Here is a 126,144-nt window from a genome sequence, read left to right as displayed (position 1 = left end):
GTTCTCCTTCACGTCCGACGTCTTCTTTTTCCAGTCGTGGCATTCCTCACCCAGCGGCATCTTCTGTCTGCGGCGGCGGTCTGGAACAATACTGTGAGAGGAGAGAAGAGAGGAGAGGAGAGGAGAGGAGAGGCAGGTCATTAGCACCGCCACGTTAAAAGGATCCCACTTGACAACCCTTTGGCAGAAGAAGAGGTGAGACGATGACGACGATAAGATCTCTTTACAGTCTAGGAACGTTAACACGTTCCCCGCCGGCATTACTTCATTAACCCCGATTAAGACCTGAGACCAGATTCTACGAAATAATGTCTCCTAAAATCCTAAACTAGTGACATCATCGATGGGGAATCCAAGCTAACAGAAACCGCAACTGTACCATTGTGGTACTGCAGCTAAAACTACTTCAAAGTCCAGATAGAAATGACAAGGCCTGGTTATATCAGAGTGGTGATTGAGGCTCAAACCATTAAGGACTGGTTATATCAGAGTGGTGATTGAGGCTCAAACCATTATAAATAACTTTGAGGGACGATACACCATATGATTATTAAATATTAAAAGCAGTTTTAAAATGCATGTTATTTGCGCTTTAAGCCAGAAGTGTAACGGTAATGAAAACTAACTTTGTTGTTCACTGTTTGTTCTGTGTGTCATTGAACTTACCTGTACCACAACTTAGCCTGTAGTGTACACTGTGGTACAATAGGCAGATTAGAGGCACGCGACAACCTTTCATTGTAATAGATATACAGGTAGGTAACAGGTTCTCAGGTGACGAATGAATGCAGACATACCTGCTCTCGTATTTAATCGCACGCACGCGCACACGCACACGCACACACGCACACGCACACACACACACACACACACACACACACACACACACACACACACACACACACACACACACACACACACACACACACACACACACACACACACACACACACTTCACCTCTTCTCTTTGTCCCTTAACACATTCCCTCCCGTTACACTAAGCCAAAAATCGTGAGGCCAAAAATAATACCAAAGAAGAAGGAGAAGAAGAGATGCTTAAGTGTTTTAAAGGCATTACTCCTCAGCGCAATTAAAAGTCCATCATTCATAAAACCTGAAAAGCATTAATGTCACTTTAAAGTAATTACTCCTCAGCACACAAAAACCTGAAAAGCATTATTGGCTTAATGTCACTTAAACATCCAGGCGACGCTAATTAGTCCCACAGACTTATATGGATTGCGGAAACCAGTCGTGCCGCCCCAACTCGTATGAGACTATAGCTATAAGACGGTATTACGACGCTGATGCTCTAGTAGTTAATGTTGTAAACTCTGGATTAGACGGCCATTCAACCACTTCAACCACCTTCACCATTCACTACCACTTCAACCGGATTGTCACACATGACACCACCCAGCCGGCACACACTACCTGTACCGGTCTGTCAAACCAGACAGTATACCTTGGTACAGTTAGTAGATGATAGATCTACAGTACCTCGTATGAGACTCTACAACGCTGATGCTCTAGTTAGTAGTTAGTAGATGATAGATCTAAAGGCCAGACACCGACATATGTCAACTCGGCAGCTGTTTCCACGTGGTGTCACTCGTGTCTGTCAACCGTTCACATTCCTTGACGCGAGTCAACATGTTGGTGTCGTCTCCTCAGGGGACACAACCTGTCCTCCTGTCCTCAGGGGACACAACCTGTCCTCCTGTCCTCAGGGGACACAACCTGTCCTCCTGTCCTCAGGGGACACAACCTGTCCTCCTGTCCTCAGGGGACACAACCTGTCCTCCTGTCCTCAGGGGACACAACCTGTCCTCCTGTCCTCAGGGGACACAACCACACACGCTTGTGTAACACGGTTAATGGTGCTTCCACTTGCCCAGGCATTATATTGTATTGTGATCCAGTGTTCTGTGACTTTAACCCATTCTGACCGGGCACCCATTTTGGTGTTGGCATCATGTTATGCTTTAGCTATTGAAAAATAGCAGATCTACAAGCTCATATCGCGCCACCGAGTGGCGCGATACGAGCTTGTAGGTCTGCTATTTTTGAAAAATAAGAAGAACGACTGACATTTTTAGAATCTGATCTCAGGTCAGAATGGGTTAATCAAACCAGTGTGTGTCCAGTGGAAACCTCGTATGAATCTGATCTCAGGTCAGAATGGGTTAAGAGTTCAGGCGGTTGCCTTTACGGAAACGACGTAACCTACCGCACTTCCTATTTCATACCGGCTTTGAAAGCGTAAAATGATGTTGTGTAAAACGTATATCCAAGTCAGAGCAGAGCAGTGATTGCCTCGTTGTCTTTTGTACAGAATAGATCTACTCACTGCTGAGATCCTGGTCTATGGTGCTTCATAACACAAGTTAACGCAAGATCACGTCTGCTACACTCGCTCTGGGAGGAAGTATACGGCGTGGACAGGCAGGCAGGCAGAGAGCGCGTATATATCATCGTTACGTAAAACTCGCGAAGCCCCAAAGTACAACAACACATCGTCGTCATATACGAAGGTGTCGCGCAAACGGATATTGTCGCAGGTCTGCAGCGCGCTGTATACGTGAGCTTCTTGTAGACCAGCTATTTTTGACGCGGCACGACGAACCAAAAGTCGTGAGGATTAAAAATACCCCCTTATATTATATCAGCTCCCTCCATTCCTTCCTCCTCCTCCTCTGACGTCCCTGGCTCTACTTCACACAGTCTGTCTGTGTCACAGCGGTGCCCAAGAGGTAGATCATGATCTACCAGTAGATCACAAAGGGCTGTGCAGGTATAGAGTCTATAGACCACATGACATGGCCCTAAAAAAGTATTTTAAAAAATATATTTTTGGCATCTGCCACTTGAATTAAGGTGACTTGATTAATTGATTGACATCAAAAAGGGCCTGGGTTTGCCGTGCACAAACAACGTCAGTAGCATTACAGATAAAATACAAAAAACTATACCTACCCGTATACCTATTCCGTTTCTCCATTCCAAGTGCATTTGTCTTATATGCAACGCCAGCGCCACTATTCCATATTTAAACTATTTCCAGCAATGGTATATATATTTCGGTGGGTAGATCTTGTTTAAGCCAGTCACTTTGAAAGTAGCTCTCAAGTCAAAAAAGTGTTTGCACCCCTAGGTCTATGATGATGACGATGATGGGTCTCACGAGGGTCTCACGAGGGCTGCCGTTGATCAGCGCCAAAACCAAAACACGACTCACGCGAGTTAATTGACTGTAGAACAGGGAAAAAGGGCCTTTATTGACAGTCTGCTTTTGATGCCGAGGACCTACTGTGTAGGTGACACTATGCATCAAAAGTGATTATTGATTAAGCGATAATCAATGGACAATATATGTCGTATCCTTCTAATAAAAAGTGGAATCAAAAGGGGAGGAGTCATATAGTAGCAGAGTTGTCCGGGCATCTTTATCTTGAATATATAAATGTATTATTAATGAATATTCATGTCAATGTCTCTCTCTCTTCTAATGATGATCAGTGACTTGACTTCAGTCGTACAATCGGGCCAATGTGCACAACATGCACAAGCTCCCTTTCTCACGCACGCACACGTGCAGTAAGTGGCGTAGCGCTCTCTATACGGAGGCCTGTACGTTGTCTTCATGAGTGTCGCCATAGAAACCCACCCGCTATGGAGCTGCTGTGGCATACCGTATGAGACAGAGGCAGGATTGCACCCAGTGTGTCTAGCCCAAGGGAGCCCAAAAGGTAGATGGAGATCTACCAGTAGTTCACAAAGGCTGTGCAGGTATAGATCACATGACATGCTCCTAAAAATATATCATTTAAATATAAAATCTGCCACTTGAATTAAGGTGTCTTGATTGATTTATTGACATCCAAAAGGGCCCGACAAACCCTACCAATTCCATTCCCCCCCCCTCTATTTTCCAATTCCAAGTGCGTTTGTCTCATACAGTATGTAACGCCAGCGCTGCTGTTCTAAAGCGCCCTCAGTTAAAAAAAATTAACTGTTTTAACTGTTAAGTTTAAAGTGTTTCTTAAGTCAGAAAAGTGTGGGCACCCCTGGTCTAGCCCATTTGGGACGGGAAAGCGTCTGACTGTGTCGCTTTAGCATTAAACCCATTTCGACCTGAAAGTCCCTATGTTTCTATGTCAGTCGCTCTCAAACATTTTCATGTCAAGGACCCCCAAAAGTATATGTAATTGGCCCACCGACCCCCCCCCCCCCCCCCATCTGAAAACATTTACATAATATAATGTTTGGGGTCCTTGACATGAAATAGTTTGAGAACCACTGGAAATAACAGCAATTACAGAAACTGTTTTAATATTGTACAGTGACAACTACAGTCTGTAATGTTTATGTTGTGTACTATTACTAAAAAAAACAATCTAAAATAAAGGGATTTAAGATCAGAAGAACACGCATTTATTATTATGCAAATTAACCGTAAAGCTGATAAGCATACTCGGATATATGTGCTGCACAATGCGACGCTACTAAATAAGCGGTTCACTTGTGCTATAGGGGGTAGTTTGGAAGACATTTAGTAGAATCTGGTCTGGTGTCTAAATGCGCTAGTGGCAGGTGGCAGCTTTATAGGTGGGAGTAGTGACTTCAGTCACTTTGATAGCTGCAGGCTGCAGCCAGCCAGCCAGCCAGCCTCAGCAGAACAGTATATAACGTAGGAGTAATTATGTTTTCCCCTGCACTGAAACACACCAGTACAGTGGACTGGAGGCGTATATATATATATATATAGCGAGGCTGGGAGCAGCTAAAGATTGTACAGTACATGAAGTGATATCAGGATCTAATGAGGAGAACATATATCGCTGCTGCTGTCAGGCAGAAACTTTGAACAGAACGTCCATCTCCTGGCTTCTAAATCCTGACAGTTTTCTGAAATACCTCATGTTTCTGTATCAGCTGGTGCTCAATATTTCATGTCAAGGACCGCCCAAACATTATAGGCGATGTATTTGGCCACCGACCCCCATCTGAAAATATCTAGTTCCAGGGACCCCCCCCCCCCCCCCAGAAGCAAAGATTTGAGTTTGCTCTGGAAGAATATATATTCAAAAATTTGCGCCAAATTTTCACAATTTTTCAAAAATAGCAGATCTACAAGCTCGTAGTGCGACATTCGGTGCCGCGACTACGAGCTTGTAGATCTGCAATTTTTCAACAGCTAAAGCATAACATAAATAATGCTTAAAACCTAGATTTATTTTTTTAATAATAATTATTAAATTGATTACCGTAGTTTGAATAACTCCCCTATAGAACAAACACAATGATGTGCATGTGGTTACTGATGAAATGGTTTGATGCTGCATTCATTATATTGTTCCACACACTGTGTGGTGCCCTTCATTTGCCTGATGGATCTCATGCAAACATCGCACTGTACAGTACACTAAGTACAGTGTGTCTATATGGAAAGCAGTGTTGTTTTTGGCAGCAAATTTAGATTTTAGTTTTAGTCATGCATTTAGTCTTTTGAATAGTTTTCATTTAGTTTTTTAAGTCACATTTTAGTACCTGGAATGTTTTACTGTTATAGTCTAGTTTTAGTCGACTAAATCTATGGTTGATTTAGTCGACTAAAATGTTATTTGATGCCGTCATAATGACAGATTTTATACACTTGCTGAAAATAGCCGATCTACAAGCTCACAATGCGTTGCATTTTCAGCATGCAACCAACTGTAAAATGACTCATGCTGGATCTCTTGTCCACTATAGTCCCTGTCTAACATTTTCATCTATAGGTTTTATTTGCTGACGAAATTGTCCATATATAGTCATAGTTTTGGTCATCATAGCTTAGTTTTTATTTAGTTTCCATTTAGTTTTTGTCAGTTGAAAAAAAGGTAGTCGAACATTTTTCGTCATAGTTTGTTCAAAACTAAGCACAGCTCAAGACCCACTTCTACAACATTGCTTTTAATTGATCTTTTATTTTTTTGTTATTCATGTCCTCACTGTATTGCATTACTTCTTGTTTTTTAATGTCGTTGCCTTGCTATTCTTTTTTTTTCTCCATTGTTCTGTAAAGCACTTTTAGCTGCATTTCATGTCATGAAAGGTGCTATACAAATTAAGTTTTATTATTATTATTACAGTATTAGTCGACGGAATCAACACTGATGTAAAGACAATGGCTTCACTGAGCGAATCCTCTGTTATATTTTGGGCTTGTAGGTCTGCTATTTTTGAAAGATCGAAGAACGACTGACATAGAAACATAGCTTTTTCAGAAAACTGTCAGGATGTCAGGAAGACATTTTTAGCATCTGATCTCAGGTCAAAATGGGTTATAACTTAAGGTTGGATCCTGTTATGACAATAAAGTTGGGCTTAATGCCCTATTGAGGCAACAGTTTTATGAACAACAACGGACTGGATCTTCCAGTTTGCTTGTTGTCAAACGACTACATTTCTGAGGCATTTTGCAAGCATTTACTTCCCCCTGGCCTGCATTGTGAAGGCTTTAGTTTATTTAAATACAGACGAACGGCCATCTAAAGTGGCTAAACTGGCATGCAAAGCAGTCTGTCTGCTTTAGGGGGAAGTGGTGAGAGAGGAAGTCACATTATTGTGCAAGCGTCCATCAGTTACAGTTACTAAAAGGAAATCATCAATATTTGCATCTTTTGGCCTCACATTTCATGTGAAATGTGACACATTTTCGTATTCCTTTTTATATATATATCACTTTTTTATTGTGTTTGTGACCTTTAAAGGTTCAAAATGTCACGTAAATTGCACGCCGTGTTCATGATTTGAGGCATTTTGTTCAAAACGAAGCCAAAGTTAGCCAATTAGGATGTAATATGAAATATTGGGGACGGATCTGTCTTGATCACATGACTATAGAGAGATACTGATTTGCGGGATTCCTGGACAGAATCTGAAGGAGTAATATGAATTTTACTGTCGGCATCCTGGTAGCGCTAAATATAAAAGGCAGATGTGAAACATGCAGATCAAAGGTTATTTTATTCCTTGGGCCCTCGGGAGTGTGCATGCAAAGTTTCACGTGGATCGGTGCAGTCATTGTGAAGGTGTGGGTGTGTGCGTGCGTGCATGTGTGCTTGCACGTACACCTGTAAAACTGTGATGTGACAAATACTACTTCTCTGATTGCCTCATATCTTATAGAATATACAGTAATGTCTTAAAGTTGAAGGTGGTGTTTTTTGTGATATTGTGTATTGTAAAGATTATATTTTAAATAAATTAATGCAAATGATTATGTCATTAACATTTATTACTAATAGTATAAACATGATACATTTTAAATATATTTTTTGATAATAGTAACCATTGCTATTTGTTAATTTAGACATTTAGAATCCATTTCTTCTATAGGCATCATTTGTTTTTAGACAATTATCCACAAAATATTACATATACACAGATCTGAAAGAAGAAGATACAAAAAAATTAATATATATATAAACAGAGCATCGTTGATGTTTTTATATATTCTTGCTTCTATACCGTCGCCTTCAGTGCAGTGAACGCACCGAGACAACATTACTCATGTGAAAACACATCTGGTGGTAAATACAAAGCATTCTGGTCAATGTGGATGCTTCTTATATAGAGACTATACTAGACCTACTTTTGAAAATGTTGTGTGACTGTTTGGGGCAAATTGCTGAAAATCGTTCCAACTTGAACGAGTCCTGGAATAGCAGGTTTACAAAGTCCTTTCTTAACCCATTCTGGGCGGGAACGCCTTTCGGTGTTTTAAACATTACGTTCTAATTTAGCTATTGAAAAATAGCAGATCTACAAGCTCGTAGCGCGCCACCGAGTGGCGCGCTACGAGCTTGTAGGTCTGCTATTTTCGAAAAATCGTGGAAAATGTGCGTCAAATCTTTGAATATATATTGTTACGGAGTGAACATTTTAACTTAACTTAAGCTTCTGGGGAGGTCCCTGGAACAACATATTTACAGATGGGGGGGCGGAGGCATAATTAAATATAATATTTGGGGTCCTTGAGCACCACTGATACAGAAACATAAGGTTTTCCAGAAAACTGTCATGATTTAGAAGACTTTTTTTTTTAAATTTCGACGTCAGGCCAAAATGGGTTATTGCTAGAACCTTGCAAGGAGCTTGAAAAGGAAAAAGGGCTTTGACCCAGATGGAGCCCATATGCCTTTTACAGTAATAGATGGTTTGGAATTGGACGGGACACAAGTGGACCGTAGCCTGCCCTATAATATGCAGCTGCTGTAACCTTAGACAGGTCAGCGCGACAAGACCAGCAACAGTTTCATAATAATAATAATAATATCTCAAATTTGTATAGCGCTTTTCTGAGTACCCATAACGACGCTTTACAATGGGAGAAGTCAAGACACCATTTAACCCATTTTGGGGCGGAAACCCCTTTTTGGTGTTTATAGCATTACGTTATACTTTAGCTATTGAAAAATAGCAGATCTACAAGCTCATAGCGCGGCACTCGAGCTTGTAGGTCTGCTATTTTTGAAAGAAAATCGCGAAAATGTGGCGCAAACCTTTGAATATAATTGGATTTTCAGAGGGGGGTCGGCGGCCAATTTCATATATTTTTTGGGGGTCCTTGACATGAAAATGTTTGAGAACGACTGACATAGAAACATGAGGTTTTTCAATTTAGAAGACATTTGAAGAATCGTTCTCAGGTCTAAATAGGTTAAACTACTGTAACACACCTGTGACACATATATCTGTTTGGGACATCTCACCTTATCCGCTCTAACTCAGCATGAAACTATATAAATCCATCAACACCTGGTGACAGCTAATAAGCTCAGAGCGGCATTGATTTAACTGGCTATATATATTAAAATACCTCATTTTTACACAAATCGTATGAACATGCACAATTCAAAGGCTTTCGATACGTTTCTCCTTCAGTTCAAATCGTCAGTCATTTGGATAAATGTCCGCTCTGATGTCACACATGTTCAACAACAACTCTGACTACTGACCAAGAGTTGTGCTAAGGACGTGTATAACTTTATACATGTCTTTTCTAATCAAACCGCAACGTGTATATTTGTCTTTAGGTCCTTTTTTAACCCATTTAGGCCTGACGTCGGAAAAAAAATCATCATCTCTGACGTAACCTAGCATCTCGTTTGGAAAATAAACGCTTCTAGAGAGACTTTAGATGTGACAGCGCAAGGTAGTAACAACGAAAGATTATGCCTCCCAGTTTTTTTGAAGTAAAATCGGCCTCATCTGCTTGGCACTATAGCCAAGCAGATGAGCAGACTATTTGAAAGATTCCGGCGGATTCAAGGTGTTAAGAAAGAAACGGATCAATTGAGAACAAAGTAAAGACTTACAGTATACAGGAGCACATACACACATACAGTAGTGATGCAGTATAAGGAGACAGCTAGGAGAGAGATTCATGCAGGTATAGTACAACTGTACAACAAACGTTTACAAGACCAACAGAAGCCTCCGTTCGTTTGATGAAAATATAACTTGTGTCTAAAAATGGTACAAGTTAAGCCTGATGTATTTCTGTCGCGCGACAAAAAAAATAACATTTGCATCTGAAAATGCGTTATTTTTGTCCCAAATAAAAGAGAGAGAAAATAAACTATGAAGAAGAATAAGGCATATACTGTATATACAGTATACATCAGGCTTGATTATGTCCACTCAAAGAACCTGGAGGCCAAGATGAGGGGTTGAGTTCTTCAGGGATGGGATCATAGGAACAAGAACTAACCAACAGAATCCCATTCCCTAGACGGTACGTTTCTACTAAGGCTGGGCAATCAATCGAACATTTTCCAAACCGATATTTTAGAAACCCAATAATCAAATTGATCTTCAGGAATTGAATTGTTTTTACGAGTCGACACGAAACAAGTCGAATAGATTTATTTTTATAATAATAATAATGTGATTAACCCTGTGTTATACTTCGTTGTACAATGGCGGTGTACACAAAGAAATAGTGATAATAGCCGAGTGCGTATATATATAGATAGATGTGCTATTTTCACTTTCTATAACGTGATTTCGATTTGAAGTCATATTATCGCCCAGCCCTACTACGTTCTACTACTAAAACATGCAGGTCGGTTTAATAAAATAAAAAGGGTTATTATTCATGTAGATGAATTGCTGTGTACTCACTGGTTTCCCATTCCTGTGAAGAGCGGTGGATAGAAGAGAATGCACATACATACACACACACACACACACAATACACACAGACACTGTAAGGCATGACGTACAGTAAAGATGAAAAGACTCTGATAAATGATATGTCAGCGTGACTGTGTGCATGCAGTGTGTTGAGGCATTTCCCCAAACTCAAGGTACCAAAAGTTAACTCTGAAGTTGGTATAGATCTGCTTTAGGCTTCTGTGGCCCTAATAATACATGGAACGACCTGCAAACGACATTATAATGGACCACATTGGTACCCTTGAGTCGTTTAACCCATTCTGACCTGAGATCAGATTCATACGAGGTTTCCACTGGACACACACTGGTCTGATTAACCCATTCTGACCAGAGATCAGATTCTAAAAATGTCAAGTCGTTCTTCGATTCTTCAAAAAATAGCAGACCTACAAGCTCGTAGCGCGCCACTCGGTGGCGCGCTATGAGCTTGTAGATCTGCTATTTTTCAATAGCTAAAGCATAACATGATGCTAACACCACAATGGGTTCCCGTTCAGAATGGGTTAAAAAACCTTGGTGAGCATTACAGACCCCCACAATATACAATATACAAGATTGTGTCGAGTAAAAACTGTAATACCTTTTTTTCACAGACAAAACCTAAATTAAAACTAAGCTACGATGACTAAAACTATGACTACATGTTCTGACATTATACATCACTACAAATGAAAAAGTAGACTAAAATGTCAGGCAGCGACTACTAGGGAAGAAGAGATCCAGTATAGAACTAAAAAGTCAAGTCATGGTTGCACTCTGAAAATGGCCAGTCTACATGAACATGCTCACAACAAGTTGCAGCGCGGCACGTTGTAAACTTGTAGATCTGCTATTTTCAGAGTGCAACCAACCACGTGTAAATTCAGGCTTTACGAGCCATCAAGGCCCCTCAAAACACAAAACCAACTGTTATAGATTTGGTCGACTAAAATCTTACGATCTTTAGTGAGAAACACTATACAATATTTCAGATGACTATAATGTGACCAAAACTATAAATTACATTTTACTCAAAATACTATGACTAAAAACAACTCATTTTGCCGTCAAAAAATCATCAACACTGGTTTGGGGGGATTCTGCTGCGAGTGGTTTCAGTTGCAACTTTGTTGCATTGCGTATCATTGGTGTGGACTGGGGCACACGCACACGCACACGCACGCACACGCACACGCACACACACACACACACACACACACACACACACACACACACACACACACACACACACACACACACACACACACACACACACACACACACACACACACACTTCCTGTGTGGTAGGGCTGGCGGTTTGTCGTGTATCACAATGGGTCATTGTCAGTGAACACACTGCTGCCCCCGCAGAGCCCTGGAACATGAATTCCTCATTTTCAGGCAGAGATGAGCCGATTTCCTGCTTGTATAATCTATATGTATCAATTAGTAAATGACATAATAATATGAATCATATATGAATTATTATTGATTGACTATAACTAAAAACTAAAAAACACTTCACAAACAAGAAATGCATTATAAAAATCCACTAACTAACGGGGGTTATCTCCTGTTCTGTCAGTGGTCAAAAAAGGCTCATTCATTTATAGAGGAGCCACACAGTGGAATGGACTGGAATCCAGTGTTAAACTGACCTCCAATCTGAGGACATTTTAAACAGAAGACTAAACTATGGCTACTGGAAAAGGTTCCCCCATAAAAGGGTCATCTTAGAGGGATGGATAGGGACGTATACCTGTTGTGTTGTGTATGTAATGTATATGTATTTGTGATGTATTTTAAAGTATTGTTCCGTTCAGTGTGAGAGGACCCCAGTGGAAATAAGTCTTTGGACTAATATTCACACATTAGAAGGACAATATCAGAACCATAAGGCTGTGTGTTTTTTCAATGAGTCTAACATGGTTCAAATGGAGTTTGAAGTTACAAGGCAGGGTGGCGTGTGGCATGTGTGATGTGATATGATGCATGATATCATGTGTGATGTGATATGATGCATGGTATCAAATATCTAAATATTTAATCAAGCACACCCGTGTGAAGTGAGTTATCGTCATACATCATCTCATTCTGGCCAATCACAATTTGCGTCCTCACTTTTCTGCCCTCACATTTAGCTTCGATATGTTATTATCAGCCAATCAAATCATCTCTATATGGGGTGATCAGCCACAAAAATGTGGAACGCCCTACCAACAGTCATTAAGACATGTGAATCCCTTGACTCCTTCAAAACCGCTCTCAAAGGGCACCTACAGATGGCTGCAATTCAAAACTGGCCCTGTAAAATCTGAATCCCCCAAATCTTTGAATCAACAAATCTTTGAATATTATATATTCTTTCAGAAGACCTTTTATTTTATTTTGACGTCAGGCCTAAATGGGTTAGAAATGTAGCACCTGGAGCAATAACTACTGTGGCTTTAATCAGAAAACAAGAAGTGCTTGACTTAAACCTCTCTTAAAGTCTCTCTCTTGTAGCAAAAATCACACCCATGTTAATAGAGGGGTGATCTTACATCCTCTTGCGTCATCATGATGTGAAATAGACACTATGCTATTTGCTCAGACACTATATGACGTAAAATCCTCCATTCATTGTCAATGGAAATGTAATGTTTGTGTAGGACAAAAATAGACACTATTCCATATTTGCTCAGACACTACTATGACGTAAAATCCTCCATTCATTGTCAATGGAAATGTAATGTTTGTGTAGGACAAAAATAGACACTATTCCATATTTGCTCAGACACTACTATGACCTAAAATCCTCCATTCATTGTCAATGGAAATGCAATGTTTGTGTATAGGACCAAGTTTGTGAACACACACTAAAATCTAAAACATTAAGAGAAAACTTAAACTAGAGAGCTGCATGCACGATTCTGCACGAGTCTTCACAAAAACGAGATTGCATTGCAGGTGTCTGACCTTTAGTTTTTTCCAATGCATTGTGCAGCACTGACCCCTGACCCCCAGAAGTATTCAGTGTTACATTTTTACAACACCGTGAGAGGAACCTCACACAATAGGAAGCAGAATAAGCGTGGCGTTGGGGGGGGGGGGGTGGAGGGGGGGGGGGGGGGGGGGGGTGGAGGCATTGCTACATTAGGTTCTCCATTTTGCCAACGCCGTTGTTACAGACAGTCTATCTCTGACGACCATCAGCCAAAACAAACACTACCATCAGAGGTGCCAGTCAACAGACACTTGGTTGCATGCTGAAAATAGCTGATCTACAAGCTCACAACGCGTCGCTGTGAGCTTGTAGATCGGCTATTTTCAGCAAGTGTAAAAACACTCATTACGACGGCATCAAGGCACCGCCAAAATACATTTTAGTCGACTAAATCAACTGTAGATTTAGTCGACTAAAGTCTTATGACATTTTAATCGACATTCCAGGTGACTAAAACTAAATGAAGTTTCAAGTCCAAAGACTATGACTAAAACTAAAATAGAAATGTGCTGCCAAAAACAACACTGCACCGGGTCAGTTCTGCCCGTCTGGAATATCCCTGACCCGTCACTATCAGATTCTATACAGGCTATATGGCTGCCGTGTGCAGGTGGCATGACTGGCAGTGGTGTCAGTGACTCCCTTCAAAATGAGCTTATTAATTGATAAACTTGGTACACAGTAGTACAGTTAGCTGTGTGTGTGTGTGTGTGTGTGTGTGTGTGTGTGTGTGTGTGTGTGTGTGTGTGTGTGTGTGTGTGTGTGTGTGTGTGTGAACATGGAGAGAGTGATGAAGGAGGGAGAGCTGGTGATAGAGAGAGGGAGAGAAAAGAGAGAGGGGGAGAGAGCGGTTGGGAGGGACGGTGAGAAGAAAGGAATTAAGGGGGAGGTGGAGAGAGATAGAAAATGACAGGGAGAGAGAGAGAGAGAGAGAGAGAGGAGTGAAAAGTGAAAGCAGGGAAAGTAAAATGAAACCCCAAACACTCAGAGCTTATGCAATATGAAACTATATTATACAAGTTACGACATCAAACAATGTCCACATGCCAGCAGCCCTCAGTCTCCCTGCAGTGACAGCCTTATAAAAGACACGGGTCTTTCCCGTGAAGATTGATTGGACTATAATAATCACCGTTTCTATATTTCGGTCAGACAGTCTCATTTGTAGGTTGTCTACTTTTAAAGGTGTATTAAACGCAACCACGTACATTGCATCGGCAGCGAAAAGGGTCAACGACTAGTCATCATTTTTAATTCTAAATGAGCCCAATAATAAGTTTATGTCCCCATTGCATGGACGCCGGACTGCATTGTTTACATATAGTAGTAGTTCGTAGCTGATAGAGAAATAAACTCGAACCCCTGCCCTGCACACAGCTGATCGGGATCCCATAATAGCGACGCGATTATAAAGCTAGATAAGACACAAGCCTGTATATGACAGACAGATGTTGGGGGGTCAGCTGTCAGAAGGCAGCAGATCATGCATGGAGGAGTCAGTGCATGGAGGAGGAGGAAGAGGAGCGCTCCTTCCTTCCACACGAACATTCACCATCACAGTATACAGTCAGAGAAAGAGAACAATAATTGAAAATTCCATAATATGACAATAATAATAACAGCCGGCATTTACCTGCAACGTGACGGGTTTCAAAGGTCGAAGCAGAAGCAGGAGCGTCTCTCTCTCTCTCTCTCTCTCTGTGTGCGGTTCTCCGTCCAACTCCGTTCAGACAGAAAACAGAAAGCACAGGAGCACCGGCACGCCCCCTGATGACGCCACTGCACAGGCAGGGGTGTGTGTGTGTGTGTGTGTGTGTGTGTGTGTGTGTGTGTGTGTGTGTGTGTGTGTGTGTGTGTGTGTGTGTGTGTGTGTGTGTGTGTGCGCGCGCGCGCGCGCGCGCGTGTGTGTGTGTGTGTGGGCGGCACCAGGGGCTGATTGAAGGATGCAGCAGCCAATCAGAGGGCGTACTGTAGTCTGTGTGGCACAGGTGGTAATAATAATTATCGTTCACTTTCAGGTTAACTGTATATACGGAACAGGTGCGTCTAAACCTCTTCCATTATATGTGCTGTTTGTTCAGTAAATAACAGCCTAAAAGGGGTTTTCCCCAGCTCTGTATAAACGATACTGTACCAAAGTAACTAAAATAGGCTATGCAAAAGGGTAAAATATAATTTAGATAGTAGCGTGTTATGTAAAGAGACAGGTGCCAGGTTCATTTGTTGATCTTGGCATCCTACCTATATAGTCATGTGTACACTTTTTCCCTCCGAGGTGGTGGAAAGCCTGGTGGGCGAGGTAGGTTATGTGTACACAGATTTATTTCTATGCGTTTGATGAAGCCTACCTCGTATTATTTTACATTGCTCACTGTAAATCGCTCTGAATTAAGAAGAGTGTTTTATGTTGTGATCAATAAGAGTCTTTGGTTTCTTGTACGTGTTTATTAACACTGTCTGAAGTCAGGGTTCATGCCTACATTGTAATTGAAATGAGTGCATACATGTACTTACTAGTTCAAACTATTTGTCACTTTGTCAGTATTTTTTTATCGTCAAACTCTATGAGCAGAAATAGGCCCATGCTCCATGGTGTGTTTATTGATTGATTTCTTGATTGATTGATTGAAATATGTATTAACAGTTTGCAGAATGACAGTACATTTCAAGCACAAACTCAATACAAAGACTGTTAACTGTGAGTGGACGACCCAATAAAGCATTACACTTGTTTACAAGAGGGTCCACCTTAATTGTTCAATTCATCATACATTCAGATAATATATGCAGTAACTTTTAGGTCTACTTCAGTGGTTTTCAACCAGTGGTCCGGGGACCCCCATGGTCCTGATCGAGGGGGTCCCAGGTGGTCCCCAGCTAAATTGAGAGTTGGTAACCAAATGGACCCTTATATATATCTCCATTTTAATCTCTCAAGAGTTACATTATTGTTAAACATCGGCATTACTTAATAATTGACAAGAAGTCTACTCTACACAATTCAATTAGAGAATGTAGAGGAATTGTTATCGTTTGAAAGAAAATATTCTTTAGTTTTGGGTCTGAGAGGGTTTTGGGTCTGTGGCTCAAATGCTGAATAAATAATGTGCCTCGAGGATCGATTATCCTCGATATGAAAAGCGTTGAAAGCCACTTTAATACTTGAAGGGTTGTATATGTAATGTGTTGTCTCTAATGCGTTTGTGGTCTAATGCACCCTCTAGTGGAAGGAGGCGGTATATGCATCTTAATCAGTTAAGATTGAACAGTTTGCATTTCAAGCACAAACTCAATACAAAGACTGTTAACTGTGAGTGGACGACCGAATTAAGCATTACACTTGTTTACAAGAGGGTCCACCTTGTTCAATCCATCAAAACATTTAGAGACGTAGGCTACAAATTTAATAGACACTTCTATAGTAAAAGAACAGAGCAGGAATTCATCATAAAGGAGGTAAAAAGGGAAAAGAAACATATAGGCCTACAGTGATCGTAATCATAAACACGAATTGAACAAACTTAACACCAGGAGCCAATGTGTGTTGCATTTCATTTCAAACAGTTTGTGTTCGCCGTCCCGCTGGAGATAGCCATCCATTTAACGACCACCAACTGTGATTTTTTGATGAATTGAACAACTGGTGGACCCTCTTGTAAACAAGTGTAATGCTCAATCGGGTCGTCCGCTCACAGTTAACAGTCTTTGTATTGAGTTGTGCTTGAAGTGTACTGTAATTCTGCAAACTGTTGTGTTGATAAGTATTTAAATCAATCAATCAAAAACCAACGTGTTCAGAAATATCAGAGTTTACCTGTCTGTGTGTCTGTTTTCTGTTGCGCCTTGCTCGATCCATTGCTCTGTGGTCGACATGGTTCCCCTCCGGTCTAGACCTAGCAGTAGCAGGTCAACACAGAGCAGCAGATTTCACATCATGCTACACTGAGGACATCCGACATACGGTCGTGACTCGTGAAACAGGCAGAACAAAAAGGGGTAAAAGGTTTTTTTCCTTGCTGCCACTGTGCAAATGCAAAGAGCAATGAATGAGCATGACTTCACTTGCAAAGTACTAGAATGTAGTTTGTCCTTGTAGTCTGTAGTGCGGCGCTGAGGTGCTATACGTGCTAAGCTAACATATAGTTAGACTAGCCCAAATTTTTTGATTCTCGTAGAGGTTTTTTTCGATTCTCGTCAGAATCGGAAAAAAAACCTCTACGAGAATCTAAAAATTTGGGCTATAGTTAGACCATTGTAAACATCCGAATTCTCTCCCCACGTTAGCCCCCTTGCTATTATGAATACGTGTGTGTGTGTGTGTGTGTGTGTGTGTGTGTGTGTGTGTGAGAGAGAGAGAAAGTTGGACAAACGATTCATCTCATTAGTTGTCTTTAGTAAGGCATTCAGAGTTCAGACCTCGACATCAAATGGTTGGTTGCGTCATGGGAATTATCCCTCCTGACTCCACTAGAGTGTGCTTTTTGTGCAGGTCCAGTATTATGTGTACCAAAGATCCTCAGAACTTAACTTAACTTTCCCAGCCAATCATGTATAACATTACAAAACAACCCACTCTGCTCTCTTAACCTTTTTGTTTTTATTATCTACCTCTTTTCCTCAGATGGTCTGAGGTTAGGTTTAGGAATAGTTCTACATTTAGATACATCAACGACCATGCAGTGTTGACTTTCACCCTATGCTTTCACCTCCAATAGCATTCTTCTTATATGTAAATGAAGTGTCTTAATCCTGTGTGTGTGTGTGTGTGTGTGTGTGTGTGTGTGTGTGTGTGTGTGTGTGTGTGTGTGTGTGTATATTTTGCAACAGGTCTGTTGTGGTGGCGTGTCAAAGCTCCTCCCCCGGCCAGACTCATCTGAGACGATAAGATTTGACCAAAGACAAAGATTGATCAAACTACACAACTTCAGGAAACATTCTAATCTAGAGGAAGAAGTATTACCGTCCAGCACTGACATTGTAGTTTCACTCAAGAGACAAAAATGGCTTCCGCGTCGTCTCTTCCAGAAAATGACTTTTCCTGTCCTGTGTGTCATGACATCTTTAAAGATCCCGTGATACTGTCCTGTAGCCACAGCTTCTGTACAGCTTGTTTGCAGCAATGGTGGAGAGCGAAGCGCATAAAGGAATGTCCAGTTTGTAAGGACATACATTTGGCGGAACATCTACCCCGTAACCTGGCTCTGAAGAACCTGTGTGAGGCCTTCGTACAGGAGAGACATCATCAGAGAGCTTCAAAAAAACGACCGAGATCTTCGTCGCCGGGGTCCGAGGATCTCTGCGGTCTGCACGCCGAGAGACTCAAGCTGTTCTGTCTGGGGTGTCGACAGCCGGTGTGTCTCGTGTGTCTGCATTCAGAGAAACACGCCAAGCACAAATTCAAACCTGTCGACGAAGCCGCTCTGGATCACAAGGAGGACGTCCGGAGATCACTGAAGCCTTTAGTGGAGAAACTGGAGGTCTTTAGTGAAGTAAAAAGGAAAAGTAAACTAACAGCAGCACACGTTGAGCGCCAGGCCTGGCGCACAGAGACGCACATTAAGAAAGGGTTCAAGAAGCTTCATCGGTTTCTAGATAATGAAGAGGAGGCCAGGATCACTGAACTGAGGGAGGAAGAGCAGCAGAAGATTCAGGTGATTAAGGAGAAGATTGAGGGTCTGAACAGAGACATGAGAGGCCTTTCAAGCAACATCAGATCCATAGAGGAGGAGCTCAGAGCCGAACCCGTCTCGTTCCTGCAAAACTACAAGACCACGATGGAAAGAGTCCTGCGGTTCACACAGCAGCAGGACCCACAGCCGGCGGTGGTCTCCGGACCGCTGATAGACGTGGCCAAACACCTGGGCAACCTGGCCTTCAGAGCCTGGTACAAGATGAAGGACATCGTCTCCTACTTTCCTGTCATTCTGGACCCCAACACGGCCTATCCAGGATACGCCCTGTCTGGAGATCTGTGCACCCCCGCATACATCCTTAGACCAGAGGCCCTAGACCATCTGGGCTCTGAGCTTCCCGACAACATGGAGAGGTTCGACCATCAGCCCATCATCCTGGGTTCCGAGGGCTTTGACTCTGGCACTCACAGCTGGGACGTGGACGTTGTGGACCGCACGGACTGGGAAGTGGGTCTGTTAGCCGAGTCCTACCAGAGGAAGGGAGACCGAAAGGGTAATCATTGGAGAATAAGGCTAGAGGACGGGATCTACACGGCCCAGTACGTAGTACCAGGGTCACTCACCGGCATACAGGTCCTCCCATTGGAGACGGAACCTCAGAGGATCAGAGTCCAGCTGGACTGTGATGGAGGAACGCTGTCCTTCTCCGACCCCGATGCTGCCGACACACACATACACACCTTCACGCACACCTTCACAGAGACACTGTTTCCGTACATTTTGGATATCGGTGATCGTAGTGACACTGTGAGGATATTACCGGGTAAGATTAGTGTAACTGTGGAACAATGCCGTTAGACCGTACTGTCTCCATTGCTTTAAGACATTCAGGGTCATTATTTTGTCTCGTATGTTTGAGAGTCATTATTGTGTTTTCAAAATGAATATCAAGAATTGTATAAGCAGATTTTCTTTTTTTTTGTAATTCACATTTATATACATGTACATGTTGTGACAAATAAAATGCAGGATACTTTGCAGAGAACTTTTAACTCAAAGTCCACAAGGGCATAATTGTCTATTGCAAAAATGCATGGAAAAAGCAATGCCCCAGACGTGGGAACAAAATAGATTTTCCAGGACCTTTTGTTTTTTTGGTTCCCCAGTCCAGATGGCCTACAGTTACACCCACAGCACATTGTGACATTGACAGCAATGCTGACTTATTCTCACTGGCTTGTTTATTCTGTGAATTTAGTTAATCAGTCAGTCTGTTATCTCGTTGGTGAGCAGGATTTGTAAGTTCAATATGAATTTGACCACATAGAGTTCAGTGAGTCAAATCATAATAAAAGACAAATACCAACAAAAGACACTTCAACGTTTTCTCATTTTGTAATTTACTGTCCAGGTGTGTGTGTGTGTGTGTGTGTGTGTGTGTGTGTGTGTGTGAAGGGGCCCCCACTCTATCCATTATATAATGTTGGCTATTAAATTGACCCGAGATCAGATTCTAAAAATGTCTTCTACATCCTGATAGTTTTCTGAAAAAGCTATGTTTCTATGTCAGTGGTTCTTTGATTTTTCAAAAATAGCAGACCTACAAGCTCGCACGCTATGACCTTGTAGATCTGCTATTTTTCAATAGCTAGTAAGCATAACATAATGCTAACACCAAAAGGGGTTCCCGCCCTATTAGCAGATACAAGCTGCTGTTTTTGAAAAGATTTGAAAAAACATATTGAAAATGTTTGGAACATTTTCAATCGGTTTGAATTTGGTTTCACATCAATCTACTCTTCTGGGGGTCCCTGCCAAAATAGTTCCAGACGGCCATTTTTGGGGTCCTTGACATGACAATGTTTAATAACTACTGAATTAACTTATTATTTGGCTATGTTTTGACCCTCGCATCATTCAAACATTCAACAAATTAAAACGGGCTCTAACATGGAATAGTAGTCTACTCTACATCCTCTGTACTGTATGCATCCACTCCAGTGGTGAAAGTACAATTTACAATTTACAATTTAGGCATTTAGCAGACGCTCTTAATCCAGAGCGACTTACATTAAGCAAGAACAAAAGCATGGGAATACATCACATAAAAACATTTATCATGAAACATGCGTAAGCTAAGAAAGTAACAGTGGAATATCTATATAATGAAACTTATACGTATAAACTATACATATATACTACTATGCTATACATATGTACTATATGGCGTGCTATGACTATATAGTAACAAAGTAAATGCACTCAAGTACTCTATACTTAAGTCTAATTTCGAGGTATTTCTACTTTCCAATTTTCAGTACTTTTAATTCTACTGCACTACATCTCAGAGGAAAAGTATTGTAGGCTACTTTTACTTATTTGAAAACGTTAGTTAGCCTACACAAGTTACTTTGTAGATTTTGATTATTATTACAAAACGTTATACTTATTTATTGAACCAGTGGTTCTCAAAGTGGCGTCTGGGGACCCCTAGGGGTCCTTTAGAGAGTTCCAGGGGGTCCCCAGTTAAATTAATGATAATTAGGAACCAAATGGACCCTTTTATAGGTCTATGTACGCTCTCAGAGTTAAATTAACTTAGATTTTTACAATAGATAGGTCCCAGAGATAGAAATGCCATTATATATGTATTATATATGGGAGACCGTAGCTATAGCTAATTCAGGTCAAACCTGGGGTCCTTGAAATGAAACTGGTTGTTGCATTTGTTTTCTAATAGGGGGTCCGCAAGCTAATGACTGTCAATGTTGGGGTCCTTGATATGAAAACGTCTGAGAACCATGCAGTGCGCCACCACTGCATTCAACCACTAGATGGGGCTCTACCGTTAAAAAGGCATTTTATTTGGGGTTTAGTAGTAGCCCCTCTCTCTCGTTGGCGGTTGCTTAGTGACGGAAAGCTGTGTGTGTAGCAGCTACTGATATGATTTCCTGTGTTTTGAAAGTCGTCTTGTCTTGTTGGCACTTTGCTAAAAGAAGAGATTTACAAACAGGCAGTCAAGATTCAGATTGACAAGTTCAACCTTGCATCTGCAAGATGAGAATAGATCATTGCTATCGTTTGTAATAAACGTAGCTTTTCTACTTAATTGGATTTATGAAGAGGGTTTTTTTTGTTGCGATGAGTGATGAATAATTACAGTTTCATCCGAGTGGTTGGAAAGGGGAGCTACGGTGAAGTGAACCTGGTGAAACACAAGACTGACCGAAAACAGGTAAACGTTTATCTGATGACGGAGAAAACAATCTGTTAAAAATAGACCTATATATACATGCAATTATTCTATAATATGGTTACTTTAGTAACCCGTTAACGTTGAGCTAAATCAGCTAAGCTAACTTCTTGTTGTGACAATAAATCTTAAACGACTACTGTATAATGGGCAGTACGACGGTGTCGCGTGGCAGAAAATAACTGGTTAGCTTTTTTACTGTACGTTTCTATAGAATAGATCATCCTTTTTACTGTACGTTTCTATAGAATACATCATCCTTTTTGACCAACGGACTTCACAGTAAATAAACAACAGGAATTTGTGTATTTTGTGTGTATTACGCTGTTAGGACATGATAGTGAAATGACAAAGAAATTATGATAATACTCAAATAATAATAATAATAATACTAATTCTATAAAATGATGCTTATTGGGAATTGAGCATAAACAAAACAATGTCTATCAGTCCATGATTTCACATCTTAAAGGACAACTTTAGTTTTTTTCAACCAAGGTTCATGTTTTAGGTTGTTATTAGAGAAAGTAAAAGATGCTTTCTTTTGTTTTTGGGATTTTTGCAGTTTTTGACAGGGGGGCGGGGGCATTCGAGCATGGGGCTAAATAGGTATTTTTTTACAAAATATTATGGCGATTTATTTATTATTTATTATTTTATTATATTTACTATAGTCCTAATAAACCCCAAGAAATTACATCTGGCCACAAAAGATCACAGGATCTATTGAATGTGACAAACTGACATATTGAGCCTATACACACAGTATAAGCCTTCCCCCAGTAGGCTACCTTCACAATCAGTAGATCCTGTGATCTTCTGTAGCCAGATGTAATTTCCTGGGGTTTATTAGGACTATAGTAAATAATAAAAAAAACTAATCACCATCAAATTTGGTAAAAAAAAATACACATTTAGCTCCATGCTCAAATGCCCTCGCCCCCCTGTCAAAAAGAGCTAAAATCCCTAAAACGACAGAAAGCAGCAAATGAAAAATCTCCTCCTCCTCCAGTATGTGGTCAAGAAGCTGAACCTGTCTGTTTCCTCCTCCAGTATGTGGTCAAGAAGCTGAACCTGACCACGTCCAGCAAGCGGGAGCGGCGTGCGGCCGAGCAAGAGGCCCAGCTGCTGTCCCAGCTGCGACATCCCAACATCGTCAACTACAAGGAGTCCTGGGAGGGGGACGACTGCCAGCTGTACATCGTCATGGGCTTCTGCGAGGGCGGCGACCTGTACCACCGGCTGAAGACGCAGAAGGGAGAGCTGCTGCCCGAGAGGCAGGTGGTGGAGTGGTTCGTGCAGATAGCCATGGCACTGCAGGTATGTTGTTGTTGTTGGCATTAGATAACACTATGGATGGATGGACCCAGTGGCGGCGCCTGGGTGTAAAAAAAAGTGGGAGAGAGGGGACAATATTCTAGATGGAGAGTTGAGACTAGAGACAACGACAATTCATCCATCCATCCATCTTCAACCGCTTATCCGTAGTCGGGTCGCAGGGGGCAACAGCTCCACCAGAGTGCTCCAGACTTCCCTCTCCAGAGCAACATTAGTGACTTCCTCCTTGGGGGGGATCCCGAGACGTTCCAAGGCCAGTGAGTTGATGTATTTCCTCCAACGGTCTCCTCCCAGTGGGACGTGATCCTTGGTCTGCCCCGGGGTCTCCTCCCAGTGGGACGTGGTCCTTGGTCTGCCCCGGGGGTCTCCTCCCAGTGGGACGTGATCCTTGGTCTGCCCCGGGGTCTCCTCCCAGTGGGACGTGGTCCTTGGTCTGCCCCGGGGTCTCCTCCCAGTGGGACGTGGTCCGTGGTCTGCCCAGGCGGGGGTCTCCTCCCAGTGGGACGTGGTCCTTGGTCTGCCACGGGGGTCTCCTCCCAGTGGTCCTTGGTCTGCCCCGGGGTCTCCTCCCAGTGGGACGTGATCCTTGGTCTGCCCCGGGGTCTCCTCCCAGTGGGACGTGATCCTTGGTCTGCCCCGGGGTCTCCTCCCAGTGGGACGTGCGTCGAGGACCTCCCTAGGGAGACGCCGAGAGGCATCCTAACCAGATGCCCGAACCACCTAAACTGGCTCTGTCCGTCCATCCGTCCGTCGGTCTCTTTTGAATACTGATTGAGTGTGTGTGTGACTGTGTGTGTGTGTGTGTGTGTGTGTGTGTGTGTGTGTGTGTGTGTGTGTGTGTGTGTGTGTGTGTGTGTGTGTGTGTGTGTGTGTGTGTGTGTGTGTGTGTGTGTGTGTGTGTGTAATTCAACACTATACATATATATATAGTATCTGCACGAGAAGCACATCCTTCACCGGGACCTGAAGACGCAGAACATCTTCCTGACGAAGACCAACATCATCAAGGTGGGCGACCTGGGCATCGCCCGCGTCCTGGAGAACCAGAACGACATGGCCAGCACGCTGATCGGAACGCCGTACTACATGAGCCCCGAGCTGTTCTCCAACCGGCCCTACAACCACAAGGTAACACTCTGCTACATGACACACTCTACTGCATAACACACTACTACATGAGCCCCGAGCTGTTCTCCAACAGGCCCTACAACCACAAGGTAACAGTCGTTATCACACGGCTCGGTTGAACGCTTGATTTTGATTGGTCAATCGCCAAACATGACAACCCTGTACCCAACATGACAGCCCTGTACCCAACATGACAGCCCTGTACCCAACATGACAGCCCTGTACCCAACATGACAGCCCTGTACCCAACATGACAGCTCCTCCTCCTCCTTACTGTGTTTCAGTCAGATGTGTGGGCGTTGGGGTGTTGCGTGTACGAGATGTCCACACTGAAGCACGCCTTCAACGCCAAGGACATGAACTCCCTGGTGTATCGCATCGTCGAGGGGAAGGTACGTACGTTACATAATACACAAACAGGAGATTCCTGTCTTGAGTGTGACGTGATTATTAGTGAGGACCTATTATATGAAGATAGGTTGAAAAGTGGTGAAGTGGTCCTTTAAAACACTTTTAGTGCCGGAAGTGCTTCAAAATAGGAGCTCTGGGGTGCCGGAGTTGTCTGAGCGCTTTGACTCTGAAAGCCACAAACCGGAAACAATTTCCTAAAAAAGTTGACTTCACAAAGTTGACCTCACATTGCGATCATTTTAATTTATACGATATATGATCCAAAAAACGTTCATATTTTGCGGGAGAGAGACGGATGAGGAGCAGAAATGAAGCGCCAGCATATCGATCCGTTCATCACCACGGAGAGCGCCCTGGATCAGGAGATACGAGTCATTCTTTCTGCCGCGCTAACATGTGAGTCAACGGCAAGCTAATAATTGCCTAGAGCGTTAGCATACGGCAAGCGAAAGGACGAACGGACAAAAAAATAATAGGAAAAATTCTGAATATTCTCGCCCCGTATCATTGAGGGTGCGCTAGGACGTCCACCGACGTCCAAGGCACCTCTCGGTTCGAATCCTTAAGACGGCCTGAGGCGTCGTATGTAAAAAATGTGTTAACATTTGTTGCCCCTTTTGCACTTTTTGTTCCCCACCCAGCTGCCCCAGATGCCCAGTAAGTACGACCCCCAGCTGGGGGAGCTGATCAGAGGCATGCTGTGCAAGAGGCCCGAGGACAGGCCCGACGTGAAGCTGATCCTGAGACAGCCGTACATCAAGCGTCAGATCGCCATGTTCCTGGAGGCCACCAAAGAGTAGGCACCGCCCCCCCTCGCTCATAGCGGGACCCTCCTATACGTTTAGAGATGGACCCTCCTATACGTTTAGAGATGGACCCTCCTATAGGTTTAGAGATGGACCCTCCTATAGGTTTAGAGATGGACCCTCCTATACGTTTAGAGATGGACCCTCCTCTACGTTTAGAGATGGACCCTCCTAAACGTTTAGAGATGGACCCTCCTATACGTTTAGAGATGGACCCTCCTCTACGTTTAGAGATGGACCCTCCTAAACGTTTAGAGATGACCCTCCTATAGGTTTAGAGATGGACCCTCCTCTACGTTTAGAGATGGACCCTCCTAAACGTTTAGAGATGGACCCTCCTAAACGTTTAGAGATGGACCCTCCTATACGTTTAGAGATGGACCCTCCTAAACGTTTAGAGATGGACCCTCCTAAACGTTTAGAGATGGACCCTCCTATAGGTTTAGAGATGGACCCCCCTATACGTTTAGAGATGGACCCTCCTAAACGTTTAGAGATGGACCCTCCTAAACGTTTAGAGATGGACCCTCCTATACGTTTAGAGATGGACCCTCCTAAACGTTTAGAGATGGACCCTCCTAAACGTTTAGAGATGGACCCTCCTATACGTTTAGAGATGGACCCTCCTATAGGTTTAGAGATGGACCCTCCTATAGGTTTAGAGATGGACCCCCCTATACGTTTAGAGATGGACCCTCCTATAGGTTTAGAGATGGACCCTCCTATACGTTTAGAGATGGACCCTCCTATAGGTTTAGAGATGGACCCTCCTATACGTTTAGAGATGGACCCTCCTCTACGTTTAGAGATGGACCCTCCTATACGTTTAGAGATGGACCCTCCTCTACGTTTAGAGATGGACCCTCCTATAGGTTTAGAGATGGACCCTCCTATAGGTTTAGAGATGGACCCTCCTATAGGTTTAGAGATGGACCCTCCTATACGTTTAGAGATGGACCCTCCTATAGGTTTAGAGATGGACCCCCCTATACGTTTAGAGATGGACCCTCCTATAGGTTTAGAGATGGACCCTCCTATAGGTTTAGAGATGGACCCTCCTATACGTTTAGAGATGGACCCTCCTATAGGTTTAGAGATGGACCCTCCTATAGGTTTAGAGATGGACCCTCCTATAGGTTTAGAGATGGACCCTCCTATACGTTTAGAGATGGACCCTCCTATACGTTTAGAGATGGACCCTCCTATACGTTTAGAGATGAGATGGACCCTCCTATACGTTTAGAGATGGACCCTCCTATACGTTTAGAGATGGACCCTCCTATAGGTTTAGAGATGGACCCTCCTATACGTTTAGAGATGGACCCTCCTATACGTTTAGAGATGGACCCTCCTATAGGTTTAGAGATGGACCCTCCTATACGTTTAGAGATGAGATGGACCCTCCTATAGGTTTAGAGATGGACCCTCCTCTACGTTTAGAGATGGACCCTCCTATACGTTTAGAGATGGACCCTCCTCTACGTTTAGAGATGGACCCTCCTATACGTTTAGAGATGAGATGGACCCTCCTATACGTTTAGAGATGGACCCTCCTCTACGTTTAGAGATGGACCCTCCTAAACGTTTAGAGATGGACCCTCCTATAGGTTTAGAGATGGACCCTCCTATAGGTTTAGAGATGGACCCTCCTATACGTTTAGAGATGAGATGGACCCTCCTATACGTTTAGAGATGGACCCTCCTATACGTTTAGAGATGAGATGGACCCTCCTATACGTTTAGAGATGGACCCTCCTATACGTTTAGAGATGGACCCTCCTAAACGTTTAGAGATGGACCCTCCTATACGTTTAGAGATGGACCCTCCTATAGGTTTAGAGATGGACCCTCCTATACGTTTAGAGATGAGATGGACCCTCCTATACGTTTAGAGATGGACCCTCCTCTACGTTTAGAGATGGACCCTCCTATACGTTTAGAGATGAGATGGACCCTCCTATACGTTTAGAGATGGACCCTCCTATAGGTTTAGAGATGGACCCTCCTAAACGTTTAGAGATGGACCCTCCTATAGGTTTAGAGATGGACCCTCCTCTACGTTTAGAGATGGACCCTCCTATACGTTTAGAGATGAACCCTCCTATACGTTTAGAGATGGACCCTCCTATAGGTTTAGAGATGGACCCTCCTAAACGTTTAGAGATGGACCCTCCTATAGGTTTAGAGATGGACCCTCCTATAGGTTTAGAGATGGACCCTCCTATACGTTTAGAGATGAGATGGACCCTCCTATACGTTTAGAGATGGACCCTCCTCTACGTTTAGAGATGGACCCTCCTATACGTTTAGAGATGTCAGCATTGCAAATTGAAGTTGACGATGAATTGCCACGCAAATAATTGCCATTAACGATTTAAAATCCATTTAGGTCTGACGTCGAAATTTAAAAAGTTGTCTTCTACATCCTGACAGTTTTCTGAATCGTGTTTATGTATCGGTGGTGGAGATGGATAGAGGGGAGTTGCACCACTCGGTTCACACGGGTGTGATTGTTTTGCTTCTCGCCGCCCCTGCAGGAAAACCGCCAAGTCGAGGAAGAAAGCGGCGCCCGGCGGCGACAACATGGCCGCCGACAGCGCTGCGGTTTGGGCAGCGTCAAAAAGAGTATACTATTTATTTATTCATTTAATACTTCATTAACAGGCTTTGGGCCAATAAGCCTCTATAGTGCCTAGGCTTGTTTCCATTGTATAATATCGGAATCGGTCAGTTTTTTTTCTCCCTTTGACCTTCAGAAGGAGCAGAGGTCAGAGCAGAGGTCACAACAGAGTAAAGTGGAGAACGGCGTCCCGAAGCCTCGCCCAGCCCACACGCCTCCGCCCAAATCACCTCCGCCGCCCGATGACGACGTTTCCCTGGCGACGATAAGCAACGTCGACATCGCTATGGAGACGACGCGGGATCACGACGAGGACCGGGAGGAGAGACGGGTTCAGCGCCGGCCGCGGTCGGCCGGGTCCAAACCGCCAGCCGACGCCGACAACAACAACGAACCCGCGACTCCCCGGGCCGGGGGAGGGGGGGCCGGCGCCTCGAGGAACCGGAAGGCGAGGGAGGAGAAACCGCGGGATCCCCCTTCGCCCCCTCCTCCTCCTCCTCCTGCTGCTTCCCCCTCACGGCGGCACCACCGTGCGAAGCCACCCTCGGGTGTCGAGGGCCGCGCAGGCGAGGAGAGGAGACCCCCTCCCCCCGACGGCGGGTCGCGGTACGTTCGCTCGCAGGCCGCTGCAGCGCCGAAGCCCGCAGCCTCCTCTGCGGTGGAGGAGACGCGGCGGGACGCAGATCACGATAAGGATCACGATACGGAGGACACCTTGGAGTCACTGAAGGGGGCTGCGGAGGCGGAGCGTCCGGCTGCCATTCCTCCTCCCGGGGGGTCCGACTACTCGCCGCCGCGGTCCGACCACGAACACAGCAGCGCGGAAGACGACGGCGGCGTCAGGGAGGAGGAGGAGGGGGGGAACTCGGACGCTATAAATAACGACACCGTGATTCTCCTCAAGGGGGCGCCGCCTCTGTGCCATGCGTCGGATTTACACGTAAGCGCTCTCTACACAGGTGTAGCCTTGGGGCGTTTGTGACAACCAATTTTAACCCATTTTGACCTGAGCTATGTTTCTATGTCAGTCGTTCTTCGCTTTTCTAAAATAGCAAGTGGCACGCTATGAGCTAAATCGCAACGCTTTGTGATGTTCAGCAAATCTGCTATATTTGCCCTATTTTGAAAACCACTACGATAGCAGTAGCCTAGTGTTGACTAATGAGCAATGATCCGATTCCTTTTCCAGGTTTCATTAGGAAAGTGGTCTTCTATTTGTCATAATCATAGATTCATAAATACTCATATAAGGTCTTTTCTTTGCAGGAGAGCCTAGAATCCACAGAAAGACTATTGGAGCCCTTTGACCCCAACGCAGCGCTGGTGAGAAATTTAATCCGGCTTCCGTTCTCCGTTTCCATGATGCTGGGCATTGCTGAATAATAACATAATATTATAATAAAAATATGAAGTCCTTTATTTTGTTTATGTACTGTATTATTTGACTGTAACTTAGTGCACTCTGGCTACATTTATGTCTACAGTATAACCTGTCAACAGTGCAGAGGGCCAAACAAATATATTAGTACCTAAATCTTTATCTCCTTTAGTTCTGGCTCTTTATTCCCGCTACTTTTTTTATTCTTTATTATTAATTTGTATCATTGTTCTTTATATCCCGGCTGTATCTCTTTTCTGTGTATGATCTGTATTTCATAGTTTCTGTAATAATGCCATGACAAGTTGACAACTCAATCCCCCCCATGGTAACCATGGTAACTTGTGTGTTTTCCGTTAGGACTCTTTCCAGGAGGAATGTCATCAACATGTGACCAGACCATGTGACCCGTCTGGTCCATACCTGTCGTTAGAACCTTCCATGTCCCAGCACACCAGACCCAATCAGGACACGGGACCGACCCATGGGGTCCAACACAAGTACAAGGTACACAACGTTCCAAACGTTATGAATCAACTAACGTGGTGAATGTTTTCATCGTATTTTGTAACCGCTCATATCCAGCAGAATAACAAACGCTTCAACTGATATCTCTAGGTTATTTATTTCCCCAAGACAACGTGAAAAACTGCAACACAAAACATAACAATATTCTTTTTAAACACAATTAAACATGAAATATGAATGTCCTTGTTGTCAGTCGATCATGATGTCCTTATAAAGTGTCCATGAATCAAGAAATGTCCGTAATATATAAACAAACACAATGAGATGTACACAAACAATTAACGATCGACAGAATCACTGTTTACAGACAAAGAAAACAACAACATGTAACATACCGTGTGCGCCTTCTGCAGATTATTTTAGGAGAGCTACGTTATCTTCTCTTATATTCTTTATTTAAGGACACTCTTTTTAGACGTGGGAAGAGCTCCTTGCACCACTGAAACTCAGCTTGTTGTGACTGAGTTCAGCTCACACAGGTGCAATGAATGCTGCCTCACTCTAATCACAGGGCTCTGCTCCTGCATGCCCTTCTAGGTCATAATGAACAGCAATAAAGGACCAGGCACCACACACACACACACACACACACACACACAGCATACAAATACAATATGTACCCAAATAAACTTACATACAATGTTCACATATTATACATTTTCAGAAAGGTAAGCAATAAAATAAAATATTACAAAATAATACCCAATGCAGGGACAGCTACATATTTTGTTATTGTCTCCAGTCTAAGGTGAGCGTTCCTAGACCTCTGCCTCCCGCTCCTGCCGACGTCGTTGCCATGGAGATGAAGATGAAGAGGAGCGCGGAGAGGAAGAAGATGACTGTAGAGACGACGACATCGTCCTCCTCCTCCTCCTCGCTTTGTTCTTCCAACGACAGACTTTTACCACTGCCACAGGTTAGTTAAAAGGTGCCACAGGTTAGTTAAAAGGTGCCACAGGTTAGTTAAAAGGTGCCACAGGTTAGTTAAAAGGTGCCACAGGTTAGTTAAAAGGTGCCACAGGTTAGTTAAAAGGTGCCACAGGTTAGTTAAAAGGTGCCACAGGTTAGTTAAAAGGTGCCACAGGTTAGTTAAAAGGTGCCACAGGTTAGTTTTAAAAGGTGCTACAGGTTAGTTAAAAGGTGCCACAGGTTAGTTAAAAGGTGCCACAGGTTAGTTAAAAGGTGCCACAGGTTAGTTAAATAAAACCCGCTGTGGTGGACAGCGTTTTTTTAAACCCTTTCTTTTTATGGAATAAAAGGATTTTCTACTTGAACTGAACAGTTACCTTGGTCCTTCTTTAAGTTCACCACCTTCATTTATTTTTTGACTGTGATTTTTACAAAGTAATTGAACTTTAAACTTTGTCCTGAAATTAAAAAACCCTCTCCAAAACGGTATACAGTTTTCTACAGTTCTGTTTGCTCAATTGGGTCCTTGACTCCTTACTTATGATGAATTCCTGTTCTGTTCTTTAACTATATAGAAGTGTCTATTTGTTTGTCTCTAAATGTTTTGATGAATTGAACATGGTGGACCCTCTTGTAAACAAGTGTAATGCTGAGTCGTCCACTCACAATTAACAGTCTCTGTATTGAGTTTGTGCATGAAATGTACTGTAATTCTGCAAACTGTTAATAAATATTTAAATCAATCAATCAATCAATACTTCCAGCATCGTCCACTCAGTGCCAGAGAGAGGAGACGACTGAGACAGTCCCAAGACACTAACGTCGTCACCCAGACAGGTAAATCACTGAGACAGTCCCAAGACACTAACGTCGTCACCCAGACAGGTAAATCACTGAGACAGTCCCAAGACACTAACGTCGTCACCCAGACAGGTAAATCACTGAGACAGTCCCCAAGACACTAACGTCGTCACCCAGACAGGTAAATCACTGAGACAGTCCCCAAGACACTAACGTCGTCACCCAGACAGGTAAATCACTCTGTTTTTGTTAGTATTAAGAAAAGGTGATCAAGCAAACACATTTCCTGTTTCCTTAATTATGCTTTCTGAAGTGTCTCTGCTCCCAGTCCCCGGCCACAACGACCTTGTCTGCTCACCGTAGCTCTGTTTATTTGTTTATTTGGATCCCCATTAGCTACTACCTTAGTAGCAGCTACTCTTCCTGTGCTCTTCCACAGCTGACACCGCCGTAAGGAGGGCGTCGTATGACGTCACTTCCTCCGCGGCAGAGAACCACAACACACCAGTTGTCCGTTCTGTGTCTGACTCCATCAGTGAGATCAACAATAAGGTAGAGTTCAATGCAATGCAACAACAACCACTACTAGTAGTACTGATATTAGTAGTAGTAGTACTAGTACATACTTAGTAAGTTACTACTCCTATGTCTTAAGCCCTAACCACACCAAAGGGTCACCATGTAACTCCTTGGGTCAGTTAACGCTCATACCGTCTCGACCCCTTTGGTGTGGTCAGGGCTATAAGAAGAAGTAGAATTATAATGCTAAAGGCCCAGGGATAGGATTTTATTGTCCTTTTGTCTTAGTTTAGTTTGGGAGGTCAAGGCCTTCGTCTGCTTTGTATCTTTTAATTAAGTATTTCCTTTCCCAGCAGGACAGGCTGCAGCGGCGACCGTCAGACGAGGACTACTGCAGCTCCTCCACCAGTTCTACAGAGCGCTCAGAGGGAGACCAGAGGGAAGGGTGAGTTCTACAGAGAGGTCAGAGGGAGACCAGAGGGAAGGGTGAGTTCTACAGAGAGGTCAGAGGTTAGGGTGAGTTCCACAGAGCGCTCAGAGGGAGACCAGAGGGAAGGGTGAGAGAGCATCGCAGGGAAGGTTTCCAATACAGCAAACCACTTTGTCGAAAATACAAGCTCATACAATGAGCCTGTATGACCTGCAGCTCAGTGGCCTGAGACTGGGAGGTCGGGGTTCGATCCCCGGCCGGGTCATACCAAAGACTCTGGGAAATGGGACGTAGTGCCTCCCTGCTTGACACTCAGCATCAAGGGTTGGATTGGGGGTATAAGTCCCTGTGACATACTAGTGTCATGTCCAGGGGGTGTACTTGTACATCAAGCTGCCTCACGCTACAGAAACAGGAGTTCTGTACAATGTTCCCCTCAGAATAGGGATGCCAGGATTCAGGTGGTTAATGTAAAAAATTGTAAAGAAAATTCCTATCACTCAAATAATAATAATAATATCTCAAACTTATATAGCGCTTTTCTGAGTACCCAAAGACGCTTTACATGGGGGGGCTTTACAGAGGTAACAACAAATTAAAAACAACTTTAATAGAAAAAGGAAAAATAACACTAAAAGCTAAAAAACATTAAAAGACAGTGAAAAGGGTTAGCTAGGGAAGGCAATTTTGAAGAGGTGGGTCTTGAGGGTGGATTTGAAGGTTTGAAGGGTGGGGGCATCTCTGAGTGCCTTAGGGAGGGCATTCCACAGGGTTGGGGCAGCAAAGGCGAAAGCTCTGTCCCCCCACGTACAGCGTTTGGTTTTGGGGACGTCGAGGAGGTTTGCATCACCAGACCTGAGGGAGCGAGAGGGGGCATGGCAAAGACTTGGTGCCGCCCCCCGGACCCCCTGTTGAAGACCCTATATATTTTTGAGTGGTGCAACCACTCCTACAACCAGCAATGTCCATGTACCTGTTTGTGTACGTGTGTACGTCAATGAGCACGAGTATGTTACTTATTTATACCAGTAGGGGGCGCCAGAAACAGAGAGAGGGGTAGTGCTGTGTCTCTAATGAGAGAGAGAGGGGGGGGGGGGGGGGGGGGGGGGCGGGGAATTGCACCACTCAGTTCACACGTGTGTGTGATGTTTTTATAGTACACTTATCCAGTCTAATAACATGATCTGGATATAATATTGATATTTGATACTAGGGATGTCCCGATTTCCAATCCAACGCGATCTATTTCCAACGCATGCTGTTTGTGGGTGGTCCAACAGGAAGAGTGAATGCAACGACATGCAGGACCTGGTCCAGATGATGACCCAGACGCTGCGCCTGGAGGGCAGGGAGGGCGGGGGCGAGCCGGACGGAGGACTCAACTCCAGCGCGTTGCCCGAGTTTAAGATCAACAGGAAGTACAGGGACACCCTGGTGCTCCATGGGAAGGATCGGGAGGACCAGGACCTTCCACTGAGCCAATTACCACTGAGTGAGATTCAAGCACACACACACACACAAGAGCGTGCGCACACACACACACACGCACCCCACTAATAACAAAAGAATGACTTGCTACTTAATAACTTCCATATCAAACACCAATCAACAATCAATCATCTAGATCAGTGGTTTTCAACGTTTTTCATATCAAGGGAAGGCCTATAGATATAGAGCACCGAAGTCTGACGTCACTTTCAGTAGAGGGCGCCAGTCCAGTACACAGGTTCATGTCTTTTTTTAGTTAGTATTATAATCCCCATAGGGGTATTTTTAGATCGCTTCATATAAAGAACTGTGTTTGAAAAATAAACCGATCACCTCGGCCTTTCTGTCAGGAGGAGTGGCTGTGTGTCGTTAATGATGTCCATTAATATTTGATACAGCCAGTTTCTGGAGAAAAATGGAATTAATAATTGGCTGCAAAAGCCTTGAAACTACATATGAAGGCAATGTCGCTGCTAATGTACGTCACGCCCAGCCGTCAACACATTGCGTTCCTGAGATTCCTCGCTGACGTAAGCTCAGCTAGTGGTGACTCGACTCGTACTAACCACGAAACATTAAATATCAATAAAATAAAAATAAACGTAATTAATTAACATTCAGTTTATGTTGTGCGACGGGGCAGATGCAGCCACCCCGCCTACCCGGAAATGTAGTCTCTGGGTTGTTTGACTCGTTTCTAACGCTTATTTTGTTACTCTTTGGGTATATTTGTACATTTCCACCTTCAGTCGATGCTTCATATTATCCATATGAGTGAAAAGGCCGGGATGACGGGGTGCGCACGCTTTTCCGACACACCGAAGATCTGAAGCGGGGGGACATGCGATGCGATGCGAAAAAGCGATGGTCCGACATGCGCTGCTCCCGTGCTTGCGGTTAGGGTTAGGTTAGGTTTGAGGTTTCGGATCAATAGTATGTCGGAACTAAAGCCTGCACCCGGGATGATCGGTTTATTTTTCAAACGCAGTTCTTATATGAAAAGATCTAAAATCCCCCTATGGCAATTTCAATGCAAATAAAAAGGTTACAACACTTTTTTTTTTTTTTTTCTGTTTGCTCCAAAATATTGTGTTGTCACAACTCGAGTTGGCTTTGTCCTGCGGCGTAACCGTCTTTAAATAAATACCTTTTGAAATGTCTTATGGGAAGAATCATTTCCTGGGCCTGGCGTCATCATGAAAGGGGGCGGGACTGCGACGCTCTATTGTGGAGGGGACATTCTGGCTGCAGCCACAAGGTCTACACATAAAAGAATAAAATAATCATAACAAGCGTTCTGCTTCTCGTTCAAATTAAGGTTCCACCTCTGGGCCAGCCAAGATCCGCCGGGCCATCGAGCACCTGAGGACGGACGTGGTGAAGGGTCTGGGGGTCAAACTTCTGGACAAAGTCCTGGACATCATGGAGACCGAGGACGACGATGACCGACTGCAGGTATGACATCACACTGACTGCTGGACATTCTTCACAGCAGCATTTAACCCATTTTGACCTGGGCACGATTCAAAAATTGTCTTCTACATCCTGACAGTTTTCTGGGGAAAAAAAAGGTCTATAGCAGACCTACAAGCTCGTGGCGCGCTATGAGCTTGTAGATCTTGAAAATGTGCCGCAAACCTTTTGGATATATATTCTTTCAGAGCGAACATTTTTAACTCAAATCTTTGCTTCTGGAAGGTCCCTGTAACAACATATTTTCAGATGGGGGTCGGCGACCAATTACATATATATATATTTGGGGGTCCTTGACATGAAAATGTTTGAGAACGACTGACATAGAAATTAGAAACATGAGGTTTTTCAGAAAACTGTCAGAAGACATTTGTAGAATCGTCCTCGGGTCTACTAGAAGCTCTCACACAACATAAGGACAATGTTTAGGGCTTGAAAATGTGAACTTTGCCTGCAACAAACAAACACATTTGTGAAATTGTTTATATGATGAAAACCAGAGATAAGATTCATATTTAACTCGGTTGGCTAAAATCAAATGTCATTTGTTTTTTCAAAACATTGCAGCTGTGCCTTCGAGACCAGATGGGAGAGGAGAAGTATCAAGCCTTTGCTGTGATGGTGAGACAGTTGAAGTTCTTTGAGGACGTTTCCTTCAAAGGTTAGGACGTTTCCTTCAAAGGTTAGGACGACCGACGTTCACGACATGCCCAAGCATTAGCTGACTCTGTATAGGCAATAGTAATCTCGTCTGTAGACGGGTTTTTTTGGTACCTCACTTTCCAGGACATAACAGAAAATGGTGCAACTTGAAGGCTACCTATGCAACCGTTGTGGGTCATAGACTACTTATAATTCCACCTACCGTGATAAGAGTACTTCTGTTAAAATGGTTTCTTTATAATGAAAACGAGGCATTCACAAGATAATTGTATCCATGCTGTATATCTTTAGAAACCCACATTTCATTTGTGCAGCCTTTTGTATGTTGTTATTATACAAAATGTAGATGTACTGTAGATATTATAATTACAATCTTTCTAATAAACATTTTTAAAAAGACGTTTTTCTTTTCTGCTCTGTTTCATAACAGTATTGGTCTCACTCACTGGCAAGAATAGTCTTAACCCATTTTGGTGTTTTAAGCCCAACACACACCGTCTGTGAACGCCGCACGTCAAAACAGCCGCCTCCGTTATTTTCAATGAACCTATCCCACACCGGCGGCGTCCGACGCGCGTTCACGCCTCGCGCTCCGATACGCCACCGTTCTATTTTACAGGCGTTGCCGCGTCGCACCCGGTGTGTGTTGAGCTTTATGCTTTGGATGTTGAAAAATTGCAGATCTACAAGCTTGTAGGTCTGCTATTTTAGAATAATTGTGAAAATGTAGTGCAAATCTTTGCTTCTGGGGAGGTCTCTGGAAAAACATATTTTCAGATGATGGGCGGAGGCATATTACATATCATTTTTGTGGTCCTTGACATGAAATATTGAGCACCACTGATACAGATTTTCAGAAAACTGTCAGGATTATTTTATTTTTTTTAGATTTCGACGTCAGGCCTGAAGCCCCATTTATACGTGTCCTATGCTGGAAAATAGCCGATCTGCGAGCTCACAGCGTGCCTCATTTGAGATGCGCTGTGAGCTTGTAGATCTGTTATTTTCGGCATACCGTACACCTCCGTCATATGGTAAAGTATTAAATGGGGCTTAAACTTTATAGCGAGAATACCCTGAAAATTCACACCCACATCTTTTACTTTGCAGCAAATAAAAAAAGGTCTACCGGTACTCTGAAAATAAATGCTACGACTACAAATCATTCACAACACTGGATGTTTATTGATAGCATAGCATGTATAATGTACGATGGACTGGCAGACACTAACAAAACTATATTTTCAAATGCTGTATATTTAATTTTTTTAGACAAAAAGCGATATACGTCGCTTCCATTGTAAAAAAGAAAAAACTAAACAAAAGCAGCTGTACTGTCTGCCTGGGGCAGCAGCAGCAGGCAGACAGTCTGCCTGGGGCGGCAGACAGACAGTCTGCCTGGGGCAGAGCAGACGACTGTCTGCCTGGGGCAGCAGACAGTACCGTCTGCCTGGGGCAGCAGACAGTACCGTCTGCCTGGGGCAGCAGACAGTACCGTCTGCCTGGGGCAGCAGACTGTCTGTTCTTGTCGGTGAGTTTTACTTGTGCTTCTTCTTCTTGAGGCTTTCCTGAGGTTTCTGGCTCACTTCCCCGCCGGTCTCTGGTAGCGTCGGCTGCCAGGGGAGAGGGTTGGTTCTGTACATGGACCACGGGGGCAGCGTCAACTACAGAGAAACACAATGAGAGGAGAGGGTTGGTTCTGATTGGGTTGGTTCTGTACATGGACCACGGGGGCAGCGTCAACTACAGAGAAACACAATGAGAGGAGAGGGTTGGTTCTGATTGGGTTGGTTCTGTACATGGACCACGGGGGCAGCGTCAACTACAGAAACACAATGAGAGGAGAGGGTTGGTTCTGTACATGGACCATGGGGGCAGCGTCAACTACAGAAACACACAATGATGAACGACGAAAATGAACAATGAAAGATGATGCATGCTACTGCCTACTTCTGCCAGTAGGGCGCTCTGTTGAACCATGTCTAGGGATGTTGCAAACGTAGGCAGCGGTGGCCGAACGGTTTGCGGAGCGGTCTTGATATCGGAAGGTCGCTAGTTCGTATCCCCGGACCGGCACGTTAAAATGACCACCGCTGAAGTGCCCTTAATGGACAAGGCATTGAACCCCTACCATGAAATGTTCTATGAGCAGAGCCTGGCTGTAAACAAGTTCTTGAGCTTAGTGCAGTTACCTTGGGTAAACATAGTACCTTACTCATTGTGCTTTGACAGAGGGGATTTATATCAATTATCATTATTATTATTTTAGTGTAATAAGTAACAGCCTTGAGATGGTGATCCGTCTCCCTCTTATCTCAAGTCATTATTTTCCTTCTGGACAAAATGTCAGTCTTAAAATTATGACATACTTCTAGTATAGCTTTACATAAAATAAAATCTATGAATGTTTTATTGGCATAACTCCTTTAAAGCATAGAATGTAGCTTAGGCTGCTTTACAGTAATACATTAGTTAGAACAATATAAATGAACACATACATAGTATACAAATACAATAACTAAGGTTTGTGTCATTTTATGCCAGGGGTTTAGATTTAATATGCACCAATATTCGGCCGCAGAAAATGTTCAGCAGAACATGTCTAAAAATGCAGTTTCGGCCCGAATAGGCAGAAAATATATCACAGAATAGTGTATGCAATTAAATGCATTCAAAAGAGCTGAATAAATGTTTTATGGACCCATAATAGTGATTATTATTTAAGTTAAATTTCACCATAATAATGTCTTTTGCCATAAATCAGGTAGCTTTAAGGGCGGCCATGACAGCAATGGTAAGGAAAAATAGATATATAATATTAATCATATTCGGTTTCGGCCAATAATTTCCCTTTCGGTGCATCCCTATTATATAAAGATATTAACCCCTTTTGGTGTTTTAAGCGTTACGTTATACTTCAGCTATTTTTGAAAACGTGGTGCAAATCTTTGAATATATATTTCAGAGCGAACATTGTTAAATAAAATATTTGCTTCTGGGGGGGGTCCCTGGAACTACATATTCTGAGATGGGGGGTCCGTGGCCCAATAGAGATAATCCTGGGGGTCCTTGACATGAAAAAGGTTGAGCACAACTGACATAGAAACATGGGTTTTTCAGAAGGATTTAGAAGCCTTTTTTTAATCAGTTAAAAATGGGTTAAATACAGTGAATGCTCAAAGTACTACGTCTGTAGCTGAGGAGGTGCCATCGTGGTGTGTGGTTGGAGGGCACAATGTCAAGCACTTTGGCCAAAAGGTGCTAAATAAATGCACAATGTCAAGCACTTTGGCCAAAAGGTGCTAAATAAATGCACAATGTCAAGCACTTTGGCCAAAAGGTGCTAAATAAATGCACAATGTCAAGCACTTTGGCCAAAAGGTGCTAAATAAATGCACAGTGAATGGACCATTTATTCATGCGCTGAATCATTCATCGCCTCTGAATTCCCACGCAGCGTTGGAGACTACCGACTAGAGTAGTATAATGTTATAATGTATAATTTCTGTCGGGCAGAAACCCATTATCTCCAATATTCTAACCTTAAATTAAATTGATGCATTTATATAGTGCCTTTATCCAAGGCGCTTTACATAGATTACAGTACATTACATTCACCCATTCACACACACACACACACACACACACACACACACACACACACACACACACAAGGAAAGGCAGCAACCTGCACATCGGGAGCAATTAGGGGTTCTATGTTTCTTTTCCCTTTTTACCTCCTTTATGATGAATTCCTGTTCCGTTCTTTGACTATATAGAAGTGTCTATTTGTACGTTGTCTCTAAATGTTTTCATGAATTGAACATGGTGGACCCCTCTTGTAAACAAGTGTAATGCTTAATTGGGTCGTCCACTCACAGTTAACAGTCTTTGTATTGAGTTTGTGCTTGAAATGTACTGTAATTCTGCAAACTCATAAATATTTCAATCAATCAATCGTCTTGCTCATGGACACTTCGACACCAACTCTACGGGAGCCCACAGGGTTCGAAAACGGGGGAACCTTTTGCGCTGGTTCCCATCCGTTCCCACTCTACCCCTGAACCACTGCCGCCCCACTATTAAATCTGCACTAGTGGGTACTACCAGCATATAAAGAAATGAGAACAAAATGGAAAACTCACCACACAGGACACGGCGAAGCCTCCCAAAACGATATAAACCGTCCACCCAAACTGTTCAATGGCGAAGCCATAGAGGAATCCGACCACCTGGAAGACAATGTTGAGCTTTCAGAATACAGTATTATGATGTATTTTAAAAGGAAATGTTGTCTTTTTGTCGTGTAATTAATTACCGCTGAGAAGAGTATAATCCCCTGGAAGATCTGCTCAGCAAGCTTCTGACCTTTATAATCCTGTTACGACAGAGACAAACCATCAATGAATAAAACATACAAGGTAAATACAAAGTACATGCTTAACACATTCTGACCTGAGATCAGATTCATACGAGGTTTCCACTGGACACACACTGGTCTGATTAACCCATTCTGACCTGAGATCAGATTCATACGAGGTTTCCACTGGACACACACTGGTCTGATTAACCCATTCTGACCTGAGATCAGATTCATACGAGGTTTCCACTGGACACACACTGGTCTGATTAACCCATTCTGACCTGAGATCAGATTCATACGAGGTTTCCACTGGACACACACTGGTCTGATTAACCCATTCTGACCTGAGATCAGATTCATACGAGGTTTCCACTGGACACACACTGGTCTGATTAACCCATTCTGACCTGAGATCAGATTCTAAAAATGTCAGTCGTTCCTCGATTTTTCAAAAATAGCAGACCTACAAGCTCGTAGCGCGCCACTCGGTGGCCACTAATAGAGCGCTCCTTGTAGCGCGCCACTAGGTGGCGCGCTATGAGCTTGTAGATCTGCTATTTTTAAATAGCTAAAGCATGACATAATGCTAACACCAAAATGAGGTTCCTGCCCAGAATGAGTTAAATTCACCCTTTGTCAATTTCCACCCATGTGGTTTTTGCCCCTCTTCTTCGCACCCATTGGTTGCCGTTTCACGGTTGGACAAAAATCCTCCCTCTCTCCATCCACTACCATTGAAATAAGGTGTTTTTCAGTTGTGTCGTATTGATATTCTGTATGTTAAAGGACCACTTCACCACTTTTCAACCTGTCTTCATATAACAGGTCCTCACTAATAATCATGATAAAATGGCACGATTTCTTTCTACTCAGTCTGTGTCTCATAGGAGGGCTGTGGGCAGTTTAGAATGTGTCTTCCAGTGACATCATGATTAGGCAGATTATTTTTTAAACAAGATTCTTTTACAAAAATGTTATAGATTTTCATTATCGTGAGAACGATGGCTTCCATTTTCGCATTGCAACTTCTCAGGACTAGAAAGCCTGCAGTTTTTATTAGCTTGTATTCCCCATTGATGATGACGGTTTCTGAACTGCCCACAGCCCTCCTATGAGACACAGACCGAGTAGAAAAAAAATGGCGCCATATTTTCATGATTATTAGTGAGGACCTGCTATATGAAGATAGGTTGAAAAGTGGTGAAGTGGTCCTTTAAGTTATTATTTTAAGCTTGGTGTCAGTAAAAAACTAGGAACATCACAGGTACGTGCAGCATGGAGACTGGCACTGCAGGGCATATCATGTTTGTTTCTGTTTCTCCAAAAATGATGTTTTAGCAAATTCAACATAAACGAGGCAGAACCAGGGCGGAACAAGGCAGAAAGAGCCTGCTGGTTGGTCAATGAGGCTCCAATCAGATGCCTGACAAAATGGTGAATTGTGCATTTTCTTGGTGCATTGAGTGATGTTTGGGCTGTGGCTGTGCCCAAGGACACTTGGCACCATTGGGTGTACTTACTGTACATAGTCTACATATGTAACAGAGTTTAGTGGGTTCCACTTGCTCCATCAATAATGACATTTCTTATTGGTTAGTGGGCGGCACCCATTGAATAACACGGGTGTCCACGTTTAGAGTGGCGTCAGTCTAACATGAGACATGCCCATGGTAAGATGTGTTCCTCAGTCTAACATGAGACATGCCCATGGTAAGATGTGTTCCTCAGTCTAACATGAGACATGCCCATGGTAAGATGTGTTCCTCAGCACACTATATTTTCAACAAGAGTCTGTATGTTTACTGTGGATACTGTGATGAATATTAGTTGTCCTAAACATGCTAAATGTACCAACATGAAGTGGCGATGTTTTGTACATTTGTACATTATTTTGACATACTAAACTGTAAACTCGTTATAAAAACATGCTCTTGGTCACACAGTTAATTCTATTGAGGATGAGGATTGGGTGTGTTACACAGACAGAAACTGACCAGATACGTCTGTGTATTTACCAGGTACATTCTTGTGTTGTTATTTCTTTGAAATCTGTATTGTATGTTTATTGATGGGGTCAGTCTAACGTGAGACATGCCCATGACGTGTTGAGGATTGGGTATGTTACACAGACAGAAACTGACCAGATACGTCTGTGTATTTACCAGGTACATTCTTGTGTTGTTATCTCTTTGAAATCTGCATTGTATGTTTATTGATGGGGCCAGTCTAACATGAGACATGCCCATGACGTGTTGAGGATTGGGTATGTTACACAGACAGAAACTGACCAGATACGTCTGTGTATTTACCAGATTAAACAACAAAGAGAGAAGTCGTCCGGAACTTCATTATTCCACAACACAACGCAGAATAGATCACACGTTAACATACACATAAGATTATTCCAATTATTCCATTTGCACATACATATCATGAGTCATGACCTCAATGGAAATTGCGTTTATCCTTTTGAAAATGGTGTGACAATGTATGCATGTATTTATACATATTTGCATTAAAGAGGTGACACTAGTGTTCTCAACATGAAGCGGCCTCCACTGAAGGAATGCCCTGGGCTGACAGTTCCCCAGAAAAATGATTTAGTGAATGAACAAAAATATCAGAGTTTCAGTGACATCTGTTGAAACTTCTGTTGACATGAAACAGAAGTTATTCTGGATCAAATGACAGACCCGTACTGGAGCAAATAATGCATAACAATACAAATGTTCATATGCGTGTGTATATATGTATATACATATATACACATACATATGTAGACAAACGTATGTAGGTATGTGTGCCTCTTTAAAGTGTAATGTCACTTATTTTGCTTTCACACTGGAAAAGAAATGATGAACTGAGAGCAAATTAATATGTCTTATAAAAGACATATGTCTTTTAGACATATGTCTTATGAATATGTCTTTTAGACATATGTCTTATGAATATGTCTTATAAAATGAAACAAATTGCCTGTAAATGAGCTTATAAAACAAGTTTAAAAAAAACAACAATATACAAATGTTCTTAGATTGGGGTTTCAACTTCCAGGGACTAATGAAAATCACACTGTCTGGAATCCATCAATGAAACATGTTGGAATGGAAATCACTGGTTTGAGTCAAGCAGTCAAGCAAGCAGATGGCAGATGTAAAGTGGGCATTTCGGGACGCAAACGCACTGCATTTGTAATGGCATATAGTTATCTAGGGATTGCAAATGTTATTTCATCACAAATAAACCACAATTGTGCTGTCTAAACAACATTTTTGTGGTATGGAAAGACTAAACTAAACAGTGATGTGGCTTTCATAGCAGCCTAGCTGCTACATGAGCAGGAATACATCTACAAATGTGCAACAGCAGGAAACAACGTTATAGAATCATAAAGTCTGCATATATGTAACAATAATATGGCATGAATGCAAGTCTTACCATGTGCGTTGGGATTGAATTAAATATCGACAACATCTTTGTAACTGTCCGACAAATATTATCAATCCAACAAAAAAAAGATGGATTTATTGTTGAAACGTATGCAACACTTCCGGGTTCCTAAAAGCTACGTAGAGCTTTTAGAGAAGGACCCCATAGGTTGTTGGTGAGCGTCATTACTGCGCCGCAGGCCGGCGGGGTGCTGCGGCGCAAAATAAAATCTACACACGTATTACATTGTATTACAATGCCTTACAGTTAGTGGAGGGGGAGAACTTGAAGAAACATGGTATTTTACGAAAGGCGAACGCAGAAGATAAATAAAATAAATGCATTTGTTATTATATTTAAAAAAAAATGAAACAAAACGTAATTATATATTTTTAAACCAATAATAAATTAATTAAATTATTTTACAAAAAATTATATTATATATATACATACATATATTATATATACACATAAAACCATAAAGAAAATAGCCGATCTACAAGCTCACGGGGCGTCGCGTCCCTTCTGCTTGTAGATCGGCTTATTTTGGACGCGCGAGCGACCACGACAAAATAAACGTATTTCTAATCAGGCAGATCGGCGGTTGCCTAACCGACAACAACACAGGCAGCGTATATAAAAACTTGTTGGTGTTGAGTTGGCACTTTGGCTTTAAAACCTGCTCCAGGGCATTGTCTGTTTAAACAGGAGCTTCTTGACATTACTGACACGTCCTGTCTGTGAAACTTAAATTAACCCACACTTTCAGTTATATGTAATATTATATTATTAGGTCGAGCTGGTTTTGCAGACGTTTATTTCGTGTAGAAAAGAAAATAGAATAGATAAGGCAGTGTGGTGTGGCTGTGGTGTGTGTGTGTGTGTGTGTGTGTAGCGGTTTCCATTCAACACGCAAACAGAAATTAACCTGCGTCTGTTTTGTATTGTGGTTCTTCAACAACATACCGGTAGTTGTACTGTACTGTACAGAACCTATGAGGACATTATTATTATCATCACCAGCATCATGACACTGAGGAGAGGTGAGTTGGTTTTGAGATGATTGATTGAAGTATTTAACAGTTTGCAGAATTACAGTACATTTCAAGTACAACTCAATACAAAAACTGTTAACTGTGAGTGGACGACACCTTAAAGCATTACACTTAATTGTTTACAACAGGGCCCACCATTTTCATCCAAAGAAGATGAGAAACGTGATTGATTGAATGAAGTATTTATTGACAACCATAAAGCATTACACTTCTTTACAAGAGGGTCCACCTTTTTCAATTCATCAGAACATTTCATTAGAGGCGTACAAAATAAATACAGTATAGGCCTACACACAACATACACACGCTGTTTGTGAAATGTCAATCATTGTCAGTCTATTATTATTATTGTAAATATATACACGCCAGCAAATTATAAGGCAAAATAAGATAATTAATCTATCTGTATATTTGTATCCTATTGTCTATCGTCAGTGGTTCTCAAACATTTTTGTGACAAGGACTCCCAGTCAGAGACTCCAGAAGAGAAGATTTGTTTGTTATATATATAATAAATAAAATAATCACACCTGTGTGAAATGAGGGGCGCTCTTATCATCAGTACATCATCATATATATACACATTGCTTTCTAGAACGTCTAGGACTTTGCCTAGCTCTGGACCTCTGGTCCATAATATGCTTCTACGATTCTGCCCTGCATTTCGTAGAAGCAGACCAGAGCTAGGACTTTGCCATGTGTTAAACATGCATTTAACCCATTCTGACCGGGCACCCATTTTGGTGTTGGCATCATGTTATGCTTTAGCTATTGAAAAATAGCAGATCTACAAGCTCATATCGCGCCACCGAGTGGCGCGATACGAGCTTGTAGGTCTGCTATTTTTGAAAAATCGAAGAACGACTGACATTTTTTTAGAATCTGATCTCAGGTCAGAATGGGTTCATCAGACCAGTGTGTGTCCAGTGGAAACCTCGTATGAATCTGATCTCAGGTCAGAATGGGTTAAAGCAGCTAGTTAACGTGTCTGCCATCATCATCTCTTTCAGTGAATGTGGTGATTCTTGCACTACTGGCTGTGGCGTTCCTGATAGTAGTTCAACGAAATCTCCTGAATCTCAACGACTTCCTGGGGAGCCGAAAGAATGCAGGTAGGAGATATATTTTGTCACACACAAAAAGTAACAGTTTGGACATAATGCTGCTTCCACCCAACAACAACAATATGTTAAACAATACGTTTTTAATATGTCTGAAAGCTCTGTATACAGGAAAAGACACTGTCACCTGATTTCACTCACGGCCGAAATGTGGTGCATTTGCCTAGAATCAGTAGAATGTCTGTGTTTTAATATAATGAACACTGTTGGACAGCTAAAGGCCGTGTGCAGACAGCAGACTCCTTTTCCCGTATGCAAACCTTTTGTCCAGCACCAGCGAGCGAACTGGACGTGCAAACCACCTGGTTTTTAAAACCGAAAGCTGTTCTGCATCGTGGAAATATGAATATCTTTGTGATTGTCGTTCGTCATCTCTCTCAACCAGACGCGGTGCCAGGAATGGTTCTTCCCTTCGAGTCGGAGCTCTCCCCGAACCTCCGGACACCGTCTGAGGAAGAGGAGGAGGACGACGAGGAGAGGACGGGAGGAGAGGAGATCCCCGTGGTCCTCACCGCTGCCGAGGAGAGGCTAGGCGCCGTCGTGGCCGCCATCAACAGCATCTACCGCAACAGCAAAGCCAGCGTGGTCTTCAACATCGTGACCATGAATGACACGGTGGCCCATCTGAAGTAAGTCCATGCACTGTTGTGATGTCTCCACCAGGCCGAAGGCATGGGGAGAGGTCTCCACCAGGCCGAAGGCATGGTGGAGAGAGTATGGTTAGTTGTTGGTTAGTAATGCAACATGTGAGCTTATGAATGAGCTATTTTAGCCATTTTCTGAAATGCATTTTAGTGGTCAAAAAAAAAAGAAAACCAATGTAATTTATTGCAATGGTTGCCCGTTTAATTCCAGTGAAGTTTTTTTTTGCGTACATAGTGGGGGTGGGTACGGGGTGTGGGTATGGGGGGGGCCCCCCCCGAGTCCAAACCAATCCACACCCACAGGGTTCATAAAACTCCTTCTGCCGTCAGACTGGTTGGTGGTGTCGGTCACATCAGACTGGTTGGTGGTGTTGGTCACATTTTCTGAAATGCATTTTAGTGGTCAAAAAAAAAAGAAAACCAATGTAATTTATTGCAATGGTTGCCCGTTTTATTCCAGTGAAGTTGTACTTTTGCTATCCATACGGGAGGTGGGTATGGGTGGGAGCTCGGGTCTAATCCAAGACGCAGGGTTCATCATCCTTCTGCCGTCAGACAGAAGGATGGTGTCGGTCACATCAGACTGGTTGGTGGTGTTGGTCACATCAGACTGGTTGGTGGTGTTGGTCACATCAGACTGGTTGGTGGTGTCGGTCACATCAGACTGGTTGGTGGTGTTGGTCACATCAGACTGGTTGGTGGTGTTGGTCACATCAGACTGGTTGGTGGTGTTGGTCACATCAGACTGGTTGGTGGTGTCGGTCACATCAGACTGGTTGGTGGTGTTGGTCACATCAGACTGGTTGGTGGTGTTGGTCACATCAGACTGGTTGGTGGTGTCGGTCACATCAGACTGGTTGGTGGTGTTGGTCACATCAGACTGGTTGGTGGTGTTGGTCACATCAGACTGGTTGGTGGTGTCGGTCACATCAGACTGGTTGGTGGTGTCGGTCACATCAGACTGGTTGGTGGCGTCGGTCACATCAGACTGGTTGGTGGTGTTGGTCACATCAGACTGGTTGGTGGTGTTGGTCACATCAGACTGGTTGGTGGTGTTGGTCACATCAGACTGGTTGGTGGTGTTGGTCACATCAGACTGGTTGGTGGTGTTGGTCATGGGGTTCTCCAAGGGGTCGTCGGGTGGACCCCTGCTGGGTGTGACGAGGGGGAAACAGCATCCTGTAGACGGGTTGGCACAAGACATGGTGAGTTCTAATACAGCCGTGACTTGAAGCGATCATTTCTTCACAGGGGAATATTATAGCCTCGTTACGTTAGAGCCAGTGTTGATTTGATGTCGACTTAAAACGAAAAATGTTCGTCGACTACCTTTTTCCACCGACGAAAACTAAATGGAAACTATAAATTAAAACTAAGCCATGATGACTAAAACTATGACCAAATATATACTGATAATTTCGCCAACAAATGAAAACTACCCTAAAATGTTAGGAAGGGACTAGTGGACAAGAGATCCAGTACAAGTCATTTTACACTTGGTTGCATGCTGGAAATAAGTTTTCTTTTCAGAAAACTGTCAGGATTTAGAAGACATTAGAATTGTTCCCAGGTCTAAATGTGTTAATGCACATTGGAAACAAAAAAAGCTTTTACCTTGAACGAACCAATGAAGCACCAGCGGCACCAGAACAATATTGCAAAACATGGTCATTAAATGTCTCTCTACAATCATGAGGAAGAGAAGTCAGTGGCTGTCCTGCTGCCCTCAGCAGAGGTTTGAAGGCTTGCTGCTGGTCCCACAGCTGCTCATCATCAGCCCTAATGAGTGGAAGAGTTGCTCACCTGTCTGTCATCATGTCTGTCATCATGTCTGTCTGTCATCATGGGGCAACAGAGGTTACGAGGTAGAGTGGCGTTCGATCCCGGGCTCCCCCAGAGTTGAGCGTTATTCATAGTCTGGTCAGTGAGCTGTTCTTTAGGGACAATGTGTCAGTTAGTTCCATGTACGTCAGTGAGCTGTTCTTTAGGGACAATGTGTCAGTTATTTCCTCTTCTCCTTTTCTTTTTCTCTTTTCACAGGTCGTGGCTGAGTAAGAGCACGCTGAACAACGTCAAACACAAGATTATCGTCTTCGAGCCTCAAGTCCTCGACGGGAAGATCAGCAAAGAGAGCCTGGAGACGGTGAAACCGGTCAGACAAGTATTTATGTTGTTCTGGTGGTGCTTGTTCTTCGATTTTTCAAAAATAGCAGACCTACAAGCTCGTAGCGCGCCACTCGGTGGCGCGCTATGAGCTTGTAGATCTGCTATTTTTCAATAGCTAAAGCATAACATAGTGCTAACACCACGTTTTTGCCAGCACATTTTGATTTTAGTTTTAGTCATATAGTTCTCTTGAATAGTTTTCATTTAGTTTTGGTCACATTTTTATTTTAGTCACCTGGAATGTCTTGGTGTTGTCTAGTTTTGGTCGACTAAATATCATAAGATTTTAGTCGACTAAATCTACAGTTGATTTAGTCGACTAAAAATGTATTTTGGTTGGGCCTTGATGTCGTCATAATGACTGATTTTACACTTGCTGAAAATAGACAGATCTACAAGCTTGTAGATCTGTTATTTTCAGCATGCAACCAAGTGTAAAATGACTTGCGTATACTGGATCTCTTGTCCACTAGTCCCTTCCTGACATTTTTGTCTCAGTTTATATTTATTGACGAAATTGTCAGTATATGTAGTCTTAGTTTTAGTCATCATAGCTTAGTCTTTATTTAGCTACCATTTATTTTTCGTCAGTGAAAAAAGTTAGTCGACGAACATTTTTCGTCTTAGTTTTAGTCGACGAAAACACCACTGGTCAGTGGTCACCACCACTATATATATATATATAAATACTGTTTACTCACTGCTGGATCTTACCTTACAGTCTATGGATCTTACCTTACAGTCTATGGATCTTACCTTACAGTCTATGGATCTTACGCAGAGCGTTTTGTTTCTCTAATGCTTTTTGCTTTTTTTTCCAGTTGACGTTTGCCAGGTTCTATTTGCCCGTGTACGCACCCAACGCCGAGAAGGCCATCTATCTGGATGATGATGTCATTGTACAAGGTAGGGTCATTTCCTAGATTAACACTATGGCGGAAAATGTTCGTCGACTACCTTTCATTCACTGACGAAGAGTCAAATATCTTAAATCTAAATAAGAACTGAGCTATGATGACTAAAGACTAAAATATAATTTGACCATTTCGTCAACAAATGAAAACTAAACTAAGATGTTTAGGGAAGGATTGTGTGGAGAAGGAGAGATCCAGTAGAACTAAAAGATAAAGTCATTTTTTAGGTTTGAGTTGCTCTCGGGATTTGCCCTCTCAAAATAGCAGATCTACAACCTGTACGTACCTGTACTGTTGCGCGTTGTGAGCTGGTAGATCGGCTATTTTCAGCATGCAACCGTGGGTAAGATCAGCCATTACGTCTAAATCAAGGCCTGCCAAAGAATTATTCAATCAAAAGACTGAAAATGTCAAAATGAACAAAAATACTAGTACGTGTAAAGACACAGCATGGTGTGTTTTTCCCCCTCAGGAGACATCCAGGAGCTCTATGGAACCGTGTTGAAACCAGGACATGCCGCTGCCTTCTCAGACGACTGTGACTCGGCGTCGGCTAAGGGCATCATCAGAGGAGCTGGGAACCAGGTACACAGAACAGAACACATGAACCCATTCTGACCTGAGATCAGATTCTACAAATTAATGTCTTCTAATCTAAATCCTGACAGTTTTCTGAAAAACCTCATGTTTCTATGTCAGTCGTTCTCAAACATTTTCATGTCAAGGACCCCCAAAAATATATGAAATTGGCTGCCGACCCCCATCTGAAAATTCTAAACGTTCGCTCTGAAGGAATATATATTCAATGGTTTGCGCCACATTTTCGCGATTTTTCAAAAATAGCTATTATGTATTTGGCCATGGCACCCCACCTGAAAAAGATAGCCTGTTAAAACATTCCAAATTAAAATGTTGTCAAGCAAGGGGAAGGGGTTTACCAGGCTAACTGACCTCCCAGACGAAATACTTTCAAGATATTAAAAAACAAACAAAAATAAAAACGTTTAAAGCTGGTGAGCTTGTATAACGGCTATTAAAAAAAAAAAATGGATAAAGCGTGACTGAGGAGCCCCTAAATAGTCAACAGAAAAATATAACAATACAATGATATAAATATGGCAGAAGTTGTGAATAAGGGTAAGACAAGCCTTATCCTTGAGGCGCCCGCTGGCCTAGTGGTCCAGGCGAATGCCTCTTGACCGACAGCGTGTTCGAGTCCCGTTCAGGACGACCATTCCATGTCTCTCCCCTTCTCTCTGTCTCCCTCTTTCCTGTCTGTCTTCACTGTAACTATCAATAAAGGCACAAAACAAAAGCCAAAAACAAATCATAAAAATAAAATAAGACTTACCGGTATCCTCAGTAATCTTCAACGAAGACCTCTGTGAGAAAGGGAGGGGGGGGGGGGCTATCACAAATGACTGAATGGAGGACATTTTGGTTCCATGTCCAGAACAACTACCTGGGCTTCCTGGACTTCAAGAAGGACTCCATAAAGAAGCTGACGATGAGAGCCAACACCTGCTCCTTCAACCCGGGCGTCATCGTGGCCAACCTGACGGAGTGGCGGAACCAGAACATCACGGCCCAGCTGGAGCACTGGATGGAGCTCAATGTCAAGTACGATAGATACATATACGGCCAGTCTGTGTGGTGCCGCCACGCTATGAGCTTGTAGATCTTCTATTTTTCAACAGCTGAAGTTTAAAATAATGGTTAAATAAGTGGTTAAAAGCTATAAGGTCCTGATTGGGTTTTTAATCCAGGGAGGATCTGTACAGCAAGACTCTGGCCGACAGCGTCACGGCTCCTCCCATGATGATCGTCTTCTACAAGCATCACTCCTCCATCGACCCCATGTGGCACGTCAGACACCTCGGTACGTATCACTCCCTCTATCGACACCTCGGTACGTATGACTCCCTCCATATCGACCCCATGTCAGACACCTCGTTACGTATCACTCCCTCCATATCGACCCCATGTCAGACACCTCGTTACGTATCACTCCCTCCATATCGACCCCATGTGGCACGTCAGACACCTCGGTACGTATCACTCCCTCCATATCGACCCCCATGTGGCACGTCAGACACCTCGGTACGTATCACTCCCTCCATATCGACCCCATGTGGCATGTCAGGCACCTCGGTACGTATCACTCCCTCCATATCGACCCCATGTGGCATGTCAGGCACCTCGGTACGTATCACTCCCTCCATATCGACCCCATGTGGCATGTCAGACACCTCGGTACGTATCACTCCCTCCATATCGACCCCATGTGGCATGTCAGACACCTCGGTACGTATCACTCCCTCCATATCGACCCCATGTGGCATGTCAGACACCTCGGTACGTATTGGCTGGTTTTCTGAAAAACCTATGTTTATTGCACTCTGTGCTAAAGTATAACATTAAGCTTAAAGCACCAAAAGAGGTTCCCTCCCAAAATGGGTTAACGGTATTATGAGAGCCTCCGTCTCTCGAGGTATTGATCCCGTGGTTGGACCTGGCTGACGCGCTGCTGTTAGACTTGTACTGTTCGCTGTGTGTCGGCGCTCCAATGATAAACACAGGCAGCTCTTCGTGCTTTTAAAGATGTATTGCTTGCTTCACCTGTTCACCATAGTCACTACAGCATCTGCGTTTTCATAAAACAACCCGTAATTACTAGAGACAGATAAATAAACATTTCAGACAAACAAACATTTCGCTCCAACAGTGTTTGAACAACAGTGACATATACCTGCGGTCAAAAACCATAATTGCTCTTCCGTCAATCCTCCTTACAGATGCCAGTGAACCTGACGCTTATAAGGATAACAGCGCCACCCCATGGTCACAAATAATTCACTTGATAATTGTACTCATTTGGCCCTTACAGGTATCATGGAATGGAATGTATGCACGAAACAATGCAGTGAGAGCTAAAAAAAACCCTTCATGGAGATTGTTATAAAATGACAGGCAAATCCTTGTCTTTTTTTGTTTTTGTTTGTTTGTCTTTAAAGGCACAACAGGGGCAGGAAAACGCTACTCCCCACAGTTCGTCAGAGCAGCCAAACTCCTCCACTGGAACGGACATTACAAGCCCTGGAGCGGGGCGGCCTCCTTCTCCGAGGTCTGGGACAAGTGGTACGTCCAGGACCCCACAGGGAGGTTTAGCCCCGTGAGGAAGCCGCACCCTGCAGAGAAATGAAACGAGAAAGACCTGAGATCAGATTCTAAAAAAACGTCTTCTACACCCTGACAGTTTTCTATTCTGGCCTGAGATCAGATTCTAAAAACGTTTTCTGAAAAAGCTATGTTTTCTATGTCAGTCGTTCTTCGATTTTTCAAAAAATAGCAGACCTACAAGCTCGTAGCGCGCCACTCGGTGGCGCGCTACGAGCTTGTAGATCTGCCATTTTTCAATAGCTAAAGCATAACGTAATTGCTTAACACCAAAAGGGGTTCCCGCCCCAAAATGGGTTATACGAACAGGGCAAAAACCAGCTAAGAGACTCCGGTCATGATTCACGGTGCAGGACCTCTTCGCCTTTCGACTTCTCAGGGATTAAAGTGTGATGATGGGAGAAACCATTCCACACGCCCAGCCCTGTATTTGTGTCCTTTACTACCATGTTGAAGTCATATTTGTAGACGACACCACATGTCCTTTCACATCCCAGTGCATTTTATTTACCTTTTTGTGTTGTTTATAAATTTCAGCCCACCTTTGGTACAGTAGGCTTTTAAAGGAGAATTCCATGATAGAAGGCTTTCTTACCTTTTTATTTGTAGTCGTTACGTCCCCCCACCAAAGAGGTCCAGGTGTTATTTTGTGCAAAAGCGCATTATTGGCTATTTCCCCTACCATAAGCCCTCAATGAATTGAATGGAGCTATGGGGTGTTGTGCTAATTCGCTTATGTCCATCGCTCAAATCTTTTTTTTTTTAATATATGCTCTCTTCATAATGTAAATAGTATCCCGAGCGACACACTTTACTACTTATGATGGAAATAAGAGAATTGGCACAAAAACCCAACCCCCATTGAGGGCTTATATTAGGGGAAATAGCCAATAATGCACTTTTGCACAAAACAACACCTGGACCTCTTTGGTGGGGACGTAACGACTACAAATAAAAGGTAAGAAAGCCTTCTAGTATGGAATTCTCCTTTAAGATTCCGGTGGTCAGGGCTTCTTCATTTCTATTTCAAAGCATACTGTATACAGCTGTAGTCTACTGACTGTACAATATGTACAGTATGCTGCAGGAGATGTATGTATTTAATATTGTATGGCCCTGAACCCAATGACCAGACCAACATTTTACAGATGTATATAATATTGTATGGCCCTGAAGTTTGAACCCAACGACCAGATCGACCCAACATGTTACAGTTGCATTTTTCTTCTTACAGATTTTTTATATTTAAATATAATTTTAAGCCGTTACATTTTCTTTTTGTTGATATCGTCGCTGTTCTTTTGCAGGAATTGTTAAACATTTTTAAGTTTACAGTTCAACTCATAGTAATTTGCTTGTATAAATTGTCAGAATGTGGCTCACAGCATGAACTGGTATGGTTGTTTTATACGTTGTGAACTAGTAGATCGCTATTTTTGTACAACGAAGTATAAATGGGGAGTTTATATGACTAACCGTTTAGTAGCAGGTGAAGTTGCAGACTGGTTTGAGTGGTTGTGTTCCATTTAACACGTTTGCGGTGTTTGAAGTTGAATACAAAATGTATTTCCATAAGCCTGTATTTCCATATGGATGGTTTAGATTTAGAATAATGTGAACCACTACCCTGAATTCTTTATATTAACACAAGGCAAATTTGCACAACTATGATTATTTTTTTCTTCCATCAGGGAATTGTTTTTTTAACGAAACATTGACCTTGCTGATGTAAATATGTGTACTTTTTGTAAAGGTCGATTAAATAAAATTGCACCATTGTTGCCAATTGTTGATGTTTTGAATGACATCACTGAGCTCTTTAACCCCTCAAATTGTCTGCATTTTCTCAATTCTGACCATTTAAGTCTAATTGTGGGCTTGCTAATATAAGGCCAGTACACCAACAGGCAACATATCTACGCACCTTATTCTGCCTCTTTTGGGAATACCAGACGAGTGGCCCATTTACCAACTAACGCTCCGGGCGTACAGCCGGCGGAACTGCTCAGCCTACTATTCCTAAAGTAACCCAAGTAAATTATGGTTAAACCTAACCTTATAACCCCAGTAAAACTATGCCTAAACCTAACCTTATTCCTAAACGTAACCCCAGTAAAACTATGCCTAAACCTAACTCTATTCCTAAACGTAACCCCAGTAAAACTATGCCTAAACCTAACTCTATTCCTAAACGTAACCCCAGTAAAACTATGCCTAAACCTAACCCTATTCCTAAACGTAGTAAGTAAATGGTGCATTTATATAGCACCTTTATCCAAGGCGCTTTACATTCACCCATTCACACACAGATGGCGACAGGCACCAACCAGCACCCATATAGTCCTTTTTAGCTAGGATCACTGTTCCAACTCAAACGGTGAGCTTGCTTAGTACAGTACATGTTGGCTACCAGAGTTAGTGTGGAAGTGTCCTTGAGCAAGACACTGAAGCCCTAATAGCTCCCGATGTGCTGGTTGGTGCCTTGCATGGCCATCGGTGTATGAATGCACAATCTCTGTAAAGCGCCTTGGATAAAGGCGCTATATAAATGCACCATTTGTATTTCTGACAAAATGCTTAACCCCAACACTACAACACTACCAATACTTCCAGTTGCAGTAGTTTCTTCGAGAACTGTATTTTTCTACTTCACTTGCAATGGCCTTTTTTAAAAGCTACAATCCTTAATTCCTATACCCAGGATTTGAACCTGGGTCTCCCGCTCAATCCTACGCAAGTTACACCAGTGACCAATACAGGATTTACATTTCTCAACGGCGGTGAGACCGTGCATCTCCAACCACTAATGTGCTAGTATTTAATTACCCATGATGCATCAACGGAGTTTGTATATTTCATTTCACTCCGATAGTGATGAAGACCTTTCATGGTCGAAACATGTTGGCAGTTGCTATTTTTTTCCCCCTATAATTTTGAACCCACGATTTTTGTAACCCATTTTTTTCCACCCAGTGTCAATTATCTAATGTAATCCTATTCCTCTTTTTTACGGGAGTGCCCGGATCGTCTTCTTCCTACACCTTGATCCCGTTTGATCTGTGGCAGCACCTTTTACATGTTTTATTATACCTTTTTACACCCGTTTTCTTCCCCCTGAATGGGCTAGTTGTATTAAAATATACCATACAGGTTGGTTTGTTTTATGAATTCCGTTAAGGATTGCAGATTCAAGCCACTTCACTCTCCCCTTTCAAACATCAAACTGCTACGGGGCATGATGGAAGCACATCACAGCAGCGGAAGCCAAATGAATGATTAGCCCATATCTTAAGGTAATAAGGAACAATTTATTACACGCTATATACACAATAATCTGCATGAACATAAGATCCGAACATCACAATGAACACCAATAACTAGGATACACCTGGGATGAGTCTCTCTCGGGTCCATTAATGCGCCCTTATTTCCTAGCTCCTCTAGTCTCACTCCTAACAAGGTTGTGTGAGGAATATGAGGAAAGGACATCTGTATAGTTTGTTCAATTCTTTTTTTTAAATGGTGTATTTTCTTACATCTTTAAAACACAGAGGCTCCGACAGTCTTGAAACATTACATTTGCAGAAAACCACGACGTAACAATTTGGTTTGCACAATAAAATATGTAGTCGTCACAGCTGTAATTTGGGTTTTTATACCTTTTAAGACAGAAACCCATTTTTGGGTTCTTGTTGCCATGTACAGTACAGTACAGTACAGTACAGTACAGTACAGTACAGTACAGTACATGGCAACAGACGTTTATCAGAAAACGTTTTAGAATCGGCCTCAGGTCTAAATGGGTTAAGTGTTCTATACGATTATAGATAGATTTACATAGCGAACAGGATAAGGAAAGCGACCGTCACACAAGTCCGAGCTTGTCCATTTGATTTGAGCACACATAAAACGTGATCTACTCTCTACACACATTTACAGTGATATTTTGCAAATATACAACGCGTCTAGCAGCACCACCACATACTACTGCAGGTATCCTTCTTCCCTTCTTTACGTAACCTTTTTAGGAGCGAGGATAGATGAGCTAGGACAGAGAAGACTAAGGAGGACCCGACATAGACACACAGCCTTGGCCTCAAACCAATTCAACTTGCCAAGACATGCGGCACGGTGGGCTTACAGCACCCCGACATCAGCACGGTAGACAGACCCGTGTTTGAGCCTGCGTGGGACATTCAGGTGATGTGAGGTTTAAGAGTAAGTCACGTTATTTTATTTGGGGTGCGCACGCTTTTTTCCAACACACCGGTCCGAAACGCAGGAACATGCGATGCGATAATGCGATGGTCCGACATGCGCTGCTGCTGCTCCCGTGCTTGCGGTTATGGTTAGGTTTAGGGATCGAGGTTTTGGATCAATAGTATGTCCGAACGGCACGGTCTCTCTCCAGTACTCCACCTGATGAACGAACGGGAGCATCGTCATCATCACAAGCATCGCGTTCACATCAACAAAACTTTTGAAAGTTAATTTGTCGTTTGAAGAAAGCACCATTATTAACATCTAATAATGGCTTCAGAGTCTTGGTCAAGGGCCGCCGATATTCAAGAAGCTTCCGACTATTATTAAACCTAATGCTTCGACTATTAAACCTAAACCCAGACAGTTTATGAGGCGTATAGACCGGGACACTCCACTGAGCATCAGAGGAGAGAGAAATGGGGACGTTTTGCCAGTGAGATTGAAAAGAAAGGAGAGGCACCAAAGAAAGCAGAGGAACCAGATGAAGTGAGCGCAGCAGAACGATCACTGCTGAATAAGTTGATTCGCAACAATCTTGTGAAGAACAGAAACCACGTTGAGGTCCTCCAGCGAGACCCCAACTCTCCTCTCTTCTCTGTGAAGACATGTGAAGAGCTCAGACTGAAACCTCCGCTGCTTAACCCATTCTGACCTGAGATCAGATTCATACGAGGTTTCCACTGGACACACACACTGGTCTGATGAACCCATTCTGACCCGAGATCAGATTCTAAAAATGTCATTCTTCGATTTTTCAAAAAAATAGCAGACCTACAAGCTCGTAGCGCGCCACTCGGTGGCGCGCTATGAGCTTGTAGATCTGCTATTTTTCAATAGCTAAAGCACGACATGATGCTAACACCAAAATGGGTTCCCGGTCAGAATGGGTTAAGGGTGTCTACACCATGGGCTTCAATAGGCCATCAAGGATCCAGGAAAATGCACTGCCAACGATGCTTGCAGAGCCGCCTCAGAATCTGATCGGCCAGTCCCAGTCAGGCACAGGTAAAAACCGCTTCCTTCTCATTGGCACATGCTGAGCCATGTCGACCCAGCTGACCAGTGGCGTCAGGCCCTTTGCATCGCGCCAACATACAGATCGGGTCATTGAAAAGATGGGGAGGTTTTACGCTGACGTCAAACTGGCCTATGCCATCCGGGGCAACAGACTGGAACGAGGTACAGTCTTGCAGGAGCAGATCGTCGTTTAGGACACCTGGCACAGTCCTGGATTGGTGCTGGAAGGCTCAAGGCCATCGACCCCAAGAAGACACGAGTTTTTGTTCTGGATGAGGCAGATGTCATGACGTCAACACAGGGCCATCAGGACCAGAGCATTCGCATCCATAGAATGCTGCCCAAGGATCGTCAGGTGCTTCTGTTCTCTGCCACCTTTGACGACATGGTGTGGAACTTTGCACGAAGGGTGATTTTTCCGACCCGAATGTCATCAAGCTGAAGCGTGAAGAGGAGACACTCGACAACATCAAGCAGTTCTACATATTATGCGAGGGGAAAGAGGCCAAGTTCGCAGCACTCTGCAACATATATGGATGCATCACCATCGCACAGGCCATGATCTTCTGCCATACTCGCGTGATGGCTGGCTGGCTGGCTCGCTGCTGAGCTAAGCAAGGACGGGCACCAGGTGGCACTGCTGAGTGGAGAACTGTCTGTGCAACAGAGAGCTGCAGTCATGGAGCGCTTCAGGAATGGCAAGGAGAAAGTGCTGGTGACCACAGATGTGTGCGCCAGAGGCATCGATGTAGAGCAAGTTTCCATCGTCATGAATTTTGACCTTCCCGTGGACAAAGAAGGGAACGCTGACGACGAGACATACCTTCACCGGATTGGCCGCACTGGGCGTTTTGGCAAACGCAAGGATTTGCCTTCAACATGGTTGACAGTCAACACAGCATGGATATTATCCGTCAAATTGTGTTGCATAATTTCAACAGGAAAATTGTACAACTTGACACCGAGGATGCAAATGCACTGGAGAGAGAGTCATGAGCTGAATTCGTTGCTCATGCAGTTGGATGGCGTAATTTGAAGGCAACATTAAGTTTGGAAACATGGTTGTCCAGCCCTTGTGTTGGCTGATATTTGATTGGCTTTTCACATATCTTGTCATCAACAATACTTTAAAAAAAAACTTAACAGCTGGAAAAAAAAGAAATAGTATGTCGGAACTAAAGCCTGTACACATTTTAATTTACAAGCACCACTGTGACCACAATTATGATGACTAACGACTAGTGCTCGGGGCATTAGGAGTTCAAAAGGCAAAAAGATCATTTGAAATCTGTGCTGAAGTCGTATACGTCGTCTGTCGTGGCCGTGGGGAGGCTGGGGAGGCTGACCTCCACCGGGGCTGGATCCACCTTCGCCGTGGTCGGTTCATCTGGGAGAGGAGGACGTTGATTCAATATCAAAGCGTGATCAAATGTTTGAGCATGTGAACCTTAAATCGGTCATCGTCAATATATATAATGCATTTTGGATGTAAACAGGTTTTTACCGTTGACCGAGGTCTCCTGCAGTTCCTCTGTTTGTTGTTCCTCTTCTTCTGGCTGTTCCGTGATGTCTTCAAGCTGAAAGTGCAGCACAACTTTAACAGTTAAGGCCCATTTTATTATTATTTCTTTTTTATATCCAACGATTTTGTAACCCACTTTTCACCCCTGTGTCAATCATCTAATGTGATCCTGGGCTCTACACACCCTCCACCAACCTAGTCCCCATATAGGGGACAAGGGGAGAGCAACCTAGTCCCCATATATGGGGGACAAGGGGAGAGCAACCTAGTCCCCATATATGGGGGACAAGGGGAGACCAACCTAGTCCCCATATATGGGGGACAAGGGGAGACCAACCTAGTCCCCATATATGGGGGACAAGGGGAGACCAACCTAGTCCCCATATAGGGGACAAGGGGAGAGCAACCTAGTCCCCATATATGGGGGACAAGGGGAGAGCAACCTAGTCCCCATATATGGGGGACAAGGGGAGACCAACCTAGTCCCCATATATGGGGGACAAGGGGAGACCAACCTAGTCCCCATATATGGGGGACAAGGGGAGACCAACCTAGTCCCCATATATGGGGGACAAGGGGAGACCAACCTAGTCCCCATATATGGGAGACAAGGAGAGACCAACCTAGTCCCCATATATGGGGACAAGGGGAGAGCAACCTAGTCCCCATATATGGGGGACAAGGAGAGACCAACCTAGTCCCCATATATGGGGGACAAGGGGAGACCAACCTAGTCCCCATATATGGGGGACAAGGGGAGACCAACCTAGTCCCCATATATGGGGGACATTGGGAGAGCAACGGACTTCAACTCATGCTTCCTTCATGCCTGAGTGTCCAAGTTTCTCCTTTACACCTGACAAGGTCTAAAGCAGCAGGATCAGCGTTGGATTAGAAGTCTTCATTAGAAGTCAAGACTTGCGTTGTATCCTCATTTCCATGCTGCTATGCAGACCACACTATACTGAGCTTCAATCAGTCGGACAGACTAATTAGCACGATTTTAATAATCAGAGGCAAAAAGCCAGAAGCCACAGTGTAAAATGATTTATGCTCTTTAATAGTTTTGCAATAAAGGCCTTTTTAGTGAAATAAAGAGTTCTAGTCACAGTAGTCGGAGTCGTGCCTTAGTTTAGCCAATAATGACCCAGATATTGCTTGTGAGATCTAGAAATTGACTAGAACAGGACCATAGTCCATTGTGAATTTAATTTATGTAATAAGGGCACCGTCACACATCAGCATTTAATGATTCTGAAGCATACTACGAGTGAATGTGCCTCAATACCTCAGCTAAGCTACTCTTTGACCAAATGCTTGTATTTATTTTTTTTGCCAATTACCCCTTGGTTCTTCATCTGCGACTCTTCTCCATTCTTCCGCCCCGAGTCTTTAACTTCCTTGGTGGGGACGCAGACGGTTTTCTCCTCGGGGATGTCAGCGACACTCAGCAGGCCGGCAGACGGGCCTTTAGTCGCAAACAGAATACTACTGGCCTTGTTGGGACACCGTACGCCTATAGGAGGGAGACAAAGATCACGTATGGAATCAATCCAGATGGAATGACATTTATTAAGCATAGTTTACCCTAAAAAAACAAGGTCTAAAACAGCAGGATCAGCGTTAGAACAAATTAGTCTTCATTCACAAGTCAAGACGTGTGTTTTATCCTCATTTCCATGCTGGTAGCCTGGTACGCAGAAACCATGTGTCTATATATATATATATACACACACACATACATCAACCTTTCGTCTGACACCACTATGGCTGTCGTTGTTGACTCTTTCATGTTTAAATGTTTGAGATAAAAGAAGCGTACCCCTCAGAGTAAAGATAAAAGAAGCGTACCCCTCACAGTGTCCTCGTTGGCCCTCTTCAGTTTCTCCAGATCCCAGCCCGTCTGCATCTCGGCCACCACAGCCTCCGACAGGTAGGGGGCGGGGCTGAGGGTCTCCGGTGGCTTGCAGTGGTAGTTCAGCTTCGCTCTATCGAAGACACAGGCCAGTGGAATAAACACAACAGTTTAGAATTTAGATGTTTAGGACATGAAGCAAGCCCTAGTGTAGACACATGGGGTTTGACTTGGCAACGATCATAAGTTAGCTTTCTATTCTGCTCAACACAAGCAGCCAGTGGCGTGGCAACGCATTTGGATCAGAGTTGGATTAAAGTCTTCATCATTCATCAAGACTGTTCAAATGTTTGTCCTCATTTCCAATGGCCACCCAAACCTCCTACAGCTCAGTAAACACACTCACCCTGTCCAGTCGTTGAGGAAGGCGGAGCCGGCCTGCTCCATGTTCACCACTCCACCCTTCTGCAGAAAGCCACGTTTCTTAGCGAAGAGGCTCAGGAACTCCAAATGGTTCCTGTAGTCTGCGATGTTGTACTGGAGCATGATCTGGAATGTACAGACGTTCATTATTATTGAGACAAAGTGGGGTGTTATGGGCTGTATAGTTCCAAACATTGGAACTGTCCCATTGAGACAAAGCGGGGTGCCTATGGGCTATAGTTCCAAACATTGGAACTATCCCATTGAGACAAAGCGGGGTGCTATGGGCTATAGTCCTAAACATTGGAACTTTCCCATTGAGACAAAGCGGGGTGCTATGGGCTATAGTCCTAAACATTGGAACTATCCCATTGAGACAAAGCGGGGTGCCTATGGGCTATAGTTCCAAACATTGGAACTATCCCATTAAGACAAAGCGGGGTGATATGGGCTATAGTTCCAAACATTGGAACTATCCCATTAAGACAAAGCGGGGTGCTATGGGCTATAGTTCCAAACATTGGAACTATCCCATTGAGACAAAGCGGGGTGCCTGTGGGCTATAGTTCCAAACATTGGAACTATCCCATTGAGACAAAGCGGGGTGCCATGGGCTATAGTTCCAAACATTGGAACTATCCCATTGAGACAAAGTGGGGTGATATGGGCTATAGTTCCAAACATTGGAACTATCCCATTGAGACAAAGCGGGGTGCTGTGGTGCTATAGTTCCAATCAGACAGATTAACAGCACAATAGTTATCTACACATCTCCCTCCCACAACCCACAACATCCATCGTCACCTATAGAATGGGTTAAGCACCGTTTACCCTCGAAAAGGTCTAAAGCAGCAGGATCAGCGTTAGAACAAATTAGTCTTCATTCATAGAAGTCAAGACGTGTGTTTTATCCTCATTTCCATGCTGGTAGCCTGGTACGCAGAAACCATGTAGTCTGTGTTCTGGTCACACTGTTTGAGCAGGGTTCTGACGGCCTCTCACCTGGTTCTGGTCACACTGTTTGAGCAGGGTTCTGACGGCCTCTCACCTGGTTCTGGTCACACTGTTTGAGCAGGGTTCTGACGGCCTCCACCACGCCGTCCAGTCCCTCCTCCACCTGCAGGCTCCTCAGCGCCATGGAGACGGGCGGGTTGGAGGGACACGCCACGATGCCCGGGCTGTCCAACAGCTTCACGCTCTTGGAGATGTGCACGTCCTGCATGATCCTGGAACACACAGGATGTGGAGAACACCGTCAGAATACACAATACAATGTTGGGGCCTGGGCCGTGGCTCAGTGGTCCAGGCAGTGTGCCGCAGGTTCGACTCCCGATCCCGACGGCCTTTACTGCATGTCTTCCCCCCCCCATTTCCTGTCAGCCTACTGTCTGTCCCTCCATAAAAAAAATTAAAAAATAAAAGGCGAAAACCACAAAAAAAAACATTAAAAAAAGAATAATAATACAATGTTGGATTGAAAACAGGGGTTTTTAGGGATGCACCGAAAGGGAAATTCTTGGCCGAAACCGAATACAGGAAACAGTTGGCCGAGAAGCCGAATATGATTAATATTATATACTGTATCTTTTTTTCCTACCATTGCTGTCATGGCCGTACCTTAAAGCTACCTGATTTATAGCAAAATAAATGGATATGGCCAAACGTAACTTAAATAATAATCACTATTATGGGTCCATAAAACATTTATTCAGCCCTTTTGAATGCATTAATTGCATACACTATTCGGTGATATATTTTCTGCCTATTGGGGCCGAAACCGAATAGCCCGAAAATGCATCTTTAGCCATTTTCTGCCGAATATTTTCTGCTATTTTTCTCCCCCCCCCCCCCCCCCCACACACACACACACACACGCAAATAACAGAAAAAGCAGCCTGGCAACGCATTTGGATCAGAGTTGGATTAGACGTCTTCATTATGAAATCAAGACTGTTCGCTTTTGTCCTCATTTCCATGCCGTTGCACAAGCCTTAAGAAATTAAGAATACAATTCTACCTTTTTTTCTTTTCTTAAATCAGTATCTCGGCCATTCGATTGCAAAGTGTTTGTTGAAATCAATGGAAATCAATGTTTTTCAGGTAGGTGGGTGAAAGAAAGGACGGTGTAACATTACAGTTTGTTTCCTAGTTCTTTGAACTCCCACACAATGTAACAATGTAACGATGCAATGGGTCCGACGGTCCGTGGTTAAAGGACAACTTTAGTTTTTTTCAACCAAGGTTCATGTTTTAGGATGTTATTATAGAAACTAAAAGGTGAGTGTTCATTTTCTTTCATTTGCTGCTTTCTTTCGTTTTAGGGATTTTAGCAGTTTTTGACAGGGGGGCGGGGGCATTCGAGCATGGGGCTAAATATGTATTTTTAAACACAATTTTTATGGTGATTTATTTTTTTATGGTTTACTATAGTCCTAATAAACGCCAGGAAATCTGACCACAAAAGATCACAGGATCTATTGAATGTGACAAACTTACATATTGAGCCTATACACACAGAATAAGCCTTCCCCCCAGTAGGCTACCTTCACATTCAGTAGATCCTGTGATCTTCTGTGGCCAGATGTAATTTCCTGGCGTTTATTAGGACTATAGTAAACCATAAAGAAATAAATCACCATAAAATTGTTTAAAAAATGCATATTTAGCCCCATGCTCAAATGCCCCCGCCCCCCCTGTCAAAAACAGCTAAAATCCCTAAAACGAAAGAAAGCAGCAAATGAAAAAAGATTAACACTCATCTTTTACTTTATCTAATAACAAACTAAAACATGAACCTTTGTTGAAAAAAACCTAAAGTTGTCCTTTAACAGTAATGACGTTAAGACGTTGTTCAGTGCATCAGTGCCACAGAGTGCTCCTAACGTTAACTCACTTGGTGATGCCTCTCTGGATCCCAGCGTTGCACGCCCGCAGCCCCTTCACGCTGTTCACCAGACTGCTCTTCCCCACGTTGGGGAAGCCTGAGGGCGGAAGGAAGGAACAAGAAGCACAACAACAGCACAGCCATGAAGACACAGATATAGATATTTAACCAGTTAGACCCTATTCTATACGTTGTGTTACGATGGTGTGGCTTAAATAGACACACCAGAATGGGTTAAAGGACAACTTTAGTTTTTTTTCAACCAAGGTTCATGTTTTAGGTCGTTCGAGCAAGGGGCTAAATATGTATTTCTTTACAAAATTTGATAGCGATTTATTTTTTTATTCTTTACTATAGTCCTACTAGACCTCAGGAAATTACATCTGGCCACAGAAGATCACAGGATATATTGGATGTGTCAAACCGGCATATTGAGCCCCAGTAGGCTACCTTCACATTCAGTAGATCCTGTGATCTTTTGTAGCCAGATGTAATTTCTTGGGGTCTAGTAGGACTATAGTAAATAATAAAAAAAGTAATCGCTCTAACATTTTGTAAAGAAATACATATTTAGCCCCATGCTCAAATGCCCCCGCCCCCCTGCTCAAATCCCTCAAACGAAAGAAAGCAGCACATGAAAACAAAATAACACTCATCTTTTACTTTCTCTCATAACAACCTAAAACATGAACCTTGGTTGAAAAAAAAACCAAGTCCTTTAAGCACCGTTTACCCTCGAAAAGGTCTAAAGCAGCAGGATCAGCGTTAGAACAAATTAGTCTTCATTCACAAGTCAAGACGTGTGTTTTATCCTCATTTCCATGCTGGTTAGCCTGGTACGCAGAAACCATGGGCTGTATTTTGCGTCTCTTATAAGTACCAGGTCTTATTCCCTATAACTTGAGTAAACTAAAGACCTGGAGGCGTGGTCAATGCTCTTTGGCCACTCAGAATAGCCAAATGCAGGCATTGATCACGCCTCCAGGTCTTTAGTTTACTCAAGTTAGGGAATAAGACCTGGTACTTAAGACACGCAAAATACAGACCTATGTGTCCATATATAATATACACACACATCAACCTTTGGTTGTATAGTACTAGTGAGTGAAGTGAGTGCAGGTACAGCTGCGTTGGGATAGGGGTGCTTACCGACGACACCCACTTTGAGCATGTCCTCCTTCTCCAGCGTGGCCCGGTAACCTTCCAGGAGCTCCAGGAGAACGTCGTTCCCCAAACACGCCGCCGCTCGGGATTTATCGAAAACGCCGTTTGCAGCCATTACCCGGTTTTTCCTTTCATTCTAATAAATAAAACATAAAAAATAATAAACATGAATCAGAAAAGGGGTTGGCATTACGTTGAGATTGCTAGCAAATTAACCCATTTTGGGCAGGAACCCCTTTTGGTGTTTTAAACATTATGTTATAATTTAGCTATTGAAGAATAGCAGATCTACAAGCTCGTAGCGCGCCACCGAGTGGCACGCTACGAGTTTGTAAGTCTGTTATTTTTGAAAAATCGTAAAAATGTGGTGCAAATCCTTGAATATATATTCTTTGAAAGTGAATGTTTTTAACTCTGGTCTAAATGGGTTAAGTGTTTAGTAGATTTGTGTTGTTCATTTCGATTAATTCTCCTTCATGCAGTACAAGGAAATTTCCTCTGAATAGAACTACAGACAAGAGTGTAAAACATTAGCAGAAGGTCACTTATCATCGATAGGACTCCAACTAGTTGATGTTGTCCCTCAACACTGTACAATACACTGGACATATCAGTGACCACCATGTGTTCACAACACAGCCTTGAGCTCCGCTATAGCACAACGGAGCCAGCAGGCTGTGCTGACGAGTTACTTTAGGAGGCTATAACCAGTTGGGGAAGCACAGTCAGCTACTCAACCTTCTCAGTCCTCCTTCACTAACCGGAACTAACAAAGACACTGAAAACTAAGGGTTTTTTCGCGATTTATTTATTTATTTAGACATTTTGTAGAATCTAGTCTCAGTCCTAAATGGGTTAACCCATTTAGACCTGAGGAAGATTCTACAAAATGTCTTATAAATCATGACAGTGTTCTGAAAACACTTGTTTTCATGTCAGTTGGTGCTCAACCTTTTTTCATGTCAAGGACCACAAACATTATATGTATTTGGCTGCCGACCCCCATCTGAAAACATGTCGTTCAAGGGACCCCCCCCCCCTCCCCAGAAGCAAATATTTGAGTGAAAAATGTTCGCTCTGCAAGAATATACAGGTATATTCCAAATTTGGAAATAAGGAAAAAGTTGTATTCAAAAAGTGATTATATAAGTCTGTCAACTTGTGATGTATGCAATATTCTTGTTTCCTATACAACTGTGATTTTGTATATCCTTTCTGTAATGTCCACGCCCACAATCTGGTGACGTCACCAATTAGTCATTCTCAGCACCTGAGCTGTATTGTTTTGGAGCTCTTTAACACATTTAGTACCGGAACTGCATCAAAATAAAGGCGCTGCTTGCGCCAGAGTAATCGCCAGAGTAGTGATCGCTTCTATTTTGAAAGCCATGAACCGGAAATACTTTCTTAAAAAAGTTGACTGACAAAGTGCCATCACAATCTCCGATCATCTTAATATATTTATATACGCTCCAAAAAGAGTTCATATTTTGCGGGAGAGACGGATGAGGAGCAGAAACGCAGCGCCAGCATATCGATCCATTCATCACCACGGAGAGCGCCCTGGATGAGGAGATACGAGTCATTCTTTCCGCCACGCTAACATGGGAGTCAATGACAAGCTAATTGTTTCACAGAGCGTTAGCATACGGCAAGCGAAATGCCAAAAATAAAAAAAGTAATTATTCTGAATATTATTATCTCGCCCCGCGTCGTTTGGACGTCGCTAGGACGTCCACAGACGTCTAAGGCACCTCTCGGTTCCAATCCTTATGACGTTTCAGGACGTATTATGTACAAAATGTGTTAAGAGTATGTTCTTTGTCTGTGAAAACCATAGCACTGACGAAGGACCGAAACGTTTGCTTTTTAATTGCACCATGAGCACAGAGCACCATAAAAAAAAAAAAAAGAATTCTAAGTCTCAGTCTAAGGAGTTTTACTTCTTTTTTTTATACGGTGAGAGAGTCTTCTTGTCAAAGTTTCCCTTATATTCCAAATTTGCGCCACATTTTCACAAAAAATAGCAGACCTACAAGCTCATAACGCGGCACTCAGTGCCGCGCTATGAGCTTGTAGATCTGCTATTTTTTTCAAAACACCAGCATGGGTTAAATGACTGCAGCCTCACCACTGTCCTGTCCTGGAGTTGAATCGCCGCCTTGAACGCCAAGACGGGGAACTCCTGCTGGAGACACTGGATCCACCTCTCCAGGTTCTCCTTCGGGACCAGATCTAAAAAAAAAAAAAAAACAGAACATCAAAGTCGGTTACAATTTACAAAGGAGAAGAGGATGGCAGTTTGGCCAAATGGACAGACTCGGACATACATCTGTCTGCAAAACTATCACACATCACGACAACTTGGCACAAGCTTTAATTGTTTTATCGTAGGGATGCTGCGATCTAGATCGTTCACTTTCGATTCGATACCAATATGGCAGTATCACTATGGCAGTAATACCGATCCGATACAGACACAACACATATTTTGCTGCTGCGTGCGACTAGCAAAACACTACATGCTGGAGCGGACAACTGGAATGGATTGCTTGGTTCGGAGCGTTCAGATCCGTCATTTTCGCTGCAGTCCGATCCGAACCGATCTACGTCATTTGGATGATATCGGGCCCGAGGGCATCCCTAGTTTATAGTTACAATATCTAATCGTTATAATATACCCCCCCCATCCACACACACACACACGCAAATAACTGAAAAAGCAGCCTGGCAATGCATTTGGATCAGCGTTGGATTGGTGTCTTCATTATGAAATCAAGACTGTTCGCTTGTGTCATCATTTCCATGCTGGTTGCGCAGGCTGGCCCTCTTAAAAACAAATATTTATATTCATCCCTGAACTGTCAAAAGGACCACTTCACACCCATTGTCAACCTCGTCTTCATATTAGGGTCCTCACTAACGCTCATATTAATAAAGAGAATGATGCCACCCTGTTTGAGTACTCTGCGGATTAAAAGTCTGCATTATGAAATCATTTTCTCAGTATCTCGGCCATTCAATTGCAAAGTGTTTGTTGAAATTCAACACAAAAAACACATTTCTACTTGATGAGTGACATGATGTACTAGCTGATGAGCAGAACACAAAAAAGATTTGTTTGTTTCAATTGTGGTCCATTCATCGTACTCCTCAATTCATCAACCGATCTAAGTCATTTGGCCGATATCAGGCCGAGGGCATCCCTATAGTTTAATCGTTACAATATCCTGCATCCATTTACCTATTTTAGTTAAAACAAACAGCAGTTTCTTGTTGCCTTTCCTCTGAAGCACAGCCTCCTCCAGCTGTGGGCACCTGTACCCCATGGGGTCCCTGGCATCCAGGACCTCCAGGATGACGTCAGACGCGTCTATGACCTGGAGAAGCATAGAGTTCAGTTTAACAAATAATAATAAATCAGTCATCTACAGCAGATCATTTCATATTCATACAGTCTGCTCCAAATTAACTGTACCTCAGTGCGTAGTGCGTAGAGACACACTTTGATCTCGCCACAAATCCTAAACTAAGTTTTCTGAAAAACTTCAAATATTTATATAGCAGAATTTTTTTTAAAAATCCATTTTTGAATACTGCACATACTGTCCAGAATAGTTAAAACACTAAAAGGGGTTCCTGCCTAGAATGGGTTAAAAAAGTCACGTTGCACACATGCCTAAAATTGCTGACATTTGCGCCGCCCTCGCTGAAAACAATGTAATTTAAACTCCATCTTGTCCCTCTCCATCCAGGCTGCATGAACAGCGCTCGAGCGATCTGTTTTCTGCCCCCTCAATGTCGTAACTCTGTCTTACTCTATGGCTCCGACATCCACTAAAAAAATGAATTAGTGGGTAGTAAACTGCATAGGACTCCAACTAGTTCATGTTGTCCCTCAACACTGTACAACACACTGGACATATTCGTGACCATGGTGCTGCAATGTGTTCTGTTCACAACACAGCCTTCAGCTCCGCTATAGCACAACGGAGCCAGCAGGCTGCGCTGTTGAGTTACTTTAGGAGGCTATAACCAGTTGGGGAAGCACAGTCAGCTACTCAACCTTCTCAGTCCTCCTTCACTAACCGGAACTAACAAGACACTGAAAACGTAGGTTTTTAACTAACAGACACTGAAAAGAATCGTGTACTGTTTTCGTGCAACATCGTTCTATGTTAACCCATTTAGGCATGACCTCAAAATGTAAAAAATAATCATCTAAATCCTCCAGTTTTCTGAAATAAATATTTTCACGATTTTTCAAAAAATAGCAGACCTACAAGCTCGTAGCGCGCCACTCGGTGGCACGCTATGAGCTTGTAGATCTGCTATTTTTCCATAGCTAAATTATAACAATGTTTAAAATACCAAAAGGGGTTCCCGCCCACAATGGGTTAAAGTACAAGCAGATCTACAAGCTCATAGCACAGCACTTGGTGCCGCGCTATGAGCTTGTAGATCTGCTTTTTTTTTTTTTTAATCGTGAAAATATGCCTAAAATCTTTGAATATATATTATTACAGAGTGAACATTTTAACTCAAATCTTTGCTTCTGGGGGGAGGGGGGGGGGGGTCCCTGGAACAATATATTTTCAGATGGGGGGGGGGGGGGGGGGCAAAGGCATATTAAATATCCTTTTTGGGATCTTTGACATGAAATATTGAGCACCACACCGACATAGAAACATAGGGTTTTTCAGAAAACTGTCAGGATTTTGAAGACATTTTTTATCATTTCGATGTCAGGCCTAAATCCCTTGATACAATGAAGTGATACAACGGATTGTCTTACCTTGTTCAACTCTGTACAAAGGGACTTTTTGGAACTTTTGTCTTTAATCTTTTTGTACTTCTTCTCGTCCTGTTAAGACAAACACGGGGAGGAAAAAAAAGGTAAATTGGGATCCATTTACATTCTAATTCTTAACGTAATGTTAGTCTTTTTATAATATATTTACCGTGCGAGGCTTTTTGGCGGCGGGTGCGTCTTTAGCGTCGGTACCCTTCCTCTTGTTCTCCTTCCTCTTCTCTTTTTTGGCCTGCATCTTTTTCTTCTTCTCCTCCTCGATCTGGGAGAGATTATCAATATTTTAGTCATACAGTAAGCACAGCCCCACAGGACTGCCATCAACCCCACACACACACACACACACACGCAAATAACTGAAAATTCAGCCTGGCAACGCATTTGGATCAGAGTTGGATTAGACGTCTTCATTATGAAATCAAGACTGTTCGCTTTTGTCCTCATTTCCATGCCGTTGCACAAGCCTTAAGAAATTAAGAATACAATTCTACTTTTTCCCCTTTTCTTAAATCAGTATCTCTACAATATCTCGGTCATTCAATTCCAAAGTGTTTGTTGAAATTCAACACAAAAACACATTTCTACCTGATGATGATGATAATAACTTGATGTACTGATACCAGCTGATAACCAGAACACAAAAAGACCCATGGTGTCATGGAGTTTTGGTGTCTCATGGTGTTTACTCCTCAATTCATCAGTAAACGCACACTGTCCAGGTTTCATTTTAATCCACATTCTAGTTATGCGACACCTTATTTGAGAAGGTGTCACAAATGTTTGATGTTAATTATTACAACTGTCAAGACAGACCATAATAATATCATGACAGTAAATTAACATATTGCAGCTATAATAAAAGTACATTGTCTGTCCGACTGTCAGGTGGAAAACGTATACCTCCAAAATGGTTAATTTTCAGGATTCAAAAATCAAAAGTACAAATACAAATCAAAAGCGCTTCGGTCAAGTTGAGCTGCTACTTTCGTGCGAGGCTGTAGTATTAGTGTGGTATGATCAAGTATAGTCTCAACGTAGCCAGCCAAATATTCCGTAAGGAAGTTAGGAAGCTGCTATTTCCGTTCACGAAAATATATTTTGAAATATCTTTACATATATTAGGATGGATACATTTAAACGGAAGTGGGGAGGAGGCTCCACATTTATATTTTACTCATGATCAGAGCTTCCGTTGCTCCAGACTGTATGACGGAAGCATTTATATTTTACTCATGATCAGAGCTTCCGTTGCTCCAGACTGTATGACGGAAGCATTTATATTTTACTCATGATCAGAGCTTCCGTTGCTCCAGACTGTATGACGGAAGCATTTATATTTTACTCATGATCAGAGCTTCCGTTGCTCCAGACTGTATGACGGAAGCATTTATATTTTACTCGTGATCAGAGCTTCCGTTGCTCCAGACTGTATGACGGAAGCATTTATATTTTACTCATGATCAGAGCTTCCGTTGCTCCAGACTGTATGATGGAAGCATTTATATTTTACTCATGATCAGAGCTTCCATTGCTCCAGACTGTATGACGGAAGCATTTATATTTTACTCGTGATCAGAGCTTCCGTTGCTCCAGACTGTATGATGGAAGCATTTATATTTTACTCATGATCAGAGCTTCCGTTGCTCCAGACTGTACGACGGAAGCATTTCTATTTTACTCATGATCAGAGCTTCCGTTGCTCCAGACTGTATGACGGAAGCATTTATATTTTACTCATGATCAGAGCTTCCATTGCTCCAGACTGTATGATGGAAGCGTTTGGTAAATTGCGAGAGGCAACAGTCTGGCAACGCGAGACTACCGTACATGAACTATGGCATTAATTAATGAAAAAATACCACACAAACGGTTAGAATAATTATGGAGATACGAGGTTTCTGCCCGGCGACAGCGATGACATCATGTCCCTTACCTTTATCCGCCTCTGTTCCGCCTCTCGGAGCACCTCCTCTTTGAAGGGGGCGATGTTGGGCACGCCCAGGTCCTTCTTGGGACGCGTGTTCACGCCTTTCTTTTTGGCCTCTTTTCGGAGCTTTTTGTGATGCTCCTTCACCTGAAATAAATACAACAAATAACGTTTTTAGTTTTTTTCTTTTTAGCCCATTGAGACCAGAGGCCAATTCTACGAATGCCGTCTCTAAACCAGCGGGTTCTCAATCTTTTTTCCGTGGCAAAGACCTCTGAAACACTTTCAAGATGTGTTGAGGCCCGGCGGGCGCCGATGTCTGGCTTTCATGTGGCAGCCAAGTCTATGGACTTTTAATGTTTACGTTAACTGGGGGGAAAAAACAGCCTGGCAATGCATTTGGATCAGCGTTGGATTGGTGTCTTCATTATGAAATCAAGACTGTTCGCTTGTGTCATCATTTCCATGCTGGTTGCGCAGGCTGGCCCTCTTAAAACAAATATTTATATTCATCCCTGAACTCTCGAAGGACAACTTCACTCCATTTTCAACGTAGTCTTCATATTAGGGTCCTCACTAATGCTCATATTAAAGAGAGAATGATGCCACTCTGTTAAGAGTACTCTGCAGAAACCTGCCTACCACTGAGTGACGTCGTCATCAGTAGACCATTTTAGGACCATTAGTAGAGGAGCAACTAATACCAGTAAGACGCGCAAACGCGGGAAGCGAACGCAGCTGAGACCCTGCAGATCATGTCTGTCTGTCTGTCTGTGTGTCTGTCCCGCTGTTACTGTATATGTGGACCTGGCCCCTTTTGTGCCCATATATGGAGCTGAGTGGACCTGGCCCCTTTTGTGCCCATATATGGAGCTGAGTGGACCTGGCCCCTTTTGTGCCCATATATGGAGCTGAGTGATTGCTGATGCAACACACTCCATATTTGGATAGCGGGACAGACACACACACAGACAGACAGACACACAGACAGACATGATCAGCTAGGTCTCATAGTAAGTGCTCACTGCGTTCGCAATGAAGAAAGTTGAAAGTACTAAAAAAATAAATATTGTAATGTTTCAAAATGAATTATAAACTTGCTTTATTTTCATTATTCGAGGTCCAAAGTCCCCACTACTGCAAATAATTGCCATTTTCTTTTTACATGGAATTAAACTTAATACATTACAAATACATTTTAAACTCATACATCAAAATCATTTTACAGTGACTCAATTGTCTAGAGCTGTAGCGTGCGTGCGCACGCACACACGCGCACACACACACACACACACACGCACACGCACACGCACACACGCACACACACACACACACACACACACACACACACACACACAGTCAGTGTAATGCCAGTTGTTACCCGTTACGTTACTAACCTTCTTCTGGATCTTGTACTTTACGGAACATGATATCCTCTTGCTCGCCTTCTTTAACTCTGAACACAAGGACAGCAGTGGTGTTAAAAGTTAAGTACATTTACTACTTACGTACTTTTAATCCACTACATCTCAGGGGCAAATACTAAATAGTGTACTTTTACTGTGCTATAACCTACTACCATAATTATTTGAAAACTTTAGTTATTTTGTAGATTTGTATTATTATTATTAGAAGACATACCGGTACATTAACATTAACCACCTTTTTAGCCCAACAGTATACATGCGTTGGCCATTTGAAAATAGCTGATCATTGTGAGCTTGTAGATCTGCTATTTTCAAAAAGATCTTTTAGACATTTCATACAGATTTGAAAACGTGTGAAAATGAGACATTCTGCTTTTGCTACCTCTTGACACCAATACTTTTACTCGAATAAATATGTAATTCTGGACATTTACTTGTTAACAGAGTAATTCTACATTGCAGTATTGATACTTTAGCTTACTAAAAAAACCACCACTGAACAGTTAAATGCGTCAGGTCGGTGACAGAAAGAAAGACACAGGGCACCATGTGTGGAAATTAACTGGATGTTAGTTAACAGCTAATGCTAACAGCAAAACGTAGCTAGCTAAAGTAGTGGTTGCTTAACGCCGTCGCCAACACTAAAGCACTTATTAATTGGGTTCGTTGAGAATTGCGACGCACAGGCAAGAGAGAAAAAGAATGACTGAAATGTTATGTTTTGTAAGCGTCATATATATTATAAGACAGATGCTATAGGCCTACTTACTGGGACGCTTCATTGTGGATGTGTGTGTGATGGACTCTGCACGTGGAACAGAGTGGAGTCAGCACGAGCAGCCAGCTACGGACTGCCGCAGTGTTGCCAGATAGGGTGAGAGAAATGAGCAGCAGGCAGCAGCCGATTGAGAATTGTTATTCACAGTTTGTGGAATTGGTACATTTCAGTGATTGATTGATTGCTTGATTGCTTGATTGATTGATTGATTGATTGATTGATTAATTGATTTATTTATTTGTGACCGGGGCCCAAGTATGAGAGTCTGGTCGGGGATAGGGCCGAGAGAATCCAACCTTCCGAAGTTCGGAAGGGACAGATATGATCCTCTTGAGGCAAGCTGGTCTTGGTGTCCGGCGGTCGGTATAGCGCGATCCTGGTATGGAGTCCTAGGTCGGCGTCCTGATCTCGGTTAATAGCTTAACTCCGTCTAATGCTCGCGTAGGCACCTATCTTTATAGTGTTGAGATGTCAGAGGTATGTCAGAGTGACGTCACCTCTGACACCCGGGTTATGATGTCAGAGAGGCACTCCGTTCCTTCGTCGTAACACTAGTCAATAGAAAATCTGCTACGAGGATAAACCAGAAAAAGCATTTCAAAGACTTGTTTACATCAGGGTCCCCCATTTTCAATTCATCGTCCCATTTAAAGACAAATATAAACATGTAGGCCTACACTAGTATGGGGGGGAAATGGGTCAGAGGACTGACTTTTTTTAGCGGTCAGTTTCGAATGGCAGCCGTCTGTAGTTGGTGTTTGAGAGCGCCGGTTATGAAGGAGTCTAGGGATTCACATTTCTTAATGGCTGTTGGTAGGGCGTTCCACATTTTAGTGGCATAGGAATGAAATTAATTGAATCCCTTGTTTGAGCCATATATCTGGGATTGTGCACGTGGTGTGTTGAACTCCCTCTGCTGTTTATGAGTGTGGACTTATTAAAGTATTTAGACAGGTAGGCCTACATGGGTATCTTAATGGTGTAGCGAAGCAAATCTTGTAGAGTAGAGTAGACGTACCATGCAAGCCCATTGCAAGTTGCTGTACTCTGACATCAACCCTAAACCATTCCAGCCTGTCAAAAAGGGTGGGTTCTGGCCTTCTGGGAGTAAGGCCTGACCAGTTTGTTTTGGGATGTCTGGAGCCTTGTTTTAAGGGCCTGCTGTGGTACCTAGAAGTAGAAGTGCATGCATAGTCGAAGAAACCTTGTGTGGCTCCTGTTAGGCCTCACTGGTCAACAAAAACACCTTTTACCTTTTACTGATTACTGATCCAAAAATAATGGATTGGTGTAAGGATAGTTTCTACTGAGTTTAGAGCTGAGGACCTTATCAACCTGCACCAGATGAACAACTACTACTTAGAAACAAGCCACAATAAACAACTACTCTCTTTAGAAACAACTTAACAAGCCCAAATAAAAACAAGTCCAAAGTAGCTTATAATGAGCGGACATGGCAACCATGGCTACCGGAGGAGAAACTGCATCCGCTCACTGGTCAGCGGGGTTCCTCTCACGTCGCCACCTAGAGGACGGGAATGCGTTTGATGTGACTGACCATTCACAACACGTTTGACACGCGGTAATCTCTCAGTCAAAACAGATGACGTTTTTGAGGAACAATAAACAATAGGGAAGTTGTGTACAGTATGTCTAGTGGATATATTTTTTTTAAATAAAACGAACTCTCCCATTCCCCGTCATTACGGTAAATAACATCCCGCGTCACGTGACCTGACCGCTGGCCTCTCTTAGCAGCAAATAAGCATCTCTTTTTTTGGGGGGGAGTCCCAGAGAGTCCAGCATCTTTTTTGGATGAAATTTTAGCCCCGTGTTGCTTTCGTGCAGCACCCCAAAAAATGACCAAACTGCAGTTCCTGAACGTCTTCCTGACCGAGCGGCTTATGCTCGCCGCGCAGGAAATCTACAAGTCCGTGGAGGACACCATCCTGGAGTACCAAGAGGAGATAGCGCTGCGCGAGCGGGAGAACGACCATCTGAGGCGCAGGCTGCGGGAGGCAGGCATCGAGATATGGCCAGGTTAGCGCTATTAGCATTGTTAGCATGCTACAGCCAGGAGGTTGCGATATATGGCCAGGTTAGCGTTATTATTATTATTAGCATTATTAGCATGCTACAGCCTGGAGGCTGCGAGATATGGCCAGGTTAGCGTTATTAGCATGCTACAGGAGGCTGCGAGAGGCATGCATTAATATTATGGAACCCCCCCCCCCCCCCCGCAGTTAATATCGATATGTTAGCATTATTAGCATGCTGCTACAGGCTGCGAGAGGAAGGCATTGAGTTATTATGGCCAGGTTAGCATTTAGCATTAGCATGCTAATACAGGCTGCGAGAGGCAGGCACCCACTGGGCTATGGCCAGGTTGGTTAGCATTAGCATGCTACGTTATATTATGCTCTGCTGGCTGCTAACTAAACAGTCGTGTTGTGGGGAAAAAGTCGCACCCACTTTCCATAATATGGCTGTCGTGTCGCTTATTAGTGAGGCACAGACTTTTACACCGAGTGTTTATGATGATCCGGCTACTATAAAGGGACACGTTTGGCGTGTTTTTGCTTTTATTGCAGGCCCACATTCCAATCTGGCTAGCGTTAGCTCGTCGGCTAGCTGTAGGCAACTTCAGCTGGTGTTGTGGGGCTGCCTGCGCAACCTTTGTTCGTTAGCCAGCTAAGCTAGCCCCAAGTTAGCCGACTGTGGCTGGCTGTTTGGCTGGCTGTAACGCACTGTAGCTTTAAGATGTGATTCTTCTCGTGTTGCCCGCCTTCATCGTCAGTGCAGTTGTAGTGCTAGATTGTGTAGCGTCTCTTCTCTCAACGTTTGTTGTTTTGTAGATGATAACTTGAGACTCCCCCCTGGTGTGTGTGTGTGTGTGTGTGTGTGTGTGTGGTCAGACCGTCCCTCCATGATGCTAGAAGAGGAGGATGGCGAGCATCCAAGGCGCGAGTGGAGTCCCAGCATGGGCCACGAAGAGCGTCTCCCCCTCCAGATCAAGGACAAGCGAGAGCTCCGGACCAGCCAGGGCAGCGAGGAGCAGCTCCGCGGTGGCGGGCACGGCGGTGGTGGCGGCGGCGGCTCGTGCGGCACGCCGGACTCCATGTTCACCCCGCCCCGCGTCACCAACGAGTACCCCCCTCAGGAGGCGGTGGCCCACACGTCCAGTCTCCCCCAGCAGCAGAGCCAAGGCGTGGAGAACAGGGAGACCAGGGACTCCGGCTCCGGCCGCTCGTCCAGACACGTGAAGGCGGAGGGTGGCGGCGGCGGCGGAGGAGGAGCGGCGCACAGAGGCTCGACGGCGTCCAACACCGCCCCTCCTCAGCCCCTGGCCGCGGTCAACCCCAACTGCTCCAACGAGAACAACATTGACATTATCGGCGTGGAGAACGGGGGACAGATGGCGGGCTCCAAGGGAGCCGCCGGGGGCAGCGGCGGCAGAGGACAGGGCTCCCACATGCGTAACCAACAGGCCGCCAACAACAACAACAACAGCGCGGCGGCCGTGGACCCTCACCAGAAGTCGCCGCTGCAGGCCCACATGTCGTCCTTCTGCTGCAAGGTGTGCGGCGAGGCGTTCAGCCACGCCGGCCACTTGCACGTGCACGTGCAGGTGCACACGCGGGAAAAGCCCTACCGCTGCGGCGTGTGCGGGAAGTGCTGCAGCTCCTCCGGCCGGCTGCAGGAACACGCGCGCAGCCACACGGGCGAGAAGCCCTTCCGCTGCCAGATCTGCGGCAAGGGCTTCACGCAGATGGCCCACCTGAAGGTCCACATGAGGATCCACACCGGCGAGAAGCCCTACAGCTGTCCGGTGTGCGGAAAGTGCTTCAGCCGCTCTGACAAAATCAAAAGGCACCTGCAGACCCACAGCCGCGAGGGAACCTATTTCTCAGGGCAATGAAACCGGTGTTATTTTTTTGTTTGTTTCTTTTTTAAAACCACCCACTTTGTGAATCATGTTGATATGGGACACTTTAAGAAAAAAAAAAAAAAAGCTAATTTTGCTGCCATTAAGACGAGGCTTTTCTTCCTATTTTCAAAGAACAAGGAATTCTGCATCTCTTAGAATGTTTTTTTATCTAGCCTAACACTTCTCCATGCCATAGTCCTGCAATAGAATTTGTATTGCATAGTCAGTTTTTAGTATGTGTCATTTACTTACTTTTTTTTTTACTTGTCACTGAATATGAAATCTCTAAGACACAATTTGATGACTTATAGCTAGCCTTTTCTGAATTATTTAGCCTTTCTTTAGTCGTATACCTAGCATGATGAACACAGTCTTCCACACACCTTGAAATGAGATGCATTCAGAATTGCAACAATGTGCAACATTCCACAACTTATAATGACGCTGTCGGGTGGAAACCTTGTATGTCCTACCTTAAACGGTTCCTTTTTATTATTGTTTTTAATTTTTTATGGCCGATCTACAAGCTCAAATTGCAGTTCTACAAGCTTATAATGCAACCCGTTGTGAGCTTGTAGTGCTGCTATTTTCGCTACCTTTTTTTGTGTGACACTGTCTCTTGTAGATAGTCTGCAGACTGCAGGGCCCAGTGGTCTCTCAGCGATCTCTGGATCTGTATGGCACTGAGGTGGTGAGGTGAAAGGCCGCTGCAGCAAAACGCCTCTGTGTGCCTTCTCTGCCTCCCGGTACCTGACGTCTCGTTATCCAGCGTCGACGGTACAACTGTAGCGTAATGGCGGCACTTCTCTCATGTGTTTTGTAGGACATGCGCACTTTGTGCATTCTGTAGTGAGCTTGAATGACAGTGGCAGTGCCTTTCTTCTTCTTTTTTTTTTAGACCTTCCCGAACTCTGGAATCTCTGTAGGTGGCTTGTATCTTCAAGGTGGCACGTCTTAACTGTATACTCTCGTTGTAGATATTTGCCCTCAAAGAGAGCTGTGTATCGGCTTTGGGTGATAATGGTTGCGCTCCTACGGAGCAAGTATCGTTTTATATTTATACATATCGTCATTCTCACTGCAGACTGAATAACGGTAGCAGCCTGCCGTTTTCCCCTCGGCTCTCTTCTGACTTTCATGCCTCTGTCTGAACCCTGCTTGGAGAATGACAGCAGCTCCCTTCATCTTCAGGTAGTCTGTGCTTATCACGTTGCAATCCATGCGAGCTCTGAACTGCCTGTGCATCACTACAGCTTTGTGCCGACGGTATTGGGCCTGTATGAGTGTGGCACTTTGATGCAGTTTCTCTAAATTCGTTCCTGTCAACTCTCTCCCTCCAATTGGCTTGTATAGAAAAGAGTGGACACCCGAAAATGGACATCCGCATTCAGCAATCTGGCTCGCGATTTTTGGACCAACACTAGTGGTTCATGCCGTATTTAACCCAAATGACAGGCTATGGTTGTTGAGTGTCTGCTGTCCCTCCTGCCCATGGAGTACTGGAAGCAGTTTGTGATGTTGGAAAACATGCAAGGTAGTAAGTAGACATCGTATACATTTACGAAAAAATAATAAATATAAAAAAAGTTTAAATATGGAGATGCAAGGTTTGTGCCCGACAGCAACGATAAGCGTGTCTTTATTTTTAGACACCTCAAATCCATAGGATGTCAAGTTAATCTTGACTTGGGGAACTAGACTTGAGACCTGTCTTGTACTTGTCTAGTCTGCTGGCAAGAAGTCGACCACATACTTTGTAGCCAAATATCAGGAGAGAATAAAATCTAGGTTGTAAAGTACTTCACTTGCAAGTTTAGTCATGGTTTTCAATAAATCATATTTTTGGGAGCATCTTTCTGATTCTGAATAGCCTTTTAATTAGAAACCTTTAAATGTTATGTCATGAAGCAGATATGCCTAATTGTATTAAATGGGGCTGGGGTGAAAAAGGTTGTAAATCCATAAATGCTGATCATTTGAAATTCACATTTTCTTATGCCTGTTCTAAAACAAGAGTTTCTGACTCTTGTAGTATTGTCACTATTTGACACATAAAAAGGTTTCTTGCCTAAAATAATCCATGGCACAAAAGTATTAAATTGCTAATATCCTGATGCATTGTTGCAGCGCTGAGTACAACTTAACCATGATGTGTATTCTGTACATGTTGTCCATTGAACTATTGGAGGAATCTATTGTGAGACTTTGCTCTGCTCTTTCATAAGATAATGTGATATTGTTCTGTAAAATACCACTAGTCCCACTCCCGAGCTATCATGCAATGTAGGAGTTCTGTGGCGTCCTTTTTGTATGACCCGCACTATAGCATAATGATTGAGTTGATGCAGAAAGTGACTGCATCACCACCACAGGCCATACAGTATTATCCCAGGCTAACGTATATAAGCTTTTTTTTTTTCTTTTCAAGAAGGGGGTCAGTCTGTGCAGACTAAAAAGGTTTATATTCCCCCAATGTTTCTATAACGGCGAAGGTCTGTGTAAATGTCAGTTTCTTTTTGAAGAGTGGTCTCATTGGAGGTCGTTTTTTTTTTTTTTACTAGTAACCAATGAAACGATTGGTCTTTAGAATCCGGTGCTTGCTCAGCAGTGCCCACTGCCCGACTCCAGCCCGACCCCTCTTGAAGAATGAACTGTACACTTTACTTTTTTTCTCAGGACTTAACCCATTCTGACCGGGCACCCATTTTGGTGTTGGCATCATGTTATGCTTTAGCTATTGAAAAATAGCAGATCTACAAGCTCATAACGCGCCACCGAGTGGCGCGATACGAGCTTGTAGGTCTGCTATTTTTGAAAAATTCGAAGAACGACTGACATTTTTAGAATCTGATCTCAGGTCAGAATGGGTTAATCAGACCAGTGTGTGTCCCGTGGAAACCTCGTATGAATCTGATCTCAGGTCAGAATGGGTTAATGCTGCATTCATGTCACATAGTGTGCAGTTGGTTCCCAAACGTTTTAGCTCGAGACCCGAAAGAGAGATTCTATGTCTGTCTCCCCCCCCCCACCCGGGACCCAAACTAGTGAGAATATCACGGATCTACAAGCTCACAACACGTGGCATCCTGTCAGCTTATAATATAATATTGTAGAAGTATGTTTATTTTTTAACGATTTTCTTTATTTAAAGTTTTTATGGGATTATTTTGAAGGAGGAAAAAAATGCATTATTTTTCTAACTTATGAAAAAAGTTTTGAGTGTTTTTATTTTTTAATCTTTTGAAATAACGCCCCGACTGGAAAATCATACACATCCTGAATCCATGTCTGAATGGTTGGAGGTTTGTTCCATGTGGGCTTGGGATATCATATATAAATTTGCCCTCGCTATCAGAAATACATTGTACATCGGAACAACTCGAAACCCCTCAGTCAATGACTGAAAAAAGATGAGCATTATTTAAACATTAATCTGGTTGTCCCTAATTTGGGCAAGGTTTCATCTTTTCCCCCATCCCTGTGTTTCCCACTTAACCTTTCGAGTTTATGGTTAGGTTTATTGTTTTAAGTGGGGAACAAAGAACCATTTTCGTTTGTGGGGAGGGGAACATGGAACCTGGGGAACATAGATACGGTCCCCTTTTTCTCAAATGTTTAAAAACAAATACACCTTCTAAAAGCTCACATAGTCTTGCTACACGGTTGTGAGCTAAAAGTATTTAGGCCTTAGAGTGTAGATAGTTACTAGTTCTAGTGTCCTCTTCAAGTAGCATACGATTTAGACTCTCATAGATTTAGTATTTTATCGATTCTAACGTTAGATTGAAAATGTCAGAATGGATTAAAAATGCAGTCTAAATCTTAGGCTACTCTTCACATCAAAGTGCCATGAATGCAGCACGACCAGCATCCCTCCTCTTCAGTCTACTGTCTCTCTCTCTGGGACTACTTTGTTCCCTCCCTCCCTCTCACACACACACACACAGACATACTTACATATTACTGTACAGTGTTGTATCATTGTGTATTAAATGTTATTTTTTAATAAAGTAGTAATTGAGTATTTTTGGTTTGTAGAAGTGTTGTGTTTATTCTTTTGACTGGGGGGGGGGGTGGATGGATGGGAAAACGTAATGTCTAGAGTAGAGATTCTCCGACAACCGTCCAGCGATTGGTCATCGGCCGATATTCACTCTGGTCGGTAATCAATCGGCAATTTACCCTATCTGGAGAATTACACCATTTAAGTGGTATAAATGTCAATCAGATGTATAGTATAACATTTTTATGACAGGCCTAAACATTCTCTCCTTCCTCCCCAGTCCCCACAACACAGGAACAGTTTTGAAGTGGGTTTAGACATAATCATTTTGGAAATATTAAAATGTGCAACATTTCATAAGATCGATATCGGTATCGCTCCCAGAAAACCTGATTTGAGCGTCTCTATTAATGTCTGATATTTGACCTGTGCGTGTGTATGATTATTATCACATTTGTTTTTCAGATTTTGTATTGACCTGTACTTTCCTTGAACTGTACCAATTCCGCAAACTTAATAACATTTTCAATCAATCAATGATCCTGGCAGGGAGGGAGACACGCCGGCCACTGCCAGGGTACATTACGGTAACGACATGACGTCACGAATCCAGCCAGCCGACGAGGACGCCATCTTTTTTTTGTGTGTGCTGTTTACGTCAGCCTGATTTCGTTGGCGGCGTAAAAAATAGCCGATCCACAAGCTCACAGCGCAACGCCGTGCGACGGCCTCGTGAGCTTGTAGATCGGCTGTTTTCGCGCGCGACACTGCTGCGCAAGGACTACAGAACTACAGTAACCATGATCAGAGTGAGGTAGCGCGCCTTGTCGTCACGTGACCGTCGCCGCCACAAGGCATGCGTGCGCCGTTGATCCGCGGATGTGTCGGTAAAAGTAAACAGAGGCGATCACAGATACTATCGCACCACATTATTAGTATTTGTATTACTAGTTCTACGAACTAAACGATGACTAAGTTACAATACCTGAACACGTATCTGACCGAGCGGTTGATGACAACCGCTGAAGACATTCTCCAAGTGATCCGGGAGACCATCTCCGAGTTCCAGGAGGAGATCAACCGGACGAAAAGTGAGAATCAGTATCTGAGGAGGCAACTCGCTGCAAGCAACGAGAGAGGACAAGGTAACGAAATGATAAACAAACCCAATATCATCATGATCCTTAATCTCCCACTGTAGTCATCAGGATGAGTGAGTAACGCACGGCAAGTTGTTAGATCAAACTATATAGTTTCTGAAGCTAAAAGCTATATTGTGGATTGCAAATGTGCAACGGGAACCTTCCAACCTTCCATTTAAAGCACATAGCCTATTTGCACTTTGGAAGAGGTAAGTTTGCATTGCATTTTAGTTATACCTTGTTTGCCATCATCATGAAACTCCAAATATTGGTAAAGATATATTCAGGGGTTGTTTCTTTGCGCCATTGATTAGAAATGGCTCACCCAAAGGAGTCCAGGCATAGAGGCATGGTGAAACAAACGGGTCTCAAAGTCAACCTTTTAGCACATATCATCATAAACAACTGCCAAACGCAAACAAAGTTCTGCCAATCTATAATATTACGAAACCAGTTTCTTCTTTTTGTTTGCTACTTCTTTCCTTTTTTCCTCCTCCTGGAGGCTGGAATTAAAATGTCAAATTAGTGTTGATTTCTCACTATTTGAGTTTTATAGTGACATGAAATTATAAGTCCCTATAGGGCTTAATGCAACCCCCCCGTCCGTCCACACACGCACACAGACACGCACCACCTTGGAAGCAAACACGTGAGTGTTTGGTTTGGTCTTTCAGCACCATAGACAGCACCTTTTTATTGTATTTTACCCAAAGGCAGTCTAGTCTGTGGAGGCCTATTTTCAAATCAAATTAATCAAATGACTACTACATTACATTTGTTTTTTGTTTAAATATAGCTCTACTATACTTTGACTAAGACCGCCCACACCTGTCCAATGTCCAGGCTCTGCCAGCATAGTCTGCCAGTGACATGTTGAGCCCAGTGTTGTTTTCGTCGACTAAAACCAAGACGAAAAATATTCGTCGACTACCTTTTACCACGGACGAAAACTAAATAGAAACTAAGCTATGATGACTAAAACTAAGACTAAAAATACCGGCAATTTTGTCAACAAATAAAAACTCGACTAAAATGCTAGGAAGGGACTAGTGGAGAAGAGATCCAGTATAAGTCATTTTACAATTACCTTAGTTGCATGCTGAGAATAGCCGATCTACAAGCTCACAACGTGTTGCGCTGCGACACGTTGTGGTCTTGTAGATCGGCTATTTAAGAAAAAAAGGGCAGGTGTCGTTTTTCTTCTTTCTAATTATTTGTTAGGCCCACTGTTTTGTATTTATTGTCATGATTTGTCACCATCCGAGTTGGCTTTGTCCGACGCTTTTAAAGGTCTTTAAATAAATACTTTCTGAAACGTCTATGGGGAAAAATGACTGGGAAATTCTCTTCCGGGCCGCTCGTCGCAATGAAACTGCGACGCTCTACTCTATAATGCCATTCTAACAACAACGCAAATCATGTGAGCTCATCATGCTTGTTGTTTTCCTATTTAATTCGCAGCACAACAACAGACTGTGTGGGTTCGCGTTGTCCCGCCCCCGCCGCCCCACGAGAAGCAGCAACAATGTGAGATCGACAAGACGAGTCCCGCTGGTGTCCGCGAACACCCGGAACCCCCGCTGGTCAAGGAGGAACGCACTCTCAGAGCATGTCAAATCGAGGAACGGAATCTCAGAGCATGTCAGACGGAGGAACGGACTCTCAGAGCATGTCAAAATGAGGAGGAACGGACTCTCAGAGCATGTCAAAATGAGGAACGGAATCTCAGAGCATGTCAGACGGAGGAACGGACTCTCAGAGCATGTCAGACGGAGGAACGGACTCTCAGAGCATGTCAAAATGAGGAGGAACGGAGTCTCAGAGCATGTCAAAACGAGGCGGAACGGAATCCCAGAGCATGTCAAAACGAGGAGAAGCCTCCGGAGCCAGCCGCCATCCACACGCCGGGCGACGGTGACCTCAGTACTTGTGTCTACGGGACGAGCGATAACAACAACGGCGGCGGCACGCCCCGGCGACAGGCCGACCCGACTCCGCCTGTCGTCGACGACGGCGTGGAAGAAGAGTGCGACATCCGCGTCACAACGGACCAGTTCAAAACGGACCAGTTCAAAACGGACCAGTTCAAAACGGAAGCTCGTCACGAGGAGTATGGCGAGTCCATCGGTGCTTTTGAACCCGAACCTCCGGTTAGTAGCAGCGCACAGTGCTCCAGAACTCAAAGCGAGTGCGCGGAGCAGCACGTGCTGCTGCTGCCGAATCGACGGGACTGGAACGAGAAACCGCCCGAGGAAAACTCGATACCGGATCACGACCACGACGACATGGAGTCTGCAGACTGCATGGAGTCCTCCTTGACCTCGCAGCAGTACCTCACGTATCACATGCAGTCGCTCAACAACAACAACAGCAGCAACGACAAACTGGGCTCGTCCCTCTGCAACATCTGTGGCAAGACCTTCAGCTCGCTGGGGAAGCTGAAGGAGCACCAGAGACTCCACACGGGGGAGAGGCCTTTCTGCTGCGAGTTCTGCGGCAAGCGCTTCAACCAGAACTGCAACCTGAAGGTCCACGTCAGGGTTCACACCGGGGAGAAGCCGTACCCCTGTCCGGTGTGCGGGAAGGGCTTCAGTCAGTCCTCCCAGGTCAAAATGCACCTCAGAACTCACAAATAATACAATCTCGTTCTTCTGACATTGCTTGGGATCATTCTGCAAAAAAAAGACACTAAACATTTGGGAGGCGTGTGAATGCATAGTACATGTACTTATAAGACTGTTATTGCAAAAAAAGATGTGTGTAATAATATGTCATGTGATTAAAAGCTGCATATTTTTTGGAGTCACTGAAAATAGTGGAATCTGTATGAAGATAAAAGCTATCGTGGCAAAGCTATTGTTCAACAGCTAAAGTTTCAAATGACGGTTAAAAGTGGTTAAAAGCTAGTGCGTTCCCGTCCTTAATGGGTCAAGCTCCTAGTGTCAGATTTGTTGAACACACTTATTTTCTTCTTTTTTAATGACCTACTCACAGTCTCACCCCAAGCCTTCGTAACCATGCTTATTCTGGATTTTCCAAACATGGTTAGATTCTGTGGGGGAAAAAAAAGGTAACAACTAATTGCTGAACTACCGGCATTGTCTCTGGTGGTGATATTAATAAAACTGAAACCCTTTGATTGGATTCATGTGGTTCTCCACCCCAAAAATAACCTATTTTCTGTCAGTTTGCACTGACATGCCATGAAGCGTTGTATTCACGGAGACATTCCTAAGACAATCATTTGATTTGAACCGGGTCCGGGGTGCCTGCTGCTCAGTGGCCTCCTAATGATTGGTTTAGGAATGCACAAAAACAAAAACAAAATGAAAATAACAATCAAGGCTTCATGGGCTACCTTTTGCTGTTTTTAAATTTCAGTTCAGTTCAGTTTCGGAAGGAGGACATACATTCATACATTGCACACAAATTCCAACATTTTTCATATTCATTATTATTATTATTTTTTATATATGTTTTTTTTTTATTTTTATTTTTTTAGTGTCCATAGGTCCTGTCCTTTCCGAAAAAGGGTTAGGGAGAAGCCATAGGCTTGTCGTGCCCTACCCCTGGAGTCCATTTGTTTACGTGTAGCAGGCCGTGCCTGCTTACACAGTGCATAATTACATTCATGCTGTCCTTATGTATGTACATTCATCTACACACATTCATATATATATTACATACAACATACATACATAGACACATCCATATACTAATAACTGTAAATAACAACAATGAAATGAAATTTGAGTCGTGAATCCGTCAGTCAAGAAGAGACAATATTTATAATTTTGGTTCAGCTTATTTTAATCATAACCAGGCATTGTACAATGATGATTTCAAGTTCAGCTTCATTGTAATAATTACACCATGCTGCACATTTTTACAAATGCAATGAAATATGTGGCAAATCTCTCTCTCTCTCTCTCTCTCTATTCAGACAATGAAAAACAAACTAAACACAAGATATCAGGAATCCCACAATGAAAACAAGTTATGTCATCCTAACTGTAGGTGGCGGTGGTGCCTACTGTTAAAATGCCACCCGTAAGAATTATTCATTACAAAGTGAATGTAAAAAAAAAAAGGAATAAATCCAGCTGCTGCTGTCACAGACAGAACATCTAGTTGTAGTTACAAGTTCAGAACACTAGGTGGCACACTGACACTGCTGCTGGTGTACCTCCATGAGCAGCACACTGGGAAATGTTGTACATAGATTGGCAGCAAATGTTAGTTTTAGTCGTCGTCTCTTCAATAGTTTTCATTTAGTTTCAGTCAACCTGGAATGTTTTAGTGTTTAGTCTAGTTTTAGTCGACTAAATATCATAAGAATTTAGTCGACTAAATCCACAGTTGATTTAGTCGACTAAAATGTATTTTGGCGGTGCCTTGATGCCGTCGTAATGACCGTTGTTACACTTGCTGAAAATAGCCGATCTACAAGCTGTGAGCTTGTAGATCTGCTATTCTCAGCATGCAACCATAGTGTACATTATAACAACACATAAATGGTGCATTTATATTTCATTACATTCACACACCGGCACCAACCAGCACATCGGGAGCAATTTGGGGGTTCAGTGTCTTTGTAGACAGGAGGAGGAGGAGCCGGGATTCGAACCGCCGACCCAGGGATCATTGGACGACCTGCTCTACCTCCTGAGCCACAGTCGCCTCTACACATATAGGACCTCATTTATCAACCGTGCGTACGCCAAAATATGGGTGCACGCCGAAATTGCCGACATTTTTGACATTTACAATTTCCGGCAAAGCTTGAAATTGAACGTGACAACGTTCAAAACCCACGTCTGCTCCGCAGCTGGCGTACGCTGTTTTTCTGTCTTACACAAGCGGAGCAGCATTGTCTGAACTGCTGACACGCTGTCACAGGCATCTAAACATATGTTTTCGCTCCTAAAATGTTAATATAAAACGGTATGTGTATGTAAAAAAAAAGGGAGAGATTTCCAACTTTACAAGTAATTAAAATCGCGCAATTAAAAACAATATAACATGTTTACAATGTATTAGTTTGTGCTTAATCAAACAGTGATTTACTGGCCTTGTTATGCAAGCCACTTGTGAGATGATTTTGGAGCGCATGCGGTGGGAAAAAAAAGGCATAAATGGATGCCTTTATTTCCAAGTGACAATGACAAGCATACAGCTTGCCTATTTGTAGTAAGTACTAGCAGGCTATAGGCGTAAGGGGCTTAATCATTCACCATTTAAATAAGTGCTTAGACAGGTGTTGACAGTTTTGACAGTTCAGATAAAAGCGAGATCATTTTCGGGGCTCGGGAGGACGGGACCGCGCGGCGTGCGTCGCCAACACATACCAGCACACATGCAAGCGGCAAGCCTTCATCCATATGTTTATGATTCGTTCATCAATGATCAAATCAGAAATCACTACATAAACGTTGATTATGACTGCCTTGACGACATGATAGCCTCTCTCATGCTGCATGAGAGAGCTAGGCTATCATGTCGGCAGTCACCTACAGGACTTTAATATCACAGCAGTGTGCAGTCTTCGCCGTGCACTGCGCACGAATGGGTAAAATTAATATAGGCCAGCCTACAAACTAATTCCATTCATGGCGATGCGATGTCGATGTGTCATGTATATGCGTGCATGCGTGGACATGCAAGGCAAGCGAGGGGAGAGGGAAACAGACAGGCCTACAACTTTATTTAATTCATGCAGGTGTTCGTTCTTTGCGTGTGCGTCTGTGTGTGTGTGAGTGTGTGTGTCAAGAGTGTGGGCAGCAAGGCACGGGAGAAACGTATTTTTTCCTGTAACCCTGGTTACCAAACTTACCAGCCGTCGTATTGCAATTGTTCATGTCGCAAAAACGAGGGCAAGGCTTGATTTCATAGGGCGTGCCAGATATATTTCAGCCGTCACATTTATTAACGTCAGAACGAAATTAAGGAAGGATCAGCTGTTTGCGATCACTTTATAAATGCCGTGGCGACGTGGGTGTACTACGAAACCTGCACTCGAATCTGTGGCAGATTTTACACTCGATTGATAAATGAGGGCCATAGCCTACTAGGGTCAAAGCAAAGTAGGTCTCGACACTATTCGTTCTGGACACTAGATGGGAGCATTGCATCTTTAATGGGACAATGGAGCCTCAGCAGCTAATGTGGTTACCGGTATTTGTTAATTAGATCTCCAACAGATCTAGAGCAGTGGTTCCCAAACTTTTTCATCTCCTCCGATTCAAGCCCACAGCGGCTTTTGAGCGCTTTATTTTTTTCCTTCTTGTTTTGAGGCTATATATATATATATATATACATACATCTTTTTTTGTCCTGAACTCGTCACATTTACCATTGACAATGAAAGGAGAATTTACGTCATATGTGTCTGAACCAATCAGCTTTTTGTAGCAACACAAACCCATTCCGACCTGAGATCAGATTCTAAAAATGTCTTCTACATCCTGACAGTTTTCATTCTGACCTGAGATCAGATTCCTAAAAATGTCTTCTATGTCAGTCGCTCTTCGATTTTTCAAAAATAGCAGACCTACAAGCTCGTAGCTCGTAGATCTATTTTTCAATAGCTAACGCACGACATGATGCTAACAACAAAATGGGTTCCCGCCCAAAATGGGATAAATGCTTTTGACAATGAAAGGAACATTCACGTGATATTATGTAGACGAGCATAATGGGCTATTTTGGCCAGAATGAGATGATATATATATGTATAGTGATAAGAGCGCCCCTCACTTCACACGGGTGTGATTTATTTTAACCTCAATCCTGCCTGGCTCTGGGTACAGTGGTGGAAGTAAGTACTATTATGTTTCAGAATAAAAGTAGCGATATCACAAGATAGAAATAAAAAGGTTACAAATAAAAGACCTGTATTCAATGTTTTATTGGATTGAAAGTATAGCCTATATTGAATATAGCCGATCTACAAGCTCACAATGAGGCAAACAAAAAAGGCTCCACAGCCTGACAGAGGGCTCTGCAGTAACATGAACAAGACAACAGACATACTGAATAACCACTGACAGAGGGCTCTGCAGTAACATGAACAAGACAACAGACATACTGAATAACCACTGACAGAGGGCTCTGCAGTAACATGAACAAGACAACAGACATACTGAATAACCACTGACAGAGGGCTCTGCAGTAACATGAACAAGACAACAGACATACTGAATAACCACTGACAGAGGGCTCTGCAGTAACATGAACAAGACAACAGACATACTGAATAACCATTGATCTGCAAAGGAATGCAATGAGCATTTAAATCAATCAATTGGTTGACTGATCATGATGGTGACACATCATTCTAACACATGCATTCATCAAGAAGGGAACAACTACAATCAGAATTAAGAATACAAAGTGTTCAACTGAATATCGCTATCAGTATTCTTAACATGTCTACCATGTCTTACACAGCTCTGCTGTATTTTCATAGACGGGCCAAAGCGCCATCCCTGGATAGAGAGGTTGTGTGAACGTGGTTTTAACTGTGTGGAGGAGGGTCATTGTGTCAGAAACACTGTAGAAGGACAGGGTGCCTGCCTTGTGATCCAGATACACCCCCACTCTGGAGGAGGCAGGCCCTGACACTGTAGTGACAACACTGTTGTGGCTGAACCAGTAGTCGTTACCAGAGCACACTAAACACCAGGATGTATCATTGGATCCAAAGACGGTCCGTCTGTCGGTGTCTTTATAACAGACTGCTATAGTAGCCCCTGCACCACTCCTCTCTACCTCCCAGTAACGACGTTCAGACAGACCCTCTGTACACAACACCTGAGGATAGTCCCCTACAAATCTCTCTGCATTATCAGGGTAAGGTTGTTGTTGTTCTGTTCTAGTCACCTTCCTCTTCTCCTCTGACAGGGAGAGCTGTTTGTCTATTGTGTTCACGTCCAGAGACAGAGGACAGGAATCTGTGAGAACACACGACAAAAGAAAATCCAAACCTCATCAACCTCATTGTGTTTAGAGTTAATAATTATCTCAGATAATAACATTTCAGATTGAAACGTCAACATTCAGAAACAACACCAACTTGGACTCACATCGTAAGAAGTCCTTCCTGGTCTGAGGCTCCGCTGGATGTAAAACATCAACTGCATACTCTGGAGACACAAGAAAACAGTAAACGTCGTCATACTGAAGGATGGATTCAACTGAAGTTCCAAAAAGTTAAAGCTATTATAGCTCGATAGTAATCATTGCTTTAGTAAACAGAAAATACATGTTCAGGTGGGTTACAAATGTCAACCAATCAGGAGAGAGAACTCCTCAAGATCATCAAATACTAATAATCTCATCTCTCCTTTGAGTAATATTATTGTTGCTTAATTCTTATTTTACTGTCCAATCTGACAGACTGATGTGTACCATCAGTCTGTTCTAGTTCAAACATCTCCACTTGCCTTCTGGCTTCATGCATCCATGTTTACTATGAAAAACAAGAAACACTTTTAAATCTCACCTATCTGTGGCCAAGTTGTCGTCAGGATGTTGTCCAGTTGGTCTCTCAGACCAGACACGACATCAGTCACATCTGTGAAGGACCTCAGAGGACAGACGACCACACTGGGTGAGACTGGAGATCCAGTGGAACTGGAGAGAGACCGGAAACTCTGGAGAGAGACAAGCAGAGAGACCAGTAAACCACTTTAGACAGGGACGATCAATGATGATCATCAGTGCCCATACCCGAAGGCGGGGTTGGCGAAAGGGCCTTTCTGTGTGGAGTTTGCATGTTCTCCCCGTGCCCCCTAGGGTAGGTAGGTACCCTCACAAAACTGCCTCCCCCTGGCCAGCCGGGGCGCCTGATGGAGAGGAAAGGAACTGGTTGGAATAACGTGTTCCTTCCACGCGCTACGTCCAACCAGGGAAACTCCCCCCTGTCAGGTGTAAAGGAGCAACTTGGACACTCGGGCATGAAGGAAGCATGAGTTCAAGTCCGTTGCTCTCCCCTTGTCCCCTTGACTAGGTTGGCGGAGGGTGTGTAGAGCCCAGGATCACATTAGATGATTGACACAGGGATGAAAAATGGGTTACAAAATCGTGGGATAAAAAATATATATATAAAAAAATAATAAGATGATCAATAGATCAGTGCATTGATCACAATATTGTAGAGTTGAGCTGATGTTCTTGTTGTTTATCCCATTCTGAACGGGAACCCATTTTGGTGTTAGCATCATGTCGTGCTTTAGCTATTGAAAAATAGCAGATCTACAAGCTCATAGCGTGCCACCGAGTGGCGCGCTACGAGCTTGTAGGTCTGCTATTTTTGAAAAATCGACTGACATTTTTTTAATCTGATCTCAGGTCAGAATGGGTTAATCAGACCCAGTGTGTGTCCAGTGGAAACCTCGTATGAATCTGATCTCAGGTCAGAATGGGTTATTTGTTTCGGTTTCGGCAGAGCCTTCTTCAGAGCAGACTAAAACGTGATGAAACACATTTTATTTTGGAGTGCTGCTTATTCCATTTAGTTGGTTTATGAGTTATAAGTTATTTTAAAGCTGAGCTCCCACTGCCTTAAACAAAGGGCAGTCTCCAGAGGAAGCACACCTGTATTTTATTTCTTTATGCTGATCATTTAGGTCTGCTAGTTTTGGATTATTTTTTTTTTTAATGGAAACAATCATGCACTAAAATGATTATCTAAAATTATTGTGATTAGGCGATTATGTAATAATTGGTATAATAATACTAGTATTATTAACTACCAGCATGAATAATGTCATGTTATGCCATGTCAAGTAATCTACTATAATGTAATACATTAAATTATAACGTATTTTAATCACTTCATGGAATGGAATATGAAATATGAAGCCGATTTGTTCTTTCAGAACCAAAGTGTCAAAAAGCCACGTGTGGAACCTGAATGAATGTGATGTCGTCCTCAGTGTTGGACAGCTCCTCCAGCTCAGCATGTCTCCTCTCCAGCTGCTCCAGGGTCTGTTCCAGCTGTTTCAGGAGAGCCTCAGTCTGAGCCACGGCATTCTGCTGCTGACCTCTGATCAGTTGTTCGAGCTCGCCACGTCTTCTCTCAATGGAGACCATCATCTCACTGAAGATCCTGTCACTGGCCAGCACTGCTGCATCTGCAGAGCTCTGCTTAGCGCGAACACACACACACACACACACACACACACACACACACACACACACACACACACACACACACACACACACACACACACACACACACACACACACACACACACACACACACACACACACACACACACACACACACACACACACACACACACACACACACACACACACACACACACACACACACAGATCTGCTATTTTCAAAAGATCTTGAAAATAGGTGTACATCTTTGAATATATATTTGTAAAGCAAACATTTTGAACTCAAATCTTTGCTTCTGGAGGTCCCTGGAACAAAATATTTTGAAATGGGGGTCCGGTCAGATACATCTCATTTTAGGGTCCTTGACATTAACCCCTTTTGGTGTTAGCATTACGTTATGCTTTAGCTATTTAAAAATAGCAGATCTACAAGCTCATAGCGCGCCACCGAGTGGCGCGCTACGAGCTTGTAGGTCTGCTATTTTTTTTAAACCGTCAGGATTTAAGACATTTTTAGAATCTGATCTCAGGTCAAAATGCGTTAAAGAATGCGTAAAAGAATTCTTCTGTACGTTAGAATCTGATCTCAGGTCAGAATGAAAACTGTCAGGATGTAGAAGACACTTTTATAATCTGATCTAATAATAATAATAATAATAGCTCAGATTTATATAGCTCTTTTTTGAATACCCAAAGCGCTTTACATTAGGAACACTAGGAACGGACTTTAATAAGAGAAAAAAAGGAAAACAAAACATAACAGATACAACAACAGCACAGGGTTAAAAAGATAAAAGGATAAACGAGGCCTCAGCTGGGGAAAGCTATACTACGGAAGAGGTGGGTTTTGAGTGAGTTTTTGAAGGAGAGGAGAGAAGGGTCAGAATGGGTTAAATCGTTTTGAGAACCACTCACGTTCAGGACGTCCAAGACCCGTCTCTGGTCTTTCAGCTCGTTCTTCTTCTCCTGGATCTTCTGCTGGACTTCCTCCTGACTCGTCGCCAGCTGTTTCTGCAAGAAGCAGGAAGAGATACAGTTTGGTTTGTAAACATTGTGGACTTTTTCATGTCGGGACCATAGACTGTAAAACATATGGACAAAGCGTTCTCCGGGTCTGATATGGACGTAAGATGAAGCCTGTCAGTCCTTGAAATGTAAGCTCACAGTGCATCGCTTTGTGTTTGTGCCCTGCTGCGAGCTTGTTTTAAATCTGCTATTTGTTTAACATCTCTAAAAAATAATGTATTTCGTGTCTTCAAGTGATGGTGGTGGTGCTACTGTACCTGTTTCTCTGCCCTCTCTGCAGCAGCTGACACCGTGTCATGGCCCTTGTGATCATCCATGGTGCACAGATAGCAGATGGACTGTTGGTCTGTGCGACAGAACACCTCCATCAGCTTGTCATGACTGGAGCACATCTTCTCCTGCAGTTTGTCGGTGGCCGGGACCAGCTTGTGCTTCTTCCAAGTAGGACCATCGTAGTGAGGCTGAAGGTGAGTCTCACAGTAAGAGGCCAGACACGTCAGACAAGACATGAGAGCTTTGCGACGTCTGGCTCCGGTGCAGACATCACAGGCCACGTCTGTTGGAGCGGCGTACAGCGGAGCAGCAGAGGAGGCAGCAGGAGACTGCTGAGCTCCTGCACTGCTCAGCTTCATCACCAGCTGGAAGTAAAGAGAAGAGGAGGGGAGGTCACTCACCCAGGAGACATTCAACACAGTCATTGTGAGCTTCATGGTGATAAAAACGTTATTTTAACACAGGTTCTGAACTTTGTTCTGAAGCCTTGTTAGAAATGTAGCTTACAATGTACGCATTTAGCAGACACTCTTAGCCACTACTAGGTTTGCCCTAAATGAATGACAACCCCGGGTGGCAGCTATAGTGGCTCAGGGCTAGAGTGACGAAGTGTCCTTGAGCAAGACTCTGAACCCCAAATTGCTCCCGATGTGCAGGTTGGTGCCTTTCATGGTTTCCTCCAGCATCGGTGTGTGAATGTGTGTGTGTGAATGCACCATTTACAAGCCAAGAATAGGGGCACTAGGGTTTAATGATTAACCAGTGCAGTGACTATAACAAAGTCAAAGATCAGAGTAAATTACCTTAGTCAACAGAACAAAGTGCTAGAATACCATCAAACCTTAACTAGCATCCGTTTAAACCAGTGGTTGTCAAATGAATAATTATGCATTTGTCCACAGACTCCCCTCCCATCTCAAAATACTTTTGCCAGGGACCCCCATAAAAGATTTATGTCGTTAAACAAACAAAGATATTGCATATGGTGTTCAGATATGCATTGTGAGCTTGTAGATCTGCAATGTTCAAATAGCTGATGTACCGTTTACAGCATGTGCATAGTAGAACTGCTGTGGCAGAAAATGGAGTTTCATGTGTGGCAGTGTTGTTTTTGGCAGCAAATTTCTATTTTAGTTTAGTCATAGTCTTTGGACTGAAACTTGGATTTTAGTCGACTAAATCTACAGTTGATTTAGTCGACTAAAATGTATTTTGGCAGGTCTTGATGCCGTTGTAATGAGTGTTTTTACACTTGCTGAAAATAGCCGATCTACAAACTCACAACGCGTCACGCGTTGTGAGCTTGTAGATCAGCTATTTTCAGCAGTGTAAAATGACTTATACTGGATATCTTGTCCACTAGTCCCTTCCTAACATTTTAGTCTAGGTTTTATTTGTCGACGAAATTGTCAGTATATTTAGTCTTAGTTTTACTAGTCATCGTAGCTTAGTTTTCATTTAGTTTCCATTTGTTTTTGTCAGTGAAAATAGGTAGTCGACGAATTTTTTTTGTCTTAGTTTTAGTCGACGAAAACAACACTGATTGTGTGGTTGTAACTTTGTAAGGTCATCTTACCTCAGCCAGCAAGTTGTTCCTTCTCAAAACTGGTCTAGGACTGAAGCTCTCTCGGCATTGGGGACAGCAGTAGACTCCAGTGTCATGGTGGTCCCAGTAACCCTCGATACAGCCGCTGCAGTAACTGTGTCCACAGTTTAGACTCACTGGTTCCTTCAGAATGTGCAGACAGATAGGACAGCAGAACTGCAGGTCCTGGTCCTGCTCACATCCCTGTTGTTGTTCTGCCATTTCACTGACGACCACGTTCACACACTGAGAGAAAGCACAACACAACACTTTGGTTTACTCTGACGGGGAGAGAGAGAGAGAAAACACAGCTCTGAGTTTCATTTCTTCTGAAGAGAGTTGGGAGAGGCTGAGAGAGGGTGCGGCTTCCTGGATATTTGCAAGAGACAGGGTTTTAAAGAGACAGTGAATGAATGTGTATTTTTTCACAAACAGGTTCAGCAAGGAAGCCTGGTGACGCTGCCATCATTTTTTTTAAATATGTATTTCACAGGAAAACAGTTCCTGAAACAGAATTATGATTACATATTGCATTACATTATGTCACCTTCTTTGTTAGTTATCTGCTCATGTTAGTCCCCTAGTCTATCCTGGTGTTATTGACTGACAATGCTTTATTGGGATTAATAGACTAATTTACCTGTGGAGACCCGGGCCCTGGAACCCCTTCAAATACTGCTGTTGGTGGTCCCGACTCCCGAGTCCCCAGAACGGTTCGGGGGACTCGGGAGTCGGGACCACCAACAATGTCCTTTTAAAGGCAGTGGTTCTGGCAGAAGCACTGCCTTTAAATGGACATCCAGCCTTGAGATCTCTCTCAGGCAACACATTAACTCCACTTAAGTCTATCTAGGGTTTATTAGACTCAATTGGTCTGGTTTTAGTACTAGTTAACAGATTAACTAAATCGCGTTACTGTAGTTAGTACTATAGGGTCAAAGCAAAGCAGGTCTCGACACTATTCGTTCTGGACACTAGATGGCAGCATTGCATCTTTAATGGGACAATGGAGCCTCAGCAGCTAATGTGGTTACCGGTATCTATTCATTAGATCTCCAACAGATCTAGAGCAGTGGTTCCCAAACTTTTTCATGTCAAGGACCCCCAAAATTACACTCATTAGCCCACGGACCCCCATTTGAAAATATATGCCAGACATTTTTACGGCTCTAGCAGTGATTCTCAACACATTATTATTTCAAGGACCCCCAGTTTGACATGCATTAGTATACGGACCTGCATTTAATGGCATTTCTATCTCTGAGATCCCAATTTATATTGTAAAATCAATAACTCTACAAACTGTACAAATGGAACAAAATGGATCCATTAGGGTCCATTTGTACACGCTCTGAGTTACAGACTCATAAGGGTCCATTTGGTTCCAAACTATCATTTAGCTGGGGGTCCCCTGACCCCACTTTGTGAACCAGTGGTATAGAACTATTAAAATATATAAATATTAACATTGATTTGTATATTTATTAAGTTGATTCTAGTGCTAGACAGACAAATACGTCAGACATTTTTAAATAATACTTTTTATACTTCCCCTTCAACTAAACGTTATTAAATAAGAATGGCGGGAATGCTTTAAGCAGTTCAAAGACACAAAAAAACACCGTTTTCCCAGTTTATTAAAAAAAACTGTTATTTCAACGTTTGTTTGGAAATCAAAGAAAGCCTTCAGTACAGTACCACAGGACCGTTTTTTCCACACACGCACACACACACACACACACACACACACACACACACACACACACACACACACACACAAATGACACTATAGTGACACGCAATGTCATTTACAGCTAAACATTGCTCTCAGAAATGGTTTTTGAAAACATTTGAGCGAGAATACCCACCCAGACAGCCACCTATGCCCACCCAGCCACCCACCCACACACACACACACACACACACACACACACACACACACACACACACACACACACACATAGCTCCGTAAGGGAGTGGTTGCACCACTCAAAAAAGGAAAGTATAAAATGCTGTTATACTAAGATGTATTATTTTTTTTTTATATATTTTTTATCCCACGATTTTGTAACCCATTTTTCACCCCTGTGTGAATTATCTACTGTGATCCTGGGCTCTATACACACCCTCCACCAACCTGGGGAGAGCAACGGACTTAACTCATGCTTCCTTCATGCTTGAGTGTCCAAGTTGCTCCTTTACACCTGACAGGGGGGAGTTTCCCTGGTTGGACGTAGCGTAGCGCGTGGAAGGAACACGTTATTCCAACCAGTTCCTTTCCCCTCCATCAGGCGCCCCGGCTGGCCAGGGGGAGGCAGTTTAGAGACCAGGATTACTGCATGTTTTTTAAACACAGTGGTTCTACAAGCAAGGACAGCAGCACAGGTGGTTACAGAGCTACTTCTCTGAGTTACAACAAGGTCCTATACCGTCCTGTAAATGAATGGAGAAAACAACAGCCTACTACAGCAATTTGTTGATGTGAAAAATGTGAAACTTTGACAGGAAAAGACTCGCTCAACGTATAGAAAAGGAAGTAAAACTTCTAGACTGAGACTTAGAAAAATATATTTTATTTTATTTTATGATGCTGTGCTCATGCAGGTGCTCTGTGCTCTTCTGGTGCAATTAAAAAGCAAACGTTTCGGTCCTCAGACCTTCGTCAGACGAACCGTAGTCAAGTTTGAAGGAAAAAAAGGACGAAGAAAGGCGCAACAGTTTTCTCAGTGCTTGATGTGAAAAATAACATATGTACTTGTACTTTTACTTTAATATTTTTTTTAAAGCATCTTGAATACTTAAGTATACATTTAAAAGCAAGTATACTTGTTTACTCTTACTTGAGTATAACATTTTGACTATAGTAGTAAACTTGACCAGGTTGTATTTGTACTCTTACTCAAGTACTGTGGGGTCGAGTATACTCTGTGCACCTCTGATTGTACCTTTTGTCATTGAGGTCGTGCTTGGCAAAACACTGTCGATGTGCACTGCTGTCGTTGTCATTTCCTGCTCGGGTGAGCTCTGCCAAATTAAATGAAACACTGGAATCTCTTGAATCTATTAAGAATGTATAGAGGCAATTCTCACTTCTCATTAACCCATTCTGACCTGAGATCAGATTCATACGAGGTTTCCACTGGACAGACACACACTGGTCTGATGAACCCATTCTGACCTGAGATCAGATTCTAAAAATGTCAGTCGCTCTTCGATTTTTCAAAAATAGCAGACCTACAAGCTCGTATGAGCTTGTAGATCTGCTATTTTTCAATAGCTAAAGCATAACATGATGCTAAACACCAAAATGGGTTCCCGTTCAGAATGTGTTAAGGGAACCTGACATTGATGGCCTTGTTGTGTGCCTTAATTGTTGATTTCTCCAAATAGCAAACGGTGAATTAATAATTTGCACACGGTTTAAATGTCATGGCATTATAACAGCAACCTGGAGGCTGAGATAAAAAAAAACAATGAAACGTCATTATTATTTCTGTGATTCTGTCAATTAAGTGGAATGTGGAACGCCCTACCAACAGTCATTAAGTTCTGTTCTTTAACTACATAGAAGTGTCTATTTGTTTGTCTCTAAATGTTTTGATGAATTGAACAATGTGGACCCTGTTGTAAACAAGTGTAAGGCTTAATTGGGTCGTCCACTCACAGTTAACAGTCTTTGTATTGAGTTTGTGCTTGAAATGTACTGTAATTCTGCAAACTGTTAATAAAGATTTCAATCAATCAATCAAAAGACATGCAAATCCCTTGACTCCTTCAAAACCGCTCTCAAAGGGAACTTTATACGGACGGCTGCAATTCGAAACTGGCCCCCGTAAAATCTGAATCCCCCAACCACCCCTTTCCCCCCTCACTGTATATGTTTTGATGGCTATATAGAAGTGTATATTTCGTACGTCTCAAAATGTTTTGATGAATTGAAAATGGTGGGCCCTATTGTAAACAAGTGTAATGCTTTGTTTATGGTGTTGTCCACCACTCACAGTTAACAGTTTTTGTATTGAGTCGTACTTGACTGTATGTACTGTAATGTAATTCTGCAAACTGTTAAATACATTCTTCAATCAATCTGTAGGAGCCGAGCCATCTAATTTGATTTCACATATTTGTGACTAAATGGCGCCCCCACTGGTTGCCCTGGGAAATCGCACCTTTAATTAAGCCACAGGCCCACAGCTGTGGGTGGAAAGACCAAAGACGCCAGTAGTACTGAGATGAGATACAGATTTCAACCGGTCGCACGGCACAGCGCAGTTTGAACTGAAAGAAAGAAAGAAATACATACTTTATTATTTGTTTTATTGAACCCTGCGCTCGACTGTTTTGAGACCCTTTGTTTAGTTTATGTCTGGAGGAGCCTGTTCGTGTTTTGTTTGCCCCGTTTTTTATTTTGAAACCTTTACACTCACTGACACACACACAAGTTGTCAACACAAACTCCTGCCATAAATAAATCAACCTCTTGCAGTCCTCGTCAACCAGCATCGACGACAAGTGAGTAAACAAACAATAAGACGCCCAAGTCCCAAAGTGTGAGCGTGTTGAACAACCGTATTTCTGGCGTAACTATAAGAAAGAAGGCATATTGTCCCTACACTAGCTCTGTTCCATAGCCTTCCTGCTTAACAGAGCTATCCCTACACAATCATTCAAAGTAGCCTACCCTCGAGTAGTCTCTTATTATTCCATTATTATTGATGAACGTTCAATGCAAACATAATATAAACTTAAGAAAATGCCTACTCTATACAGTATATAGGCTACCCTCTTCACTCCTCAGTGCAGGTACAGATATTGATCCATTTCAAATCACCACTAATTATAATGTGTCAGCTTATGGGTGCTCCATGTCAGACTCCATAATATTAACCTGTGGTTTCACCAGTGGTCCCTGAGGGGGTTCCAGGTGGTCCGGGGACCACCAGTGGTCCCTGAGGGGGGTTCCAGGTGGTCCGGGGACCACCAGTGGTCCCTGAGGGGGTGAAATGAAACCCAAATGGACCCATATAGTGGAGGAGCATATAGGATAACACATTAGGGTGATTTTGCGCTAATTCGTCTCAAAGCACCACGTTTTGCACAGATGTATTTTGTAGATGTAGCCCAGCTGCCCAGGGCATGCTCTATATAATGATTTAGGTATAGGGCACCCGAGCCTGCAGCGACCTTCTGGGTCGCCACAGTGGCCCAAATCCATATGGCCACCATTTAACAATCTATATAGGCTTAAGGCAAAAAAATCATTATGCTTTAACCCATTTTGGGTGGGAACCCCTTTTGGTGTTATCATCATGTTATGCTTTAGCTATTGAAAAATAGCTCTACTCCAGTCACTCTCTCGTGTGACTGAACTTCTCACCCTATGGGCTGTATTTTGCGTGTCTTAAGTACCAGGTCTTATTCCCTAACTTGAGTAAACTAAAGACCTGGAGGTGTGATCAATGCTCTTTGGCCACTCAGAATAGCCAAATGGCATTGATCACGCCTCCATTCAATTCAAATGAGCTTTATTGGCGTGAGAAAACAAAAGTTTACATTGCCAATTAAAGCAAGTGTCAAAATATAAGGAAAAACTGTTGAAAATGGGCAACCCTGACTGTAGACTTTCTTTGCGGTTGAGGGCTACGTTATGGAGCGGTCATGGTTATTTTCCTTTAAACCCTTGAAAGGTTCCAGCCTGCTTCGCTGTGCGTTCTGTGAGTCACAAACCACAGAACGCAGCGACGCAGAGGCTGGATGGAACCCATGATGTCAGGCTATTGACAGGAGACTTGTTTTCATTGACATACCGAGACATAAGTGTGTTGGTTCCATTGATGCCGAGCTGGAAGGCAATCGATCGATTGATTGTTGATCATCCCTGAAAATGCACACACAGCCCTATAGAGCGCCGCAGTCCCCGCCCCCTTTCAGAAAGCGAGTGGCCCAGGAAGTGAAAGCCCCATGCATTCTGCCATCGGCACTTTTAATATAATTTATTTAAAGACGGTTACGCCGCGGACAAAGCCAATTCGGATCGTGACGAATCATGACAATGAACACAATATTTTGGGCCGATCAAATAATTTATAAGACGAAAAACAAAACAAATAGTGTTGTCTCCTGACTTTCTTTTCTTCTTTCTAATGATTTGATCGTCCCAAAATATTGTGTTCATTGTCATGATTCGTCACGATCCGAATTGGCTTTGTCCGCGGCGTAACCGTCTTTAAATAAATTATATTAAAAGTGCCGATGGCAGAATGCATGGGGCTTTCACTTCCTGGGCCACTCGCTTTTCTGAAAGGGGGCGGGGACTGCGGCGCTCTATAGCCCACCTATATCTGACCGATTAACTGAAGAGGTCAGATTGGTACGTGGGGTGGGTCGCACGGACGCGTTTGAGATCTCGGGTCTCGGTTGAGAACTATACTGCTCTCGTGCAATGTTCTTATATCGTCTCTGTCACCTCATTTGTGTCTTGTCAGGTTGGTCACCTCATATGGTCTCTATCAGGTGGTCACCTCATATGGTCTCTATCAGGTGGTCACCTCATATGGTCTCTATCAGGTGGTCACCTCATATGGTCTCTATCAGGTGGTCACCTCATATGGTCTCTATCAGGTGGTCACCTCATATGGTCTCTATCAGGTGGTCACCTCATTTGTCTCTGTCAGGTTGGACACCTCATATGTGTCTCTATCAGGTGGTCACCTCATATGTGTCTCTGTCAGGTGGTCACCTCATATGGTCTCTATCAGGTGGTCACCTCATATGGTCTCTGTCAGGTGGTCACCTCATATGGTCTCTGTCAGGTGGTCACCTCATATGGTCTCTATCAGGTGGTCACCTCATATGTGTCTCTATCAGGTGGTCACCTCATATGGTCTCTGTCAGGTGGTCACCTCATATGGTCTCTGTCAGGTGGTCACCTCATATGGTCTCTATCAGGTGGTCACCTCATATGTGTCTCTATCAGGTGGTCACCCCATATGTGTCTCTATCAGGTGGTCACCTCATATGGTCTCTATCAGGTGGTCACCTCATATGGTCTCTGTCAGGTGGTCACCTCATATGGTCTCTGTCAGGTGGTCACCTCATATGGTCTCTATCAGGTGGTCACCTCATATGGTCTCTGTCAGGTGGTCACCTCATATGTCTCTGTCAGGTGGTCACCTCATATGGTCTCTATCAGGTGGTCACCTCATATGTGTCTTGTCAGGTTGGTCACCTCATTTGTCTCTGTCAGGTTGGACACCTCATATGGTCTCTATCAGGTGGTCACCTCATATGGTCTCTATCAGGTGGTCACCTCATTTGTCTCTATCAGGTGGTCACCTCATATGGTCTCTATCAGGTGGTCACCTCATATGGTCTCTATCAGGTGGTCACCTCATTTGTCTCTATCAGGTGGTCACCTCATATGGTCTCTATCAGGTGGTCACCTCATATGTCTCTGTCAGGTGGTCACCTCATATGGTCTCTGTCAGGTGGTCACCTCATATGGTCTCTATCAGGTGGTCACCTCATATGTGTCTCTATCAGGTGGTCACCTCATATGGTCTCTGTCAGGTGGTCACCTCATATGTGTCTTGTCAGGTTGGTCACCTCATATGGTCTCTGTCAGGTGGTCACCTCATATGGTCTCTATCAGGTGGTCACCTCATATGCGTCTTGTCAGGTGGTCACCTCATATGGTCTCTATCAGGTGGTCACCTCATATGGTCTCTGTCAGGTGGTCACCTCATATGTCTCTGTCAGGTGGTCACCTCATATGGTCTCTGTCAGGTGGTCACCTCATATGGTCTCTGTCAGGTGGTCACCTCATATGGTCTCTATCAGGTGGTCACCTCATTTGTCTCTGTCAGGTGGACACCTCATATGTGTCTTGTCAGGTGGTCACCTCATATGGTCTCTATCAGGTGGTCACCTCATTTGTCTCTGTCAGGTGGACACCTCATATGTGTCTTGTCAGGTGGTCACCTCATATGGTCTCTATCAGGTGGTCACCTCATTTGTCTCTGTCAGGTGGTCACCTCATATGTCTCTGTCAGGTGGTCACCTCATATGTCTCTGTCAGGTGGTCACCTCATATGTCTCTGTCAGGTGGTCACCTCATATGTCTCTGTCAGGTGGTCACCTCATATGTCTCTGTCAGGTGGTCACCTCATATGTCCAAAAACTGTTACTTTTCAGGATTCAGATGAACATTTGATGCATTTGTGTGACGCTGTAGTTGGTTTAATTAAGTAGGGTGTTAATTTGAGAAAATTATGGACCCAAAATATGCAATATACAGCAACGATATGGAGATGCAAGGTTTTGTTTTCTGCCCGTGTGCCTGAAAGGCCTTTCTGTTGCGTTAGTGTCACATAATAAACGTATTTCGGTTCCCACAAAGAAAAAGGGGCATATTTTAGACAAAATGGTGATTAATATATTTGTAACATATGATTAATCTGAATTGTTAATAATCGTTTTGACAGCCCTATATACTGTTTGTCATTTCCACCCGGCATATAGGCTCTTTGGACCAGAAGATGATTGATAACGCAGCAGAGCACATTTCGTCAGACTTACGGGGGTTTACTGCAGACTGCAGCGAGCTTTCTGCTGCCACGCGTATCTCTCCAATCACCGTAAGTACCTGCAGCTGCTGCTTCCGAGTTCAAGTAGTCCAGTAAGTAATATAACGTCACTTGACCAGAGACGTCAGTGGCGTGCACAGATAGACACTATGGGGTGCTAGAGCACCCCGCTGCCCTTTTGGCAATGTATACCCTTTTGAGGGAAAAAAAGGGCATGAACCCCTTTTGGTGTTGGCATTATGTTATGCTTTAGCTATTGAAAAATAGCAGATCTACAAGCTCATAGCGCGCCACCGAGTGGCGCGCTATGAGCTTGTAGGTCTGCTATTTTTGAAAAATCGAAGAACGACTGACATAGAAACATAGCTTTTTTTTCCCAGAAAACTGTCGGGATGTAGAAGAACATTTTTAGAATCTGATCTCAGGTCAGAATTGGTTAAGGCAACCGGCCGGTTCCACGTGCTACATAGGTGCCCTTTTTTTCACTTGAGCACCTGCCCCTCTAAATGTCTGTGCACGCCACTGAGAGACGTGGACATGCAGTGATGCGTCGGCATTCATGTTCAAATTATCTAAAATCCAATAAAAGGCTGTAGACATAATTATAACTCATGGGACCTTAACCCATTCTGACCTGAGATCAGATTCTAAAAAATGTCTTCTACATCCTGACAGTTTTCCATTCTCACCTGAGATTCAGATTCTAAAAATGTCTGTTTGAAAATGACAGTTTTCTGAAAAAGCTATTTTTCTATGTCAGTGGTTCTTCGATTTTTCAAAAATAGCAGACCTACAAGCTCGTAGCGCGCCACTCGGTGGCGCACTACGAGCTTGTAGATCTGCTATTTTTCAATAGCTAAAGCACAACATGATGCCAACACCAAAAGGGGATCCCGCGCAAAATGGGTTAAGAAATGTGAAGAGAAGAGAGTCAGTCCCGCACACAGGTTTGCTCCAATGGTGTTTTCTTTTTATTTAAAACGCCATAATATAAGACGCGACGTTTTGGGCCGCAGGCGGCCTTCATCAGGTGATAGTAGTTAGTTAGTTAGTTATGTGACAACCTCCCTTTCATCTAGGTCGTCGAGTCACGTGACTGACGTTGGCTGGGTATAGGTCATTTACAAACACCAAATGAGTGACAAGAATATGACTAAGTATGAGTAAACCACCACGACAAGAAAGTTCAACAGTTTCAAAAGAAATGGCACATTTTAATGATTACAGGGATATAGGCCTACATATCTCGAAATGCATGGGACCACCTCAGTGTTGTTTTTGGCAGCAAATTTCTATTTTAGTTTTAGTCGTTGTCTCTTGATTAGTTTTCACTTAGTTTTAGTCACATTTTAGTCACCTGGAATGTTCTAGTGTTTAGTCTAGTTTTAGTCGACTAAATGTCATACGATTTTAGTTGACTGAATCTACAGTTGATTTAGTCGACTAAAATGTGTTTTGACAGGCCTTGATGTCGTTGTAATGACATATTTTACACTTTGGTTGCATGCTGAAAATTGCGAGATTGTAGATCTGCTATTTTCAGCATGCAACCCAGCATAAAACTGGATCTCTTGTCCACTAGTCCCTTCCTAACATTTTAGTCTAGTTTTTATTTGTTGACGAAATTGTCAGTATATTTAGTCTTAGTTTTAGTCACCATAGATTCATTTTTATTTAGTTTTTATTTAGTTTTAGTCAGTGGAAAAAGGTAGTCGACGAACATTTTTTGTCTTAGTTTTAGTCGACGAAAACAACACGTCGTGATATGAATATGAACAGCAAATGAACATGGTTAAAAGCAGATATGACCAGCTGTTATATTTGCGACTCAGATTGGCACCTGGCTGGGACTTTGCCCATAGGTGAAGGAGTTTTAAGTGTCTCGTGGTCTCGTTCACGAGTGAGGGGATTTACGGAGTGAGATCGCGGATACATCGGACGAAATTAGTTTTCGCACACGTGTGGCTGGCCTCGATCTCCCTTATTGCGAATGCTATCCTATGAGACCTAGCAGATCATGTCTGTCTGTGTGTCTGTCTGTCCCGCTTTGGTGCCCATATCTGGAGCCGAGTGATTTGTTTGTGATTGATGCAAGTGTCTGTCCCGCTGTTACGTCACCATGACTCAGCCATAACCATATATAAGGAGTCCCCAAAGCAGCTATACGTCCAAAACCCAAATATGTACGAGCTGCGTTCGCTTCCCGCGTTTGCGCGTCTTACTCGTAGGGATAGGATGAGAATTTCAGTCATAATGATAGGCCTATACGTGAAAGACTTGGAATAGAGCCGCTGCTCCTTGACATCATGGCTATAGCCAGCTTAGCGTCTCCCTATAGGAGGTCCTCGATGCACGTCCCAATGCATGGGAAGAGACCCAGTGGGAGGATGACCCCATTTTTGCTCTGCATGCTGGTGCGCACACACACACAACACACACACACACACACACACACAACACACACACACGCGGATCAAGCTTAACTTATACTCATAGGCGGACTTTGAACTTGACGCCAGGGGGTGCGACTGCTTGGCGAGCGAATCCCGCGCGCACGCCTTGCGATTTTTTTTAACCTTTATTTTATTATTTTAGCGTTTTTACAATGCCCTAACCCCTAAAAATGAGTTATTTAGGTAGTACAGCAGCTCACACACATACACACATGCACTACAGCCGCACAGCGAGTCATCATATCATGATAAGAGAGATGATTACAAACTACAGTCAGAAGCCATAAGTTACCCCCCCCAAAATCCGCCCATGCTTATACTGTTTATTTTCCCACAATACCACTTGAGTAAAAGTATTCACATTTTTCCAAAAGTGCCGGCCGACCAACGCACCGTGACCTTATAACTGTCGGAGGCTCTCCTCTCCCCACTGCTCCGTGCAGGCTTATATAGCTCCCACAATATAGCTATAAATGATGCTCAGCCAAACAGGTTTATGTGACAACGCCACAGAAGCGTGCTTCAGACACACGGGGCAGGAACCCTCGTATCTCCATATCGTTGCTGCTTGTCGTCCTCCTTAATCCTTTTAGATCTGACGTCAACATTTTAAAAAAAAGTCTTCTTTCTGAAATATACCTCATGTTTCTGTATCAGTGGTGCTCAATATTTCATGTCAAGGACCCCCACAAATGATATGTAATATGCCTCCACCCCCCCCATCTGAAAATATGTTATTCCAGGAACCCCCCCCCCCCAGAAGCAAAGATTTGAGTTTAAAAACGTTGGCTCTGAAAGAATATATATTCAAAGATTTGCGCCACATTTTCACAAATAGCAGACCTACGAGCTTGTAGATCTGCTATTTTATCAATGGCTAAAGACAAGTATAACAATACTTAAAACACCAAAAGGGGTTTCCCCGACAAAAATGGGTTAACCTTATCTATATATTTTAACCTTTTTCTCCCTAAATCAACGCCCTACGTTGATCACTGTGACTACAGGGTCACACACAAGCACCAAAAGCAGCAGATCTACAAGCTCGCGAGCTTGTAGATCTGCCATTTGTGAAAATGGCTAAAGTATAACAATACTTAAAACACCAAAAGGGGTTTCCCGGCAAAAATGGGTTAACCTTATCTATATATTTTAACCTTTTTCTCCCTAAATCAACGCCCTACGTTGATCACTCTGACTACAGGGTCACACAAAAGCACCAAAAGCAGCAGATCTACAAGCTCGCGAGCTTGTAGATCTGCCATTTGTGAAAATGGCTAAAGACAAGTATAACAATACTTAAAACACCAAAAGGGGTTTCCCCGACAAAAATGGGTTAACCGTATCTATATATTTTAACCTTTTTCTCCCTAAATCAACGCCCTATACGTTGATCACTCTGACTACAGGGTCACACAAAAGCACCAAAAGCAGCAGATCTACAAGCTCGACACGCTGCGCAAAGCGATGCTTATTTTTACTTTTTTTTACTTGTCGATCTGCTATTTTTGCTGTCGTTGAATTTGAGTCCTCAAAAATGTCACAGTATTGAACATAATTATAGACTACGGTTTTTTGAGTGGTGCAACCACTCCTACAACCAGCAATGTCCATGTACCTGTGTACCTGTGTGTGTACCTGTGTGTGTGTGTGTGTGTGTCTATGAGTATGTTACTTATTTATACCAGTAGGGGGCGCCAGAAACAGAGAGAGGGGTAGTGCTGTGTGTCTAATGAGAGAGAGAGAGAGAGAGAGAGAGAGAGAGAGGGGGGGGGGGAGGAAATTGCACCACTCAGTTCACACGTGTGTGATTTTTTTTTTAGTAAATTAATGCCTATAGTTTGCTATAAGAAAAACAACAAAGAAAAGGAATGAAAATAGCAGATCTACTAGTTCACACTGCAGTGCATCTCGACGCATACATAATAATTACAAAAAGGAAGGGTTTTGGACGTATACAAGGGTTCCGCCCGACAGCGGCGATGTGAACACATAATCATTGCGGTCTTTCTTTTGTGGGGTATATACGTAACGTGGTGTCTGCCTGGGGGGGAATTAATTATAATGTATACACATTGCAGCTCACTCCGTGTAAAGCTTTTATCACTAAAGGAAAGCCTACAAATCTCAACCACTTAAACCTGATAGCGTTGGTGGAACGGGAGGTGGGGGGGGTCGGCGGCGGCCCAATACAGATAGTTCTGGGGTTTGAGCACCAGTGACCACTGACATTCAGAGGGGCAGGTGCTCAAGTGAAAAAAAAAGGGAACCTTTGTGCAGCGCGTGGAACCGGCTGGTTTGATTGATTGATTGATTGATTGAAATATTTATTTATTTATAACAGTTTGCAGAATTACAGTACATTTCAAGCACAAACTCAATACAGTTAACAGTGTTAACTGTGAGTGGACGACCCCAATTAAGCATTACACTTAATTGTTTACAACAGGGTCCACATTGTTCAATTCATCAAAACGTATAGAGACATACAAATAGACACTTCTATGTAGTTAAAGAACAGAACAGGAATTCATCATATATAAGCAAAAAGGGAAAAGATACATATACAGTGAGGGGAAAAAGGGGGGGGATGAATCAGATTTTACAGAGGCCAGTTTCGAATTGCAGCCAGCCATAGGTGCCCTTTGAGAGCGGTTTTGAAGGAGTCAAGGGATTCACATGTCTTAATGACTGTTGGTAGGGCGTTCCACATTTTGGTGGCATAGGAGCGAAAATAATTTAGTCCCTTGTTTGTGCCGAATCTGGGTTGTACATGGTTTGTTGCACTCCCTCTGGTGTTGTGGGTGTGGACTTCGTTTACATTAAGGAAGTATTTAGACAGGTACATGGGTATCTTGGTGGTGTATCGAATCTTGTGGACCAGACCCATTGCAAGATGCTGTACTCTGTCGTCGACCCTAAGCCATCCCAGCCTGTCAAAGTGGGCAGGGGTGAGGTGGGTTCGGGGGGTGAGGCCAAGTAGGAGCCTGGTTGCCCTAATGGTGTGAGATTTTTAGATTTTGGGGCATGAATAATATATTTGGAAGCTTTTTTATCAAGAATTGATCAATGTCACCATGGTCCACATACTACTGTATACAAAATAAAATATAAATTAAAACATTCCAAAGGTCACATTTTGTCCAGAGGGAAAAGGGCAGGGGGTGCTCTAGCACCGTCGATTGTCTTATCTGTGCACGCCACTGCATTTTGTAGAACCTGGTCTCGGGTCTTATATCAGAGACCAACTGAGACCGGCTTATGCAAATCAGGCTTTTTCAGATGACTAGAATATAGGCAGATACTAATGTATCGGCCCACAGATCGTCTATTTGCCGTTATCAATCGGTCAATATCGGCATTGGCAAATAAAGCTGACATTAACCGATGGCAGTAGCTTGTTGTTGATAAGCATACATGCATACAAAAAGGGGGAAAATTAATTAAATTAAATCAAATATAATAATAAATATAGTCTGTCTACATGCTTGTGAGATTGTAAACGAGTAAGACGCGCGGACGCGGGAAGCGAACGCAGATCGTAAATTGCAATAACAATTAGAATAAATTATGAATTAGTGTCACTCAGCTCCATATATGGGCACAAAAGGGGCCAGGTCCACAACAAACAAATCACTGGCCCCTTTTGTGCCCATATATGGAGCTGAGTGAACCTGGCCCCTTTTGTGCCCATATATGGAGCTGAGTGATTGCTGATGCAACACACTCCATATTTGGATAGCGGGACAGACACACGGACAGACAGACAGACACACACACACAGACATGATCTGCTAGGTCTCATAGTAAGTGCTCACTGCGTTCGCAATAAGTAGTTTAGACGGCCCCAGGGAAACGTCACGTTTCTCTTTTTTAGGTGTCGAGCTAAAAAGTTTGGGAACCATGTGCACGTACGTACTGGCCTCGTGCATCAAACCTGGCGGTCCTTGAAATTAAAATGTTTGAAAATCACTGCTGTGTGAGAATATATAGGCCTAAGCCAGCATTCAGTCGCGTTCCTAATGCGAGGAATGTCGTGTGTGTCATGATGAAAAGCTAAAAGAAAGTCTACAAGTGGAAACTCAGTAAAACAAACATAGCAGATGTGGATTCATTGAAAATAGAAGATCTATACAAGCTTAACCCATTCTGACCTGAGATCAGATTCATACGAGCTTTCCACTGGACACACACTGGTCTGATGAACCCATTCTGACCTGAGATCAGATTCTAAAAATGTCAGTCGTTCTTTGATTTTTTTTTAAATAGCAGACCTACAAGCTCGTAGCGCGCCACTCGGTGGCGCGCTATGAGCTTGTAGATCTGCTATTTCTCAATAGCTAAAGCATAACATGATGCCAACACCAAAACGGGTTCCCGGTCAGAATGGGTTAAAGGACAACTTTTGGTTCTGGCCACAGTAGTTTTAATTTTATCATGTGTGTCTGAACGAACAACTGACTACTAGGGTCGTGCCATAATGTGCCATAAGCTCAACATGTCAGTTTGTCACCTCCACCTTCACATTCAATAGATCCCTTGATCTTTTGTGGCCAGAGGTAATTTCCTGTGGTCTAGTATATAGGACTATAGTAAATAACCCATTCTGAACGGGAACCCATTTTGGTGTTATCATCATGTTATGCTTCAGCTATTGAAAAATAGCAGATCTACAAGCTCATAGCGCGCCACCGAGTGGCGCGCTACGAGCTTGTAGGTCTGCTATTTTTTGAAAAATCGAAGAGCGACTGACATCTTTAGAATCTGATCTCAGGTCAGAATGAGGTTAATCAGACCAGTGTGTGTCCAGTGGAAACCTCGTATGAATCTGATCTCAGGTCAGAATGGGTTAAGGACTATAGTAAATAATGGAGGGTATGCGCGTGACATCATCATCAAACCTGGCAGTTATGCGGGAGTGGCAAAAAAACTACTTTCTGGCCTCGACAGCCCATACATCCACACAGAAAAGTCCTATGTGTGATTGCATTAAATGACTTTAACCCATTCTGACCTGAGATCAGATTCATACGAGGTTTCCACTGGACACACACTGGTCTGATTAACCCATTCTGACCTGAGATCAGATTCTAAAAATGTCAGTCGCTCTTCGATTTTTCTAAAATAGCAGACCTACAAGCTCGTAGAGCGCCACTCGGTGGCGCGCTACGAGCTTGTAGATCTGCTATTTTTAAATAGCTAAAGCATAACATGATGCTAACACCAAAATGGGTGCCCGGTCAGAATGGGTTAAACAACATTAAATTCACTCTGTCACTCACTTTGCCACTCGATCTGCCACTCACTTTATGCATGCGCATATATACCCTCTAGTCTATAATAAAGAAATTGCTGTAAAATGTAAGATAGATTTTAAAAAAAAAAGCATATTTAGCCACTTGTTCGAATGCCCCCGCCCCCCCCCCCCCTGTCAAAATCTGGGTTGATTTATCGTTATGCCTGGTAGTAAGCAAAGCAAAGTTACTATGTTTACCCTGCAGGGTAACTGGACTAAGCTCAAGAACTTGTTTACAGCCAGGCCCTGCTCATAGAGAACATTTCATGGTAGGGGTTCAATGCCTTGCTCAAAGGGCACTTCAGCTGTGGTAATTTTAACGTGCCGGTCCGGGGATACGAACTATAGCGACCTTTCCGATATCAAGAGTCCCGCGCCGCAAACCGTTTGGCCACCGCGCTGCCTCATGGTAGGTGTGTATACCTGATAAAAGTGACCTCCTAATATTATTAATTTTATTCAAAAGACTATATGACTAAACTCAAAATCCAAAATCGTCACCGGTGGGGACACTAACCTGACTGCGCCAGATGGGCCCACCCACCATGTGTACTCTCTGCTGCCCCATGTGGCGGAATCGGGTTAAGGGCACGCAGCTCTGCAGATCATGAAAGGTACCTTGACGCAGCATGTGACAGTAGGGGGTAGAACAGGACTATAGGCTTGGCACTGTGTGTCTGTGTGTGTGTGTGTGTGTGTGTGTGTGTGTGTGTGTGTGTGTGTGTGGGGGGGGGGGGTGTGTGGGGGGGTGTGGGTATGTGTGCACCTGACAATAACCTTGCTGCCCACATATACAAGTCTTAAATTAAGTGTGTGTGTGTGTGTGTGTGGGTGGTATGTGTGCACCTGACAACCTTACTGCCCACACATGCAAGTCTTAAATTAAGTGTGTGTGCGTGTCCATTTCCCAGAGGCATGGCTCGCGTGCCAAAACCCATCAAGGATAACTGGACAGAGGCCTGTGTGAGTGAGTGAGTGAAGTATATCGATGCGTTCTTATATTAACTGATGCAAGGTCGTACAGTGGATTTCAGCCACATATGTCTTCTCGGTCTGCCTGTAAATGATGCAGCCTGGATACTAGGGATGCAAATGATCAATTCATTCATTCATTGATCATTGATAACCTCATCGACTGATTAACCAGTCAGTTGATAAGCAGCCTTGTGTTGTGATAATATAACTTCTTTAACCCTATAAATTAGTGGCCTTTTGAAACTTTTTTAAGATCTTCAATCTTAAAGGCCACAGTCCACACCAGTGCAACTCCTTGCAACTGCCATTGGTGTGAGACTTAACCCCTCGGCCCTTAAAGGCCACAGTCCACACCAGTGCAACTCCTTGCAACTGCCATTGGTGTGAGACTTAAACCCCTCGGCCCTTAATTCTGCATCCACTATACTTTACATTCCCTCAGACAGTGGCCCTGTGGTTAGAGCATGTCAAACTCAAGGCCCCGGGGCCCAAATCAGGCCTCCAGACAGTGGCCTTGTGGTTAGAGCATGTCAAACTCAAGGCCCCGGGGGCCCAAATCAGGCCCGTGAATGAATTATCTTTGGCCCGCGGGATGATATTTAATTAATATTAAGAACTGGCCCTCTGGTATATCGCACGGACCACCATAATACTACAAGTCCTGCTTTGTGAGGATCATAGAACAGGAAACTGAGCTTAATAATAATAATGCATTTTCAGTTTTAAATTGCATTTACTTTTTTGCTATTTGCCTGAGACGTCCTCCTGACCTATGGGACGTCCTCCTGACCTATGGGACGTCCTCCTGACCTATGGGACGTCCTCCTGACCGCGGTGCCCCGTGTGTTGAAACACAGTCCGGCCCCTCGACTTCTACCAATTTCTTTATTTTGGCCCACCGTGTATTTGAGTTTGACATCCCTGATTAGAGTGTCCGCCCTGAAACTGGGAGGTCGGGGTTCGATCCCCGGCCGGGTCATATACCAAAGACTGTAAAAATGGGACCCGGTGCCCTCCCTGCTTGGCACTCAGCATCAAAGGCTTGGATTGGGGGGGGTCTCATCAACTACAAATGGTTCCCAGAGTGCGTCACGGCTGCGGCTCACCGCTCCAAGAGATAACGTCAAAATGCGGAGAACAAATACGTAACGTGTGTGACATAAATAGTAGGACTTTGACTTTGATTCTGACTTGCAGCATACTGTAGATCGCCACTCTGTTTTTTACTGTATATTTGTCATCATCATTTATTTAACTCACGACCATGATCACATGGTTTGGAGCACAGATTCATAAAAGTATACAATCGGAAGTATACAATACATTACAGATTACACGATATATACATAGACATATCGGAAGGCTTTCCCTATTTGTACAGTGGAAGAACATTTTTCAGAAAAGCACCCAATTTATAGATTACTTTGTGTTTTTCAGATTTTAGTAATGCAATTAATTTAAACATAGAAGGGTGGGTAAAAAAAATACAGTGGCAGGTATTTTTGCCTGAAATTCATAATGTCAGTATTCTTACATTCCAACAGAACATGATACTCAATTCTGGCATCATTACATAGGTTACAAATCCTCTGACTTCTTTCCAATCCTTTATATCTTGTACATATCCTTACAAAAGGGTAAAACACACATAAAAACTTTGATGGCTTATTTGCGTCGTGGTGCTTTGAGTGCAAAATGTGTTTTTCAGTAATGAATTTACCTTCCAGACATTACCGGCGCCTGAAGGTAAAGGTATCCCATTTACCTTCAAAATGGGTGACATTTAGTGGGGGCTAAATGCAGTCCCATTAGGCGACTGATGGCCCTGACTGCAGTCTGCATGGAGATGTATTATAGGTCAGCCTGAACCCTCGGATAATACTTTGCTATAGAACTTTAGGTTTAACCCATTCTGGGCGGGCACCCATTTTGGTGTTAGAGCATCATGTTATGCTTTAGCTATTGAAAAATAGCAGATCTACAATCTCATAGCGCGCCACCGAGTGGCGCGCTACGAGCTTGTAGGTCTGCTATTTTTGAAAAATCGATTCATTTTTTAGAATCTGATCTCAGGTCAGAATGGGTTCATCAGACCCGTGTGTGTGTCCAGTGGAAACCTCGTATGAATCTGATCTCAGGTCAGAATGGGTTTAATATCATCCCCTCTGTCGACCTTGTATGTACAAAACTTTATATACTTTAGTTTCCAGGATTCAAATTCCCAAAGAACAGCAAAAGTAGCAGATCTACAAGCTTGAAGCGCGTGCTTATAGCGCCACGTTTTGAGCTTTGCAGATCTGCCACTTTTGATGCTTTTTGTGTGACACTGTAGTTAGTACTATTATGATCAGGTAGGGACGTTAATTTACAAAAAAACAAACAGGGCTGCAGTGTTGTTTTTGGCAGCAAAAGTTAGTCGGTGGAATGAAACTCCATTTAGTTTGATCATATTTTAGTCACCTAATTTTAGTCGACTAAATGTCATGCGATTTTAGTCGACTAAATCTACAGTTGCTGAAAATAGCAGATCTACAAGCTCACAACGCTTTGCAGTTGTGAGCTTGTACAGTAGCTACAGACTATACATGCACACAGTGATGACTGAGAAGAGAAATCACATTAGCATGTAATGGCTGTATTGCCTATAAGTAATTAACATACAATTTGTTCGCAGGCTCATTATCACGCATGATTTATCATTCATCATCTCATTATAATTTGCAATTTGCATATATACTCAGCAGTATATTTTTTACTGGTTAAGCATTTATAGCTTCCAGTATAAATTCATTCATATCATGATGTCTTGGTATTTAAGCAGTGACCAAACAAATAAATCATCTTCTATATTTTATTGAGGGGGGAAAGACGAACGACGCGTTTCCAGCTCTAAGCCGTCAACATCGGCCTTCAATGAACAGAAGATGATGGATTCACGAGGGCTGGTTTTGTTTTATTATGTCACAACCGTGCAACCGTGCACCCGACATACTTTAGGGCGTATATGTAATGTATACATGAGGCATTACCAGTGGCGGCCTTGTATATGTTTCAATCGTGTCAATTGAAACGGGCCTCGAGCCTCCAGGGGCCTCCCCAAAAAATAAATAGTAGTAGTAGTTGCGAACGCAGTGATTGCGAACGCAGTGAGCACTTACTATGAGACCTAGCAGATCATGTCTGTCTGTGTGTGTGTCCGTGTGTCCCCCCTTTGTGCCCATATATGGAGCCGAGTGATTTGTTTGTGATTGATGCAACACACTCCATATTTGGACGTATAGCTGGCGCTGCTTTGGGGACTCCTTATATGGTTATGGCTAAGTTAAAAACTTAACTTAAAAAAAATTTAATTAAAAAAAAAAATAACTTAAAAATAAATCTTAAAAAACCCCAAATATGTACGAGCTGCGTTCGCTTCCTGCGTTTGCGCGTCTTACTGGTAGTATAGTAGTAGTAGTATAGTGTGTTGTTTGGTTGTAAGTGTTCCCTCTTCCCAGTGTGTTCACTCACTGCACTAGCAGCGCTCAGTGACAGTTGCGATCGCATCATTGTATAGCCTATATGCTGCCTTCCAGTGATACCTTAACCCATTCTGACCTGAGATCAGATTCATACGAGGTTTCCACTGGGACACACACTGGGTCTGATTAAGCCATTCTGACCTGAGATCAGATTCTAAAAATGCCCGTCGTTCTTCGATTTTTCAAAAAATAGCAGACCTACAAGCTCGTAGCGCGCCACTCGGTGGCGCGCTACGAGCTTGTAGATCTGCTATTTTTCAATAGCTAAAGCATAACATGATGCTGAACACCAAAATGGGTTCCCGGTCAGAATGGGTTAAAGGTATATTCAGTGATTTCACTTAATTCAAATATCACTTGTTTCTTTGTTTTGTTGTGATAATCCTCTCTACTATCGAGTGTGCTGACCATATAAGGAGTTCCTCCCTGTCCCCAGTTAACCCCTGGGGGGGGGGGGGGGGTCAAAAAACCTTAGGTTTCGTTTTTGACTCTCTATCCTGATTGGATGAAAGGCTTTGGGTCCCACAGCCAAAAACTAAACCTAAGGTTTTCTGAGTGAAATCACTGAATATATACCTTTAAAGTAAAAAATGGTTTAATCAAGCAAGCTGCTTTTGTGTATTTTCTACTTGGCTGTGTATGCTGTTCATGCTTTGAAGTCTGATAATACACACATACATGCAAACTTTTAATAATTATATTAAAATTATGACGTCACGGGGGCCTCCCGATCCTTAAGGCCGCCCCTGGGCATTACATGTAGTTTGAGTCTGTTCCACAGACAATTATAGTGACAATAACAGAAATACAGACACACATAAATACTTTACTGTCCATGCGACGCGCGTGGCCCCATGGACACTACTGTGCAGAGAGAGGAGAATGGGCTGAAATCCCGTTAACTTTTGGACAAAAATAGCAGATCTACAAGCTCACAACACGTCGTGCTGCGTTATATATGATTCTAGTCAACTAAATCTGCAGTTGTGTTTTTGTCGACAAAAAAAATGCATTTTTGCAGACCTTGATGGCGTCTGCCATGTAATGCCTGATATTACACTTGGTTGCATGCTGAAAATAGCTGATCTACAAGCTCACACACCACGCAGTGTGAGTTTGTAGATATTTTCAGCATTGGTTTAACACTAACACAGTTTGCAGAGTAATTAACATGTTTAATCTCCTGGAGAATCCATAGCCTCCGCATTGAAGAATAGAATCCATAGCCTTTAGACCATGCATTGGATAATAGAATCCATAGCCTTCAGGCCACGGATTGAAGAATAGAATCCATAGCCTTCAGGCCATGAGTGGAAATCATTGAGCCCGTAATAGGATGAGAAACGTATACTCAATAATTAAACACAACAACAATGTTCCTGTTCCCTCCTCTTCATGTCGCTTTCAACTCAAAATCCATCCGGTTGCATTGATTGGGTTAACATTTTATGATTTTGGCATTTGGGAAACGGGTGCTTGCTTAAGCCATTCTGACCTGAGATCAGATTCATACGAGGTTTCCACTGGACACACACTAGGTCTGATTAACCCATTCTGACCTGAGATCAGATTTAAAAAAATGTCAGTCGTTCTTCGATCTTTCAAAAATAGCAGACCTACAAGCTCGTAGCGCGCCACTCGTGGCGCGCTATGAGCTTGTAGATCTGCTATTTTTCAATAGCTAAAGCATAACATGATGCTAACACCAAAATGGGTTCCCGTTCAGAATGGGTTAACCCATTTAGAACTGGGAATGATTCTATACAAATGTCTTCTAAATCCTGACAGGTTTCTGAAACAAAAAAACCCTATGTTTCGATTATGTCAGTGGTTCTCTTCTCAAACATTGTCATGTCAAGGACCCCCACGATTATATGTAATTGGCCGCCGACCCCCATCTGAAAATATGTAGTTCCAGAGACCCCCCCAGAAGCAAAGATTTGAGTTAAAAACGTTCACTCTGAAAGAATATATATTGGCACTACATTTGCACTACCTTTTCACGATCTTTCAAAAATAGCAGATCTACAAGCTCGTAGGTCGTAGCGCGGCACTCTGTGCCGCACTATGAGCTTGTAGATCTGCTATTTTTCAATAGCTAAAGTATAACATAAGGCTTAAAACACTGTTTTAACTGCATTATAATTTCTCTCCGACTTAAGTTTGATCACTTTTTTGTTTGATTTGTTTTGTATTACATTTTATAGGTACTTAATGGTGGTTTCGTGGATGTATTAAAGTTTAATACAATATATATAATATAATAAAAACAATATAATATGTCAACTTTTCTTTTGGTTTTCAGACAGCCAGCATTGGGTAGAACGCTCCCCCCAAAAAAATGTAGTCTCTGTGACATCATCCAGGGGCCACAATCTGCATTCAAAGATTTTCCTAGAAGCGTTGTCATTGGTCGATTTTCCTGTCTACTATGTGGGGGCCAATAAGGGCTTGTGTGGGGGGCCCATTAGGGCTTAAGTGGGGGCCAATTAGGGCTTGTGTGGGGGGCCCATTAGGGCTTAAGTGGGGGCCAATTAATTAGGGCTTATGTGCGGGGCCATAATAAGTGCCGTTGGCACTTAATGATAATTCCACTATCATAATTATTATTTATAATAATTATATTTTTAACGTGCTGGTTGCCATCACTCAGTTTTAGTGTCAGACTAATGAGAAGGTACTGTCCAATGACATTAAATGGCACAAGGGACGGACCCCACTGAAAGACCAACCCCCAAAAGTCGGCCCATCCATGTGCCCTTTTCTGGGGTTTGAGCCCCTGCCCCCTCAGTGCATGTACGATGTAGCTTTGAGGTTGTATTTTGATGTTCTGCCCAAAAGATTGTATTCCTGTTCTCAGTATTTTCCTAATGTTTTCCTATAGTGTTCCTAGATTATTTCCTAGTTTGGATATTGACCTCCTGCCTGTTTTTGGACTCTTGATATTCTGCCTGCCCCCCCCCCCCTTGGATTTGTTTGCCTGTTTTGGACTGCTTTCTTTGGTTTTGACCTCTGCCTGCTGTACTTCCATGTAAAGCCTTTTTAACCCTTGGTTTTGACCTGCCTGCTGTACTTCCATGTAAAGCCTTTTTAACCCTTGGTTTTGACCTCTGCCTGCTGTACTTCCATGTAAAGCCTTTTTAACCCTTGGTTTTGACCTCTGCCTGCTGTACTTCCATGTAAAGCCTTTTTAACCCTTGGTTTTGACCTCTGCCTGCTGTACTTCCATGTAAAGCCTTTTTAACCCTTGGTTTTGACCTCTGCCTGCTGTACTTCCATGTAAAGCCTTTTTAACCCTTGGTTTTGACCATAGACTGTAAAAAATATGGACAAAGCGTCCCGCGGGTCTAACGTGAACGTAAAATGAAGCCTGTCAGTCCTTGCAATGGAAGTCGCCATCTTTCTAGATCCGTTTTGGCCCAGTTCAGGCCAGCTGGCCCATTGGCTGGCCCAGACAACGAGGCGGGACTTCCCCCTTCTTCTTCGTTGGTTTTTATTTTGACTCGAGTGGGTGGGGGATCCCGTTCATAGACTGTAACGGTAGCCACGCCCCTCAGAACATGCGCGACTTTATGGTCATTTTTCTAATAAATGGGACCATAATTTTCCAAAAAGAATATTATGACATTAGAAATGAGACTTTAAACTAGTGACTGGAAGCAAAAAGTATTCATGACCATGTTTATTAAGGTAATACAGTCTAGGTGAAGTTGGGCCCAAATACATGGACTTCTATGGGGCTATGGGTTTTTTGGAGCCCAATGAGAGCGCCACAACAGGCCATTATATGAACTTTCATTTCCTTAGTGGCTTCACAAAATATCCGTCTGACTGCCCCCCTGGTTTTGACCTCTGCCTGCTGTACTTCCATGTAAAGCCTTTTTAACCCTTGGTTTTGACCTCTTCCTGCTGTACTTCGATATGTAAGCCTTGGTTTTGATCGCTGTTAAACTGTTGATCTTACTCTGCCTGTGTTGCCTGCACTCTGGTTCCATTTTGACACACACCGTGACAGTTTTGCCATAACACTCAGCAAGCATGCAAGGCTGCTGTTGTGACGGGAAGAAATGTGTTTCCTTTGGTTGTTCCTTTGGTGAGAAGGGGGGGGAGACATGCGAGAATTTTATATATATATATACTTGCCTCTAGTTCTGGCCTTCTGGGTGCCTGACAGTGCCCTTGTCTCATCCTTCTCTCTTTGATTATTAATTCAGCTTTCACATTATTTTCACCATCAATGTACCTTCCTGCAATGGAAACGGACGCTGGGTGGAATTCAACTGAGTTAAAAACGCACGCACGCACACACACACGCACGCACGCACGCACGCACGCACGCACGCACGCACGCACGCACGCACGCACGCACGCACGCACGCACGCACGCACGCACGCACGCACGCACGCACGCACGCACGCACGCACGCACGCACGCACGCACACACGCACGCACGCACGCACGCACGCAAGCACGCATTATTTGCTGTTACAGAATTTCGGGTGGTCTCTCTACTCAAAGCCTGACTCCTGACACAATTTTGTGAAGCAAGCTCCTTCTATCTGGTGGAGTCTGCTGTATTCTGCCTCCCTGCACGTCAAAACACTTCTCAATGTTTACAACTTGACGTGATAAGAACTTAAGACAGGTGGACTGATCCTTACATGGAACCAGAGAGAGAAAAAACACTACAGAGTGAATCAGGCAAAAGTCTGTTCTCTCCAGACTCTCCTCAGTAACTAAATAGCAGTGCGTATATCTGTGTGGGAGATATCAGATAACCGTTGCATGGCCTGGTTGTCAGCTTTGGCCAAATAACCTTCAACAACATCTCCAAATCTCTCACATCTCCCCCCCCCCCCCCCCCCCCTGTGAACTGGGAACCACTCTGAGAAAAAAAGGCATACATTTATATCCAGTGGTCTGTTATGAATCCTCGAGATGAAAGGACAGTATTTTTGCACACCTACGAAGGCGACAGCTGCGTATATACAGTAGGCTACTCTGTCTTCAGAGGCAAGAAAAATTAATATGTGTAATTCTGGGAATATAACGTTTTGGTCTATTACACCTCTCTCCCTCTCTCTCTCTCTCTCTCTCTCTCTCTCTCTCTCTCTCTCTCTCTCTCTCTCTCTCTCTCTCTCTCTCTCTCTCTCTCTCTCTCTCTCTCTGTCTCTCTGTCTCTCTGTCTCTGTCTCTGTCTCTCTCTCTCTCTCTCTCTCTCTCTCATATACTTAGAGCCCTGTAACTGTTTAATCTATGTCTCTCTCTCTCTCTCTCTCTCTCTCTCTCTCTCTCTCTCCTCATGTAGGCTAGACTCTCCTTTAGCATCCCTCTGCCCTATAATACCTTAATTGATCATTTCTGACAGGCTTTTAGGCATTTCTTTTTAGGATACTTTATTGATCCAGTCCTGAGAGGACACCATTTTGGTGCCAGACCTATAAGTCTCCAGGATTACGTGTACACTCATGTTTGAGCCCCCCGGACAGTGCAGGCGTGCACAGACCATTAGAGGGGCAGGTGCTCAAGTGAAAAAAAAAGGGCACCTAGCACGTGGAACCGGCCGGTTGCCGTAACCCATTCTGACCTGAGATCAGATTAAAAAAATGTCTTCTACATCCTGACAGTTTTCTGTTTCTATGTCAGTCGTTCTTCGATTTTTTCAAAAATAGCAGACCTACGAGCTTGTAGATCTGCTATTTTTCAATAGCTAAAGCATAACAATAATAATAATAATATCTCAAACTTATATAGAGCTTTTCTGAGTACCCAAAGACGCTTTACATGGGGGGGCTTTACAGAGGTAACAACAAATTAAAAACAACTTTAATAGAAAGAAAAGGAAAAATAACACTAAAAGCTATAATAACACATAACGCTAACACCAAAAGGGGTTCCCACTTCCCACCCTTTTTTTTCTTCTCAAAAGGGCACATTGCCAAAAGGGCAGGGGGTGCCTCTAGCACACCCTAGTGTCTATCTGTGCACGCCACTGCCCCCGGACACGCCATGTGCCTGCCTGGCACGCATGGCACAGGGCGGGGCGGGGGGGGGATCAGTGTGGCTTTTTCCCCCACCTACGTATACGGACAGACCCTGATTGCCTGCAAATGGCGAGATAATTCACGCGGGGGCGTCGTGTCATGTTTTATGGCGCCGTTCGTTCCGGGGACAAGCCTCCCCACGCCGCCCGCCGCAGGCGGTGACAAACACTCATAAACCTTTACGCGCACGTCTGCGTTATGGTTCTAGTCTGCTGCTGCTGCTGCCGTGGTGAGAAAGGTCTGTTATGGTTCTAGTCTGCTGCTGCTGCCGTGGTGAGAAAGGTCTGTTATGGTTCTAGTCTGCTGCTGCTGCCGTGGTGAGAAAGGTCTGTTATGGTTCTAGTCTGCTGCTGCTGCCGTGGTGAGAAAGGTCTGTTATGGTTCTAGTCTGCTGCTGCTGCTGTGGTGAGAAAGGTCTGTTATGGTTATAGTCTGCTGCTGCTGCCGTGGTGAGAAAGGTCTGTTATGGTTATAGTCTGCTGCTGCTGCCGTGGTGAGAAAGGTCTGTTATGGTTCTAGTCTGCTGCTGCTGCCGTGGTGAGAAAGGTCTGTTATGGTTCTAGTCTGCTGCTGCTGCCGTGGTGAGAAAGGTCTGTTATGGTTATAGTCTGCTGCTGCTGCTGCCGTGGTGAGAAAGGTCTGTTATGGTTATAGTCTGCTGCTGCTGCCGTGGTGAGAAAGGTCTGTTATGGTTCTAGTCTGCTGCTGCTGCCGTGGTGAGAAAGGTCTGTTATGGTTCTAGTCTGCTGCTGCTGCCGTGGTGAGAAAGGTCTGTTATGGTTATAGTCTGCTGCTGCTGCTGCTGCCGTGGTGAGAAAGGTCTGTTATGGTTATAGTCTGCTGCTGCTGCCGTGGTGAGAAAGGTCTGTTATGGTTATAGTCTGCTGCTGCTGCTGCTGCCGTGGTGAGAAAGGTCTGTGTTATGGTTATAGTCTGCTGCTGCTGCCGTGGTGAGAGAGGTCTGTGTTATTATAGTCTGCTGCTGCTGCCGTGGTGAGAGAGGTCTGTGTTATTATAGTCTGCTGCTGCTGCTGCTGCCGTGGTGAGAAAGGTCTGTTATGGTTATAGTCTGCTGCTGCTGCCGTGGTGAGAAAGGTCTGTTATGGTTATAGTCTGCTGCTGCTGCCGTGGTGAGAAAGGTCTGTTATGGTTCTAGTCTGCTGCTGCTGCCGTGGTGAGAAAGGTCTGTTATGGTTATAGTCTGCTGCTGCTGCCGTGGTGAGAAAGGTCTGTTATGGTTATAGTCTGCTGCTGCTGCTGTGGTGAGAAAGGCTGTGAGAAAAGCTGCTTTAGTACTTCCTGCGATAACATTGCAAATGCATAGTATTTGCTTAATAGCCCACTGACTTAGTACCTGCACACACAGTTCCAGAGTTCCATTGAATTACACTGGCCTGCCCATGATGTGAAATAAACTCCACACGTTTTCCTTCCCTTCAAATGCAAAGAAAACAAGTAAGTTTGGTCTATTATTAGACATGCATTAGGTTATCTTAAAAGGGACAACTTTTATACTTTTAAATAACCTAATGAAGGTCTAATACAGGGATTCTCAAACCTGGGGGTCGCGACCCCTCGGGGGGAGTTGCCAAATGATTCACCCCAAAGCGTTGAGAACCTCTGGTCAAATATAGACCGAAACGTTGTTATATTCCCAGAATTACACGTA

At 43.4% G+C, this 126,144-nt stretch overlaps 7 protein-coding genes and 1 pseudogene across 12 annotated transcripts; 5 read left to right on the top strand and 3 right to left on the bottom strand.

Moving 5' to 3' along the window:
- The first annotated feature begins 17,118 nt into the window (after positions 1 to 17,118).
- Positions 17,119 to 20,172, top strand: LOC308336465 (E3 ubiquitin-protein ligase TRIM39-like). Its single transcript, XM_080793830.1, has 2 exons — positions 17,119 to 17,188; positions 18,020 to 20,172. The coding sequence occupies exon 2, from the start codon at positions 18,193 to 18,195 to the stop codon at positions 19,681 to 19,683; it is 1,491 nt and encodes a 496-aa protein (XP_080649956.1). The 5' UTR covers positions 17,119 to 17,188; positions 18,020 to 18,192; the 3' UTR covers positions 19,684 to 20,172.
- Positions 20,173 to 21,834: 1,662 nt separating this feature from the next.
- nek4 (NIMA-related kinase 4) lies at positions 21,835 to 36,957 on the top strand. Of its 4 annotated transcripts, none has more exons than XM_080784720.1 (16): positions 21,835 to 22,060; positions 23,132 to 23,398; positions 24,347 to 24,544; positions 24,829 to 24,936; positions 25,597 to 25,751; positions 28,299 to 28,386; positions 28,518 to 29,321; positions 29,648 to 29,704; positions 30,132 to 30,266; positions 31,030 to 31,203; positions 31,961 to 32,033; positions 32,437 to 32,549; positions 32,870 to 32,961; positions 34,227 to 34,438; positions 35,753 to 35,889; positions 36,475 to 36,957. In XM_080784720.1, exons 1-16 carry the CDS (start codon positions 21,974 to 21,976, stop codon positions 36,571 to 36,573), a joined length of 2,799 nt encoding a protein of 932 aa, XP_080640846.1. In that variant the 5' UTR covers positions 21,835 to 21,973; the 3' UTR covers positions 36,574 to 36,957. The 4 variants fall into 4 exon arrangements, with proteins under 4 accessions (XP_080640846.1, XP_080640845.1, XP_080640844.1 ...); XM_080784719.1 differs by having other exon boundaries at positions 30,120 to 30,266; positions 32,873 to 32,961; XM_080784718.1 differs by having other exon boundaries at positions 30,120 to 30,266.
- A 778-nt stretch (positions 36,958 to 37,735) lies between these two features.
- On the bottom strand, positions 37,736 to 44,486 carry spcs1 (signal peptidase complex subunit 1). Of its 2 annotated transcripts, XM_080773397.1 has the most exons (5): positions 44,372 to 44,486; positions 40,889 to 40,948; positions 40,716 to 40,802; positions 38,068 to 38,234; positions 37,736 to 37,959 (listed from the first exon to the last, which is right to left on the bottom strand). In XM_080773397.1, exons 1-4 carry the CDS (start codon positions 44,405 to 44,407, stop codon positions 38,109 to 38,111), a joined length of 309 nt encoding a protein of 102 aa, XP_080629523.1. In that variant the 5' UTR covers positions 44,408 to 44,486; the 3' UTR covers positions 37,736 to 37,959; positions 38,068 to 38,108. The 2 variants fall into 2 exon arrangements, with proteins under 2 accessions (XP_080629523.1, XP_080629522.1); XM_080773396.1 differs by having other exon boundaries at positions 37,736 to 38,234.
- A 595-nt stretch (positions 44,487 to 45,081) lies between these two features.
- Positions 45,082 to 55,180, top strand: glt8d1 (glycosyltransferase 8 domain containing 1). The gene is made up of 9 exons (XM_080777804.1): positions 45,082 to 45,405; positions 46,428 to 46,529; positions 46,924 to 47,167; positions 49,223 to 49,334; positions 50,170 to 50,254; positions 50,735 to 50,847; positions 51,716 to 51,882; positions 52,029 to 52,141; positions 53,277 to 55,180. Exons 1-9 carry the CDS (start codon positions 45,390 to 45,392, stop codon positions 53,462 to 53,464), a joined length of 1,140 nt encoding a protein of 379 aa, XP_080633930.1. The 5' UTR covers positions 45,082 to 45,389; the 3' UTR covers positions 53,465 to 55,180.
- A 1,553-nt stretch (positions 55,181 to 56,733) lies between these two features.
- LOC308334960 (ATP-dependent RNA helicase DDX19A-like) lies at positions 56,734 to 59,750 on the top strand (annotated as a pseudogene). The gene has a single exon. The product of its transcript is annotated as an ATP-dependent RNA helicase DDX19A-like (transcript).
- Positions 59,751 to 59,899: 149 nt separating this feature from the next.
- Positions 59,900 to 75,564, bottom strand: gnl3 (G protein nucleolar 3). The gene is made up of 15 exons (XM_080791779.1): positions 75,501 to 75,564; positions 74,702 to 74,760; positions 73,311 to 73,451; positions 71,529 to 71,639; positions 71,363 to 71,431; positions 69,812 to 69,947; positions 68,699 to 68,802; positions 66,553 to 66,703; positions 65,413 to 65,500; positions 63,568 to 63,745; positions 62,503 to 62,645; positions 62,093 to 62,229; positions 61,585 to 61,757; positions 60,224 to 60,296; positions 59,900 to 60,106 (listed from the first exon to the last, which is right to left on the bottom strand). The coding sequence occupies exons 1-15, from the start codon at positions 75,511 to 75,513 to the stop codon at positions 59,997 to 59,999; spliced, it is 1,686 nt and encodes a 561-aa protein (XP_080647905.1). The 5' UTR covers positions 75,514 to 75,564; the 3' UTR covers positions 59,900 to 59,996.
- A 1,737-nt stretch (positions 75,565 to 77,301) lies between these two features.
- On the top strand, positions 77,302 to 87,328 carry LOC308326230 (uncharacterized protein). The gene is made up of 4 exons (XM_080779038.1): positions 77,302 to 77,549; positions 78,425 to 79,421; positions 84,404 to 84,585; positions 86,044 to 87,328. The coding sequence occupies exons 1-4, from the start codon at positions 77,369 to 77,371 to the stop codon at positions 87,216 to 87,218; spliced, it is 2,535 nt and encodes an 844-aa protein (XP_080635164.1). The 5' UTR covers positions 77,302 to 77,368; the 3' UTR covers positions 87,219 to 87,328.
- A 4,142-nt stretch (positions 87,329 to 91,470) lies between these two features.
- Positions 91,471 to 97,968, bottom strand: LOC308327445 (tripartite motif-containing protein 16-like). Its single transcript, XM_080780949.1, has 7 exons — positions 97,592 to 97,968; positions 96,000 to 96,380; positions 95,632 to 95,727; positions 94,495 to 94,728; positions 93,086 to 93,236; positions 92,667 to 92,726; positions 91,471 to 92,534 (listed from the first exon to the last, which is right to left on the bottom strand). The coding sequence occupies exons 1-7, from the start codon at positions 97,820 to 97,822 to the stop codon at positions 92,014 to 92,016; spliced, it is 1,674 nt and encodes a 557-aa protein (XP_080637075.1). The 5' UTR covers positions 97,823 to 97,968; the 3' UTR covers positions 91,471 to 92,013.
- Between the last annotated feature and the right edge of the window lie 28,176 nt (positions 97,969 to 126,144).

This window comes from Protomyctophum bolini (assembly GCF_963924005.1).
Source record: "Protomyctophum bolini genome assembly, chromosome: 2".
Lineage (NCBI taxonomy): Eukaryota > Metazoa > Chordata > Actinopteri > Myctophiformes > Myctophidae > Protomyctophum > Protomyctophum bolini.
Note: the sequence above shows the minus strand (reverse complement) of the source record. Positions and strands in the feature narration are given on the sequence as shown.

Coding starts and splice junctions, on each gene's coding strand:
- glt8d1 (XM_080777804.1), top strand. Junction 49,335..50,169: donor GCCTGGAGACGGTGAAACCG/GTCAGACAAGTA, acceptor TTTTTTTTCCAG/TTGACGTTTGCCAGGTTCTA. Junction 52,142..53,276: donor GTGGCACGTCAGACACCTCG/GTACGTATCACT, acceptor TTGTCTTTAAAG/GCACAACAGGGGCAGGAAAA.
- gnl3 (XM_080791779.1), bottom strand. Junction 65,501..66,552: donor GCTCAAAGTGGGTGTCGTCG/GTAAGCACCCCT, acceptor TTCCGCCCTCAG/GCTTCCCCAACGTGGGGAAG. Junction 62,646..63,567: donor AACAGTGTGACCAGAACCAG/GTGAGAGGCCGT, acceptor TGTACATTCCAG/ATCATGCTCCAGTACAACAT.
- LOC308327445 (XM_080780949.1), bottom strand. CDS start 97,822: ATGGCAGAACAACAACAGGGATGTGAGCAGGACCAGGACCTGCAGTTC. Junction 95,728..95,999: donor CAGAGAGGGCAGAGAAACAG/GTACAGTAGCAC, acceptor TGCTTCTTGCAG/AAACAGCTGGCGACGAGTCA. Junction 94,729..95,631: donor GGGTCTTGGACGTCCTGAAC/GTGAGTGGTTCT, acceptor CGCGCTAAGCAG/AGCTCTGCAGATGCAGCAGT.
- nek4 (XM_080784718.1), top strand. CDS start 21,974: ATGAATAATTACAGTTTCATCCGAGTGGTTGGAAAGGGGAGCTACGGT. Junction 22,061..23,131: donor ACAAGACTGACCGAAAACAG/GTAAACGTTTAT, acceptor TTCCTCCTCCAG/TATGTGGTCAAGAAGCTGAA. Junction 30,267..31,029: donor GGGTCCAACACAAGTACAAG/GTACACAACGTT, acceptor TATTGTCTCCAG/TCTAAGGTGAGCGTTCCTAG.
- LOC308326230 (XM_080779038.1), top strand. CDS start 77,369: ATGACCAAACTGCAGTTCCTGAACGTCTTCCTGACCGAGCGGCTTATG. Junction 79,422..84,403: donor GAGGGAACCTATTTCTCAGG/GCAATGAAACCG, acceptor TTCTACGAACTA/AACGATGACTAAGTTACAAT. Junction 84,586..86,043: donor AAGCAACGAGAGAGGACAAG/GTAACGAAATGA, acceptor TTTAATTCGCAG/CACAACAACAGACTGTGTGG.
- spcs1 (XM_080773396.1), bottom strand. CDS start 44,407: ATGTTGTCGATATTTAATTCAATCCCAACGCACATG. Junction 40,949..44,371: donor ATTCAATCCCAACGCACATG/GTAAGACTTGCA, acceptor CTGTCGTAACAG/GATTATAAAGGTCAGAAGCT. Junction 38,235..40,715: donor GCTTCGCCGTGTCCTGTGTG/GTGAGTTTTCCA, acceptor GTTTCTCTGTAG/TTGACGCTGCCCCCGTGGTC.
- LOC308336465 (XM_080793830.1), top strand. CDS start 18,193: ATGGCTTCCGCGTCGTCTCTTCCAGAAAATGACTTTTCCTGTCCTGTG.